A 133,258-nucleotide genomic window follows, 5' to 3' on the forward strand; every position below is an offset into this window, starting at 1 on the left:
ATATGTGTCTATTTCCCTCTTCAGTGTTTGCAGTGTATTCCTCACGTATTTTGGGGCATTCTGGTTCGGTGCATAAATATTTATGATTGTTATGTCTTCTTGTTTAATTGTTCCTTTTATTAGTATATAGTGTCCTTCTTTGTCTCTTTTAACTCTTTTACATTCGAAGTCTAATTTGTTGGATATTAGTATACCTACTCCTGCTCCTTTCTGGTTGTTATTTGCATGAAATATCTTTTCGCAACCTTTCACTTTCACCCTATGTTTATCTTTCGGTCTAAGATGTGTTTCCTGTAGACAGCATATAGAAGGATCCGGTTTTTTAATCCATTCTGCCAGTCTATGTCTTTTGATTGGGGAATTCAGTCCATTAACATTTAGAGTTATTACTGTTTGGATAATATTTTCCTCTACCATTTTGCCTTTTATATTATATATATCATATCTGACTTTCCTTCTTTCTACACTCTTTTCCATGTCTCTCTCTTCTGTCTTTTTGTATCTGACTCTAGTGCTCCCTTTAGTATTTCTTGCAGAGCTGGTCTCTTGGTCACAAATTCTCTCAGTGACTTTTTGTCTGAGAATGTTTTAATTTCTCCCTCATTTTTGAAGGACAATTTTGCTGGATATAGGAGTCTTGGTTGGCAGTTTTTTCTTTTAGTAATTTAAATATATCATCCCACTGTCTTCTAGCTTCCATGGTTTCTGCTGAGAAATCTACACATAGTCTAATTGGGTTTCCCTTGTATGTGATGGATTGTTTTTCTCTTGCTGCTTCCAAGATCCTCTCTTTCTCTTGACCTCTGACATTCTAACTAATAAGTGTCTTGGGGAACGCCTATTTGGGTCTAATCTCTTTGGGGTGCGCTGCACTTCTTGGATCTGTAATTTTAGGTCTTTCATAAGAGTTGGGAAATTTTCAGTGATAATTTCTTCCATTAGTTTTTCTTCTCCTTTTCCCTTCTCTTCTCCTTCTGGGACACCCACAACACGTATATTTGTGCGGTTCATATTGTCCTTGAGTTCCCTGATACCCTGTTCGAATTTTTCCATTCTTTTCCGGATAGTTTCTGTTTCTTTTTGGAATTCAGATGTTCCGTCCTCCAAATCACTAATTCTATCTTCTGTCTCTTTAAATCTATCATTGTAGTATCCATTGTTTTTTCCATCTTTTCTACTTTATCCTTCACTTCCATAAGCTCTGTGATTTGTTTTTTCAGTTTTTCTGTTTCTTCTTTATGTTCAGCCCATGTCTTCTGCATGTCCTCCCTCAATTTATCGATTTCGTTTTTGAAGAGGTTTTCCATTTCTGTTCGTATATTCAGCATTAGTTGTTTCAGCTCCTGTATCTCATTTGAACTATTGGTTTGTTCCTTTGACTGGGCCATATTTTCAATTTTCTGAGCGTGATCCGTTATCTTCTGCTGGTGTCTGGGCATTTAGTCAGATTTCCCAGGGTGTTGGACCCCACAGGTTGAAAAATTTTTCTATGAAATCTCTGGGTTCTGTTTTTCTTTTCCTGCCCAGTAGGTGGCGCTCGTGGCACATGTTTGTCTACAGGCTCCACTGGTAAAAGTTGCTGTGGGTCCTTTAACTCTGGAAAACTCTCGCCGTAGGGGAGGTTTGGCAGCCAAAGTGTCTTGGAAGAGTGCCAGCTGGCCCGGGGGTCCGAACACGGGGAGGGTCGCCGGCCGCCGCAGCACGGGAGAGCACCCGACCGAATTTCCTTGTCGGCCCGGGGCACCAAGCGTGGCAGAAGGGCGCCAGCTGTGCAGCCCAGGAGAGTGCACTGTTCCCAGCTGGACCGGGGAGTCACGTGTTTGGAAGGGACCCCCTGGTCACCATTCTCCGCAGTCTGGGGATTTTCGACCCAACTCTCTCAGTTGGTGCAGGGGGCCTCGCGTGGTGGGGGTGCCAGCCGCCGCGGCCCAAGGGTACCGCCTGCCCAATTCTGCCAGCTGGCCTGGGAAGGAGGAAGGGAGGGAATCCGGCTGCTTGCCGTCCCACCCAGGAAAACCCGTGCCCCTTGGTGATCTCACCGGAGCTGGTTCTCCCAGAGAGTCAGCCATTCCAAGATGGGGTACGCCGTCCCTTTGATCTCCGTCGTGGCTCCGGGAGCTGCTCTGTATTGTCTCCACTCCCCTAGTAGCTGTTCTGGAGGAGGAAAGGTGAGGGTGGCAAGGCTGTCGAGGCTGGTGGCGGAGGAGCCGTTGAAGGCGGAAGAGGGCATGGTGGTGGTTGGAGAGCTGCTGGAGCAGGAGGGGGAAGAGGGGAGAGGAGGGCAGGCGGGTCGGCTGCTGCGGGGTGTGGGCGCCGTGCGGCGGGCCGGCAAAGAAAGAAAGAGGGCGGGCGGGTCGGCTGCTGCGGGGCGTGAGCGCCGCGCGGTGGGCCGGCAGAGAAAGAAAGAAAGAGGGCGGGCAGGTCGGCTGCTGCGGGGCGTGGGCGCCGCGCAGCGGGCCGGCGGAGAAAGAAAGAAAGAGGGCGGGCGGGTCGGCTGCTGCGGGGCGTGGGCGCCGCGTGGCGGGCCGGCGGAGAAAGCTGGGACCAATTTTTATAGTGTATTCTAGTAACTATAACTTCTCTCTAAATAGCCACCATAAACACTATATACATACAGGAAATCAAACTTTCAATTATAAGAATTATTCTCTATTCGCTTGTCTCCAAGCATTTATATTGCAGAAAAATGAGATGATTGTAGCAGCAAGGAGAAGAAGAGGTATTTGGCTGCTGGTGCAGATGTCAAGATCTTTGCAATCTTCTCCAGAAACACAAGTCCTGATCCATTTGGCAAAAGAATATCTAAAAAGAACTAAGAGATTAATTGGACTTATTATTGCAGCTGCCATTGGAATCATTGGAAGCATCACAGTGGCTGCAGTCACTGGAACTGCATCGCATCAAACTATACAGATGCAGCACTGTTAGAAAAACACCAGTGAACTGTGGCATAGACAATCTCATTGATGAGCAAATTAATAATAGACTAAATGATATAGAAATGACATTGGTTCATATTGGAGATCAAATGTATAATTTAAATTTTTTACAAAGTTTAAAGTGTAAATGGAATGAGAGCAATTTTTGTATTACCCTCTTTTAACATATAACTTATCTGAAATAGAATGGGAAAAAGTAAAAAGGCATCTTTAAGGGCTTTCAGATAGTTTAAGTCCTGATATTTTAGAATTACAAAAAAGGGGTATTAGAATTATCTCAGTATAATTTACATGTAGCCTAGGGAGGTGATATTACACAATCACTTACCCAAGAGCTAAATAATCTTAGGTTTGGGACTGTTTATACTTCTTTGCTTCCTCCTAAGCTGTGTTAAACAACAAATAATCAAAGTCAGAAAGCTTGACTGGCAGCCAATGATGGGTAAGACCCTTCAGAGCCTAAGGGCAACCTAAGACGGGCGCGGTCACCTCTGCTTATAACTACCCTAACAATGTGATTCTTGTGAAAACTCTTGGCTCCCTCCTGAATCAAAGTCAGAGAGCTTGACTGGCAGCCAATGATGGGTAAGACCCTTAAGAGCCTAAGGGCAACCTAAGACAGGCGCGGTCAGCTCGACCTATAAAATAAAAAGGGGGAAATGTAGGAGATAGGATTAACATAAGACTTGTGGAACTACTTGGGAGTAGATGGCATTAGGGTGGTGGCGGCAGTAAGCTGCTTTATGTTATCTGATTTATGTAAGACAGTTTAGGAGGAAGAGAATGTTTGTTTACCCCAAATGGTTACTTTAAGTATGAAGGAAGAACACTGAAAGATAAGAACTTTGTTCCCTCAGGAAATGCATGCATGCCTATTGTCATCCTGTGGTATGTAACCAGGATCTGGTTAAGAATAAAATTGTCTGAAGTCTGTCTGAAGTAAACTCAAGTTTCAGACCCCCTGAGCCCATCTGTGTCTTTCTTTCTCTCTTTCTTCCTTTCTTTCTTTCTCATCATTCCTTAATATCCTTCGAGCTCTGTTTCAACAGGAAGCAACATATGATGACCAGGAAATTAACCAGACAAGGATGTTAAAGGCAAATTGCTGAAAAAAAATTGAACTAGAGGGGAAATTCAGACTGCAGGATGCTCACTGGCTTATTCCAAAATTACACTGGTAGACTCCTGTGGTTTTCCTAATTGCAGGATTTACCATTTATTCATAATTCCAATGTTTGTTCATTCATATTCATTCATATTCAGTGCTTTAAAACTAATTTACCCAAAGGAACAACTTCTTATTTAAAAGGGCACTCCTGCAATTGATGATCTAGCTTTCCTTCTGATCATGATATATTCTCATATGGTCTCTTAGAACCAGGAACACCCTTTTCTCTAAGGAAGAAAAGAAGCCAGTGTGTAGTAGGCCCTTGACCTAGGACTGGACAGCTGTTATGCTCTGATTTTTGGAAGTCACCTTATTCCACCTGAAACTGCAAACTGTCTCCATTCTGGCTATGGAAATCCTCTTAGTTATCCTGACATAATGATCCTAGCTCCCATATCTAGTGGAGCCACAGTCTTCTTCACTCTGCATTTAAATTAACTTGGCTTCACATATCTGGCAGATATCACTTAAAGGAACACCTTATTTTAAAGAAATCTTTAGAAATGAAAAACGGATGGATAAATAAAAAAGACAACTCTTCTGGTTCTATGGGAATCAATTTTCTTTGAAGAAAATTCATACCTTCCACAAATAAATTTCACTATTGTATAACAAGAAATAGGGAAAAAATGGTAGCTGTGGACCAGAGATACAAAGTATTATGCTTTAGGGAAACAAAGCTGATGGTGACATGTAAGAGAGTACAGACATGAATTAGAACAGAAGCATATGTTGACATGATCATCTGTGAAACTGAGGAGATTGTTTTTGAGCTATTGTTTTTTTAAAGTTAATTTTCAAGAGACAACAAATTTGATAGAAATGTTTCAGTAACAGACTACATTGATGGTAGCACAATATTGTGAATGTAATTAATACCACTGAATTCCATACTTGAAAGTGGTTAAAATGGGAATTTTTATGTTGTATATATGTTACCATTATAAAAAAATTTTTAATGCCTCATAGAACTGGACAACAGTGAGTGAACCCAATGTAAACTATGGACTTTAGTTAATGAGTTATTAATACAATTATAATAATATTGGTTCCTTGGGTATAACAAATGTAGTAGACTAAAACAAAATGTTAATAATATGGAAAACTGTTGGTGAGGGGGTATATGGGAACTCTGGACTTTCTGCATGAATTTTCCATTAACCCACATCTGCTCTAAAAAAATAAAAATAAAGAGAATAAACTAATAGCAATAGCACTGAGTTCATTAAGACAGCAACATAGAGAGGGCAGATTTGAGATAATTCATTGTACCTTATTTTCTAAGGTCTAGATGAGGAGACATTAATTGGGATAAGAAGGGATAATGATTTCTGGCATAATGAAATTGAAGTGAGTAAGACATCCAGGAGTGTTATCTAGTAGGTAAGTAAACTATAGGAGCATAGAGGGCAGGTGAGAAAAACATGGTGGAGATGTCAATACAGGAGACCTCGGCACTGAAAAAAAAAAGCCTAAGTTATCAAAATGGCTGCTGCAGTAAAGAATTAACCATCTTGCCTGATATGAGACTGTTTGTTCTGGAAATCTTGGGCCACACCAGATATTCTAAGCTAACAACATGATTTATGGTTGGAGCCTTGGGCAATGACACTCCACTAGAAGGCCTGGAGACTAAGGTCAGCCATGTGGGCAGTCAACAATGTCTAGGTGACCATCCCCAAATTACAATCCTGGAGACAAAAAAAGAGGATTATAGACTGTAAACTTTATATCAATGTTAAATTTCTTAAACTTGATAACTGCTCTTAAGTTGGATACACAAGTGACTATCTTTGGTCTTAGGAAACATACATGGCAGTATTTAGTATTCAAGCAGCATGATTTAGGCAACCTACACTCAATTGTTCAGAAAATGGACCGACAGACAGACAGATACACAGATTCATGGGTGGGTAGAAAGATGAGTGGTAGATAGATGGATTCACTGAATGATGGATAAATAGCTAGAATGATATAGCAACTGTAGCACAATGTTAAAACTGGTGGATCTGGGTAGCTGGGGGATAGGAATATGTTGGAATTCTCTGTATGGGGTTCTTCTTATTTTTGTAACTGTACTGCAAGTTTGACAATATTTCAAAATTAAAAATTAAAAAACAAAACAGAGTCAGGAGAAGATGGCGGCTTAGTAAGATGCGCGGGTCTTAGTTCCTCCTCCAGAACAGCAACTAAAGAAACAGAAACAATACGAAACAGCTCCCGGAGCCACGACAGAGACCAAAAAGACAGCGTACCCCATTCTGGAATGGCTGAACAGGCAGGGAGAATCCGCTGCGGTGAGATACCCGAGGGGTGCGCGCTTTCCCAGGCTGGGGCAGCTGGCGACCGGGGTCGCTTCCACACACGTGGCTTCCCGGTCCAACTGGGAACGTTGGATAGCAGGGCCCTCCCGCCACGCTTGGCGTCTCAGGCCAGCTGGGCAATTTGGACCGGCACTCCCCCAAGCCGCGGCGGCCGGCGACCCCCACGCCACGTGCGGTTTCCCGGGCCGACTGCGAGATTCGGATTGGCAAGTTAAAGGAGCCACAGCATCTTTTACTGGTGGGACCCGCAGACAGACGAGCGCCACGAGCGCCACCTACTGGGCAGGAAAAGAAAAACAGAGCCCAGAGATTTCACAGAAAAACCTTTCAACCAGCCGGGTCCCACACCCAGGGAAATCTGATCAAATGCCCAGACACCAGCAGAAAATAACGGATCACGCTTGGAAAATTGAAGATATGGCCCAGTCAAAGGAACAAACCAATAGTTCAAATGAGATACAGGAGCTGAGACAACTAATGCTGAATATACAAACAGAAATGGAAAACCTCTTCAAAAACCAAATCAATAAATTGAGGGAGGACATGAAGAAGACATGGGCTGAACAAAAAGAAGAAATAGAAAATCTGAAAAAACAAATCACAGAACTTATGGGAGTGAAGGACAAAGTAGAAAAGATGGAAAAAACAATGGATACCTACAATGGTAGATTTAAAGAGAAAGAAGCTACAATTAGTGAACTGGAGGATGGAACATCTGAATCCCAAAAAGAAACAGAAACTATAGGGAAAAGAATAGAAAAACTTGAGCAGGGGATCAGGGAACTGAATGACAATATGAAGCGCACAAATATACGTGTTGTGGGTGTCCCAGAAGGAGAAGAGAAGGGAAAAAGAGGAGAAAAACTAATGGAAGAAATTATCACTGAAAATTTCCCAACTCTTATGAAAGACCTAAAATTACAGATCCAAGAAGTACAGTGCACCCCAAAGAGAATAGACCCAAATAGGCATTCTCCAAGACACTTACTAGTTAGAATGTCAGAGGTCAAAGAGAAAGAGAGGATCTTGAAAGCAGCAAGAGAAAAACAATCCGTCACATACAAGGGAAACCCAATAAGACTATGTGTAGATTTCTCAGCAGAAACCATGGAAACTAGAAGACAGTGGGATGATATATTTAAATTACTAAAAGAGAAAAACTGCCAATGAAGACTTCTATACCCAGCAAAATTGTCCTTCAAAAATGAAGGAGAAATTAAAATATTTATAGACAAAAAGTCACTGAGAGAATTTGTGACCAAGAGACCAGCTCTGCAAGAAATACTAAAGGGAGCACTAGAGTCAGATACGAAAAGACAGAAGAGAGAGGTATGGAGTAAAGTGTAGAAAGAAGGAAAGTCAGATATGATATATATAATACAAAAGCCAAAATGGTAGAGGAAAATATTATCCAAACAGTAATAACACTAAAAGTTAATGGACTGAATTCCCCAATCAAAAGACATAGACTGGCAGAATGGATTACGACCCAGCAATACCACTGCTAGGTATCTACTCAAAGGACTTAAGGGCAAAGACACAAACGGACATTTGCACACCAATGTTTATAGCAGCGTTATTTACAATTGCAAAGAGATGGAAACAGCCAAAATGTCCATCAACAGATGAGTGGCTAAACAAACTGTGGTGTATACCTACGATGGAATATTATGCAGCTTTAAGACAGACTAAACTTATGAAGCATGTAATAACATGGATGGACCTAGAGAACATTATGCTGAGAGAGTCTAGCCAAAAACTAAAGGACAAATACTGTATGGTCCCACTGATGTGAACTGACATTCGAGAATCAACTTGGAATATATCATTGGTAACAGAGACCAGCAGGAGTTAGAAACAGGGTAAGATAATGGGTAATTGGAACTGAAGGGATACAGACTGTGCAACAGGACTAGATACAAAAACTCAAAAATGGACAGCACAATAATACCTAATTGTATTGTAACTATGTTAAAACACTGAATGACGCTGCACCTGAACTATAGTTTTTTTTTGTTTGTTTGTATCTTTTGTTTTTGTTTTTTTCTTTTTCCTTTTTTTATATATATATTTTTTATTATTATTATTTTAATTTTCTTCTCTATATTAACATTCTATATCTTTTTCTGCTGTTTTGCTAGTTCTTTTCCTAAATCGATGCAAATGTACTAAGAAATGATGATCATACATCTATGTGATGATACTAAGAATTACTGAGTGCATATGTAGAATGGAATGATTTCTAAATGTTGTATTTTCTTTTCTTTTTTTAATTAATAATAAAAAAAAGTCCAAAAAAAAATGAGGGAGGAATTAATACATTCCCAGATAATCAAAAGCAGAAGGACTTTGTCACCACTAGACTGGCCTTACAAGTAATGCTAAAGGGAGTTCTGCAGGTTGAAAGGAAAGGACACTAGACAACTGACTACAAGCCACAAAAAGAAATAATCTCTCTGATAAAGATAATGATATGGATGAATATAAATTTCAGACATATTATAAAAAAACAAACAAACAAACAAAAAATGCTGAACATCAAGGCTTGGATGAGCTTCCCTGGATGGCAATAATCTGTGTGTATGGCTACAAATAAAGTACTGTTCATACAAGTGCACTTAGACAATTGGAAAATCAGACCCTGTCTCCTGGACTCTGCCCTCTGTGCCTCTTCCCTTTGCTAAATTTAGTCTGTTTCCTTTCTGCTGTAACAAACTACAACTATGAAGTATGATTCTTCTGAATTCTATCAGCGTTTCTACCGAATTATTAAAACTGCAGGTAGGCTTGGGGACCTGCTGAGCTGAAGCTACATCAGAAGTGCGATTTGCTAGAAAGACTCTGATTCATGGAAACATGGCAAAAGCATGATTTGGGAAAAGAAACAATGAGAGGGTAGAGGTTGAGAAACCTTTGATTCCTGGAAGGCCTTTGGGTAACCCACAGTATGGTACTGCACCTGTACTACAGTTTTCAGAGGTAAAAACAACAAACGGAATTTAAGAAATGATAAATCCAATGCCAAAGGATTTCCACTGGACATGTAAGGAAATACAAAGTTACAAGACAAAGCTAAATACACAATCCCTTGGTAATTGTATTATTAATAGTTAAAATGACCAAAAAGGAGGGTGTTGAGATAGATCCTGACACTACACTGAGCGTGGATTTTTGGCCTTTCTACACTACAACTGCTAGTCTCAGAGCCACTTTCAAAGGGAACAGGTATGCTGAAACAACAAAGTTAAGAAAATTTGAGTGATTTGCAGAATGGAAGAAGAGAAAGGGAGGGTCAAGGGATACCAGCAGAGTGGAAATCTTAAAATGGTTATTAAAAAATAGGATGAGGAAAGATATTTGATGAAGTTGAAACATAAAGTCTTAACCCTCCCCTGTAAGGGGACAGGTAGGAATCCTTGCTGGTCTGAAGGCATTATAGGACCCTAAGCAAATCTGTTTTGTTTACCCTAACTTGGAGGGATTAAAAAACTGAAAGACAGGGTGGGCCACAGTGGCTCAGCAGGTAAGAATGCTTGCCTGCCATGCCCAAGGACCCGAGTTTGATTCCCAGTGCCTGCCCATGTAAAAAAAAAAAAAACCTGACAGAGAAACATGACAACGATAAATCTGATCCCAAACCATCTGGATGATGGCTTGGCTCATTCATCAGGATGAAGATTTAGCTTGATCATGGCTAGGAACTCAAGCACATTTGCATATATATGGGTAAAATGGCCAATAGGTGGAGAAGGACTTCTTGATACAGGAGCCCAAAATCTGCTGGTCAAGTCCTAAAGGAGGTGAAAGTTACATTGGGAGGATATGGTTGATAGGATTAAGATGACTATTTCCAGCACTATTTGAATGTTTAAATGGACTTTATGTGAAATGGTTGTGTCTCCATTACCTGAATGTATTGTAGGAATGGATATGATGTCTCACTGATTCCCCAGATTGTAAAACTGAAGGCATGTAAGTTTGCCCTTCAGCCAAAATTAACTAGACATGCTTAATGAGAACCAACAGAACTGTCTAAGCCCATATAGGTTTGTAATTTTAAACAGTACAGAATAGAATATGTGAGGGACAAAAATAGATTACCTCTTTAAACAACATGTTAAAAGCTGGAGTGCTGGCACCAAATACTTCTCTGTATAACAGCCTTGTGTGGACTCCAAATGTGTCCCTAGGTCTGAACAAATCTAAGTCAGCAGTCCAAACTGTTAGAGTATTTTCTGTTCTGGTCCTTTTATAAAACATTTAGAATTTCTATCTGCATCTACCACTGGATTTGCAAAGACAAGTCCAGACTAAGTGCTTCTTCATGTCTGGACTTACTATAGCCTCCAAGGACTTCTGGCATCAGCTGTGTTCCCAGGGGATATGCCTCACAGCCATCTCCAGTCTCTATCTCTGTGCTAACAGGCAAACCATACTTATTGTCATTTTGTGCCTCAGGGGGTGCAAGAGAAACATATTGACAATCATCCCACCTCTGAATTGATGAAGTTTCTTGTTTCCACTCATTTCATGGACTGCTGTGGCCACCTAAAGTGAGTACACCAGGACATTCAACTCCCAGTTTCAGTCAATTTCTGATCCTAGATGTTCTTTGATGGGACTTGACAAGTCCGACTTTAATGTGTCCCTTATATTGTCATAGTAATTTGGCATCCCTTTCATAGTCCACCCATGACTTGATAAAAATCCGAACTTAGGAGGACATTACATGTAGTTCAGCCCATCAAGTTGAACTACAGCTTTTTTTGTTTGTTTGTTTTTACCTGCTATAATCTGTCGGTCCTAGTGAGGTGATCTTAAACAAGATGCTATCGATTCACCTTGGAACTGCCATCTATAAAACCAGCAGCTCTTTCTTAGTCAATAGAGCTGTTCATAGGGCACTGTCCAGGGAGCTGTAAGATCTGGCAGCTCCATAGTCAACCCCAGGGGAAATGAGGGAGAGGAAAGAGGCCACCTACTCATGAATATGATGACTGCCTCTTTGCATTCCTGGTATCCTGCTGCTTACACAAACCATTTCCAGCTTATTAATTCTTGTGGGCACTGCCTACCTTTAATTAGAGTGCTTTTCTAACATCACCTAAGAGACATTAGGGGTATTTCATGTTTTAAGATTTTATGTCCCTTAGTCATAAATCATAGGAAGGGTTCAATGAAGCAAATGATGTGGATTATATGACAGCATATGGAAATATTCTGGGCCAAAATCCCAGTTGTCAACACGGGTGGCCTTCATGGGTTTTTATGTTACGTTGATGCCTTAAGAGAGACTCGGGGGAAAAGATGATATTGACTCTTAGTGTAATTATACCAGATGCCCAGAAGAGTGAAGCTACATGAAGGGGAAACTAAAAAGTCAAATGGAAGCCTACAAACCTGAGAGGCACTGCTCTGGGAAACACTTTGGTCTTATGATATGAAGCTTAACTAGCCTACTTGAAAATGACTGAGTGGACTCTAGTAATGTGATGGTATCTTTCGACTCTCATTTCACATATTACAGCTATTATGATACTGTGCTGTTATAATGCTAGACTCGTTGGTAGGACTCAACTACCTTAATAACTAAGTCTCAGTTCAATACTTATATTAAATGTATGAGAGAATGAGTTAAAGCCTCCTCTAAGAAGTAATGCCAATGGAAAAGACTGGCCTGAGAAAGAACTGGATTTAGCTAACTATCAGTTAATTTCTGTGCTAAATAGTTCTATACAAGTTTATTATAAGGTACAAACAGTGGTTCACCAAGAGGGGAAAGGAATGATCAAATTAGTACAAAAATATGAAAATGTATGCAATGGCTTTTAATAGGAAGGATTGTTTCTTTATATCTACCCCAAGCACATACTGGCTTCCTCCAAATGTCAGGCATAATCATACTGAGACTATTGGTATATCTGTACTATAAATGTTATGCTAAAGTAGATGTAAGACAAATATGATCGTTTTGCTTTAACTAATCCTGGGCCAAGGGCCAGGGGATGACCCATGCAGCAAAAGAGTAACCTTTCCCTAAGAAAGTAAGGCCTCCTCCCAGCTCCTAAGAGGTCACCTCTAAGCCCCTGGAGTAATACGCTGGTTAAGAGTGCCTTTTTTATCTGGAGTTCTCGGACCCCACCAGACAGTCTATGTTAACCAGGTCATTTATGATAGGGCCTTTGGACCATGGGGTATCAACTTGACCTCTAAAGGGGACAGAGATTAAGGTCAGTCATGCATGACCAAGCCCCAGTAAAAACCCTGACACCAAGACTCAGGTGAGCTTCCCTGATTGGCAATATTCCACAAGTGTTGTCACACATTGATACTGACAGAAGAAAGAACTATCTGCTTCCAGACTGCAGTGGGAGAGGAGACATAGAAATTCATGCCTGGTCTCTCCTGGACTCTGCTCTACATGCCTCTTTCCTCTGTTGTTAGTCTGTATTCTTTTATTGTAGTAAGTCATAACTATGAGTACAAGAGCTTTTCTGAGTTCTATGAGTCCTGGTAAATCATTAAACCTGCATTTAATGCACTCTTTTAGAGTGTCTGCATGAATGAGGGAAGAGTAGATAGTGGAAAACATAATCCTTTTAAAACCCTTAACCCAGAGGGCCTGCATTAAGTGGTGCTTTCAAAGGAGTCAGAAAGGCCCATTAAGAAAATGTAGTAATCATTTCAGGGTTATCCATTTAGATAAGGGCATTGAAAGAGTGTAATCTGTTCTGAAGGTCAAGAAGAGAAAAGAAATATGTGGGTGTGGGTATGAGGGGAGTTGGTGAGAGATCAAAGAAATGGGATTAAATCTAGAGTTGCACTAATAAGGTAGCTGCTAGCCACATGTGGCTTAAATTTTAATGAATTAAAAATTAAATACAATTAAAATAGAATTCCTTAGTCCCACTAGCCATAAGAACTCAAGAGCTACATGAGGTTAGTGGCTACCTTATAGCTCAGGGCTGACAGAATATTTCCATCAGTGCACAAGTTCTTATGGACAGCACTAATCACCAATATAGATTAGAGGGGAACACTTCCCTCGAAACACCAAGCAAAGAAGGAGAGCCCTTACAGGGACCTTATCACACAGGTATTTGAGGAGCTCAAGGCATCTGTCCTGAGCCACTTCCAAGCTTTAGAGAACATAAAATGATTTTTCTATACAATATATCAAAGATTGACCAAGGCAATTTCATTGACCAATGGAATATTAATTTTGCTGCCCCTTCTACTACTGTCCCCCAATATTTGCTCTCTCCTTCACTATAATAGTACTAGAACCCCATATTTGTGGCTGAGCACAAGGCTTAGCAGATTAAGGACCATATTTCCTAGCTTCTCTTGCAGCTGTGAGCATATGACTAAGTTTTGGTAGATGGAATGTAAGTGCAATAGTGGATTCAACTTCTATACTGGGTCTTTTCCCACTTCCCACTGGCTGGAACGCAGAGGTGGTGGTGAGTTATCTTTGATGATGTGGATGAAGGCAGCACTCACAGAAGGCAGAGAAAGAGGAAAGGTACCTGGGCCCCTGACAACAGGAGGCTACCTTAAAAATCGTGAACTGCCCAGGTCAAGATGGCGGTTTAACAACATGCGTGTTTTAGTTCGTCCTCCAGAACAACTATTAAATAACCAGAAACAGTACAGAACAGCACCTGGGGCCACATCAGTGACCAGACACACAGCGTACCCCAGTCTGGACCAGTTGGACCGGCTGTGAGCACCCCCCCGAACCGTGAGTTCCCAAAGCTGTGGTGGCCAGCACCCCTCCCCCACAGGCCATTTCCCAGAGGGGAAAGGAAAGGACTTTACCAGCACCAGGGACTGGGCACAATCAAACACCAATTGTGGAACTAATTAACAAATTCTGACTATTAAATTTTTAGCTTAGGTGAACCTGATCAAAGTGGAGGTTGCTCATTTTTGCCCGGGTGCCAAGGGGCAGGACTGATAGAAAAAGGGGGGAAAAAAAAGGAAACAGAGGTTTTTGTGGCTGTGTGTCTACAAAGGCTTGACTGCCTCTGAATATAATGGCAGGCCTTTTCAGGCTGCAACTGCCCCAGGCATAGGCAGAAGTGAGCTTTTGGGGGGCTTGTCTGGAGCCTGTGACTTCCCCAGGGGAGGAGTGAAGCCCAACTTAGGTGGAATCCCTCCATCAAGGAATTCAGACACCAGGGCTTGGTAATTTGAAGCCATTAAAACCAGCCTACAACCTCTCCTCTGTCTCCACCACGCCCCCAGCAGGGAGAGTCTGCCAAAGTTAAACGTACCACATCATCTTATGCTGGTGGGACCTGCAGTCAGACAAGTGCCACACACAGGGCAGGAGAAGAAAAACAGAGTCCAGAGACTTCACAGGAAAGTCTTTCAACCTGCTGGGTTGCACCCTCAGGGAAAACTGATGCAGGTGACTCTTTCTTCCCAATAGGAGGCCAGTTTGGTCTGGGAAAATCTGGCTGGGGTCTATAATATCTAAGTAGACATTAGATATTATATCTAATGTCCCTTTTGGGGGGGGGAAGGCACCACACAAGCAGGGCAAGAAACAAGAACTGAAAAATTCTCCTCTGTTAAACAAAACTGAAGCTAAAGGTCCAGATAAAGCTGAACAGAATGTCAAAGAACAGATAGACAACAAATTCATCCAGCAAGAAACCCTAGATAAAAGAAGTGAAAGCAATCTCCAGAATAAACTAATTAAGGTTATTAAATGCCTAGACGCCAGCAAAAAAATAACAAATCACACTAGGAAAATTGAAGATATGGCCCAGTCAAAGGAACAAACCAACACTTCAAATGACATACAGGAGCTGAAACAATTAATTCAGAATGTACGAACAGACATGGAAAACCTCATCAAAAACCAAATCAATGAATTGAGGGAGGATATAAAGAAGGCAAGGAAAGAACAAAAAGAAGAAACTGAAAGTCTGAAAAAACAAATCACAGAACTTATGGGAATGAAAGATACAGTAGAAGAGATGAAAAAAAAAACAATGGAAACCTACAATGGTAAATTTCAAGAGACAGAACATAGGATTTCAAAACTGGAGGACGGAACATCTGAAATCCGACAAGAAACAGAAACTATAGGAAACAAAATGGAAAAATATGAGCAGGGACTCAGGGAATTGAAAGACAATATGAAGCACATGAATATACGTGTTATGGGAGTCCCAGAAAGAGAAGAGGAGGGAAAAAGAGGAGAAAAACTAATGGAGGAAATTATCACTGAAAATTTCCCAACTCTTATGAAAGACTTAAAATTACAGATCCAAGAAGTGCAGTGTACCCCAAAGAGAACAGATCCAAATAGACATACTCCAAGACATTTAATAATCAGAATGTCAGAGGTCAAAGAGAAAGAGAGGATCTTGAAAGCAGCAAGAGAAAAGCAATCCATCACATACAAGGGAAGCCCAGTAAGACTATGTGTAGATCTCTCAGCAGAAACCATGGAGGCGAGAAGACAATGGGATAATATATTTAAATTATTAAAACAGAAAAACTGACAACCAAGAATTCTATATCCAGCAAAATTGTCCTTCAAAAATGAGGGAGAAATTAAAACATTTCCGACAAAAAATCACTGACAGAATTTGTGACCAAGAGACCAGCTCTGAAAGAAATAATAAAGGGAACACTAGAAACAGATACGAAGACAGAAGAGAGAGGTGTGGAGAAGAGTGTAGAAAGGAAGACTATGAGTAAAGGTAAAAAGAAGGAAAATTAGATATGACATATAAAATCCAGAAGGCAAAAGAGTAGAAGAAAGTACTACCCATGCAGTAATAACACTGAATGTTAATGGATTAAACTCTCCAATCAAAAGACATAGTCTGGAAGAATGGATTAAAAAACAGGACCCATCTATATGCTGTCTCTACTCAAAGGACACGAGGCCAAGGACACAAATGGACATTTACACACCAATGTTTATAGCAGCATTATTAACAATTACCAAGAGATGGAAACAGCCAAAATGTCCATCAACAGAGAGTTGACTAAACAAACTGTGACATTTACATAAGATGGAATATTATGTAGCTGTAAGACAGAATAAAGTTATGAAGTATGTAACAACATGAATGGACCTTAAGGACATTATGCTGAGTGTGATTAGCCAGAAACAAAAGGACAAATAATGTACGGTCTCACTGATATGAACTGACATTAGTGAATAAACTTGGAATATTTCCTTGGTAACAGAGACCATCAGGAGATAGAAATAGGGTGAGATATTGGGTAAATGGAGCTGAAGGGATACAGATTGTGCAACAGGATTGAATATAAAAACTCGGAAATGGACAGCAGAATACTACCTAACTGTAATATAATTATGTTAAAACACTGAATGAAGCTGCAAGTGAGAATGATAGAGGGAGGAGGGCTTGGGACATAAATGAAATCAGAAAGAAAGATAGATTGTAAAGATTGAGATGGTACAATCTAGGAATGCCTAGAGTGTATAATAATAGTGAAATGTACAATGTACAAATTTTTAAAATGTTTTTGCATAATGATAGTGATTAAATGTACAAATTTTAAAAACGTTTTTGCATGAGGAAGGCAAAAGGATTATCATTACTGCAGGGTGCTGAAAATTTATGGTAATTAATATTTTAAATTTTCAACTTATGGAGCAAAAAATGCTTATTTGGTACAAAATGTATATTTTGACTAGTGCATGTCCTAATATAACTTATGTAGATAGTTTGATTGAACAACATAAGTATATGGAATCTTGAGTAGGACATGAGATTTTGTTGGTTTGTCCAGAGTGATGCCCCGATGAATCCCAGAGTGATTTGATCAGTGACTGGAAAAGTATTTACAAAGTCCCTTTCGGGGAATGGTGAGAACGGAGAGAAATTCAACTTCCCCTAGCTGAATTCTTGATATTCTCACAAGCAGTGTGGACAACCAAAGTTATAGGCTGAGCCCCAGTCTTGGGGGTTGTTCATATGAAACTTAACCCCACAAAGGATAGGTCAAGCCTACTTAAAATTAGTCCTAAGAGTCACCCCCAACAGAATCTCCTTTGTTGCTCAGATGTGGCATCTCTCTCCAGCCAACACAACAAGCAAACTCACCACCCTCCCCACTCTCTACGTGGGACATGACTCCCAGGAGTGTGGACCTTCCTGGCAACGTGGGATAGAAATCCTAGAATGAGCTGAGACTCAGCATAAAGGGATTGAGAAAAACGCTAGAATGAGCTGAGAATCAGCATCAAGGGATTGAGATAACCTTCTTGACCAAAAGGGGGAAAAGTGAAAGGAGACAAAGTGTCAATGGCTGAGAGATTCCAAACAGAGTCGAGAGGCTATCCCAGAGGTTATTCTTATGCATTTAGTAGATATCACCTTGTTATTCAAGATGTAATGGAGTGACTGGAGGGAACTGTCTGAAAATGTAGAGCTGTGTTCCGGTAGCCATGTTTCTTGATGATGACTGGTATAGATACAGCTTTCACAATGTGACTCTGTGATTGTGAAAACCTTGTGTCTGATGCTCCTTTTATCTACCTTGTCAACAGATGAGTAGAACATATGGAATAAAAATAAATAATAGGGGGAAGAAATGCTAAAATAAATTTAGTTTGAAATGCTAGTGATCAATGAAAGGGAGGGGTAAGGGGTATGGTATGTATAATATTTTTTTCTGTTTTCATTTCATTTCTTTTTATGTTATCTTTTACTTCTTTTTCTGAATTTATGCAAATGTTCTAAGAAATTATCATGATGATGAATATGCAACTATGTGATGATATTGAGAATGACTGGCTATATATGTAGAACGGAATGATTATATATTAAGAATGTTTGTTTTTCTTTGCTGTCATATTTTTTTAATTTAAAATTATTAAAAAAATTTAAAAAAAACCCAATGTGACTAGTGGCTAACAGAATGGCCTATGCAGAACTAGCAGTTACAACACAATTTCAGATTTACTCATGTCTAACAAATTAGTATTGCTACTTCTGGACTTTAGAAGTACCAGAAGACCTCTTAAATTATTTTTATTTCACTTACTCCCCTCTTATTGGGTGGTACTGATGATCTGCATTTTAATCCTACAGAGATTTAAAACTTCACAATACATCATTATTGTTTCCACAGTCACTAGTCACTTCAATTTGTCTATGTGTTTATTCTTTCTTTCTCATTCCTTCCTGTGTGTCCTTATTTCAATCTGGGAAAATTTCCTTTTGTCTAGGGAGTTTTCTTTCCCTTTAGTATTTCTTTTGATGCAGGTACGTGGTTACAAACTTTTTATTTGTCTAAAAATTAATTTCTTGATTCAAAAATTAAAAATAAAGAATAAATAAATACAACATATTACCTCAACTTTAAAACATACATACTTTCTGAAAAATTAAGAGAAGCTTTGGATAAAATTAGGTATTTTCTTTATAAAAATGACTCTCTGATCACCTTACTGTGAAAGTCAAACTTGAAGGATGAGAAAATGTGCTATGAATTTTATGCCAAAAATAAAAAAACAAAATCAATATTAGGTATATTCTTTTTTCAGAATTAGGACATGACAGCATTTATAAGCTAAATTTGTCAAATGTAATATAAAGTAAACTTATTTTCATAATAATTAGTTTCATTTTTCAAGATAAACTACCAGTCACACTCTTTTCCCAATTTTTACTATGAAATACACGTTCTAAATTTAAGCGTATTAGCATTAGATGAATTTTTTCAAAAACAGTTATCCTCATGCAAACTGAAATTCCTAAACATCTCTTCATTTATGTTAAAACTGAAAAGAGGACTTCCGGAGAAGATGGCGGCTTAGTAAGATGCGCGGATCTTAGTTCCTCCTCCAGAACAGCTACTGGGGGAGTAGAAATGATACAGAACAGCTTCCGGAGCCACGACAGAGATCAAAAAGACAGCGTACCCCATCCTGGAACGGCTGACTGGCTGAGAGAACCTGCTCCAGTGAGAACCCCAGGGGGCGCGGGCTTCTCCGGGTGGGGTGGCAAGTGGCGGGAATCCCTCCCTTCCTCTTTCCCGGGCCAGCTGGCAGAATTGGGCAGGCAGTCCCCTCAAGCCGCAGCAGCTGACGCCCCCACCACGCGCGGCCCCCCAGACCAACTGAGAGAATTGGATCGGAAAGCCCCAGGCCGCGGAGAATGGTGACCAGGGGAGTCCCTTCCAGACACGTGACTCCCCGATCCGGCTGGGAATGGTGCACTCTCACGGGCCACGGCGGCTGGTGCCCTCCCGCCATGCTTGGCGCCCCGGGCCGAATAGGAAATTGGGATGGGTGCTCTCCCGGGCTGGGGCGGCCGGTGTCCCTCCCCACGTTTGGACCCCCGGGCCGGCTGGCACTCTTCCGAGCTGCTTGGGCTGGCGAACCTCCCCCACGGCGAGAGTTTTCCAAAGTTAAAGGACCCACACCACCTTTTCCTCGTGGGACCCAAAGACAAACGTGTACCACGAGTACCACCTACTGGGCAGGATAAGAAAAACAGAACCCAGAGATTTCACAGAAAAATCTTTCAACCTGTTGGGTCCAACACCCAGGGAAATCTGACTAAATGCCCAGACGCCAGCAGAAGATAACAGACCATGCTCAGAAAATTGAAAATATGGCCCAGTCAAAGGAATAAACCAATAGTTCAAATGAGATACAGGAGATGAGACAACTAATGCTGAATATACGAACAGAAATGGAAAACCTCTTCAAAAACGAAATCGATAAATTGAGGGAGGACATGAAGAAGACAGGGGTTGAACATAAAGAAGAAATAGAAAAACTGAAAAAACAAATCACAGAACTTATGGAAGTGAAGGATAAAGTAGAAAAGATGGAAAAAACAATGGATACCTACAATGACAAATTTAAAGAGAAAGAAGATAGAATTAGTGATTTGAAGAGTGGAACATCTGAATTCCAAAAAGAAACAGAAACGATCGAGAAAAGACTAGAAAAATTTGAACAGGATATCAGGGAACTCAAGGACAATATGAACCTCACAAATATACATGTTGTGGGTGTCCCAGAAGGAGAAGAGAAGGGAAAAGGAGGAGAAAAACTAATGGAAGAAATTATCACTGAAAATTTCCCAACTCTTATGAAAGACCTAAAATTACAGATCCAAGAAGTGCAGCGCACCCCAAAGAGATTAGACCCAAATAGGCGTTCTCCAAGACACTTACTAGTTAGAATGTCAGAGGTCAAAGAGAAAGAGAGGATCTTAAAAGCAGCAAGAGAAAAACAATCCATCACATACAAGGGAAACCCAATAAGACTATGTGTAGATTTCTCAGCAGAAACCATGGAAGCTAGAAGACAGTGGGATGATATATTTAAATTACTAAAAGAGAAAAACTGCCAACCAAGACTTCTATATCCAGCAAAATTGTCCTTCAAAAATGAGGGAGAAATTAAAACATTCTCAGACAAAAAGTCACTGAGAGAATTTGTGACCAAGAGACCAGCTCTGCAAGAAATACTAAAGGGAGCACTAGAGTCAGATACAAAAAGACAGAAGAGAGAGGTATGAAGAAGAGTGTAGAAAGAAGGAAAGTCAGATATGATATATATAATACAAAAGACAAAATGCTAAAGGAAAATATTATCCAAACAGTAATAACACTAAATGTTAATGGACTGAATTCCCCAATCAAAAGACATAGACTGGCAGAATGGATTAAAAAACCGGATCCTTCTATATGCTGTCTACAGGAAACACAACGTAGACCCAAAGATAAACATAGGTTGAAAGTGAAAGGTTGGGAAAAGATATTTCATGCAAATAACAACCAGAAAAGAGCAGGAGTAGCTATAATAATATCCAACAAATTAGACTTCAAATGTAAAACACTTAAAAGAGACAAAGAAGGACACTATATATTAATAAAAGGAACAATTAAACAAGAAGACATAACAATCATAAATATTTATGCACTGAACCAGAATGCCCCCAAATAAGTGAGGAATACACTGCAAACACTGCAAAGGGAAATAGACACATATACCATAATAGTTGGAGACTTCAATTCACCACTCTCATCAATGGACAGAACATTTAAACACAGGATCAATAAAGAAATAGAGAATCAGAATATTACTATAAATGAGCTAAACTTAACAGACATTTATAGGACATTACATCCCACAACAGCAGGATACAACTTTTTCTCAAGTGCTCATGGATCATTCTCAAAGATAGACCATACGCTGGGTCACAAAGCAAGTCTTAACAAATTTAAAAAGATTGAAATCATGCAGAACACTTTCTCGGATCATAAAGGAATGAAGTTGGAAATCAATAATAGGCGGAGTGGCCAGGTGGAAGAGGAGCGCGAACGTGATCGCAGGAGTGAGGGAGAAGAAGATGGCGGCTTAGTAACGTACGGGCGTCTTAGTTCCTCCTCCTCCAAAGCAACTACTAGGTGAACTGAAACAGCGCAGAACAGCTCCTGGGGGTACGGCAGGGAATGGACACACAGCGTACCCCATTCTGGACTGGCTAGTCTGACTGCGAGACTCAGCTGTGGTGAGAACCCTGAGCGGCGCGTGATTTCCCGAGCAGCGGCAGCTGCGGCGGCCGGAGCTACTCCCTCCCTCCTTCCCGGGCCGGATGAGAGTCTCGGAGAGGCAAGGTTCCCAAGCCGAGGCGGCCGGTGCCCCTCTTTTGCGGGTGGCTTCGAGTCTCGGCTTCGAGTCCGTGGCTACAAGTCTTGGATCAGAGGGCTATCCAAGCCGCAGTGCCCCCCCGCCGCGGGCGGCTTCCTGGTCCAGTGGGGAATTCCCCAGACCGTGGCAGCCGGTGACCGACGCGAATTACCTGGGCTCGCTGTGGCCGGAGACCAGCCACAGGGTCCCTTCAAGCCATGGCGGCTGATGCCCTCACCACGCGTGGCCCCTGAACCAACAGAGAGAATTGGATCGGAAATCCCTAGGCCGCAGAGATCGGAGACCGGAGGGGGATCCATTCCAAACACGTGAGACAAACGTGTGCCACGAGCGCCACCTACTGGGCAGGATAAGAAAAACAGAACCCAGAGATTTCATAGAAAAATCTTACAACCTTGTTGGGTTCGACACCCAGGGAAATCTGACTAAACGCCCAGACGCCAGCAGCAGAAGATAACGGTCCACGCTCAGAAGATTGAGAATATGACCCAATCAAAGGAACAAACCAATAGTTCAAATAAGATACAAGTGCTGAGACAACTAATGCTGAATATACAAACAGAAATGGAAAACCTCTTCAAAAATGAAATCGATAAATTGAGGGAGGACATGAAGAGGACATGGGCTGAACATAAAGAAGAAATAGAAAAACTGAAAAAACAAATCACAGAACTTATGGAAGTGAAGGATAAAGTAGAAAAGATGGAAAAAACAATGGATACCTACAATTAAAGATTTAAGAGACAGAAGATAGAATTAGTGATTTGGAGGATGGAACATCTGAATTCCAAAAAGAAACAGAAACTATCAGGAAAAGAATGGAAAAATTTGAATAGGGTATCAGGGAACTCAAGGACAATATGAACCGCACAAATATACATGTTGTGGGTGTCCCAGAAGGAGAAGAGAAGGGAAAAGGAGGAGAAAAACTAATGGAAGAAATTATCACTGAAAATTTCCCAACTCTTATGAAAGACCTAAAATTACAGATTAAAGAAGTGCAGCGCACCCCAAAGAGATTAGACCCAAATAGGCGTTCTCCAAGACACTTACTAGTTAGAATGTCAGAGGTCAAAGACAAAGAGAGGATCTTAAAAGCAGCAAGAGAAAAACAATCCATCACATACAAGGGAAACCCAATAAGACTATGCGTAGATTTCTCAGCAGAAACCATGGAAGCTAGAAGACAGTGGGATGATATATTTAAATTACTAAAAGAGAAAAACTGCCAACCAAGACTTCTATATCCAGCAAAATTATCCTTCAAAAATGAGGGAGAAATTAAAACATTCTCAGACAAAAAGTCACCGAGAGAATTTGTGACCAAGAGACCAGCTCTGCAAGAAATACTAAGGGAGCACTAGAGTCAGATACAAAAAGACAGAAGAGAGAGGCATGGAGAAGATTGTAGAAAGAAGGAAAATCAGATATGATATATATAATACAAAAGGCAAAATGTTAGAGGAAAATATTATCCAAACAGTAATAACACTAAATGTCAATGGATTGACATTTCCCAATCAAAAGACATAGATTGGCAGAATGGATTAAAAAACCGGATCCTTCTATATGCTGTCTACAGGAAACACATCTTAGACCCAAAGATAAACATAGGTTGAAAGTGAAAGGTTGGTAAAAGATATTTCATGCAAATAACAACCAGAAAAGAGCAGGAGTGGCTATACTAATATCCAACAAATTAGACTTCAAATGTAAAACAGTTAAAATGTAAAAAGAAGGACACTATATATTAATAAAAAGAACAATTAAACAAGAGGACATAACAATCATAAATATTTATGCACCGAACCAGAATGCCCCAAAATACGTGAGGAATACACTACAAACACTGAAAAGGGAAATAGACTCATATACCATAATAGTTGGAGACTTCAATTCACCACTCTCATCAATGGACAGAACATTTAAACACAGGATCAATAAAGAAATAGAGAATCTGAATATTAGTATAAAGGAGCTAGACTTAACAGACATTTATAGGACATTACATCCCACAACAGCAGGATACACCTTTTTCTCAAGTGCTCATGGATCATTCTCAAAGATAGACCATACGCTGGGTCACAAAGCAAGTCTTAACAAATTTAAAAAGATTGAAATCATACACAACACTTTCTCGGATCATAAAGGAATGAAGTTGGAATTCAATAATAGTCGGAGTGCCAGAAAATTCACAAATACGTGGAGGCTCAACAACACACTCCTAAACAACGAGTGGGTCAAAGAAGAAATTGCTAGAGAAATTAGCAAATACCTCGAGGCGAATGAAAATGAAAACACAACATATCAAAACTTAGGGGACACAGCAAAGGCAGTGCTAAGAGGGAAATTTATTGCCCTAAATGCCTATATCAGAAAATAAGAAAAGGCAAAAATGCAGGAATTAACTGTCCACTTGGAAGAACTGGAGAAAGAACAGCAAACTAATCCCAAAGCAAGCAAAAGGAAAGAAATAACAAAGATTAGAGCATAAATAAATGAAATTGAAAACATGAAAACAATAGAGAAAATCAATAAGGCCAGAAATTGGTTTTATGAGAAAATCAATAAGATTGATGGGCCCTTAGCAAGATTTGCAAGAAGAAGAAGAGAGAGGATGCAAATAAATAAGATCAGAAATGGAAGAGGAGATATAACTACTGACCTCACAGAAATAAAGGAGGTAATAGCAAGATACTATGAACAACTTTATGCTAATAAATACAACAATTTAGAGGAAATGTACGGGTTCCTGGAAAGACATGAACAACCAACTTTGACTCAAGAAGAAATAGATGACCTCAACAAACCAATCACAAGTAAAGAAATTGAATTAGTCATTCAAAAGCTTCCTAAAAAGAAAAGTCCAGGACCAGATGGTTTCACATCTGAATTCTATCAAACATTCCAGAAAGAATTAGTACCAACTCTCCTCAAACTCTTCAAAGAAATCGAAGCGGAGGGAAAACTACCTAATTCATTCTATGAAGCCAACATCAACCTCATACCAAAACCAGGCAAAGATATTACAAAAAAAGAAAACTACAGACCAATCTCTCTAATGAATATAGATGCAAAAGTCCTCAATAAAATTCTAGCAAATCATATCCAACAACACATTAAAAGAATTATACATCATGACCAAGTACCATTCATCCCAGGTATGCAAGGATGGTTCAACATAAGAAAATCAATTAATGTAATACACCATATCAACAAATCAAAGCAGAAAAATCACATGATCATCTCAATTGATGCAGAGAAGGCATTTGACAAGATTCAACATCCTTTCCTGTTGAAAACACTTCAAAAGATAGGAATACAAGGGAACTTCCTTAAAATGATAGAGGGAATATATAAAAAAAACCACAGCTAATATCATCCTCAATGGGGAAAAATTGAAAACTTTCCCCCTAAGATCAGGAACAAGACAAGGATGTCCACTATCACCACTATTATTCAACATTGTGTTGGAGGTTCTAGCCAGAGCAATTAGATAAGAAAAAGAAATACAAGACATCAAAATAGGAAAGGAAGAAGTAAAACTATCACTGTTTGCAGACGATATGATACTATATGTCGAAAACCCGGAACAATCCACAACAAAACTACTAGAGCTATTAAATGAGTACAGCAAAGTAGCAGGCTAGAAGATCAACATTCAAAAATCTGTAGCATTTCTGTACACTAGCAATGAACAAGCGGAGGGGGAAATCGAGAAACGAATCCCATTTACAATTGCAACTAAAAGAATAAAATACCTAGGAATAAATTTAACTAAAGAGACAAAAAACCTATATAAAGAAAACTACAAAAAACTGTTAAAAGAAATCACAGAAGACCTAAATAGATGGAAGGGCATACCATGTTCATGGATTGGAAGACTAAATATAGTTAAGATGTCAATCCTACCTAAATTGATTTACAGATTCAATGCAATACCAATCAAAATCCCAACAACTTATTTTTCAGAAATAGAAAAACCAATAAGCAAATTTATCTGGAAGGGCAGGGTGCCCCGAATTGCTAAAAACATCTTGAGGAAAAAAAACGAAGCTGGAGGTCTCGCGCTGCCTGACTTTAAGGCATATTATGAAGCCACAGTGGTCAAAACAGCATGGTATTGGCATAAAGATAGATATATCTACCAATGGAATCGAATAGAGTGCTCAGATATAGACCCTCTCATCTATGGACATTTGATCTTTGATAAGGCAGTCAAGCCAACTCACCTGGGACAGAACAGTCTCTTCAACAAATGGTGCCTAGAGAACTGGATATCCATATGCAAAAGAATGAAAGAAGACCCATATCTCACACCCTATACAAAAGTTAACTCAAAATGGATCAAAGATCTAAACATTAGGTCTAAGACCATAAAACAGTTAGAGGAAAATGTAGGGAGATATCTTATGAATCTTACAATTGGAGGCAGTTTTATGGACCTTAAACCTAAAGCAAGAGCACTGAAGAAGGAAATAAGTGAATGGGAACTCCTCAAAATTAAACACTTTTGTGCATCAAAGAACTTCATCAAGAAAGTAGAAAGACAGCCTACACAATGGGAATCAATATTTGGAAACGACATATCAGATAAAGGTCTAGTATCCAGAATTTATAATGAGATTGTTCAACTCAACAACATAAAGACAGCCAACCCAATTACAAAATGGGAAAAAGGCTTGAATAGACACCTCTCAGAGGAGGAAATACAAATGGCCAAAAGGCACATGAAGGCCAAAAGGCACCAATGTCCTTGGCCATTACAGAAATGCAAATCAAAACCACAATGAGATATCATCTCACACCCACCAGAATGGCCATTATCAACAAAACAGAAAATGACAAGTGCTGGAGAGGATGCGGTGAAAGAGGCACACTTATCCACTGTTGGTGGGAATGTCAAATGGTGCAACCACTGTGGAAGGCAGTTTGGCGGTTCCTCAAAAAGCTGAATATAGAATTGCCATACGACCCAGCAATACCATTGCTGGCAATCTACTCAAAGGAATTAAGGGCAAAAACTCAAACGGACATTTGCACACCAATGTTTATAGCAGCGTTATTTACAATTGCAAAGAGATGGAAACAGCCAAAATGTCCATCAACAGAGGAGTGGCTAAACAAACTGTGGTATATACATACGATGGAATATTATGTAGCTTTAAGGCAGGATAAACTTATGAAGCATGTAATAACATGGATGGACCTAGAGAACATTATGCTGAGTGAGTCTAGCCAAAAACTAAAGGACAAATACTGTATGGTCCCACTGATGTGAACCGACATTCGAGAATAAACTTGGAATATGTCATTGGTAACAGAGTCCAGCAGGAGTTAGAAACAGGGTAAGACAATGGGTAATTGGAGCTGAAGGGATACAGACTGTGCAACAGGACTAGATACAAAAACTCAAAAATGGACAGCACAATAATACCTAATTGTAAAGTAATCATGTTAAAACACTCAATGAAGCTGCATCTGAGCTATAGGTTTGTTTTTTGTTTTGTTTTTTTTTACAATTATTATTACTTTTATTTTTTTCTCTATATTAACATTCTATATCTTTTTCTGTTGTGTTGCTAGTTCTTCTAAACCGATGCAAATGTACTAAGAAACGATGATCATGCATCTATGTGATGATGTTAAGAATTACTGATTGCATATGTAGAATGGTATGATTTCTAAATGTTGGGTTAATTTCTTTTTTTCCATTAATTAATAAAAAAAAAAGTAAACTATGTTGAAATCCTAGTGATCCATGAAAGCGACGGGTAAAGGGTACGATATGTATAATCTTTTTTTCCCCTCTCTGTTTTTGTTTTATTTCTTTTTCTGTTGTCTTTTTATTTCTTTTTCTGAATTGATGCAAATGTTGTAAGAAACGATGAATATGCAACTAAGTGATTATATTGTGAATTACTGATTATATATGTAGAACAGAATGATCACATGTTAATGTTTTAGTTCATTTGTTGTTAAATTTTTTTTAATTAATAAATAATTACAAAAAAAGTGAAAAGAGGATAATGTCAATGTATATACTGAGTGGAAATTTTCTGGAAGGAAACATAAGAAACTATAATGGTGGTTGTTGGGGATTGAATCATGTCCCCCCACAAAAGGCATATTCATGTCCCAATCCCTGGTCCTTTGGATATAACCATTTGCAAACAGGATCTTTGAAGATGTTATTAAAGAATGTCCAAACTGCAGAGTGCAGGCCTTAATCCAATATGGCTAAAGTCTTTATAAGTAAAGGAAATTGACATAGAGGAAAAGACATAGGGAGAAATCAGTGGAACCTGGAGAAGAAAGAAGACACTGCCCTGCACATTGCCATGTGACAGAAAGGGCAAGGACCAAGAATCACCCAGTAGCCAGCCCCAGAATGTCACGGTCTTCTAGGATAAAATATCACCTTGTCGACACCTTGATTTTGCCTCTCCTAGCCTCAAAAAAATAAGCCAATAAATTCCTCTTTGTTTAAGAAAAAAAAATGCATTTCAACTTTTTTTTTAACCTTCATTTTTGAAAGATATTTTTGCTGAGTGAAGAGTTCGTGATTGGAAGCTATTTTCTTTCAGTATAATGAAGGCATCATACCACTTGATTCTTTTGCAAAGCCAGATATGAGTCCAATTATTGATAACATGTCTTTTTCCTGTATCTGCCCACTTCTTAAGATTTTCTCTTTGTAATTAGTTTCCAGTATTTTCTCTATGATATATCTAGGAGTAGATTTTCTTTGTTTAAAAGCTGCTTCAGGTTCACAAGATTTTTTTAATCTGCTAACTGGATGTTTTTAGAGGATAGGAAAATCCTTACCCTTTAGCTTCTCCAATATTACTTGTTCCCTCTTTTTTCTCCATTCTCAATCTGGAATATAATTACATGTCTATTGAATTTTGGGGAAGCTATGTTCCATATTTCTCTCACACATTTTCTGTGCTTTCTACCATTTTGTCTCTGTGCTTCACCTGGAAATTGCCTTATAATCTATCTTTCAGTTAATTAATCTTTTCTTCAGCTGTGTCTAATCTGTTTTAAACTCTCTTATTGAGATTTTCTTATTGCATTTGTAAGCTCTAAGACTTCAACTATCTTTTTTATGCTTACCAGTCATTATGGAAATTCTCCATCTGGCCATCTGCTTTCTCTAAGTATTAACTATGGTTATTTTAAAATCTGTATTTTTAATTCTAATATCCAGATGATGTGTGGCTCTGTTTCTATTGTCTGTTTATTCACCAGGTTTCTGGTCATTTGGTCCTATATTCTGGTGTGCCTGATAATTTTGATTGAAGGCTGGACAGTGTGTATGAATAATTATTGAGATGATTATTGAAATAATATTTAAAAACATGGTGTTATCCTCCTCTAAAAAGTTTTACATTTGCTTTAGGCAGGTAGCGCTGTAGAAGAGCACCTTAATCTAATCAGGAACTGTGATGATTCAAGGTTGGATTTACGTCTTTGTGAGAGTTGATCTAATTTCAGTTTTACCCTTACTCTTAAGAGCATAACCTTTTGGGAGTACTAAATGAAAGCTTTAACAGGGTCCCTTCTTCTTGGGCCCTCAACTCTAATTTCTATTGTCCATATTGCACAAGACTTTCAAGAAGCTGTACTCAGCTTTCAGCATTTCATTTATGACTAGAAAATTGTCTGATGCCTAAAGAAAAAAAGCAGCCCAAATTGGTAGGCTTATCTTTCTTCACCTTCCTTATCTCCAGGATCTCGACACTCATAAGTCCTCCAAGCTTTGGTGGCCTTGATGCCTTCAAATTTTTTAAATATAATTTGTTCAATTTTTACAGCTGTTCTTGAGAGTAGGATTGGTATACAACAAGTTCTTCTGCTCTTCTCTACCTTCCTTTTTTTGGGGGGGGGGGAGGGGGTGGGGATTGAATGTGCGTCTCTTGCATGGAAGGCGAGCATTCCACCACTGAATCACCTGTGTGCACCTCTTCTCTACCTACCTTTTCAATGTGAAAAATTAGGTTCTTGATTTTCAAACTTGCATCTACCTAGTATACATACTTAAATCAATAAATTTCCTTTAAACATTGCTTATGCTGCATTCTACAAATTTTCATAGGTTGTATTTTCATTATTTTTCAGTTTGAAGGGATTTTTATTTTACTATTACCTCTTTTAACGCATGGCTTAATTAGAAGTGTGTCACTTGATTCCTGAGCACTGGGGGCAGGGGAAGGACATTTTCCAAGTTCTCTTATTATTGTATAATAAAATCTTTGACTGGTCTTTGTTCCCAGTTCCCGGGGAAAATTCTCTAAATCTTCAGAATTTCCCATTATATAAGTGTTTGGGTCACATGTGATAGTTTATGCTAACAATGTGATTTATGGTATGTCATTTTGACCATGCAGTATCAGCTTGACTGTGGAGGAGCTGGAGGCTAAAGTCAGCATTGCTGGAAGTCAGCCTGGCTATGTAACCAACTCCCATAAACATTGTAAATATTATAGCTCAGGTGAGCATCTTTGGTGAAAAAAACTCAATGCCTGTTGTCACACATAATCACAGGGGGAAGTAAGCACTGTGCACACACTCCACTGGGAAAGAACAAAGAGCAGCTGGCTCCTGGAACGTTCCTGGACTCTGCCCTATGTGCTTCTTTCAATTATTGATTTTAACCTGGATTCTTTTGCTATAATAAAACAACCAGTTTTATAACAGATTTTCTAATCTCTGAGTCCTTCTAGTAAACTACTGAACCTGGGGGTAGTCATGGAGAACCATCCCCCACCGACTTTCAGGAATCTCCCAAAATGGAAACTCCAATTGCAGGTGATCCAGCCATTACCTCTCACTGTCCATCCTACAAAGGCTCCTCAACAATTATGCTCCCCATGAAACTACCATTGGCACACAAAGACCTAAAGCCTCATGATCCCTGTGCATTCTTATCATTGATCACAGAGATTCCCCAGCATTTAAGGTGCTGGTAGAAGAATCCTCCAAATAAACTCAAATTACCCATGAGACATTTCCTATGATGATACAAACAATGTTATTACTTTAAGATATCCCCTCTTGGAAGTATTTACAAATATGTTCATTACTTCAGAAAAGCAAGCAACTCTGGGTGGCAGGCAGAGTGGCGACAAGCACTCCACGCCCAAGAACGTCTGGATGGTAAACAACTACAAAGAGGTATCCAAGCAAGTCTGAACTGGTGTCTTTGTTCAGTCACCAGAACCAAGCTGAGAAAAATCACAAATCACTTCCCACTAGCTCACTCAAGCAACAGCTGCACTCACACTAGCCTTCTTGCTATTTCTCCAACTCACAAGGCACACTCCTGCCTTAGGGTCTTTGCACTTACCATTTTTCTTGACCGTTGCGCTCTTTCTCAGCTCCTTCAATGCCACCTTGTTAGAGCCCATTCCTGACTATCCCTGTCCTTTTTGTTCCTTTGCCCCTTGGCTTGCTTTCTTCTTTTCTTATACTCCCTACGAGAGCATAAGCTCTATGAAGTCAGGGTGGTTCTTATGCTCGTGACTGTACCTGTAGCCTGACACACAAAGGTGCTCAACTGTGGAATGAGTGAATAAATCACCGACCAATCGCCTAGTGGTCCTTCCCCTCATCGTAGCCCTCAGAGAAACTTCCATTATCACTGAAGTCCCAAAGAAGACTCCTCAAACACCGATCCCAATATACCCAATAACCGATATTACTCCTCTTCAAACAGTAGCTAATCCTCACACACACACACCGAACCACCGAAGCCCGTGGTGCTTTTACAACAGTGGCCATTAAAGGTTTTCAGAATTCTTTCCGACACCAGAACACTAAAATGACCCTACCATGAACACTCCTTACAGCGCCTTCAGTCAACTACAACGGCGTCCCTCCGACCGTGTCCCCGAAACAGCTGCCCCGCCTCTGGGGAAGTGCAGACCAATACCACCTGCCAAAGAGGCTCAAGGAGTCTTAACAGATGCCCGCATTTTACATCAGGCACACTGTGAGGCAACATGGCCGCGCCCGGCTCTCGTGACCAGAAGCAGCCATTTTAAAAAGCGTGCCGTACACCAGCGTAGGCTCCTCTTCCTCTGCCAAGAGGAAAAGCTGTCATGGTTGGACAAAAGCGATTGTAACTAACCCCAATAGAGAACCTTCTTCCTTTTCATCTCAGTCCGAGCAGCGCCACGTCCACAACAGCTCATGCTCGGTGTGACACAAGGAGGTGGCTAATTTTTTTTTTCTCGCCACAAAATAAATAATTGGTACCCACAGACCCCCCAATCACTGAAATGCATGCACTTTAGGGCATTATGACCCTTACAGGACCCCGTGATTCCATTTCGAGCCCAGAATCTGAATTTGATCCTACTGCGCACGCTCTTACAACGCGTTCTGGACGCCGAGGCAGCAGTCACCCAGAGCACCCCCACCCTACCCCGCCTCTGCCGCGGCGCAGACTCAGTAACTGCCAATAGGCACAGGCGTCCTTCCAGATGCCCGGATTTTGTCCCACGCGCTTTTGTGCGGAAATACGGCCGCGTAGATTGTGCCTGCTCGTTATCGTCACTGACGGCCCACCGAGCTGTAACCTCCCAGAGGAGGTTCTGGCTGCGTTACCAGGAGCGCGGCCGTTTCTGAGGAGTTTTCGGGGTCGTTCAGGGAAGAATGGGTTCCCTGGGCAGGTACGACAGGAATCGGCAGGGGGCAGACTCATACTTATACCTGACGAAAGAGGGTAACTGTTCGTCTGTTCCTTCTGTTTACATAAAAACTTGAGTTTCATAAATATACACAACCTGAATAGGTTTTCAGTGTAACCAAAATACACCAAGACATTGCTCTTTTTTATAGTCTTGCCCTTTACAAATTTGGGTAACCTAGGGCAATTTTTTTCTTAAAGAATTAGGAAATCTACCTGAAGGTAGAGTACAACTGGATTTAAGGAAGAAACTGTAGGGATTGGGAAAACCACAAATTCAAACCCCCACAACCCTTTGCCCATGTCCATTTGCTTGGTTAAAAAACTGCGGTCTCCAGCTACCAGGCTCTTCAAAATATGGTTCTTTATCTTCTCCCTTGCCAACCACTGATACCAGATCTTGGTCGGGAGAAACAGCTTTTTTCTATCCAAAGCCGCTGATTTACTAAAAGAAAAATAAGTCAAGGTTATCTAACAAAGGGCAAAAATAATTTTCTAGCTACAGCAATTGTTAAAAGTAGATGTATTTGAAGACTGCAACTTTTCTCCTAGCAGATTTTTTCAGGCAATAGAAATGAGGAATTCTATATCTTTTCATTAAATTGAATTCAATATATGCAAATCTAATCATTAGAGTTTCATGGTTCGGTAAAAGAAAGACAAAACATTCAAAAGGGTGCAATTTGCAGAGGTGATATTATTTGATCACTAGATTTTGGGTTGGTACTCCAGTTTAATACTGATCATTAGATATTGGGAAGCTACTCAGTCAAATCAGCCCCTTTAGGTGTCTGTTCAAAAATTTGGTTGGGGAAATGAGTGGACACTCTTCTAAGTAACCAAAGTGATTTTGTAATTTCAGTAATCTGCTTTCAGAAGAATAGACTCCAAGACAGTTTCCTAGGACCACCATAAGAGACCTCAGCACAAAGGATGATAATGATAATTTAGTCGATCACTTATGGAGTATGTCAGGGACAGTTCTTAATGCTATATAAACAACAAATCATTTAATATAAGAATCTAGGAGATAAGAGACTTTATTCCTATTTCACAGATGAGGAAAACTGAGGTTCAGAGAGGCCATATCTCTTGATTAGAGCCATAGTTAATAAGTGGTGCTACTCGGATTGAGTTCAGGAAGCATAATACCTGTGTCTGTACTTTTATTAACTATTCCGTATACTACTCACAATATATCATCCACTCAGTGTTACATAAGGCCTTTAAGAGATGATACAGTTCTGAGAAACAGATTTATGCTAATCTAGACTTCAGTTCCATCAGTATGAGCCTTCTCTAACCCCCTAAATGTAACTTCTAGTGACTACACTGTCCATATGAAAATTTGTAGGGAAATCTGAATCCACCACAAAATATATGTTGTCACTTTTTATTCCTGAATTACATGACCATAATAAAATTCCTTCTTCTAAATATGTTGCTATGTATTTCAGAAAATGCTAAAATAATAGGAATAGTGGCACTGTACTCATGATATATCATATTGAATTATAATTAATTCCTTGTTTCCATAGTGAACTAGACATGTTATATTTAAGTATGTGTTCCATTGAAAAGAAAACCACAGGATGAAGTCTTAAAGAACTTTCTTTTACCAACCCACTACCCCAAAAGAGTATGCTCACGTCTCAGTTACTAGTTGTATGTTAAATACACGTGTTCAAATGTGTCTTAAACACGTAGGGTTTTCATTTCTCTTAAGTAACAAGAAGTCTGGAAGTTGGCTGTCCAGCACTGGTGCAGGAACTCATGATGCAACAGTCAGACTGTTTCCCATCTTTCTTTCTGTCTGTTGTGGCTTGGAGCTGTATACTATAAAACTTCTTAAACTTAATCCATTCATGTGGATATGGCCCACTGTAAGTAGGACCTTTGGATGAGGTTACTTCACTTAAGGTGAGTGAATAGGATGGTTGTTAATCTTATATTGAAGGCCTTATAAGGCCACAGAGAGAGAAAGCCAGAAGGAACAATCAGAGGCTGAACATCAATGGAACCTTGAAGAGAAGGGAGAAGCCAGGAGGGACCATCATGCTTTACCATGTGACAGAAAAGCCAAGGACCAAGGATCACCAGCAGTCAAACCCAGAATGCAACAGTCTTTCAGGCGAGAGCACTGCCTTGATGACACCTAGTTTTGGACTTATCCTAGCCTCAAAACTGTGAGCCAATAAATTTCTATTCTTTAAGCCAACCCATTACCAGGTATTTGTTTTGACAGCAAGGAAACTAAAGTATCATCCATAGCTTGTAACTTTCTAACTCATGATGAGATGACTTCTGCTAATCCAGGTATTAAGCCTACATAGACTGGTCAGAAAGAAGAGAGAGGGCAAAGTGCAGAATATTTGTGCAATTCAGATGTCTTCTGTTCTCAGGAAATTATGATTTTTCCAAAAGCCATGTCCATTGTTCTTCTGATTTTAAATGTTCTTGGCCAGAACTGGGTCATGTGGCCACCTCTAGCTAAACATACAAGGGCTTGAGGAAATGGGTATTTTAAATTTTCTTACCAAGCATATTGTAACCCTAAGTATAATTGGAGTATCTTATTTTAGATAGAAGGGGTGAATACATATCAAGTAAGCCACTAACAATATCTGCTATAACTGAAGGAGATCATATTTCCTTTGTTTTTTTTTTTTTACTTTGACTTGCTTTTCTCTGCCTTTGTATATTGGCCATGAACAGGTCTGAAGAAGCTTATAATAAACAGCTGCTGGTCTACTTAAGTAAGCCAGCAGCTGTTAGAAGATAATAGCTATGTTTTGACTTCTTGTATATAATAAATGATGTTATTATTTAACTATTGTTTTTGTTTTGTTATTTTGTGAAAAACAATCTATGCATTATGATATGTGCATATTGCTATTGTCATACATGTATTTTCCATATACATAGAATTCATGTTAAGTAGCATACCTGAGAAAGCAAACAATATATATTTGAGAGGTTATTCACATATATTTTAACATTTGAAAGACATCATGATCTTTGATGAATATGTCTGTCCTTCAGAGTGAAATATTTTCTCTTATCTTTTCAAAATTATTTCCAATTTAACAAGTTTTTCCAAATGTATTAAATTAATGACATTATGAAAATGTGTCATAAGGTTTATCCTTCATTATAAAGTCTTTGAAATTCAATGAAGTTGGACTTCTCGGTGAAAGCATTCCCACATGCAGCAAATTCATTGGCTTTCTTTACAAAATATATTCCTTAGTAATAAGTCACTGCTAAGGATATTTCAGAGTCATTGGTCTCAGAGCCTTTTTTCCATGAAGTGAATTTTCAGACGGGTAATGAGATACACATTCAGAGGAAATACTTTCTCACATTCTTGGCATCCAAAAGGTTTCTCTCCCATGTGAAATCTCTGATGTATAACGAGATATGCCTTCTGGGAGAACACTTTTCCACGTTCATTACATTTGTAAGATTTCTCCCCAAGATGAATTTTCTGATGTGTAATGAGATTAAATTTATAGAAGGCTTTCCCTTATTCACTCATCCCAGGTTTTCTCTCCTATGTGAATTCTCTGATATTTAAGGACTGACGTCTGACTGAAGGCTTTCCCACAGTTTCTGCATGCAAAGTGTTTATCAACAGTTTGAATTCTCTGATGTATTATAAGGTATGATTTCTTACTGAAGGATTTTACACATTCAATACATTCATAGGGTTTTTTTCCCATGTGATTTTTGTGACAGAAAATGAAGTATGATTTATTGCTGTGCTTTTCCACATTCACTATAATCATAAGGTTTTTCTCCCTTATGTATTCTCTGATGTTTAATGAGGTGATTTCTACTGAAAGCTTTGCCACATTTGTTGCAATCACAGGGTTTGTCACTGTGTTGATTTGAAGCTGTTATGTATCCCAGAAAAGCCATGTTATTTTTTTTTCAGAAAAAATTAAAACATTTATTGGGCAGAAATATATTGCATATACACTACACATATAGTTAGGTATTATATATTGTATAGTATTTGCAAAATCTATACATTAAAATTGATATGGCAGTTTTAAAACAATGTATATGAGATAGTCTAAAACATACAATAAAGAAAAACAGGATTTTTTTTTCCTAAAGTTGAAAAGTGTGGAATGTATGTCCACCAGTGACGTAAAACATTTTATATTTCAATTAAATGAATTGTGTAAAAATAACATTCAAACACATTCAAGCAGGGCACTTTTCAATTTTGACATGAATACTGAAATACTATAGCCAACAAAACAAGGTTAGAGAATGCCAAACATTTCAAGTTGATAAGAACAAAGCAAATAATATGGAAAAAAAACTTTTTAAAAAGTTTTCTTTTTAAATGATTTAGTTGAAGACAAAGGACAATTTGCTTTCACATGATGGGAACCTCTTGTGCTAGTGATGAGTCTGACATACAGAGAGGAACCAGAGCATCACAAAACCACTCACTCCTTCCTACATATTTCAAAGGACAAAGGAATATGTTTAATATAACATTTTATATTATTTAGCAATGTTATTTTAAGCCAGTCTTGTGGGGGCAGACTTATTGTTGGATGGGACCTTTTGATTAGGTTTTTTCCATGGAGATGTAACTCCAACCATTCAAGGTGGGTCTTAATCTGCTAACTGGAGTCCTTTAAAAGAGGGACATTTTGGAGAGAACATGGACATTTGGAGATGCAGAAAGAAAACAGACCAGGAGACACCAGAAGGACCCACAGGATGAGAGAGCCATTTGAAACTAGAAACTGGAAGAGAAAGACAGCAGACATCACCATCTGCCTTCCCACGTGACAGAGGAAACTGGATGCCAGGTGCCTTTACTCCACCTCTTCTTGGTGCCTTAATTTGGACATTTTTACAGTATTAGAATTGTAAATTGTAACTTAGTAAATCCCCTTCATAAATGCCAATCTATTTCTGTTATATTGCATTCCAGTACCTTTAGCAAACCTAAATACTCACATTTGAATTCTCTGATATCTAATGAAATATGACTTCCAGGCAAAGGTTTTCCCACATTCATTGTACTCATAGGGTGTCTCCCCAAGTGTTGCTTCCTGTTGAAATGGAGCTCGAAGGATATTAAGGAATGATGAGAAAGAAAGAAAGAAAGGAAGAAGGAGAGAAAGAAAAACACAGATGGGCTCAGGGGGTCTGAAGCTTGAGTTTACTTCAGATAGACTTCAGACAATTTTATTCTTAACCAGATCCTGGTTATATACCACAGGATGACAATAGGCATGCATGCATTTCCTGAGGGAACAAAGTTCTTATCTTTCAGTGTTCTTCCTTAGTACTTAAAGTAACCATTTGGGGTAAACAAACATTCTCTTCCTCCCAGACTGCTCTACATAACAATCTTCACAGTTTACTGCTCCCATACTGAGGCCAGCTGCTTCCAACAAATTCTGCAGGTCTTGTTTTAACGCTCTTCTGGTGAATAATTAGGTAGTATTTCTGAACAAAGGATTTTCCACAGTCGCTGCATCCATAGAGTTTCTCATCTGTGTGATATGTCTGATGTTTAGTGAGATAGGCTTTATAGAAGAACGCTTTCCCATACTCACTGCATTTGAAGGGTTTAACCTCAAAGTGAGTTGATTGCTGTGTAATGAGAAAGGACTTTTGAGCAAAACTTTTACCACATTATATTAATAGGACTTCATCCTGTGTGACATTTTTTGATGTATAATGAGATAAGCCTTCTGGGAGTACACTTTCCCACATTCACTACATCCAAAAGAATTTTCTCCTTTATGAATTCTCTGATGTTTAACAAGGCCTAACTTCTCACTAAAGGCTTTCCCACATTTGCAGCATTCATAAGTGACCCGACCCGCGGGACAGACAAACCTGGAGGGAGTGAGAATTGGGGGGACAAGAGACACAGAGAATGGAGACAAGACAGGATTCTGATCAAGTCTTGTTTATTGAGGGCGAATCCAGGGTAATTATACAGCAAGAAAGGGGCAGTGACTTGTATTGGGTGTTAGCAGAGGTTGGGCGTTATTCTGCGGTTAAGCAACTTAACCGCAGAGGCTAAGCTGGGAAAGACAGTTGGGAAAGGCAGATTAGCCAAGGCTCGTCAGCCGATTTCGGGGAATAGGCAGAGCAGAAGTGAGAGAAGAAGGGACTTAACTTGAGATAGTACTTAAGGTGGCGTCAGACAACAAGATAGCCGGCACACTGCCAGTGCCATAAGCAGTTTCCCACACATAAGATTTCTTTTCTGAGTTCTATGATGTTTGATGAGCTATGATTGATGATGATTTTTCCCCATTTATTACATACATAGTATTCCTTTCTAGTTGATATTTTTTAAGCTTGGCACAAATAACTGCTTTGCCATACTCATTAAACTCCTCAGGTTCCTTTCTTTGATGGATGTATTTCAAAAATGTAATCTAAACCTAAGTTGGTTTTCAAACTTCTCCCATGTGAGGCAAATCTTCAGGGCCTTCATCTTAAAGAACTAATATTTACGTTTAAACAAACTATATTTTCAAACCATCATATTCATGGCATCTCTCTGTACTGCTTAAGCTTATCTTACTCACCTTAATGCCACCCTACATGAAGAAAAAATTGCCAGACATCATCTAGAAAAAGAGAACAATGAAACTGTCAGTTTTCATTGTGCAAGCAAGGGTTAAATGCACAAGTCTAGGTTGTTCAAACTGTATATTCCAAAGAAAGATCTGTTTTTGGGACTGGTCCTTCACTGACTCCCGGGAGATAGTCTCTGAGCCCTTGGAATATCCTGTATAAGAGTATTTTTATATGCCTGAGGCCTTAGGTCACACCAGAGCAGTTTGACCAGGTCAGCTTAACCCACCAGTGTGATTTGTGGTGAACACCCTGTTCTGAAAGGCTGGAATCTGACCAGATGAAGTCAGTCACTTGGCTGCTGCATGCCTATGTGACTGACCAACAAAAGAGCCCTGGATACCAAGGCTCAGATGAGCTTCTGTGGTAAGCAACACTATGCACCTGTTGTCACAACTTGGCTGTTGGGAAAAATAAGCAGGTCTTCATACGACTACTGTCAAGGTTTGGTTCATGTGTCAACTTGGCCAGGTGGTGGTGCCCAGTCGCTGGTTGGACAGGCGCTGGCCTATCTGCTGCTATGAGGACATGTTATGGATTTAAATCATGACCATGTTGGCTACATTCACTGCTGCTTTTATCAGCTAAGGGGAGTTTCTTCTGCAATGCATGATGCTTAATCTAATCAATGGAAGGCTTTTAAGGAGGATTCAGAAAAGACAATCGCTCTTCCTCCTTCAGCCAGCCAGCCTCTCCTGAGAGTGCACTGAGGACTTTCATTGGAGCTGCCAGCTCATGGCCTGCCCTACAGAGCCTGGACTCTGCAACCACACAGATACATGCGGCACTTTTATAAATTTTATAATTACAGATATCTCCTGCTGATTCTGTTTTTCTAGAGAACCCAGCTAATACAGCTTGGTACCAGGAGTGGTTTCTAAGAAACAGAAATTTTAAAATGGGTTTACAATTGATTTTCTACTCAGATTAGACCCCAAAACACCAAATACTCTGTTTCCCATAATCAGAATGATACTGCCAATGCTTACAGTGAGCTGGACAGAAAGATAGTCAAAATTGTTCAGTTATACAAAGGCAGGCTCTAGATGATAATGTTTTTGATGCCTTTGAAGAGTTTTGTGGAATTAAGAGGTATAGAGATGTTGGCTGGTTGTTGTTAGATACACTATATACATTGAAGAGGGAACGGGATGAGCTGAAGGCTTCAAATGAGAAGCTCAAACACTATATGACAAATGTGAAAATTTCTATGAGTGCCCTGAAGGAAAGTCTTATTTTCTTATAACTGTAGATTTGAGATTTCTGACAGTCAGACTCAGAGTCTCATTATTAGAATAGCAACTTTACAATGTAAACTTAAATCTCAACCTTGCATGGTGTCTGTTGTTAAAGTGAGGGCATAGATTGGATAGGAGTGGGAACCTGAAATTGGGATGGCAATATATAGATTGATAATGATGGCTGTGGAGAGGCTGAAACCCTAGATCATGCTGAGTCTTTTCTAGATAACCCTATAATAGTCTGTCATGAGGACACAGCTGCCCCACCTCCAGCCTGCCCTGAGGAGTTGGCCACTCACCCTCCACCTTCAGTGCCTGTGAACCCCATAATTACCCTCCATGAGGGAACAGCCCTTGCTCCTCTGACTGGAGTAATTAATCCTGTTTCACCAGATGAAAACTGTAAATGAAGGCTCTGAAGCAATTGGCTTGGAAGATATTTCTAATTCTTTTCATGAACCACCCCCACCACCCCTCATTTCTTCAGACCTATAATGAAAGTTGCAACAGGCCACAAAAATGAAGTACAAATTGTCATCCATGAGGAGGTATGCTATACTCCAAAAGAATTGCATGAATTTTTCAATTTATATAGACAAAAATCAGGGGAATATGTGTGGCAATGGATTTTAAGGAATATGTGTAGTATAATGGTAGGAAGAATATTAAGCTGGATCAGGTTGAATTTAATGATATGGGCCCAATAAGCAGAGATTCTGCATTCAATGTTATAGGTAGAGGGGTTAGAAAAGGCATTAATAGTTTGGATGGTTGGCTGAAACATGGGTCAAAAGGTGGCTGACATTACCTAAGCTTGAAATGCCAGAATTGCCCTGGTATAATGTAGTTGAGGGGATCCAATGGCTTAGAGAGATTTATGACTGCCACAAATTTATACTGTTAATCTTCTGCAAGCCTTCCCTAAGGAAATCTATGGCCTTTTACCAGGTGTGCTGGTTTGAAAGGATGTATGTGCCCTAGAAAAGCCATGTTTTAATTTAAATCCCATTTCATAAAGGCAGAAAAATCCCTATTCAATACTATATGTTTGAAACTGTAATCATATTATCTCCTTGGAGATGTGATTTAATCAAGAGTGGTTGTTAAATTGGATTAGGTGTCAACATGTCTCCACTCTTTTGGGTAGGTCTTGATTTACTGGACTCCTACAAAAGAGGAAACACTTTGGAGAATGAGAGATTCAGAGAGAGCAGAGCAAAACGACATATCCACTAGAAGCAGACTCCACCAGCCAGCGACCTTAGGAGATGAAGGAAAGTACCTCCCAGGGAGCTTCATGAAACAGGAAGCCAGGAGAAGCTAGCTGATGATGCTGTGTTCACCATGTGCCCTTCCAGATGAGAGAGGAACCCTGACCATGTTCACATGTGCCCTTCCAGATAAGAGAGAAACTCTGTGTTCACTACATGCCCTTCCACTTGAGAGAGGAACTGTGAACTTCATTGGCCTTCTTGAACCATACCTTTTAGGAGATAGGATTAAAATAAGACATGCAGAATTTGTTGGGAGTAAATGACATTAGGGTGGTGGCGGCAGAAAACTGTGGAGATTGTAATCTGCTTTATGTTATCTGATTTATGTAAGACAGTCTGGGAGGAAGGGAATGTTTGTTTATCCCAAATGGTTATCTTAAGTATGAAGAAAGAGCACTGAAAGGTAACTACTCTGTCCCTTAGGAAATGCATCCATGCCTTTTGAAATCCTGCAGTATATAAGCAGGATCTGGTTAAGAATAAAGTTGTCTGTTGTCTGTTATGGCTGATCTTCAGACCCCCTGATCCCATCTGTCTCTTTCTTTCTCGTCATTCCTTAATATCCTTTGCGCTCCGGTCCCATGGAAGCAACAGTATCTTTTCCTGGATGCCTTAGATTGAACATTTCTATAGACTTATTTTAATTGGGACATTTTCTCAGCCTTAGAACTGTAAACTAGCAACTTATTAAATTCCCCTTTTGAAAAGTCATTCTGTTTCTGGTACATTACATTCCAGCAGCTAGCAAACTAGAACACCAGGGTAACTGTGCATTGGGGAAAATGAAGTGATTAGATATTTTGGGGATTATCAGATATTGGTTCAGAAGAGACATTAATTCCAGGGGACCCAAAATGTCACTCTGGTCCACCAGTCAGAGTGGGGGCTTATGGAGGTCAGGTGATCGATGGAGTTTTAGCTCAGATCCATCTCACAGTGGGTCCAGTGGGCCCCCAAACCCATTCGGTAGTTATTTCCCCAGTTCCAGAATGCATAATTGGAATAGACATACTGAGCAACTGGAAGAATCCTCATATCAGCTCTCTGACTCACAGAGTGAGGGCTCTTATGGTAGGAAAGGCTAAGCAGAAGCCACCAGAACTGCTCCTACCTAGCAAAATAGTAAACCAGAAGCAATAGCAGATTCCTGGAGGGATTGCAGAGATTACTGCCACTCTTAAGAACTTGAAGGATGCAGCGATGGTGATTCTCACCACATCCCCGATCAACTCTCCTATTTGACCTGTACAGAAAGGAGATGGGTCATGGAGGATAACAGTGGATTATCATAAACTCAAAGAGGTGACTTCAAACTGCAGCTGCTCTTCCGGATATGATATCATTGCTTGAGCAAATCAGTATATCCCCTGATACTTGGCATGCACCTATTGATCTGGCAAATGCTTTTTTCTCAATAGCTGTTAGTAAGGACCACCAGAAACAGTTTGCTTTGAGCTGGCAAGGTCAGCAACATACTTTCATTGTCCTACCTCAGGGGTATATCAACTCTCCAGCCCTATGTCATAATCTTCTCCACAGGGACCCTGATCCTCCCACAAGACATCACACTGGTCCATTTTATTAATGACATCATGTTGATTGGACCTAGTGAGCAAGAAGTAGCAATGACTCTAGACTTATTGGTAAGGTATTTACATGTCAGAGGAAAGGAGATAAATCCAACAAAAATACAGGTGTGTCCCACTTCAGTGAAACTTCTGGTGTGGGGCATGTCAAGATATCCCTTCTGAAATGCAAATAAAAACCACAATGAGATATCATTTCACACCCACCAGAATGTCCATTATCAATAAAACAGAAAACAACAAGTGCTGGAGAGGATGTGGAGGAAGAGGCACACTTATCCACTGCTGGTGGGAATGTAAAATGGTACAACCACTGTGGAAGGCAGTTTGGCGGTTCCTCAAGAAGTTAAGTATAGAAGTGCCATATGATCCAGCAATACCATTGCTAGGAATCTACTCAGAGGACATGAGGACAAGGACACAAATGGACATTTGCACACGAATAATTATAGCAGCATTATTTATAATTGCCAAGAGATAGAAACAGCCCAAATGTCCATCAACAGATGAGTGGCTAAACAAGCTGTGGTATATACATACAGTGGAATATTATGCAGCTATAAGACAGAATAAAGTTATGAAGTATGTAACAACATGGATGGATCTTTAGGACATTATACTGAGTGAGATTAGTCAGAAACAAAAGGGCAAATACTGTATGGTCTCACTGATATGAACTAATATTAACGAATGAACTTGGAGAATTTCAGTAAAGAACAGAAACCATCAGGAGATAGAAATAGGGTAGATATTGAATAATTGGAGCTGAAGGGATACAGATAGATGGAGGAGGGCTGGGGGTACAAATTAAATTGGAAGGAAAGATAGACAATAAAGACTGAGATGGTATAATATAGGAACACTTAGAGTGTACAATTATAGTGACTAAATGTACAAATTAAAAAATGTTTTTGCATGAGGAAGAACAAAGGAATGTCAATATTGTAGGGTGTTGGAAGTAGAAGGTAATTCATATATTAAAACTTTAACTTACATTTGAGACTAAAGTAAAATATGTTTATTCAGTACAAAATTTATATTTTGACTAGTGCATTTCCTAATTTAACTTATATGGACAGTTTAATTAAACACCATAAGTACATGGAACCTTCAGTACGGCATGAGATTTTGTAGGTTTGTCCAGAGTGATGCCCTGATAAATTCCAGAGTGATTTGAACAGTGAATAAAAAAATATTTGCGAAGTTCCCTGAGGGAATGGTGAGAAAGAGGGAAAATTCAACTTTCTCATTTGAAGAAGGCCTGATAGTATCACAAGCAGTGAGGACAAAATCAATAGGCTGAACTCTCAAACTTGGGGTTTGTTCATATGAAACTTATCCCTGTAAAGGACAGGTTAAGACTACTTAAAATTAGGCCTAAGAGTCACCCCCAGAGAACCTCTTTTGTTGCTCAGATGTGGCCTGTCTCAGTCAACACGGCAACACTGCCCTCCCTATCTCTATATGGGACATGACTCCCAGGTGTGTAAACCTCCCTGGCAACATGGGACAGAAATCCTAGAATGAGCTGGGACTCAGCATCAAGGGACTGAGAAAACCTTCTCAACTGAAAGGGGGAAAAGAGAAATGAAACAAAATAAAGTATCAGTGGCTGAGAGATTTCAAATAGAATCAAGAGGTTATCCTGGAAGTTATTCTTATACATTATATGGATAACCCATGTTAGTTAGATTCAGTTGTCAACTTGGCCAGGTGAGCATACCTAGTTTTGTTGCTGCGGACATAAGCCAATGGTACATGAACCTCATCTGTTGCTAATTACATCTGCAGTCGGCTAGGAGGCGTGTCTGCTGCAATGAGTGATGTTTGACTTAATTGGCTGGTGCTTAAATGAGAGAACTCAATGTAGCACAGCCTAAGCAGCTCGGCATTCCTCATCTCAGCACTCACAGCTCAGCCCAGGCCTTTGGAGATACAGAAAGAAGTCACCCCGGGGAAAGTTGTTGGAACCCAGGGGCCTAGAGAGAAGACCAGCAGAGACCATCCTGTGCCTTCCACGAAAGAAAGAACCTCAGTGGAAAGTTAGCTGCCTTTCCTCTGAGGAACTAACAAAATAAATCCCCTTTTATTAAAAGCCAATCCATCTCTGGTATATTGCATTCCGGCAGCTAGCAAACTATAACAACCCATTTTTAGTTTAAGGTGTTTTAGAGAGGCTAGAGGGAAGTGCCTGAAACTGTACAGCTGTCTTCTGGAAGCCATGTTTCTTTAAGATGATCATATAATGATACAGCTATCGCAAAGTGATTGCATGATTGTGAAAACCTTGTTCTGATGCTCCTTTTATCTACGGTATGGACAGATGAGTAAAAAAGATGGATTACAAATAAATAAATAATGGAAAGAAATGTTAAAAATAAATTGAGTAGAGGAAAATATTAGTGGTCAATAAGAGGGAGGGGAAAGGGGGTATGGTATTTATGAATTTTTTCTTTTTATTTTTTTTCTGGAGTGATGTAAATGTTCTGAGAAATGATCACGGTGATGAATATACAACTATATGATGATGATATTGTGAGTCACTGATTGCATACCAAGTATGGAATGTTCATACATTAAGAATGTTTGCATTGTATGTTGATCAATTTTATTAATAGAAATAATAAAAAAAAAAGATATCCCTTCTAAGGTAAAGGATGAGTTGCTGCATCTGGCCACTCCTACGACCCAAAAAAAGAGGCACAACACCTAGTTGGTCTCTTTGGATTTTTGGCAACATATTCCTCATTTGGGTATACTACCCTAGCCTATTTATTGAGTGATCAGAAAAGCAGCTAATTTTCAGTGGGGACCTGAACAAGAGGAGGCTCTGTGACAGAATCAGGCTGCTGTACAAGCTCCTCTGCCACTTGGACTGTATGGCCCAGCAGATTAGTGGTGCTGGAAGTGTCAGTGGCAAATAAAGATGCTGCCTGGGGCCTTTGGCAGGGACCTATAGGAAAATCACAACACAGACCCTTAGGATTTTGGAGCAAAGCCTTACCATCCACTGCAGATAACTGCTATCCTTCTGAGAAACAGCTTTTAGTCTGATACTGGGCATTAGTAGAGACTGAACGCTTAACCATGGGCCACCAAGTTACGATGAGACCTGAGTTGCCTATCATAAGCTGGTATTGTGACACACCGAGCCATAAAGTTTGGCATGCACAGCAGCACTCCATCATAAAATGGAAATGGTATATACGAGATAGGGCCAGAGCAGGTCCTGAAGGCACAAGTATGTTACATGATGAAGTGGCCCAAATGCCCATGGTCTGCACTCCTGTCACATTATCCTCTCTTTCCCAGACCAGACCTATGGCCTCTTGGGAAGTTCCTTACAGTGAATTGACTGAGGAAGAGAAAACTCGGGCCTGGTTTGGATGGCTCTGCATGGCATGCAGGTACCCTCTGAAAGTGGAGAGCTGCAGCACTACAACCCCTTTATGGGTTGTCCCTGAAGGACAGTGGTGAGGGGAAATCCTCTTAGTGGGCAAAACTTTGAGCACTGCCCCTGGTTGTTCATTTTGCTTGGAAAGAGAACTGGCCAGTGCATTTGTATACTGACTCATGGGCTGTTGCTAATGGTTTGGCTGGATGGTCTGGGACTTGGAAAGAGCACGATTGGAAAACTCGTGACAAAGAGGTCTGGGGAAGATGTATGTTGATAGACTTTTCTGCGTGGGCTAAAAACATGAAGATATTTGTGTTCCATGTTAATGTGCACCAGGGGGTGACTTCAGCAGAGGAAGGTTTAATAATCAAGTGGATAAGATAACCTATTCTGTTTTATTTCTGCCATTTTATTTCTGTTCTATTTCTCCCATAGCCAAGATCCAGGGGTCCAGGAATCAAGAGGTGGAAGTGGGAGTAGCACTACTCACTATTAGCCCTAGTGATCCACTAGGAAATTTTTTGCTTCCTGCCCCTGTGACCTTGAGCTCTGCTGGTGTACAGGTTTAATTCTAGAAGGAGGAGTGCTTTCACCAAGAGAAACAACAATGATTCCATTGAACTGGCGTTTAAGACTTCCACCTGGTCACTTTGGTCTACTCAAGCCCCTGGATCAGCAAGTGAAAAGGGAGATTATTTTACTGGCTGGGCTGATTGACCCTGACTAACACGGGGAAATAGGACTGCAACTACACAATGGAGGTAAACAAGAGTTTTCTAGAATATAGGAGATACCCTAGGGCCTTTCTTAGTACTACCATGCCCTGTAATTAAAATGAATGGAAAACTACAACAACCCATACCATTCACTTGTCTACACAAAAATTAAAAGCTTCTATAAGCAATAAGTGGAGTTAAAACATGTTCTGTAAAAGACTAATTGGATACTTTATACATGTCATCTTCCCAAAGTAATGTATGTTTTTAATATAATAGACAAAATCTTTAATAAGCTTATCAGTTTAAAAATTTAACAAGTAATAGTACACATACTACAAAATTCACAAGGTATAAAAAGTATGCAGTGTAGTCTCCCTCAATCTCTGTCTTCCAATCCAGTTTCTCTCCCAGGAAGCAATGTTCCCAAAACCCTCCTAGTGGTATTCTATGCATACAGAGGCAAACATGCTAAGACATATCAGTCTAGATTTCCTTCGGCTCTTGATCATTTCAAAGTCCTTTAACTTTTGAAAGGACCATCAGAGGAAGGGTCAAGTTGAACAGAGGTGCTCTGAGAACAGGCTGGATGAGCTGCTTGACTAGAAGGGCTATTTGGAAGCTGGAGAGTTATCACAGAATGAAGTCCCTTCCAATGAATTGGAGACTTATGAATAGGGTAGGGGGTGCAAGGGTAATTCAGTGGTAGAATTCTCACCTGCCACGTGGGAGACCCGGGTTCAATTCCTGCCTCCCCCACAAAAAAAATTCAACAAATGGTGCTACAATAATGGCACATAGTCATATGGAAAAAATGAAATATGACCCCCACCATACAGCATTCAGTGAAAAAAAAAAAAAAAGAATCTTCAGGGTGTCCTGCCCCAAACACTGAATCCAAGGGCTTCGCAAAGCAACAACTCCCATGGCTCAGCAGTCACAGACACTGATACCTAGGTTGCCCCAGTCATGACCACTGGCATTTTATGCCAATTTTGTGGCCCCCAGAACTTCATTCGATGACCTGTTCCATCAATTGTCATAAACACTGACCCCCCCACACCCATCAATGACCCTCTAAGCCTCACTGAACCCCAGTGATTCTATAATTCCATATATGAAACTCATTCTTGACTTTCTAAATCTCCATATTAGCAATACCCAAGATTCCCCTGTTACTGACCAGCATGGACCCCCATCACTAAGTGCCAAGATTCCATATCACTAATTCCACATTCTATCAGTACCTCCACAGACTGCCACAATTATTAGTTCTCACAGACAGTCCAACTAGTGACCTCACAATCCTTCATCACTGATCCCCCAGACTCCCAATTTTGACCCCACAGATTCTCCATGCCATTGCTAACACACAGTCCCAATCAATGATCCCACAAACTTGCCCAGTTACAACTTCCACATAATTCCTGATCACTGATCTCCACAGACACGCCAATTACCGACACACAAACCCTCATCACTTTTGTAGTCTCCCTTCATTGACTTTCAAGACCCACTTCATTGGCCCCAGGAACCCTCATCACTGACATCCACAGACCCCTTCACATTGAGCCCCACAGAAATCTCCACTCTAAGAGGTCTTCTCACGATCCCATCTCCGTATTCTATAGGCTACTTTCCGATGCGAGTGGTCTGGAAACCCTACAGCTCCACTGATGCGCACACTCAGAAGTACCTTTGAGTCAAAGATTGTCACCAGTCACATGACAAACCACCAGCGACGCAGATTCTGGCCTTTTGGAACTTTTAGAGGAAATACGGTTGCAATTGTGTCACAGCAAGTTTTGAAGATGTTCCTTACAGAAAAATTAGCTTTTTTCACCTGGACATTTAGGTTCGGAAGCCTCCAACTTCCCAAATGCCGTCTATAGAGCTGAGTACTTGCTTGACTCCTGACAGAGTAGTACCGTCCTCTTCCCCTCCAATAAACAAAACTGTTCAAAGGACACAGCGGTCGCGTCTATTTCGTTGTATAGGCGGGGCCATCTTAATGGAGTTGTAGGTGCTGTAGAACACAGAGCTTTTATCCTGGGAAGAGAGGGAATTGTTGAAGGGAAGGACTCTTGGAATGCTTTGACTGAAGAAAGCTTTAGAGAACAGGACAGGATATGGAGAAACAGGGGTGGTGATACAGGAGGGCTCGGGTTGGGGAAAACAAGATGGCATAAACGATGAGGGTGGGAACTAGGCAGGAATAAGGCAAAAGTGACGTACCTGGGAAGGTGGGAAGCACAGAGTAAATGTTTAGAGAGGGGACTTCCTGACTATAGGGGTAGGGCCTTTGTCAGAGTTGGGGCTTTAATGCATGCAAGATGGAGGAAATCCCAGCATTCAGTAGTCAAGAAAAGGTGGAGAGTAGGGAGTTTTTTTACACAAGACCCAAAAAACCCTTAAAACTAGAATATGGATAAAATTGACTGCATTTCAAAATTACAGTGGTTAATTCCAAGAGAATGTGAAGCAAAAAGCTGCAAATTGGGAGAAGATATTTCCAATGCAGAAAAGCAACATTAGTGTTTTTTCATATGCATATACATAAAAAACAAACAAATTTTGTTTTCTCAAAATAGGAAACAGTGTATGAATATAAATTAAGACTACAGCGAGATAACATTTTACACCAAAATAAGTGGTTGAAAGTTAAGTCGAATATTCAATTTTAGTATAGATGTGGACTAATGAGAACACTCAGACACTGCTTGACTGAATGCAAATTTGTACCAATACTTGAAAAAACAATTTGGTAAATGGGGAAGAATAAGACCCAGAAAGGGCAGTGGCTATATCAAGAAAGAGGAGAGAAAAGAAAGGGCAGTGCCTTTATCAGGAAGTCAAGAACTTCCCAGCCTTCAGTTTATTTCATTAGCCAGATGCTACATGGCTTCCCACAGCGAGGTGGCAAGGGAGAGTACAGGAATATAGTTTTCTTTCTTAAATGGACATAGTACTAATATTGCCACAGGGGTGATTTATTTGTTCTAAAACCATTAGTGTTATTCAGGTCAAAAGACTAGGAAGTGAAACTGGAGTTTGCATGGAACATCAAAGATCTATCACTGACATTCCTAACAGCTTCCTGATTCAAATAACTCTCTATGGGATCTGGTTGCCCCATTTCCAGATACACATATTCCAATTAACTTGGCCACATCTCCAACAGTGGGATCCCTATCCCCTTGGAGGTGCCATTGTGGCTTTTCTGGCCTAAAGCCCACCTGACACCATCAGTGAAGTCAAGATCCTACATTCAAAAAGCTAGTGTGTTGCAGTTTCTGGGTCTTATTCTTCCCCATTTACCAAATTGTTTTTTCAAGTATTGGTACAAATTTGCATTCAGTCAAGCAGTGTCTGAGTGTTCTCATTAGTCCACATCTATACTAAAATTGAATTTTCGACTTAACTTTCAACCACTTATTTTGGTGTAAAATGTTATCTCACTGTAGTCTTAATTTATATTTATACACTGTTTCCTATTTTGAGAAAACAAAATTTGTTTGCTCTTTATGTATATGCACATGAAAAAACACTAATGTTGCTTTTCTGCATTGGAAATATCTTCTCCCAATTTGCAGCTTTTTGCTTCACATTCTCTTGGAATTAACCACTGTAATTTTGAAATGCAGTCAATTTTACCCATATTCTAGTTTTAAGGGTTTTTTGGGTCTTGTGTAAAAAAACTTCTCCCTACCCAATATCATAAATATATTCTCAAATATTTTACTGTGAAAGTTTTGAAGCTTTCCCTTTCATATTTAAATCTTTGATCCCTTGTGAAGTGATCCTGATTGATGATGTGAGGTCGGGATCTAGCATCCTCTTTTTCCATATCAATAATTAGTAGTAACAGCAGAATTTATTTAAAAATCCTCCCTTTCCCCAGTAATCTGCAATGCCATTTGTCACAATTGTGGACTGAGTATTTGATCCCAAATAGTGTATGATGCCATTCAGACTACAAAGGAACATACAGAAAAGGGTAAAGAGTAATAAAATCTAGGGGCATACACCTGAATATTCCTTTTCTTGCTCAGCTGTATTCCTCAACAGACATAGTACAGTGTTTTATGTCAACTATAGTACTCAATAAATATTTGTACAAATGATCAAACTGCATAATGTAAGCGAAGCTAATTCAGCTCTTATAATTCACATTTTTGTCACTCATTTGTTCTGATCTTACAATTAGTCCTAGATTTTATTTCTGTGCTCGTTTGAAATCATTAGGCATCCCAGAAAAGCCAAGTTTGTATCCTAATCCGATTTTGTGGGGGCATATCGTTTAGGATGGGAAGATTGATTGGGTTGTTTCCGTAGAGATGACACACCCAGTTGTGGGTGTAACCCTTTGATTACATTACTTCCATGGAGATGTGACATTCAATTGTGGGTGTGACCTTTTGATACATTTAAGGTGGGCCTTGATTATTTTCTGGAGTCCTTTAAAGAGGAAATACTTTGGAGAAAGCTCAGACCCAACAGAGACAGACATTTGGAGATGCTTAGAGGGCTGACCCATAGAGAAGATGTCAGATGCAGATGTTTGGAGATAGAAAGCCCAGCAGATGTTGCTGTGTGCCTTCCCATGAGATGCCAGGCAAGCGAAAACCCAGTTATGTCTCGGAGGAGCTAAGTGAAGGTCCACAAATGCTTAGAGAGGAAACTACTGGCATCAGAAGCTGGAAGCAATGGAACCAGGAACAAGGAACAGCATATGCCAGCTACATGCTTTCCTATGTGGCAGACACTGTCCTTTCTTGAGTCAAGATACCTTTCTTTGAATGCCTTGGTTTGGACATTTTTATGGCCTTAGAATGCAAACTTGTAACATTTCTGATAGATTCCATCCTGACAGCATTTAACAAACTAAACCAACTTCCAAACAGCAATCTGTGTAGCCTTTTATTAACTTGTACAAAGTTATTTTTAGTAAAGATAAGGATACAAATATTTCCCATCTGTAACTGGTAATCTGTGGTGCTCAAAACCATTCCCTCACTTGTGGGACTAATGCATACTGTTGTGCAACTTCAGCCTTATTTAAGAGAATGGTGCCCTCTGGAGCTGTGCAATGCCACAGCCTGTTCATTTTCTTTTCTGGCTCAGGACAGAGAAAATCTAATTATGAGATTTCCATTCTACTACACAGACATTTACAAATCAGCATTATTTTTAAAAAGATTACAAACATATACCATTCTGCTTAGAACAGGAAAGAATAAAGACATCTAATTTTTAGTTTATTCCTTCAGTTTTGTCAGAACAGAGATCAAACTTCTTGTATAGTGTCCTATCACCCGTGTTCAGACGCATACTTCTCAAAGAATCAAATCTTGAAATATTTCTTTACAAGGTTAATAACTGTCTTTGAAATTGCTCACAGAGCAACTAAATATTGTTGTCCACATATACTCATTTAATTACTGCTTTATGTGAGATATTCATACTTTTTCCAGTTTCAATCTGAGCATTTAAATCGGTGGTGAGAAGATGTGCGTTCTAGGACCAAACCTAATTGCTGTATGGTTCTAGACAAGCCATTTTAGATTTCTGCCTTTACCCAGATCAAACAAGGATAATAATAAAATTTTAATCTACCTTATAGGTAAGGATGCATAAAGTTTATATGAAAATGTTTTACTAAAATCACAAAACAAATGCAAGGTAAAATATGTAAGGTTTTATTGTATTAACTCTTTTCTATTTGGTTGACATATTTATAATTTAGCCAAAATAAGATGTATACTTTCACAAAACTCAGTAGTTATACAAGGTGAACTATAATAAAGCTAGTTTAATAAATAAAGCCATTCATTCATGTTCTCATTTAAATAATTATAAAAATAGGTAAAATTTCATGAAAATATTCCTATTTATTCTATCTTAGGAGTTCTATCTATTCAAGCTTAGGAGTCCCTGCCCACACCAATGAATTGTCTGGTACCAGTCATTATGGCATGTCCTTGGACAGTCATATTGTCCACTGACTTCCTTGATGCATCTGACAGTCCATACACCAGAACAAGCATGTCATTTTCATCAGTGACTACTTCTAATTTCTCAGCTATGGGCCCTTCAAAGATTAGGTGACGGGGGGCGGGCGGGGAGCAGGCCAAGACTCCCTCACATGCACCCATACCATCTATATCTAAGTTTTCTACCATAATATCCCAGAGTAACCAATTTCTCCTTTGGTTTATCTCCTTCACCATCCTCTCTCAGGATGATAGGATCAAAACATTTCCAGTATCTTCATCCATTCTTAGAGACTCAATGTTCCACTCTCCTTTATATTCTTACTCTGGAGATCTTTTTTCTTTACTGCTCTCTTATATATTCAGTCACTCACCTGAAAAATGTTTGTGGGACAATTATCTTCTTTAGAACCTACTTCCAATAGCTCATACTGTTCAATGACAAAATACTATGATTGATTAGCCCCTGAGCTTACAAATTAACTTCCCAAGTCACTATTTTCTTTTAACTTTCCATCTTTATTATTAATATATAATCACTTTTGATTTTATAATCACATATGGCTACTCAGCACTTGAAATGTGGCTACTGTTTCTGAGGAAGTACATTTTTAGTTTTCTGAAATGTTAAAATTTAAATAGACACCAAAATGATCAAGGAATTTATAATCCACTTGGGCATTTAAAAAATAAAAACAAACAAACAGAGGACTTCCGGAGAAGATGGCAGCTTAGTAAGACGCGCGGGTATTAGTTCCTCCTCCAGAACAGCAACTAAAGAAACAGAAACAATACAAAACAGCTCCCGGAGCCACGACAGAGACCAAAAAGACAGCGTACCCCATTCTGGAGCGGCTGAACGGGCAGGGAGAATCCGCTGCGGTGAGATACCCGAGGGGCGCGCGTTTTCCCGGCCGGGTCGGCTGGCGACTGGGGTCCCCTCCATGCACGTGGCTCCCCAGTCTGACTGGGAACGTTGGATAGTGGGGCCCTCCCGCCACGCTTGGCGTCTCGGGCCAGCTGGGCAATTTGGACCGGCACTCCCCCAAACGGCGGTGGCCGGCGACCCCCGCCTCCACGCGCGGTTTCCCGGGCCGACTGCGAGATTCGAATTGGCAAGTTAAAGGAGCCACAGCATCTTTTACTGGTGGGACCCGCAGACAGACGAGCGCCACAAGCGCCACCTACTGGGCAGGAAAAGAAAAACAGAGCCCAGAGATTTCACAGAAAAACCTTTCAACCAGCCGGGTCCCACACCCAGGGAAATCTGATCAAATGCCCAGACACCAGCAGAAAATAATGGATGACGCTCGGAAAATTGAAGATATGGCCCAGTCAAAGGAACAAACCAATAGTTCAAATGAGATACAGGAGCTGAGACAACTAATGCTGAATATACGAACAGAAATGGAAAAACTCTTCAAAAACCAAATCAATAAATTGAGGGAGGACATGAAGAAGACATGGGCTGAACAAAAAGAAGAAATAGAAAATCTGAAAAAAAACAAATCACAGAACTTATGGGAGTGAAGGACAAAGAAGAAAAAATGGAAAAAACAATGGATACCTACAATGGTAGATCTAAAGAGACAGAAGCTACAATTAGTGAACTGGAGGATGGAACATCTGATTTCCAAAAAGAAACAGAAACTATAGGGAAAAGAATGGAAAAACTTGAGCAGGGGATCAGGGAACTGAATGACAATATGAAGCACACAAATATACGTGTTGTGGGTGTCCCAGAAGGAGAAGAGAAGGGAAAAGGAGGAGAAAAACTAATGGAAGAAATTATCACTGAAAATTTCCCAACTCTTATGAAAGACCTAAATTTACAGATCCAAGAAGTGCAGCGCACCCCAAAGAGAATAGACCCAAATAGGCGTTCTCCAAGACACTTACTAGTTAGAATGTCAGAGGTCAAAGAGAAAGAAAGGATCTTGAAAGCAGCAAGAGAAAAACAATCTGTCACATACAAGGGAAACCCAATAAGACTATGTGTAGATTTCTCAGCAGAAACCATGGAAGCTAGAAGACAGTGGGATGATAGTTTTAAATTACTAAAAGAGAAAAACTTCCAACCAAGACTTCTATATCCAGCAAAATTGTCCTTCAAAAATGAAGGAGAAATTAAAACATTTATAGACAAAAAGTCACTGAGAGAATTTGTGACCAAGAGACCAGCTCTGCAAGAAATACTAAAGGGAGCACTAGAGTCAGATACGAAAAGACAGAAGAGAGAGGTATGGAGTAAAGTGTAGAAAGAAGGAAAATCAGATATGATATATATAATACAAAAGGCAAAATGGTAGAGGAAAATATTATCCAAACAGTAATAACACTAAAAGTTAATGGACTGAATTTCCTAGTCAAAAGACATAAACTGGCAGAATGGATTACAACCCAGCAATACCACTGCTAGGTATCTACTCAAAGGACTTAAGGGCAAAGACACAGACGGACATTTGCTCACCAGTGTTTATAGCAGCATTATCTACAATTGCAAAGAGATGGAAACAGCCAAAATGTCCATCAACAGACGAGTGGCTAAACAAACTGTGGCGTATACCTATGATGGAATATTATGCAGCTTTAAGACAGACTAAACTTATGAAGCATGTAATAACATGGATGGACCTAGAGAACATTATGCTGAGTGAGTCTAGCCAAAAACTAAAGGACAAATACTGTATGGTCCCACTGATGTGAACCGACATTCGAGAAGCAACTTGGAATATATCATTGGTAACAGAGACCAGCAGGAGTTAGAAACAGGGTAAGATAATGGGTAATTGGAACTGAAGGGATACAGACTGTGCAACAGGACTAGATACAAAAACTCAAAAATGGACAGCACAATAATACCTAAGTGTAATATAACTATGTTGGGATACTGAATGAAGCTGCACCTGAAATATAGTTTTTTGTTTGTTTGTTTGTATCTTTTGTTTTTTTTTCCTTTTTTTATATATATATATTTTTTATTAGTATTATTATTTTAATTCTTTTCTCTATATTAACATTCTATATCTTTTTCTGCTGTTTTGCTAGTTCTTTTCCTAAATTGATTCAAATGTACTAAGAAATGATGATCATACATCTATGTGATGATACTAAGAATTACTGAATGCATGTGTAGAATGGAATGATTTCTAAATGTTGTTAATTTCTTTTCTTTTTTTTGATTAATAAAAAAAAATTAAAAACAAACAAACAAACAAAACTTGTTTATATCCTAGGGCAGTTAAGTACCATCAGGCGTCCTTCACTCAACCCTTGAAATAATATATGACTCCTGAACAAGAAATCATCAAAAGCAATTAAAAATTCTACAAATTCCAACCAAACATTAAACCAATCATTCTTTGTCCACTGCACCTAATGTAGATATTTATATTCTCTGACTAGATTAGCTGGATATAAAGATACCACTTAAATATAATCTAAACTCAAGTTCACTCCAAGAGAGTATGGGTTGATTCTCTTTGTTCATCATTGTATTCTCAGCTTCTGGAACAGGACCAAGTCCAATGGGAGTATTTGACAAATATTCATTAAATGTGAGACTATTGCTTCGTAGGTCTCTCTGTATAATATAGAGTCCTAAAAGTTTATGGAACATATCCCAGTTTTCAATTAATCCTTCACACTGGTCTGAGGAAACTGAATTGATATGTGTCCCAAATCCCATTAATATAATATTGCTCCTTTCCCACCAACCATATTCTATGTAGTTTTCATTTGTAGTAACATTCTACGTACCAATTGTCTTATCAGTTTTAAAAATTCACACTGCTTATCTCCTTCACTTAGATGAATTCAGACTTTGTCCATTCACTTGATTGGCATAAAAGAGCAATGGAAGTGTAGGTGTTTGGTTTAACATTCGATTATGTCACTGAATCATTGCATACGTTTAGAGCATGAGTGTACAAGGCTTTCCCAGTCTTTGCATTCATATAATTCCTATTGGTATACACTTTTCAACCATAATGAGCTAGTAAACCTTTTCCACACTGAATGTATCTTGGGTTTTACCTGTGGTTTCCTATGATGTAAATTAAGACATAATTGATTACTGAAGGCACTACCACATTCACAGCATTTATAACGTTTCTTTCCTGGGCAAACTCTGTGTTATGTCCTGAGGGTGTACATCTGGCAAAAGGTTGTCCCATGAGAACGACATTCCTATTTGTCAGGAGCCCACCCATGTTTAATGATGTCTGAGGGGTCACTGAAGGCAGCTGCATACTCACTGTATTAGCAGAGTTTTTCTCCTGTCTGAGATCACTGGTAGGCAATGAATTGTATTTCTTTGTGGAAGGCTCATCCACTTTCACTGAATCTACACATTTCTCTCTAGTATGTATTCGCTTATGTTTAACAAGGCAAGACATGTAAGCAAAAGCTTTCCCACACTCCTTGCAGCCATAAGGTCTCTCTCCTGTATGAATTCTTTGATGAACAATGAGTTTTTCCTTCGTGGGAAAGGCTTTCCCACATTCCCCACATTTATAAGGTTTCTCTCCTGTGTGAATTCGTTGATGTTTAATGAGACCTGACTTCTGAGAGCAAGACTTACCACATTCACTGCATACAAAGGGAGTCTTTCCTGTGTGAAATCGCTGATGTGCTATGAGGCATGTCTTTTGGATGAAGCCTTTTCCACATTCATTGCATATATAAGGTTTCTCACCTGTGTGAATGCGTTCATGCACAATTAGATTTCCCTTCTGGATGAAGCCTTTTCCACACTCACAGCATATGTAAGGCTTCTCTCCTGTATGAGTTTTCTGGTGTATATTGAGCCATGATTTCTTCAGAAAGGCTTTCCCACATTCACTGCATATATAAGGCTTCTCTCCTGTATGAGTTCTCTGATGTTCAGTGAGCATGAACTTCCTAGAGAATGCTTTCCCACACAGATCACATCTATGAGGTTTTGCTCCTGTATGAATGACCTGATGATCAGTGAGCCAAGACTTACGGGTGAAGGCTTTGCCACATTCATTGCATACATAAGCTTTCTCTATTTTGTGGGTTTTCTGTTGCTTAATGAATTGGAACTTAGTACCAATGGGTTTTCGATTTTCAGGGAATTTAATTTCATTATGAAATTGTTCATTGTTGGCATGGAAAAATGACTTCCCATCTCTGTTAAATGGAACAGAGTTCTCTGTTTCATAGCTTCTGCTCTGGTTGACTAAATTTAAATGTGACTTCAAAGATTTTCCATGTAAATGAGACATAGCATGATTTTTTCTTAAAGAAAAATGAGTGCTGCTCTGATGAACAATATTTTCAAATGCATTACACTCATGGCATTGTTCCATTCCATATACCATGCTTTCATTTTGCAAATTTGACAGCTGATGATCATCAACTTTCCAGATTTCTAGGAAAGAAAAGAACAATGAATCCTTTCATCATCTTTATTTGGAATAAAGACATTTTAAAAAGGCCTTGATATGAGGTCGCTCTTTAGTGACAACTGTATGATATGAGTGTAACTAAAACTCTATGCTTGGATGAAGACTGGTGAAAATGATGGCACAAGGAGGTGTAAGATTTAGTCCCCGTTCTCCAGGGCAAACAGTGAAGAACTGCCTGAAACAACTGTTTGGGGACTTAAGAGACCAGATGCACATTAAATACCAGGTAGGAATGAGTGAAAATGCAAGACTGATAAATTGCAACTGTAAGTAAATCTGTTCCACGCTGTGGCAGATGGTACCGCTCCCCATCTGGCAGGGCAGGTTGACTCAGGGTCACTCCCTCATGGGAGACAGAAGCCTTTCTACTAGGAGCAAGGGAAAAGGAACTCAGTCAAGCTTCAGTTGCAGATTTCATTAACCAATATGGACTGCTGAATACCAGCTTTCAGCACAGATAAATTTACAGCGTAAAGAAAAAACCTGAGTCTTCTGTTTCAGCCCCACTTCCTGCAGGGAGGAAGCAGGGCTCATGGAAAAAAACAGGCTTCTGGAGTTGAGTGAGGTCAGACTGCTATAAAAGGGTGGTGCTCCAAGAAAAGAGGCACTTAGAGTTAGGTAACAGCTCCAGTTCTCGATTGGCAAACCCAGGGAATTGGTGACCAGCTCTGAGTTCATTTATTTTCCCTTTTTAAAAATTATTTTTAAAGTAGTCCATTAAAGAATAGTTGGGATTCTCCGTTTTTAGCCCTACCCCATGCAAGGGCAGCAGATGAGTTGACTGAGAGGCAAAGGAAGTAATAAGGTGATGGAAGGACATATATGCATGCATACAAACACATACACACACACACACACACACACACACACACACGGAAGGACATACCATGTTCATGGATTGAAAGACTAATATAGCTAAGAAGTAAATTCTACCCAAAATGACTTACAGATTCAATTCAATACCAACCAAAATCCTAATAACTTACTTTGTAGAAACAGAAAAACCAATAATCAATTTATTTGGATGGGAAGGGGGCTAATAGCTAAAACATCTTGAGAAAGCAAAACAAAATGGGAGGTTTCACACTACCTGATTTTAAAGCATATTACAAAACTACAGTGGTCAAAACAGCATGGTAAAGGCAATAAGATAGATATATTGACCAATGAAATAGAATCGAGAGTTCAGGAACAGATCTTCCCATCTATGTACAATTGATATTTGGTAAGGTGGCCAAGTCCACTCAATTGGGACAGAACAGCCCCTTCAACAAATGATGCATGAACAAGATATCCATTTCAAAAAGAATGAAAGGCGACCTCTATCCCACACCATACTCAAAAATTAACTCAAAATGGACCAAAGACCTAAATATTAGAACTAAGACCATAAAACTCTTAGAAGAAAATGTAGGGAAATATATTAAAGATATTGTGGTAAGAGGTGGGTTCCTAGACTTTACATCCAAAGTGCAAGCAATGAACGAAGAAATAGATAAATGGGATCTCCTCAAAACTGAATACTTTTGTGTATCAAAGGACTTTGTCAGGAAAACAAAAAAGGCAACCTACTCAATGGGAGACTGTGATAGTTAGGTTCAGGCGTCTACTTGGCCAGGTGAAGGTGCCTAGTTCTGTTGCTGTGGACATAAGCCAATGGCGTGTGAACCTCATCTGTTGCTGATTACACCTGCAGTTGGCTAGGAGGTGTGACTGCTGCAATGAATGATGTTGGATTTAATTGGCTGGTGCTTAAATGAGAGAGCTCAACATAGCACAGCCCAAGAAACTCAGCATACCTCATATAAACACTCACAGCTCAGCCCAGGCCTTTGGAGATGCAGGAAGGAATCACCCTGGGGAAAGTTGTTGGATAGATACATATGTATAAGGTCATGTTCAGAGAACATGTGGACTGAAAGAAGACTGAGGCATGGGAGCAAGAGTTCTGTCAGTCTAACATCTAGAAGTTCAGAATTGGAAAAGTCCAGTGAAGAGATCCAAATATTAACAATCCTGACCAGGAAATCAGCAGACAGCTCTGGGATATTTAGAACAAATATCTCAGGCAGCAGATCAGACTGTTCTATTCTCAACATTTTATTTTGACTTAACTGCGATAGACTCAGATTGTGATTTTTTTCTAAAATTTGCCTTTCTTTTTCCGTCTATAGATCACCATTAAACCCATTAATCTCACATTTATTGGAAAACATCTGAAGTCAAGCACTCCAACCATTCTTCTAGCTTTAACATTCCCCTGTATTCCTACAGAAAGAGGGAAACAATAATTCTTGGGATTAATATGGTAGGGCAGAGGCTCTATCGACACCAGCTTCCTTAATATTTCTCAAACACACTCCTGCTTAGGCTTCTAAATGTGCTTATTCTATTAGACCTTTTCTAACCCAGGAAATCTACTAAATGCCCTCCTCTATCTTTGAAAAGGTACCTTATCAGAGAGGAGTCTCTTTCCTAAAAGAGCAGCTCCCTGCCACACCACATACTGATCCCCTATGCTGTTCTATTTTTCTTCACAGCACTTTCACCTCTAAATTTCACCCCAAGTTTATGAATTTCTTTTATTAATTTTATGGGTCTTCCTCCTCTTAGAATGAAAGCACTTGGTAAATTGTTTTTGTCTGCTGCTGATAGCCCTAGTATACGATAGGCTACTAAAATGCAGTCTTTAAAGGAATTAATCAAAAACAATTGCATGTATGGAACACACCGTGGAGAGTTTATGAAAAAGGCATAAATCTTTGTATAAAAAAGACAATACCATTTCATGGAAATCACAGAAAGAGATATTTTAATGTCACATGACAGGAAACTGGGATCTGATGTCTTCGGAGTACGATGTGGGTAAGGGATGGAGGAAACTTCATGGAAGTGAATAGAGTGGTAATACATATGATGAATTAGGAGAAAGAGCAGAATTAGCAAATATTCAAAGGGATTAAACAGAAGTAGAAATGAGTTATGATCTTATTTAAGTTGGAACTGAGAAAGTAGAATGTTAAAAACGGCTTTTTTAGCTAAAAAATCACCAGGAACAGGGTGGGCCACAGTGGCTCAGCAGACAGAGTTCTCACCTGCCAGGCCAGAGACCCGTATTCGATTCCCATTGCCTGCCCATGCGCGTACACACACAAAAATCACCAGGAACATCAGAGACCTTTAACAAAATGAGCTCTGCAGGTAGGGAGTATTCAAAGTAAGGATTTAAGATGGACACTACTAAAGAAGAATTTACACTTTCCTTACTGGGGAGATCATTTTAGTTCTTTACAGTTATTGGGAACTCATAGGGCAGTTACTGTTGAGACAAGTAAAACATACAACTAAAGTCTATCTTAGACAATATTAAGGCAGATGTCAATTTGGAAGTCACCACCAAAAACAAAAGGGTTTAACTCATCTGAATGAAGGAAACTTTGAATGGCTAGAAGAACAGATGAGAAAATGGAAAACAATCTTTGAGAACTTCAGAGTGGGCAAAAAGAGGAGCTAACTGACCAGATAAATGCACAGTAAGAAGCCAGTTTACTGTGGAGGATAATATCTAAGGTGGAGTTGGATATTAGAAAGGGAAATCACTGTCCAATTACCAATAGTACAAGAAGGTGCAGGAATCAGAAGTTAATGAATGCAAAATTTTCTCTTTGGACAGAGGACTGGAAGGTAGAATTACACAGAAAGGAAGGTGAAGGGAATAAAGAAGAGAAAGATTGTGAATCCTAGGACGAAGAAAACTTTGTAAATAAACCAACCTCCCAAAATCAAGATGTACACAAAACAGACAGGGATCAGATCCCAGGAGAGATCAAAGGGTATATCTCTCTCTAGCTTCCTAAAAAAAAATTAAAAAGTCTCGTATGGGGAGAGAGGTGGAGACGCTGTTTAGGTATCCTCAGACATCCTTCTTAGCTGTGATACCTTCTCTGACCTACTAGAACATGACTTCCACAGCCAGTTCTCCCTGTGCTGGTTTTCTTACTCACCTGCATGAGCCCCACGAATGATTTCCTCTCCTATCATCCATGGTTGTTCTCCTCGTTCCAACCTGGAGAGTGCAACAGGTTTGCTACCTTGATACCCTGTTCATGAGAAATGATACAGGACTTAGACACACCGATTAGATTTGGGGGCTGTAAAGACTGCAGCATGTTACATCTGAGGACACAGCAATTGTCACAACTACAAAGTAGAGGCTTTTCTCCAAAAAAAGGGAAAACATACACATTTATCCATGGCTAGAGAATGGACTAAGAATCTACCACTACAAACCTCAGTAAATACTCCAAAGCTTTCTGTAACTGAGAAAAGAGAAGCCCCTGACTGGATACCTCTAAATGACACAGAGAGCTGTTCTCACCCAGTGACACCAGGTTGTTATAGTTCTCCAACATCACATCCAGGAACAGGTTCTTATAAGCAGGGCTCAGCAGCTGCCATTCCTCCCAGGTGAACTGCACAGCCACATCGTCAAATGCCAGTGATTCCTGTAATAATCAACAGTCATCTTTAATGAAATAATTTCCTTTTTACTTTTCTATTCTTTTATTTTTTACAGTAGTTATAGGTTTACAGAAAAATTATGTAGAAAGTACATCATTCCCATATAATCCCAAGTAATTTCCTTTTTGTGATACAGAGGAAATGTAAAGGCAGTTGTTCTTCTCATCTCTACTATATAGGCTGCATCTATATACCTAGGTTGCTTTTTTATTAACATACTGTGGAAGAAATCAAGTCTCAATGAAATATTCTGCAATTGTTTATACAGTCATCCAACCATTCATCAAATTACAAGTTTCTACAGTATATAGCAGCTAAATCCTCTTGCTACCTAGAAACAAATCTCATATTCACATTACACACACAGACAAATATGGCCCCTATTTGCTAAATGATAAACAAAGGATGAATAAAACATGTTCCTACATTCAACATTAGCTTTCACAGCCAAAGTCAGAAGCTACTGTAAGAGACTCCAGATACCAGAATTATAAGAAATTACATGTCCAATAACCATGTTCGACATGATGAAAGGAACAATAGAAACTGTTGAAAACATTTAAAGAACATGAAACTAAAAAAGAAAACTAATAGATTTGGAAAAATAAGTCAGAAAAAATATATCAGGTTGTGTGTGTATATATGCATGTGTTTATATATATTTGTGTGCATATATTGGAAGGTTAGCAGCACATTAGAGACACTAAACAGATAACAAGTGAATTGTAATGTATAATTGAAGAAATTACCCAAAAGGTTGCATAGAGAAACAGAGAAGAAAATATAAAGAGTCTAACACAATGGATAGTGAGAGTTAACCTATGACTATCCATAAATTCTGAAAGAGAAAATAAGAGGCACAGAGAAGCGATATCCAAAGATCTAAAAGCTAAGAAATTTTCAGAACTGATTAATGGCCCCAAATCACAGACTCTGGAAACCCAACAAATTCTTAGCAGGTATTCTACACTGAAATATAAAACAGGTTGAAATACAATACAAGATAAAAACATAATACAGGTTGAAATATAATACAAGTATACTTCATTACATTGTGCGACACATTATTGCATTTCACAAATATATTTTTTTAACAATTTTACATTTGTGGCAACTCTGCATCAAGCTAGTCTACTGGTACCATTTTTCTAACAGCATGTTGTCACATTTGGGTAATTCTTGCAACCAATTATTATTATTAAAACTGTCATGATGATCAGTGATCTTTAATATTACTATTGTAATTGTTTTGGGACGCCATAAACTGTGACCACATAAGACGGTGAACTTAATCGATAAATGTGTCTGTTCTGACTTCTCCACTGACCAGCTGTTCTGTCTCTCTCCCCCTCCACAGGCCTATTAACAAATCCTAACAATGGCCTTTCAATGTTCAAGTGGAGCTTTTAAGAACATTCGTGATTCATGACACGTAAATACTGACATTTACAGGAGTTTGGAAACATTTGATCCCATCCCTGTTCTTGCCTAGAAGTCTGTTCTCAAAACACCAGTTCAAATACCTGGTCATTGAAAACTTTTGAAAACTGTGCAATTTTTTAATTTTCCTAGGATATTCAGGTTTATTCCTGAATAAACCCAAACTGCAACCAGGTTGAGTCCATGCGTTAACTTGGGTTGGTTTCCTGTGTTCACCGGGTTTGCTTATGTTTCCCCACAATGGTCTCTGAGGAACCCTGAAAGCAGCAGCCAAAGGAGACCTGCTTTTACATTTATGAGAAGCCTACCATCAAATCTCCTCTGGGAATAATAGTCAATTCGCCTGAGACCAAAGTACCATGAAATTCTGACGTCCTCCAAGAAAGGGGTCTATTCTCTCCTCAAAGTCAGTACATTTCATGTAAATTACACTGAATCTCTTGTTGTGCTGACTGTTGGAGATAACAAATGACAGCTAATGGAACCTACAGGATCCTCCAGTCACACCTTACGTCCCAATATTGGGCACTCAGAATTAATCTTCGGATAACCTAGAATCTAAGTTGCTGAACTTAGAAACTAGGTTTATTTCTCTCTAGATCCTGCTGTTCCAAATTCATACTTTCCATATTAACAGATTTTTTTACAGGCCTCTACAAATCCATTAGGGAACAAAGGAAAGAATAAAACAAACACAACTATGAAAGCCATCTACATAAATGCACTGAAATAAAAGCTGATAATTTCTTGTAAAAAAAAACAAAACAAAACAAACCCAAGGTCACCTGGGCACGCATCATTTTCTTCTGTTCTCAGGCAATAGTGGAAGCTGAGATGCTCTGTCTTCGTGCTCTCTAGATCTGCTCTAAATTTCTCCAGTCAACTGTTTTCCCAGATATGATGATACCCAAATCCTAGAACTTCCTCCTCCTCCTCCTTTCAGTTGATTCTCTTGCTCCTGGAAAGCCAGAATCTGTGGGCTAAAGAGAAAATTCCGTTTGAGTGGTACATCCCCTCTGGGCGCAGATGTTGTTACAGCTAGGAGACATTTGCCTTAATACCCAAGGCCCCATTTTGCATTTGGTGCTCTGAAGATTTATGCATAGGCAACAAAACTTAAGATTCTGAACGTGGTTGTGCTGGTTTGAATCTCTGGTGGACCCCAGAAAATCCATGTCCTTTAATCTTCATTCTATATTGCTGAATGAGAGCTTTTTGACTGCTCCCATGGAGATGTAACCTACCCAATTGTGGGTGGTAGCTTTTCATTAGATGGCTTCCATGGAGTTGTGACTCCACCCATTCCAGGTGGACCTTGACTAATTTACTGGAATCCTTTAAAAGAGGAAGCATTTTGGAGAGTCCCTTTTAGAACAATGAGAATCACAGAGCCCACAAAGCCAGAGATCTTTGGAAATGAAGAAGGAAAGCACCCCTGGGGGAACTTCATGAAACAAGCTGGGAGAGAAAACTAGCATACATTGCCATGTTCACCATGTATCTTTTCAGCTGAGAGAGAACCCTGAACTTCATCGGCCATTCTTAAGGGAAGGTAACCTCTTGGTGCCGTAATTTGGACACTTTTATAGACTTGCTATAATTTGGACTTTCTCACAGCCTTAGAACTGTAAACTTGCAACTTAATAAATTCCCCTTTTAAAAAGTCATTGTTTCTCCTTATGTCCGATTCTCCTTTTATCTACCTTGTCAACAGATGAGTAGAACATATGGAATAAAAATAAATAATAGGGGGAACAAATGTTAAAATAAATTTAGTTTGAAATGCTGGTGATCAATGAAAGCGAAGGGCAAGGGGTATGGTGTGTATAATCATTTTTTTTCTGTTTTCATTTTATTTCTTTTTTTGTTGTCTTTTTATGTCTTTTTCTGAATTGATGCAAATGTTCTAAGAAATGATGAATATGCAGCTAAGTGATGATACTGTGAATTACTGATTATATATGTAGAACAGAATGATCACATGTTAATGTTTTAGTTTGTTTGCTGTTAAATTTTTTTAATTAATAAATAAATAAATTTTTAAAAAAGGTCATTGTTTCTTATATATTGCAGTCCAGCAGCTAGCAAACTAGAACAGTGGTAAAGGCATGCCTTTCTTCTGTGAAGTGGAAGTGGGGTGGCCGTGAAAGTGGAGGTAGGAAAGGAGATCCAACACTGTACTATATCTCAGCAGCAGGTGAATTCTCAGGTAAGATCAATTTTAATTAAGAGATCTTATAGAAGGAAAAGATGTGGGCAAAATTTTTCTCTAAGTTATTTGTGCTTGTGTACCTCTTCACAAGTCTTTGTACAACTCGAGGATTCATACACTTCAGTATGAAGGCAATTGTACAGGGCCTTCAAAAGACAATAGGATTGTCTTAATAAATAGTTCAGAATAGTCTTTGCATATATCGTCTGCAAAGAGTATAAAAGTACCAGCTAACCTAAGACTGACAAATAAAGACTGCATACTATATGTGAATTCTAGTGTAACCACTGAAATTAACAGTTTTTTAAAATTATATAATTTCCCTATTAACAGAAGGCAGAAATAAAGTAAGAAACTCATCCAAAAGGAGGCAACAGGTGATAATAAGAGAGAGCAGGTAGGATAAATGCAATGCATTTTTAAAACAAAATATATTAAGAATTACATTAAGTATAAACAGAAGGACTTCAGTTAATTATGTGAAATATAAATGCCTCATATCTTTCACACTGGATTAAAAGTTAGAATCCAAGGTGGTGTGATGGTGGCTTAGTGGCAGAATTCTTGCCTGCCATACCAGAGACCTGGGCTCAATTCCCGGTGGCTGCCCACACACACAAAAAAGCTAAAATCCAATACCATACATTATATGTAAAACACAGGACATAAAAAATGTGAAAGTAAAAGGCTGGAAAAAGATATAGCATGAACGAGTAATAATAAGAAATCTGCTGCAACTATATTCTCAGACAAAACGGACCAGAAAGTCAAATGAATTATGAAAAAAAAGAAAGCTCACTGATGAGGTTCAATTCAATTTCTATGCACCTAACTAAATAGTCTTGAAATAAATACAGCAAACAAAGGACAAAATAATGGGGAGAAAGAAACAAACCCAGAACCGTAGTATTAGATTTTAACACACTTCTCTCAGTAAATGAAACAGCCCCAACCTCCCTTCCCCCCCCGAAAATATTCAAATCACTGAAAAAAAGACTTAAACAACACAAAGACTTAATCTGGCTTTATTGACAAGGATTAAACACTATACCCAAAATAATACATATTTCTTACAAGCAAGAGAATGTAGCATTTTCAAACTGACTATATGCTGAACTGTACAGAAATAGCAACAGATTGCAAAGGACTGAAATCATACAAAGTATCTGACAACAGTAGAATTAAGCCAGAAACAGTAATAAAATAAAGTAGAAAATACCTATGTTTAGAAAGTAAGCTTGCACTTCAAAATAATATGTGTAAAAGAACTTACAACACATATTAGAAAGTACTTTTAAATGAAATACAATGAAAAAGCAATGTCAAAAACGTATGTAGCACACACACAAAAAAGTTCTTTTAGAGTTGGATAGCACAAAATACTTGAAAAGGGCACATAGAGCCTGGAGATACACACAGCAACATTCCAACTTAAGCTCTTGATTAATAAACCTGAGGAAAGGGGAACCTGGTCTGAAAAGGATATATATTATTTACTTCTTATTTTTTTGCTTTGTTTCTACTACTTAATAGCTCATTAGATAGAACTGCTAGGCTTCTCAGGCTCCAATGGCCCCCTCCACCCCAGGGCAAAATTAGGCTTGTCTCAGAGACAGAATGGCTGGTCAAGTGAAAGGAATTCATTCCCTGGAGGCTGTGCCTTCCCCATGAGAGGGGTGGGGCCCAGCTCAGGTGGAATCCCTCCCTCAAGGAATTCAGACTCCAGGACTGGAAAACTGAAGCAATTAATGCCAACCTTCAGCTTCACCTCTGCTTCAACAAAGCCCCTGGCAGGAGAGTCTGCTGAAGTTAAAGGCACTGCATCACCTTACACTGGTCGGAAGCCCCAAGCAGACAAGTACTACATACTGGGCAGGACACGAAAAACAGGCTAGATGCTTCATAGGAAAGTCTGTCAATCTGCTGGGTCTCACCCTCAGGGAAAAGATGCAGGTGACTCCACCTGAGAGGTCAGTCTGGTCTGGGAAAGTCACTTGGACTGTGGGTTATAATATCTGAGTAAAACCTCCTAAAAAAATACACACATACATACTTAAATACATAAATAAAGGCTCCATATAGGCAGAGCAAGAAACAGAAAAACAAGAACTGAAAAATTCTGATCCATTAAACAAAACCTATTCTAGAGGTCTAGAATAAACTGAACTGAATGTCAAAGAACAGATAAAGAATAAAGCCATCCAGCAAGAAAATCCTAGGTAAAAGAGTGAAAAAAACCCTCCAGAATAAACTAATTGAGAAAATCAAATGCCTAGACACTAGCAAAAAATAACGAGTCATACTAGGAAAACTGAAGATATGGTCCAGTCAAAGAAACAAACCAACAATTCAAATGAAAAAACAGGAGTTGAAACAACTAATTCAGGATGTTCAAACAGACATGGAAAAACTCATCAAAAATAAAATCAACGAGCTGAAGAGGATATAAAGAAGGCAATGGGGGAACAAAAAGAAGAAATCGAAAGTTACAGAACTTATGGAAATGAAAGGCACAGTAATGGAGATGAAAAAAAAAAAGGACACCTACAACGATACCTTTGAAGAGGCAGATGAAAGAATTAGTGAACTGGAGGACTGCACATTTGAAAGCTGGCACATAAAAGAAAATAGGGAAAAGAATGGAAAAATACGAGCAGGGTCTCAGGGAACTGAAAGACAACATGAAGCACATGAATATACATGCTGTGGGTGTACCAGAAGGAGAAGAGAAGGGAAAAGGAGGGAAAAGATTAATGGAGGAAATTATCAATGAAAATTTCCCATCTCTTATGAAAGACATAAAATTACAGATCCAAGAAGTTCAACATACCCCAAACAGAATAGATCCAAATAGAAATACTCCAAGAACTTAGTAATCAGACTGTCAGATGTCAGAGAAAGAGAGAATTTTAAAAGCAGCAAGAGAAGCAATCCACCAAATGCAAGGGAAGCCAAATAAGACTATGCGTGTATTTCTCAGCAAAAACCTTGGAGGCAAGAAGGTACTGGTATGATATATTTAAGGTTCTAAACAAGAAAAACTGCCAACCAAGAATTCTATATCCAGCAAAATTGTCCTTCAAAAATGAGGGGGAAAGGGTGGGCCACGGTGGCTAAGCAAACAGAATTCTTGCCTGCTGTGCTGGAGACCCGGGTTTGATTCATAGTGCCTGCCCATGCCAAAAAAAAAAAAAAAAAAAAAGAGGAGGAAATTAAAACATTTTTAGACAAACAATCACTGAGAATTTGTGACCAAGACATTGGCTCTGCAAGAAATATTAAAGGCAGTATTACAGGCAGATAGGAAAAGGCAGGAGAGAGAAATGTGGAGAAGTGTGTAGAAATGAAAACTAACGGTAAAAGTAAAAAGGAAACAAAAATTAGATATGACATATAAAATTCGAAAGGCAAAACATGGTAGAGGAAAGTACTGCCTTTACAGTAATAAAAATAAATGTAAATGGATTAAACTTTCCATTCAAAAGACATAGACTGGCAGAATGGATTAAAAAACAGGACCCGCGTATATGCTGTGTACAGGAGATGCATTTTAGACCCAAGGACAAAAAACAGGTTGAAGATGAAAGGTTGGGAAAAGATATTTCATATAAACAACAATCAGAGAAGAGCAGAAATAGCTATACTAATATCCGACAAATTATACATCGAATGTAAAAAAACAAGAGACAAAGAAGGACACTATATATTAATAAAAGGAATAATCCAACAAGAAAGCATAACAATCATAAATATTTATGCACTGAGGTAGAGTGCTCCAAAATACATGAGACAAATGCTGAAAGGAGAAACAGACAACTCTACCATAACATAACAGTTTGAGACTTCAATTTCCCAGTTTCATCAATGGATGGAACATCTAGTTAGAGGCTCAATAAAGAAACAGAGAATTTGAGTAATACAACAAATGAACTAGACTTAACAAACATTTATAGAACATTACACTCCATAACAGCAGGTTACAACTTCTTCTCAAGTGCTCATGAATCATTCTCAAGTTTCCATATGCTGGGTCATAAAACAAGTTTCAATAAATTTAGAAAGTTTGAAATCATACATAAAACTTTCTTGGATCATAAAGAAATAAAGTTGGAAATCAATTACAGGCAGAGGGCCAGAAAATTCGCAAATATATGGAGGCTAAACAACACACTCTTAAACAACCGGTTGGTCAAGGAAGAAATTAGAAGAGAAATCAGTAAATACCTCAAGGTAAATGAAAATGAAAACACAACATATCAAACTTTATGGGATGCAGGAAAGGCAGTGCTAAGAAGGAAATTTATTGCCTTAAATGCCTATACCAAAAAAGAAGAAAGAGCAAAAATTGAGGAATTAACTGTTCACTTGGAAGAACAAGAAAACAGAACAGCAAACCCCAAAGCAAGCAAAAGGAAAGAAATAACGAAGATTGGAGCATAAATAAATAAAATTGAGAACGTGAAAACAAATCAAGAAAATCAACAAAACCAGAAGTTGGTTCTACAAAAAAAAAAAAATCAATAAAATTGATGGACCCTTAGCAAGGCTGACAAAAGGAAAGAGAGAGGATGCAAATAAAATCAGAAATGGAAGAGAAGACATAACTACTGACCCCACAGAAATAAAGGAAGTAATGAGGATATTATGAGCAACTATATGCTGATAAACTAGATAACCTCGATGAAAGGGACAACTTCCTAGAAAGATACAAACAACCAATATTGACTCGAGAAGAAACAGATGACCTCAAAAACCAATAACATGTAAAGAGATTGAATCAGTCATCAAGAAGCTCCCAAAAATATCCAGGACTAGATGATTTCACATGTGAATTCTACCAAGCATTCAAGAAAGAATTAGTACCAATCCTGCCAAAACTCTTCAAAAAAAACTGAAGAGGAGAAAAGGCTACCTAACTCATTCTATGAAGCCAATATCACCCTCCTACCAAAGCCAAGCAAAGACGTCACAAGAAAAGAAAATTACAAACCAAGCTAATGAATACAGATGCAAAAATCCTCAACAAAATTCTTGCAAATTGAATCCAGCAGCACATAAAAAGAATTATACACCATGACCAATTGGGATTTATTCCTTGCATGCAAGGATGATTTAACATAAGAAAATCACCATATCAACAATTCAGCAGAAAAACCACATGATCATCTTGATTGATGCAAAAAAAAGGCATTTGACAAAATCCAACATTCTTTCTTGATGAAAACACTTCAAAGGATAGGAATAGAAGGGAACTTCTTCAACATGATAAAGGGAATATATAAAAGCCCACAGTTGACATCATCCTCAATGGGGAAAGATTGAAAGCTTTTCCCCTAAGATTAGAAACAAGGCAAGAATGTCGATTGTCACCACTGTTATTCAATATTGTGCTGGAAGTTCTAGCCAGAGCAATTAGACAACAAAAAGAAATACAAGGCATCCAAATTGGAAAGGAAAAAGTATAATTCTCACTATTTGCAGATGATATGATATATATGTCAAAAACCCTAAAAAATCTACAGCAAAGCTACTAGAGCTAATAAATGAATACAGCAAAGTAGCAGAGTACAAAAATCAAGAACCAAAAATCAGCACTCTTTCTATATACTACTAATAAACAATCTGAGGGGGAAATCAAGGAAAAAATTCCATTTACAATTGCAACCTAAAGAATAAAATATTTAGGATCAAATTTAACTAAGGATACATTAAATAAATGGAAGGGCATACCATGTTCATGAATTGGAAGACTAAATGTAGTTAAGATGTCAATTCTACCTAAACTGATTTATAGATTCAATGCAACACCAATTAAAACCCAAAAAAGTTACTTTGTAGAAACAGAAAAACCAATAACCAAATTCCTCTGGAAGGGCAGGATGCCCCAAATAGCTAAAAATATCTTGAGAAATAAAATGAACTAGAGGTCTCACATCACCTTACTTTAAGGCATATTATGACGCTATAGTGGTCAAAACAGCATGGTACTGGCATAAAGATAGATATAGTGACCAATAGAATTTAATAGAGTATGCAAATATAGATCCTCTCCTCTACGGACAATTGATCTTTGATAGGACAGTCAAGCCAACCTGGGACAGAGCAGCCTCTTCAATAAATGGTGCTTGGAGAACTGGATAGTCATATGCAAAAGAAGGAAAGAGGATCCATATCTCACACCTTATACAAAAATTAATGCAAAATGGATCAAATACCTAAACATTACACTAAGACCACAAAATTTTTAGAGAGGAAAATGTAGGAAAATATCTTACAAAACTTAGAGTAGGAGACAGTTTCCTAGATTTTACCCTACAGCATAAGCACTAAAGAAAGAAATATATATTTGGACACCACATATCAGATGAGGATTTAGTATCCAGAATACAAAAAGGGATTCTTCAATTCAACAACAAAAAGACAAACAACCCAATTGGAAAATGGGCAAAAGACATGAACAGATACTTTTCAGAAGAGGAAATACAAATGGCTAAAAAGGCAGATGAAAAGATGTTCAACTTCCCTGGCTATTAGGGAAATGCAAATCAAAACCACAATGAGATATCATCTCATACCCACAGAATGGCCATTATAAAAAAAAACAGGAAATGATAAGTGTTGGAGGCAATGTAAAATGGTGCACCTGCTGTGGAAAGCAGTTTGGCGGTTCCTCAGAAAGCTAAGTATAGTACTGTCATATGATCCAGCAATCCCATTGCTAGGTATCTATTCAGAGGACATGAGGGCAAGGATACAAATGGACATTTGCACACCTCTGTTTATAGCAGCCTTATTTACAATTGCCAAGAGATGGAAACAGCGCAAATGTCCATCAACAGATGAATGGCTAGACAAGCTGTGGTATACACATACGATGGAATATAACACAGCTGTAAAACAGAATAAAGTCATGAAGCATGTAACAACATGGATGGATCTTGAAGACATTATACTGAATGAAATTAGCCAGAAACAAAAGGACAAATATTGTATGATCTCACTGATATGAACTAATATTAATGAATAAACTTGGAGAATTGAAGTTAAGAACTGAGGTTCTGACAGGAGGACGTGCTTTCACCATCACACCTGCCAGAGGCTGGTGGTGCTCGGTTCCAAGGAACAACACTGGCACCATGTTCCTGACCATGCCCCTACACCACAATCAGATTCCTGGACACCAGCAGATCTGGAAGCACCAGCAGTCATGGACTGTGTCTTCCTGTGACAGGCAGAACATGATCCGTCACCTGGAGATTGAAGTGGAGAACTACTACTGGCTGAGCATGCCCTACCTCACCGCACAGCAACAGTATGCCATGCTGCAGTCCACAGGGTGCAGGCCTTTGAGGCCATTAAAACAGCCAACACCTCCAAGTTTCCCTCACACAGATTTGTATTAGACCGGCTCAACCATCTCAATGTCACCAAGAAATGGTCCAAGCCCTGAGCCACCACTATCATTTTTATAGATGACAGAGTTGACCTTTCCAGGCCCTGGAAACAAAGAACTGCAGCCTCTAGAAAAATAAGAGCCTTTGGAATGTGTACTGCATATAGAGTATACTCTATGATATTGTGTAGTTCAGTTTAGTTTGGGGTCTATGCTTATAAGATGGGGCTTACCATGCGACATTTTGTTTGCTTATTTTCTATCAAAAATAAATGCCTGAAGATAAATGGAACTTTTTCAATCGCATTTTTTTGGAGGAGTGGCTGTGGTGGTAGTTGATTACAAGTGAACAATTAAATGAAGAAAAAGTATCAGAGCTGTTAAAAATAAAACAGGTTATCAGAAGTCAGGAGTAGTGTAGAGATTGGGTAAATGATGCTGAAGGGATACAGACTGTGCAACAGGACTGATAATAAAGACTGATAGCACAATACTACCTGACCATAGCACAATAATGTAAGTACACTGAAGGAAGCTGAATATGAGAATGATAGAGGGAAGAGGCCTGGGGGCACATATAAAACCAGAAGGATAGACAGACAATAAAGACTGAGATGGAATAATTTAGGAATGCCTAGAGTGTACAATGATGGTGATGAAATGTACAAATTAAAAAATGTTTTTGTGTTTGTATGTTGTTTTGGTTTGTCGATAAAAAAATGTTTTTGCATGAGGAAGAACAAAGGAATGTCAGTATTGCAGGGTATTGAAAAATAGATGGTAATCTATATTTTAAAACTTCAACTTCTCTGTGAGACTAAAGGCAGAAATGTTTATTTGGTGCAAAATTTATATTTTGACTAGTGCATTTCCTAATTTAACTTGTATGGTCAGTTTAATTGAACACCATCGGTACATGGAACCTTGAATCGGCCATGAGATTTTGTTAGTTTGTCCAGGTTAGTGTGCTGTCCCAATAAATCCCAGAGGGATTTGAATAGTGCATAAAGAAGTATTTGCAAAGTCCCCTTGGGGAAATGGGGAGAAAGGGGGAAATATTCAGCTTCCCTATGTGGAGAATTCCTGACATTATCGCAAGCAGTGGGGACAACTAAATTAACAGACTGAACTCTTGATTTTGGGGTTCACACCTACAATCCTTATCCCTGCAAAGGTTAGGTTAAGCCTATTAAAATTACACCTAAGAGTCACCCAGAAAGAACCTCTTCTGTGGCTCAGATGTGGCCTCCCTCTCTCTAAGCTGACACGGCAAGCAAGCTCACTGCCCACCCCTCTACATGGGACATGACTCCCAGGGGTGTAAACATCCCTGGCACCAGAAATGGGACAGAAATTCTGGGATGAACTGGGACTCGGCATCAAGTGATTGAGAAAACCTTCTCAATCAAAAGGGAGAAGAGAGAAATGAGACAAAATAAAGTGGCAGTGGCCGAGTGTTTTCAAACAGTCATGAGATTAGCCTGGAGGTTATTCTTATGCATTATATAGCTATTCCTTTTTAGTTTATGGTGTATTGGAGTGGCTAAAGGAAAGTACCTGAAACTGCAGAGTTGTGGTCCAGTAGCCATGTTTCTTGTAGATGATTGTATAATGATATAGCTTTTACAATGTGACTGTGTGATTGTGAAAACCATGAGTCTGATGCTCCTTTTATCCAGGGTATGGACAGATGAGTAAAAAAATATGGATAATAAATAAATAATGGGGGAACAAAGACTGAAATAAATTGAACAGATTGAAATACTAGTGGTCAATGAGAGGGAGGGGTAAGCAGTATAGATGTATGAATTATTTACTTCTTTATTTCTTTTGCTGGAGAGATGCAAATGTTCAAAAAATGATCCTGGTGATGAACACACAACCATTTTGATGCTATTGTGAGCCACTGATCGTACTCTTTGTATAGAATGTTCGTATGTCAAGAATGTTGGTACGTTTGTTAAGATTTACAATAAGAATATTAAAAAAAAAAACCTATGAGAGGAAAATGTTGGGAGATATCTTATGGATCTTACAACTGGAGGTGGTTTTATGGACCTTAAACCTAAAGCAAGAACACTGAAGAAGGAAATAAATAAATGGGAGCTCCTCAAAATTAAACACTTTTGTGCATCAGAGAACTTCATCAAGAAAGTAGAAAGACAGCCTACACAATGGGAGACAATATTTGGAAACGACATATCAGATAAAGGTCTAGTATCCAGAATTTATAAAGAGATTATTCAACTCAACAACAAAAAGACAGCCAACCCAATTACAAAATGGGAAAAAGACTTAAACAGACACCTACCAGAAGAAGAAATACGGATGGCCAAGAGGCACATGAAGAGATGCTCAATGTCCCTGGCCATTAGAGAAATGCAAATCAAAACCACAATGAGATATCATCTCACACCCACCAGAATGGCCATTATCAACAAAACAGAAAATGACAAGTGCTGGAGAGGATGCGGAGAAAGAGGCACACTTATCCACTGTTGGTGGGAATGTCAAAGGGTGCAACCACTGTGGAAGACAGTTTGGCGGTTCCTCAAAAAGCTGAATATAGAATTGCCATACGACCCAGCAATACCATTGCTAGGTATCTACTCAAAGGACTTAAGGGCAAAGACACAAACGGACATTTGCACACCAATGTTTATAGCAGCGTTGTTTGCAATTGCAAAGAGATGGAAACAGTCAAAATCTCCATCAACAGAAGAGTGGCTAAACAAACTGTGGTATATACATACGATGGAATATTATGCAGCTTTAAGACAAGATAAACTTATGAACCATGTAATAACATGAATGGACCTAGAGAATATTATGCTGAGTGAATCCAGCCAAAAACTAAAGGACAAATACTGTATGGTCCCACTGATGTGAACAGACATTCGAGAATAAACTTGAAATATGTCATTGGTAACAGAGTTCAGCAGGAGTTAGAAACAGGGTAAGACAATGGGTAATTGAAGCTGAAAGGATACAGACTGTGCAACAGGACTAGATACAAAAACTCAAAAATGGACAGCACAATAATACCTAATTGTAAAGTAATCATGTTAAAATACTGAATGAAGCTGCATCTGAGCTATAGGGTTTTTTTTGTTTTTGTTTGCTTGTTGGTTTGTTTGTTGTTGTTGTTTTTTACTATTACTACTACTTTTATTTCTTTTCTTTATATTAACATTTTATATCTTTTTCTGTTGTGTTGCTAGTTCCTCTAAACCGATGCAAATGTACTAAGAAACAATGATCATGCATCTATGTGATGATGTTAAGAATTACTGAGTGCATATGTAGAATGGTATGATTTCTAAATGTTGTGTTAATTTCTTTTTTTTTTTTCCGTTAATAAAAAATAAAAAAAAATAAAAAAAAAAAACCCTATGGAGTACAAAAAAATACTTATCAAGTGCTAAAGCAGTGTATAAACTTACACCATTAAAATGCATATATTAACAAAAAACAAAAAAGCTAAGGGTCACACCTATCTTATTTGTCGAAAATTAAAACATTTTTAAAATCCAAAGAAAATATAGCATGCTGACATGCTAAAGAATGGAAATTAATGAAATAAAACACTAGTAAATGCCAGAGACCCGGGTTCAATTCCCAGTGCCTGCCCATGCCAAAACAAACTAACAAAAAACCCACCTAGTAAAATGTTGACATATCTGAAAAAAAAAATTGTCAAACTGGCATTAAGAACGACCATGAAAAAAAAAAAAGGATCCCAGTAGTGATATGGTAGAGATTAGCAAAATGACGTGAGGTTATTATGAACAACTTATGCCAATAAATTTGAAAATTTACATGGAAGTTATAAATTTTTACGAAAACTGTAACTTTTCCAAACCGCTCCTCCAAAAAAAATTTCAGATCTAACTGGGTATGCTGATGTAGTCTACAAAACATCTAAGGAGGTAATAACACTAAATCTTACACAAACTCAAGATGATAGAAATCAAGGAAACATCACAAATTGTTTTGTGAGGCCTCATAACAAAATCCTACCAAGTACACTGCAAGAAAGTTAAACAACTAGCCAACCTTGATCAAGATGAAAATACTGTCACCAAAACATTAATTCAATCTAGCAATATATAAAAGGACAATATTTCACGACTAAGATAGAATCAACCAAGGAATACAACGTTGTTAAACATTTAAAAATCAATGTAATAACTACATTTGCAAAATAAAAAAATAAACTTCTTAGCAACTAGAAGTAGAAGCAAATTGTGATTAAGACTATCTTATAACCAATTCTACACACTAGGGTAACTTTCCAGAAACCTACAACCTCCAGATGGGTCCCTGGACCAGATAAGACCTGAAATCCAGAGGGGTCAGGGTCTACAGGACATCAATCAGTCCCATCCCCCATCTCATATTATCAACAGCCCCTTCTAACATGAAAAATTTTGAACAATAGCCCTATTTCCCCTAAAGAGTGGGACAGAAAAATCAAAGGTGATACTGGAGTTATACAGAGAAGGTAGGGTTTAACAAACAAGTATGATTGCTGAATCACATATTGATTATTTCTTTTAATCTCCAATGTCTTGGAGCAGCTAGTAGTAAAAACCTAAAAATGTGGAATTGTGACCCATACCAAACTCTGAAATCTGTTCTACAACTAATTGCTGTGATGTGCCTTGAAATTTATTACTGTTTTGTATATATATATATGCTATTTTTCACACACACACACACATACACACAAAGTCAACTGTGATGATAAATGCACAGCCAAATGATGATATTGCAAACCAATGACTGTTCACTTGGATGATTATATTGTAGGAGCCAAGGGTAAAAACAAGACCTGCAGAATTTGTTGGGAGCAGCTCGCATTAGGGTGGCCACAGTAAACTGTGGAGATTGTTACCTTCTTTAATTAGAACAGTCTGGGAGGAAGAGAATGTTTGCTTACACTGCATGGTTAGTTAAGCAAGGTTAGTTAAGTACTAAGAAAGTTAAGCACTTTGTTTCCTCAGGCAATGTATGCATGCCTCTTATATACTACTCTGTAGTATATAATAAGAAGGATCTGGTTCAGAATAAAGTTGTCTGTTGTCTGTTAAGGCTAAGCTTCGGACCCCCTGATCCCGTCTGTCTCTTTCTTTCTCGTCACTCCTTAGTATCCTTCGAGCTCCATTTCATAGGAAGCAACATTACCTGGTATGTGAATATATAATATACATCAGTAAAAAATAAATTAATTAAAAATAAACAAAAAAGAGCATCTTATAACCTAAAACTGGTGAAACAATGACAGATTTTTTTTCATGAACAAGATGAATGGAAGGATATCAAGTAATACTACCTCTATTTAATCATGTACTTGAGGTCCTAGCCAGTGCAATAAATCAGAAAAATGAATGAAATGTATAAGGGTTAGAAAAGAAATAAAGTTGTGATAATTTATAAATAAGATGTTAGATTTAGAAAGACCAAGAAAAAAAATCTTTATAAATTATTAGAATTAATTAGAATTAGAATTAATTAGAATGAGTTTGTTAAATAAAAAAAATAACAGCTGCATTTCTAAATACCACTAGAAAAAGAAATTTGTGATGTCATTTATGAGAAAATTTTTAAATGTTTTTAAAAATTAGAAAATGTTTAGAAAATTTTAACCTAAACAGATGGAAAGATGGATCATGAAGATGAGTTTGAAAAGTAAGCGCTTTAAAGATATCGTCTCCCAAATATTTATCTATATAGATGTAATGAAATTCCAATCAAAATCACCAACTGATAATAAATCAAAACATCCTTGGAAAAAAAAAGGTTGGGAGAATTGCTCTATCAGTTATGAGGACATTATTATTCTGTGCTAGTTATTATGATAGCTCAGAATAATATCAGTACAAGGACAGACAAAAATTGGCCATAAACAATGGTAACACTGCAGAGGGGTGGATAAAAGATATGATTTTAATAAATGGTGCTGGGATAATCCATGTACACACACACACACACACACACAAGAAGGTTGATGCTCATCTCACAAATACAAAAATCAGTTCAGGGTTAATTGTCCATCTCAGTGGAAAAGTCAAATTGATAAAGCTTAGTCAATATGTTATAGGATAATTTCCCCATGACATTAGAGTATGGAAACATATTTTAAACAGGTTACATAAAGAACTAACTATAAAAGCTGACGACAATCTATCAGAAGAATTGTAAAACTGTAAATTAGTTTATATCATCTATTTAGGTTGAAGTTACATACACCCAATGGCATAGCAATTTGACCTGAAGTATATGACTAGGGTACATATGCCCCCCAAATAAATGTACATTTGAACAAAAATACAAAAGAATGTTCATAGCAGCATTATCCCCAAACTGCAAACAGCCCAAATGTATACTGAAATGAGCAAAAAATGTTATATATTCAAACAAGGGAATGCTAAGAGCAACTATATAACCTTTGGTTAGCCTGCAAGCTAAGGATACTTCTGACAGGGTTTTTTTTTTTTTTTTTTTTGCATGGGCAGACAGTGGGAATCGAACCCGGGTCTCTGGCATTGCAGGCGAGAAGTCTGCCTGCTGAACCACAGTGGCCCACCCACTTCTGACAATTTTAAAGATTATTTAAAAAAACAAAAATCAAAGAATATGTGAGTGGCTGATTAGGTTTGGAAAGCCTAAAATATTTAATATCTTATCATTCACAAAAGAAGTTTACTGCCCTTAGTTAGAAAGCAAAGAAAATGCATCTATGTGCAACATGCATATACAACATATATAATGCATATTACATATACAACACATTCATAGTTCTTAAGTGTAACACTGAGAGAAGGAAGACTGACACATGAAAAATGATACATAATTCCATATACTCAGTTTAAAATAGGCAAAAATAAATTATAATGATTAGGAATGATAAAATACATGGTAAAAGTATTTTTAAAAAGACTGGAAGTAGTTGCTATAGAGAGGAGAATGGTAATTAGCTTTGGATGTGAAAATGTGATCACTGGAAAAGGGTTCACAAATGTTCTATTCCCTACCCTAGGTGATGGTTGGTTATGTGTATATTGCCTTTATAATAATTAATTTGTACCTTTTTAAAAAGATTAATTTAGAAACATTAAGAAATGGAAGAGCTCAACAATAACAAAACTTTGTTCTTTGGAAACAACAACATATATACATTTGTCGACAGAGCAAAACAGAAAGAGAAGTGGTACAATTAATAAATATAAGGAATAAACGAGATATGACTCGTCTAAAATAGAGATCTTTTTTCTAGCCTTGAAAGAATACTATCTTTGTCATTCATTCAAAATCCTGGATGAATCCATAATTTACGACCCTTCTTCCTGGAAAGATGTTAACTCTGGTGAACACAGCAGGTGAATTTCCTGGGTAGTCAACAAGACAAAGATGCCCACTGTGTTACTACTTTGTATTTGACATCCAAGCCAATGTATTAAGAACCAGGGACAAACATTAGAAAATAGAACAGAAAATCAGGGTTATTTTCAGAAAATATGATCATCTATAAGGAAAAAGAGATTCAAGGAATTATCTATATAAAAGCAAAAATCCTTTCCCAGAAACCTTAGGCAGGCTGCCACAAATACAGCTGGCTAGAATTGCACCATATACCTGAGGTCATTTCCATGCCAATCCTATCATTACCTACGGGAACTGACACACCATGACAGGCAAAGACCAACCAGGACATACCAATTTACTGGGAAATAAGTCACTTTGCCAGAGGGATGAATACTTATAGCACAAAGTGTGACTTTATGACAAGCGGGTACACAAAAGCACTGGCTATGATATACTATGAGGTGTAAGAGGTGAGAACTTTTCTGTAAAGGCACAGATACATTTTCTGTCTGGAGGAACATAAGGTCTGTGTCAGAATGACTTAACTGCCTTTGTAGCAGCCGTAAACTGTTCGGAAACCGATGGGTGTTAACAGGATTGGTCCCTCAATCTGGAGATAACCAACTCGTGGATTACAGTTTTCCACGTATTGCCCGGGCGCTGTACCGCCTTCTATCCCAGCAGGGGAGGATCGAACCTCAATTCAACCACCAGCCAGAGGTCCTGAGCTTCCACACAGTCAGACAGTACCACAGAAACTGACCACACGTCCCCCGTACTAAACCGAAACCTGGAGCAGTCAGTCACCCCTGAACCATGATCATACCGACCGCTCCAACTAACCCTGAGTTCCATTTGAAATCCCGAGAACAGCACGTTCGTTGCAGATACCAGCTCCAACCCTTACAGGCAGAGCGATCCGGAAAGAACCAGAGACCTTTCATTGTTGTTCTGACTACAAAGCACCCAACGCGCGCGCGTCACCGACTCCCACTGCTTCCCCGCTAAACACCTCATCCCGGCGCTTCCCCCTAGCTCTCCAGGCCTCCCCCAGACACAAACACACACTGACCTAATTTTCTGGTGACCCACATGGAACTCCTAAACTTCGTTTTTACTTCCGCAAACTGCTCCTACTCGCATCCGTTAGCCCAGATCCCTCGTCCGCCTACGGCAGCCGACTAGGATTTGAGACAGTTAAAGGAGACGAACAACCGGATATCCGGCAGGTCCTTCGGCAGTAATATGTCCGCGCTCTAGAGACCATGGCTCTCTGGGGCGGCCATCTTTGAATAACTGACGTACAGAGGCAGAGTGGCCGTTTGGGGGCCAGTAACCGGGATGGCCGGGAAATGAGAAGGCACAGAGACTGTCCTGTGTCCTGACACCTCCACCGTGGCGAAAAAATTAATGGGTATTTCAGAGGTTCAAGCTTACAGAAAGCAAACATGGCGCAAGCTAAATTGCCTTCAGCGAGCCGGGCAGAGAAGTGATATGGCCGCACCATTATCACTATGTAAAAATAAAATTTGGAAACGATTAAGCAGCAGGAGTGAATTTAAGTGTCAGTGCAGCTAAGAACACTCTCCCAGGAAGGGAAATGACAAAATGGCCATGAATAGACATTTTCTGACGAAAAATGGCTTGCAGTCAATGCCTTTTAAGAAAAGAAAAAGGTTTAGAGACTCTTGGTATGGTGCGAGGCTGGGAAGAGCCCAGGGTATGTTTGTGGGGTTGGGGAATAGGAGAAAGGCCATTAAAGGTGAGATTAGTAAAGGCCAATAAAAGTCTGGAAACCAACCAAAAGGATGAAACCTACAAAAGGGCAGAAACAAACTTGAGGACCTAAATAGTTCAAGGTCATTAGTTTTTTGATCAAAGTTCCAAGACTATATTCAACGGGAATAGTCATGTTCAATAAATGGCCCTGGGATAATTGGATATTCATATGCAGAAAAATGAATTAAAACCCTTAACTCAAACCACAGTCGAATATTAATTCAAAATGGATCATACACACAATTTGAGATATAAAAATAAAAGCAATTACGGAATATAAATCTTCATGACCCTCGGTGAGGTAAAGAGTTTGAAGACAGTGCGTAAGCCATGAAAGAAGACAACTGACTTATTTAAAATTAAAAACTCTTGTGCTTCTCAGTACCATTTAAGAAAATGCAAAGGGAAGTCAGGGCTAGTGAGAAAATATTTCTACATTACACATTGGATATAAATGACTTGTATTCAGAATATATGAAGAACTTCCAAGATGCAGCAAGAAGAAAACTATCATCCAATTAATTTTGAAGATCATGAAAATATTCTAAAAATTGAATTCTGATGATGGAACATGTATAAACTCATTATAAAAGATGGTACATCTTCTTCTCTGTAGACTTACTACTGGTAAATAATTATGTGCATATTTTGACTATAAAGTTGTAAGAAGTGAAGCACTATTCTACAGAACAAAATGTAGAGGAAAGGAATAAAAGCAAGGCATCAAATGTAATTGGAAAATGTATACACTACCTAGGATTTAAAGTAAATGGGGATGCCTGCAGCATAAACATTTTTAAAGGTACAATAATTCTTGGAGTGGGGGGTGAGAGGAACTTTGATAACCAGACGATCATAATATAAAGTGAAAAGAACTGAATAGTTTTTCAGTTACCCACAATTTAATGCATAAATTTAATGTGACTCTAATTGCCATAAGTTCATCCACTTGACATATTACTGTAGTCACTGAAATATATAAAATCGAATTATACCTATTTTTTAAATAAACTTTTTTAAAAGCTTAGATTTATACAAAAATTGTAAAGATAATACAAAGAGTTCCTTATATACTTCACTCAGTTTGTATGATGTGCCCTAATGTGAGCATCTTACCAACAATGTCAAAATTAAGCAATAACACCCTTGGTTATATCACAGATTCTATTTGGATGTCACAAGTTTGTCCACTAATGTCCTCGCTTCTGTCCAGGAGCCAACCCAAGATACCGTATTGTACTTAGACTTCATGTCTCCTTGGTTTCCACTGGTTTGTAACAGTTAGTTACTCAGTTTTTTCTCATTTTCATGATTTGTCAGGTATTTTGTAGATTGTCCTTCAGTTTGGTTTTGTCTGATGTTTTCCTCATTACACTGGGGCTAGCTATTTTTAGAAAGAATGCATCAGTATTGAAGTGCATTCCTTGTCATATCTAGGGGTACATGAAGTCAAAATGGAATAATATTGATCTCTTGGTTAGGGTAGTGTTTGCCAGGTTTCTCTAGTGTAAGTTTACTAGTTTTCCTCTTCTTTGGAAATGAGTCACTAAGTCCAGTCCATATTCAAGGGGAGGGTAATCAAACTCCATCTCCTGCTATAGGGGAAGTTATCTACATATATGATTTTGAATTTTCTGTAAGGAAGGTTTGTACTTTCTCCTTTATTTATTTATAGATGCAATATATAAGTCTTTTACATCAATAGGACCATGAATATTTATTTTATAATTTGGATTAACCCCCAATAGCATCATTATTTATTTTGTTGCTCAAATTATTTCAGCTTTAGCCACTGGGAGTTACTTCAAATTAGCTGCATTAGCAATTACTTGAAATTGGCTGCTTTATTTTTAAAGCAATTCTAATCACTTCAAGATGCTCCAGCCTCATCTTGTACTTTTCCTGCCCAGACCCAGAATCAACTATTGGAGAGGTGTTTAGAAACCAAGATCTGGAAGGAGGTGCTCATGTTATTGATGTGTCAACTGCTCCTAGCCCCTCTCAGTGGATGCAGCTAGCAAATATGTTTATATACTAACCCAGGTATGTTCACATATTTTTAAGTATTTCTGTATTTACCTGAACCTATTTGTGTGTGGATGTAATTATGAGTTTGTATGGTGATCCCCAACTCTAATCTCACACCATAGAGCATAATAGAGCTTTTCCTCCAAGGTTACATGTAGCTTCTTCCTCTGAGACTGAGGAATCTAGCAACTGATAAACTGAGATAAACGGATTTATCTCTTCAACCCTAGTATATATGTAAGGCAGTTTCAGGCTTACTAATCTGCACCTCAATAAGAAACAAATTTATCTACTAGATGTGGGAGGCAGCTAACTATGGGTAGAGGGCTAAATGTGTGTGTGTGTGTGTGTGTATGTATGTGTATTCATATATCCTTCCAGTACCTTACAAAACAGTTTCATCACGCTAAAAGTACTCTTTGGGGACCCTTTGCAATTAACCACTTACCATTTCCCCCTACAGTTTTACCTTTTCTAGTATGTCATACACATGGAATTATGTAATATGGGCCTGATTTCTTTCACTTGATAAATGCAATTAAGATTCATCCATCTTGTTTTGTGAAGCAATAACGTGATACTTTTTATTACTGAGAAGTATTCCAGTGTATGGATACACCATAGTTTGTTATTCACTCACCTGTTAAATGACATCTGACCTGTTTCTAGAATCTGGCAATTATAAATAAACATTTGTATACTGGCTTATGGGTGAAAATAAATTTTCAACACATCTGGGTAAATAACTCAGAGTGAGACTGTTGCTCAAAAATGGTAAATTTAAATATAATTTATTTGTCCATGTAGAAAATCCCAAATAATCTACAGAAAAGTTCCTAAAAGTAATGTTATTTTAGCAATTTTCTAGGATACAAGGTTAATATATGAAAAGCAATTGTATTGCTATATATCAGCAACAAACACTGAAATTTGAGAATTTAAAAACATTAATAACATTTACAGTACTACCCCCAAAATGAAGTACTTAGGTATAAATCTAATGAAATATATGCAGGTTCTCTGCTAGAAAACACAAAACATTGATGAAACAAATCAATGAACAGCCAAATAAATGGAGAGAGATACAGTGTTCATGGATTATAGCCAACAATATTGTTAAGATGTCAATCCCAAAATTTAATCCATGTATTCTCTGCAAATTTAATCTAAATCCCAGTCTTTCTGTAGATACTGACAAGCTGATTTCAAATTTAATATGGAAAGGCAAAAGAATCAGTATATCCAAAACAATTCTGACTAAGAATAATCAACTTGGAGAACTCACCATCCCTGATTTCAAGATTTATAAAACTATAGTTGGTATTAGTATTGGGGCAAGATTAGACACACAGATCAATGCAACAGAATGCAGAGCCCAGAAAAAGATCCACAAAAACATACTCAACTTCTGACAAAGTTTCAAAAGCAATTCAGTAGAGAAAGGGCAGTTTTTTCAACAAATTGTGCTGGAACAATTGGAGGTATACCAAAAAAAGAAAACAAAACAAAAATAATATGAACACATTCCTCACCTTTCATATAAAAATAACCCATTACTGACTGTAGACATAAATATAAAATGTAAAATCATACAACTTTAGAAGAAAACATGAGGGATCATCAGGGTCACCTTGGGTTTGACAATGAGATTTAGATACATCAAAAGCATGATCTAATAAAGAAACACTGTTAACTGGATATTATAAAAATTTGTTCAAACTTGTGCCCTCTGACAAACACTGTTAATGAAAACACTAGTCAGAGACCTGTAAAAATCTGTATAAGTCATTTATCTCACAAAAACTTCTTAAAACAATAAAACAACTCAATTTTTAAAATGGACAAAGACCTTGGACACTTGATCAAAAAGATAAACTGTCAATAAACGTAAAAAAATGGTTACCATCATTTTCTGCTCGTAAATTGCAAAACTACAATTTTATACACATAGCCAGCTACTAGGATTGATGAAAACTCACAATACGAAATGCTAGCAATAATGTGGAGTAAAAGGAATTCCTAATGATTGGCAGAGAAAATGCAGAATAGCTCCAGTTTTCCACCAGCCACGTCAGAAGACAATTTGTTATATATATGGCAATAAAAATGACCCCACCCCATTTTTTTTCTTTTAACAAAACCTAAGAAGATAGAAGAATGAAATATTTCTCACCGGGTTGTAGAATTTAGGAAAATGGCTATTTTCACTTGCATCAAACTTGAAATAACCAAAAGACATATGCAGTTAACTTTGAGAAAAGAGGAACGAAAAGCCCATCTTTAAAACCTAACACACCACTTGAACACCCTGAACTCTGATTTTTGTGGGGACGATAAAAGTGGATGGAGGAAAATTACGTTTTTAATCGAAACTTGGAGGACGAAGTTGGGCTTTATAAGGACTGAATGGAAATGTACACAGCATCCAAAGTTTGAGCCTCAAATCACCCACCAACCTTGGAAAGAGGGCCTGGAAAACTCCAACTTCCACAGCCTCTCAAACACAGTTGTAACACTGGTCTCCTTCTGAAACGTTGACTTAATATTAAATCTGAAGCCTACCCCTGAAACCCTTGTTCACCGATCCCCTTCTCCGACTCAAGGATTTTATATGCCTGGGTCCCACATTAAATGGCAAACCTGGTGGAATTCATTGATCATTGAATCCTACAAACACAGTGACCATACAAACCGCAAACCGCCACCACGGGCCAAAGGCCCAAATGACTTAACTCCCAGATTCCTTAGTGCCTGATCCCAAATAAAAACCCCAAACACGGATCTTCACACGCATCCTCGCTCACCGAACCTACTAGCCCTCCACACGGGATCCTAGGCCGGAACCCGACTCACCGGATACTTAGACTCCCCAGACTCTGCGGGTAGAGACTACGTCGCCCACGTCCGAAACGACTTCGAATTCCTGCACTTTCCCGCCACAGTCCTTTCTTCGCCATCGCAATGGTCGGGAACTACGGTGTCCGGCGAGGGTCAGACGGTACCGGAAGTCCAAGTCTAGCCCTAGAACGGGCTCTGTGAGGTACCTTGACCACGCCCCTCTCGGCCTTTCTGACGTGGCCGCCAGAGCGGCGAGAAGGACTCAGCCGGTGGGGAGAAACTGAAATCCTTTGAGGTACCTCAGTGCTCTCCCGTATTCCTTGCAATGGAGGGTCAGAGGCGCTTTGCTAACCGCCTGAGTTTTCAATGGCCAAGGAAAACGGCGTTGAAAGGTGGCTGGGATGGCGGCGCCCCTTCTGCATAGTTTGTCTCAACCATTACCTAGAGTTTCGTGGGCGCGGCCATCATAGAGGAAGTCCGGTTTCCGTAAGGCAGAGAAGAGGCTCTGTAGGCAGAGATGTGCAAGATGTGTAGTATATAAATTAAAGAAACAAGAAATAACTAAGTGGAGCAAAATAGCATGATCTTATGTTGGAAGACCAACATAGTAAAGATGTCGGCTTTCTCTGATTTGATTTATAGATATTAAATGCAATTTCAGTATAATTCTCAAAGTAAGTTTTGTAGATATGGGCAGGCTTATTTAAACATTTTGTATGGAAAGGCAGAAGAACCAGAATTCTTACTGGGCAAAAGGCTGTGTAACCAGCTCTTGCGACATCAAGATTTCAGAGAGAGCAAGAGGTTATAACTACGCATAGTTATCTTAGGAAGTGGTTATTGAACACCTCCGGGGAAAGGATCCGTGGCCTTTGTGCGGTAACAGTTTGGCGACCCTCCAGGAGGAATGCCTCAGTCTCTGGCGCCCCAGCAGAGCAGGTAAGCCAGGTAGCCGAGGCTTTTGTGGCCGGCGAATTTAGTCTGGAGGCTTGGCAACCTGGGTTTCTCTGTTCTGTTGGCATCCCAGAGACTTATGGCGCCTTGAAAAGCTTCAAAGATAGAAACCGTTTCCAGTTGCATGTAGGACATCTGGGTGAGTGGTCATCAGGGTAAAAGTGGATCGGGAAGTAAATACGCAGTTTGAGTCCCCTTGACCTAGGCCAGGTTCACGCTTCCAGAACAATCCCCTTTGCTCTGACTTCTACACGTTCTGTTTTTGGGTACCATGCGGTACAGAGTTTGAAACCCTGACCTAATCCAACAATTAACTGGTGTTTAATAAAATTAAGTAGGGCTCTTTAAGTGTTAGCCAGTGTTGTTTCCTAGGTATTGGTTAACTGTTAAATTGGTATGATAAGTGTTTTATGTCTTTTTAATTGCAAGTTGATGTGTTTGATGTGTGTTCTGTACAGGGTTTGAGACCCTGGCCTAAATTTGTCTGTTGACTATACTCCTAAAAAATGAATAATCCAGCAATTAATTCATATTTAATGAATTAAGTAAACCTGTCCAAATGCTAGCCATGTGTTACCTGGGTATAGTAAGAGTTTATGTTTAATTGTTAGTTGGTGTGTGAGTGTTTAATGCCTGTGTGTGTTAGCTGGTGTGTTCCTGCATTTATATTGGTCAAATGTTCCTAACTGGTTACTGATTATGGAAATTCTTTTAGAAGGGAAGTTTTGGGCTGTATTGAAAATTGAAGAGATTTTAGTTATGATTCTATAAAAAAAGATTTTATTTCTGTGACATAATCTGGCCTCAAAATGATTTAAAATGCAAATACTACCAATATAGATGAAGATATTACACTTAGAATTGTTCTGCGAAAAGGTAGAAATGGGATGAGAAAATATATTCAACCCTTGATTTGTCCCTCTCAAAACTATTTCTGTGTTCCAGTAGCCATGTTTCTTGAAGATGATTGTATAATGATACAGTTTTTGCAGTCTGATTGTGTGATTGAGAAAACTTTGTGTCTGATGCTACTTTTATCTACTTTATGCACAGATGGTAAAACATATGGATTAAAAATAAATAAGTAATGGGGGGCAAATATTAAAATAAATTTAGTAGATTGAAATGCTAGTGATCAATGAAATGGAGGGGTAAGGGGTATGGTATGTATGTTTTTTTTCTTTTTTCTTTTTATTTCTTTTTCTGAATTGATGCAAATGTTCTAAGAAATGATCATGATGATGAATATACAACTATGTGATGATATTGTGAGTTATTGATTATATACCAAGAATGGAATGATCGTGTGGTAAGAATGTTTGCGTGTGTGTTGTGTGTAGTGTTTGTATGTTGTTATGTTAAAATATTTCTGTGTTTCTGTTTTTGAGTAACTAATTTTCTATTTTTGTCTGTATGCATTTTCAGTTTATATTCTCACACCCCTGGATGGTAATAGCAAGTTAATAAGAAAATTCTTAAAGAACTCTATTTGAATGGCATAAAATAATTAGGTTCTTGATATAAATATATAAATTGGTACTTCTGAAATAAAGAGTAAGAAGAGAAAAAAAATCTCTGAATGACAAGATTCAAAATCTTAGTTTTAAAATATAGACAAGTGATCAGGATGGGGTTAAAGTAATTCAGAACACAGGGGTATGTTGCTTCCTATTGAAATGGAGCTTGAAGGATATTAAGGAATGATGAGGGAGGGAGGGAGGGAGAGAGAGAGAGAGAGAAAGAAAGAGAGAAAGAGGAAAGAGAGAAAGAAAGAGAGGGAGGGAGGGAGGAAGGAAGGAAGAAAGGAAGAAAGGAAGGGAGGAGGGAGGGAGGAAGGAAGGGAGGAAGGGAGGAGGGAGGGAGGGAGGGAGGAAGGAAGGGAGGAAGGAGGGAGGGAGGAAGGGAGGAGGGAGGGAGGAAGGAAGGAAGGGGGAGGGAGGGAGGGAGGAAGGGGGAGGGGGGAAGGAGGGAGGAAGGAAGGAAGGGAGGAGGGAGGGAGGGAGGAAGGAAGGGAGGAAGGGAGGGAGGGAGGAAGGGAGGGAAGTGGGAGGGAGGGAAGGAAGAGGAAGGAAGGGAGGGAGGGAGGGAGGAAAGGAAAGGAAGGAAGGAAAGAAAGAAAAAAAAAGACACAGACACAGTGTAGAAGCCAAGAGTTTAAAGCAAGACCTACAGAATTTGTTGAAAGCTGCTGGCCTCAGGATGGCGGCGGTAAACTGTGGAGATTGTTATGTAGAGCAGTCTGGGAGGAAGAGAATGTTTACCCCAAACAGTTATGTTAAGTATGAAGAACACTGTGAGATAAGAATCTTGCTCCCTCAGGAAATGCCTGCATATCTATTGACATCCTGTGGTATATAACTAGGAGCCCATCTGTGTCTTTCTTTCTTTCTTCCTTTCTTTTTTTCTCATCATTCCTTAATATCCTTCTAGCTCCGTTTCAATAGGAAGCAACAACACAGATGGGCTCAGGGGTTCTGAAGCTTGAGTTTACTTCAGAGAGACTTCAGACAACTTTATTCTTATCCAGATTCTATTTAAATACTGCAGGGTGACAAAAGGCATGCATGCATTTCTTGAAAGAACAGAGAGCTTATTTTTCAGTGCTTTCTTCCTTCATACTTAACATAACCATTTGGGGTAAACATTCTCTTCCTCCCAGACTGCTCTACATTACAATCTCCACAGTTTACTGCTGCCATCCTGAGGCCAGCTGCTTCCAACAAATTCTGCAGGTCTTGTTTTAACAGTTGGCTCCTAAATTTCCCCTTTTTTTTTATAAGCCAGGGTGACCGTGCCTGCCTTAGGTTGCCCTTAAGCTCTGAAGGAAGGGTCTTACCCATCATTGGCTACCAGTCAAGCTCACTGACTTTGATTTGGGAGGGAGCCAAGAGTTTTCGCAAGAATCACATTGTTAGCGTGGTTTTGCTTAGTGACTGTGTCTGTCTTAGGTTGCCCTTAAGCTTTGAAGGAAGAGTCTTACCCATCATTGGCTACCAGTCACGCTTTCTGACTTTGATTATTTGTTGTTTTACAAGTGGAGGAGGAAGAGAAATAGTATAAACAGCCCCAAACCTAAGATTTTTTAGCTCTTGGGTGATTGTGTAACATTACCTCCATAGGCTATATGTAAATTATTCTGAGATAATTCTAATACCCCTTTTTTGTAATTCTAAGATATCAGGACTTAAACTATTTGAAAGCCCCAAAAGATGCCTTTTTACTTTTTCCCATTTTATTTCAGATAGGTTATATGTTAAAGGGGGGGAATACAAAAACTGCTCTCATTCCATTTACTCTTTGAACTTTGTAAAAAATTTAAATTATACATTTGATCTCCAATATGAACCAATGTCATTTCTGTATCATTTAGTCTATTATTAATTTGCTCATCAATGAGATTGTCTATGCCACAGTTCACTGGTGTTTTTCTAACAATGCTGCATCTGTATAGTTTGATACAATGCAGTTCCAGTGACTGCAGCCACTGTGATGCTTCCAATGATTCCAATGACAGCTGCAGTAATGAGTCCAATTAGTCTATTAGTCCTTTTTAGATATTCTTTTGCCAAATGAATCAGAATATGTGTTTCTGGAGAGGATTGCCAGGATCTTGACATCTACACCAGCAGCCAAATATCTCTTCTCCTTGCTGCTATAATCGTCTCATTTTTCTGCAACATAAATGCTTGGATACAAGTGAATGGAGAAAAATTCTCACAATTAAAAGTTTGATTTCCTATATGTATATGACCTTTAACAAACATATATGGATCTTTAATACATATTTGTATATAGTGTTTATGGCTGCTATTTAAAGAGAAGCTATAGTTACTAGAATTGGCTATAAAAATTGGTCTTAGTCCTAGGAAAATTTTCTGTCAATTTCTTTGACTAATGATATATTTATCATCCCATGAATTTGGCACAAATCATCCTCCATGAATTAAACCCTGATTTAGCTTGCCTGTCCATATAGTCTCAGTTATCTTCAAGGTAGAGATGGGAGACCCCACAGGGGCTGCATCTCTTACAATTCCATAGGATCATTAATTATGATAACTGCTCAATCCATATGACATAACTGCCATCCACTCCAACTTTCTTTCCCATCTAACAGGCAAATATCATTTGTTTCCACAGAGTTATGCATACAGGTCTTATTAAAATGGAAGAGTTAAATTTGACACCATTTTTCTTCTTCTTCAAGTAGTTTGGAAGCCTAGAATTTACTGAACCTGGGAATCCTAAACTAATATTCAGATATTTTGGTAAAGTTGGATTGGCCCATGTTAGGGCCCACAGCAGAGGTGGGTTAGGAATATAAACCCAATAAGTATGACTAGGTCCCTGTCCTTCAGCAATTGAAGTTATATGTCCTATAATATACATTACCCATTTAGTTATTTTCATCCGGGTTGATATGTCTGGGTTTTATTCTCTTCGAGGGAATCCAAACTGAGGTTCCGTCATCTGCAATGACAAGAGCAAAACCCCTACCCCACACCTTTACCATTCCTGGTTTCCATAAATCATCTTTAACATCTTTCCAATAGATTGGCTACAGCTGCAGTTCTGTTTGGGTTGTATCATTTTTCTTTTCCAAATTACTAAAATGTTGTTCTGCAGGAATCTGTGATGAATTATCATAAATGATTTTTTTTAATTTAAAGTAAAAAGTGCGTTTGCTAATTGATCTTTAGGTGTACTTATTTTCATAACGTCATCTTCCTGATCATCATCTCCCCCTTTTTGTTTCATGAGCATAGACTTTAGTGTCCGGTTTGCTCGTTCAATAATTCCTTGCCCAGAGGGATTATGTGGAATTCCTGTGATAAGAGTAATATTAAAAGTAGTACAAAATTTATGAAATTATTTTCCTGTATAGGCAGGACCATTGTCCATTTAATAGATTGAGGGCATCCCATAACAGCAAAAGCATTAAGTAAATGTGATCGAACATGACAAAAACGATCTCCAGATTGTGCGGTAGCCCAGAAGAAATGAGAACAAGCATTTATGATAACATGTACATACTGCATTTTACCAAAATGAAATATGAGTAACATCCATTTGCCATACTTCATTTGCTTTTTGACCTCGAGGATTAATCCCTGATGCAAATGGGAGTGCATTTAAAGGTCCACAGGTTTGATAAGTCCTAACAATGTCCTGAGCTTGCTATTTAGATAAAGATGGAAATTTCTTTCACAGCCCTTTGCTATTGATATGAGTCAATTTGTGAAATGTTGTGGGATTTTGCATTACCCCCACAAGAGTATCTGCTTCCTGATTTTGTAATGATAAAGGACCCAGAAGATTGGTATGAGCTCTTTATATGCATGATAAAAAGGGGAGTAATTCAACTTTTGACTAATGTTTGTAAATGTAAAAACATTCAGGACAATTCATTTCCTTTAAACAAAGAAGCTGTCTCAATGTGAGTAACTGGGGTAAGGAAGAGAGTGTGATAGTTTAGAACCCCACATACTCTTTGAGACCAATGGAAGAAAGGTTTATTTGGTCTGAAACTGAAATTTTCTGTAGTGCATAATCTAACTCAACCTATCTGTATAATTCATTTGAACAATTGAAACACAAGGAGCCCAGAGTAAGAAAGAGGTCCTTTAATCCTGTATAGATTATTGTAATACCTGGATACATCCTAGCGTATATTAAACAGATAACCAAAAAGTATTGGCAAAGTCCCTTGAGGGATGGGAGAAAGAAGATGGAACTACAAAACCTTACCATCAGGGAATTCCCTGATACTGTGTCAAACTTTAGGGACCCCCAAATCAATAGGCCATGTCTTCAATCCTGAGGTTTACTCTTGTGAAGTTTATGAAGGTAGCAGAGAAGCTTAGACCACCTATAGACATGCCTAAGAGTTACTTCTGGAGGACGTCTTTTGTTGTGCAGATGTGGCCTCACTCTCTAAGCCCAACTCTGCAAGTGAAATCATTGCCCTCACCCCTACATGGGACATGACATCGAGGGGTGAAAGCCTCTCTCGTGACTTGGGAGATGACTCCCAGGGGTGAATCCGGCTCTGGTGCTGTTAGATCAACAATTCCATCCTGACCAAAAGGGGGAAAAGAAGTGTGTTCTAGTTTGCTAGCTGCCAGAATGCAATATACCAGAATCACAATAGCTTTTAAAAGGGGGAATTTAATAAGTTGCTAGTTTGCAGTTCTAAGGTTAATAAAATGTCCAAATTAAAACAAGTCTATAGAAATGTTCAATCTAAGGCATCCAGGGAGAGATACCTTGGTTCAAGAAGGCCAATGACGTTCAGGGTTTCTTTCTCAAGTGGAAGGGCACATGGCAAACACAGTCAGGGTTCTTCTCTCATCTGGAAGGGCACATGGCAAACATGGCATCATCTACTAGCTTCTTCTCCTGGCTTCCGGTTTCATGAAGCTCCCTGGGAGGCCTTTTCCTTCTTCATCTCCAAAGGTCACTGGCTGGTGGACTCTCTGCTCTGTGGTGCTGCTGCATTCTCTGCTGTCTCTGAATCTTCCCTTTATCCATTTAAAAAGTCATTCCAACATGTTTGGTATTTGCAAACTGCAGCAGCAGCACCCCACTCTCTGGTACCAAAATCCAAGATCTGTTCTAGTTTGCTAGCTGCAGGAATGCAATATACCAGAATCAGAATGGCTTTTAAAAGGGCAAATTTGATAAGTTGCTAGTTTACAGTTCTAAGGCCAAGAAAATGTCCAATTAAAACAAGTCTATAGAAATGTCCAATCACAGGCATCCAGGAAGAGATTCCTTGGTTCAAGAAGGCTGATGAAGTTCAGGTTTCTCTCTCAAGTGAGAAGGCACATGGCAAACATAGTCAGAGTTTCTCTCATCTGGAAAGACACATGGTGAACATGGTCAGTGTTCCTCTCCCATCTAGAAGGGCATATGGCAAACATGGCATCATCCGCTAACTTCTTCTCCTGGCTTCATGTTTCATGAAGCTCCCCGGGAGGCATTTTCCTTCTTCATCTCCAAAGGTCGCTGGCTCATGGACTCTCTACTTTGTGGTGCTGCAACATTCTCTGCTCTCTCCAAATCTCCCGTTCTCCAAAATGTTTCCTCTTTTATAGGACTCCAATAAACCAATCAAGACTCACCCAAATGGGTTGAGACATGTCATCACCTAATCTAGTCTAACAACCACTCTTGACTAAATCACATCATCCAGGGAGATGGTCTGATTAGTTTCAAACATACAGTATTGAATATGGATTATTCTACCTTTATGAAATGGGATTTTGATTAAAACATGGCTTTTCTAGGGGGCATACATCCTTTTAAACCAGCACAAACTGTAACTAATAAAGTATCAGTGTCAGAGAGAGTTCAAATAGAGTCGAGAGGCTACTCTGGAGGTTGCTCTTACGCAAACTTCAGTTAGACCTTACTACCTAAGGTCATAACCTGCCAAACCCCAACCAGGACCATTCCAGCCAATCCTAAAGAACACCTAGGGCAGTATATAAGATTCCTCAAGGGTTCCATGCACTAGAGTAACTTTCCAGAGACCTACAACTGCCAGATGGGCCCTTGGTCCAGAAAAATCCAGGAACAGAGGGCCCAGCCTCTCCAGAACATCAGTTAGTTCCATCTCCCTACTCCATATTAGTGAAAGACCCTTCCAATATCAAAAACTTAAAATTGCCATAATTCCCCCTAAAGAGAGGGATGGAAAGATCAAAAGTGATGGTGGAGTTATACAGAGAAGATAGGACTTAACAAATGAATATGAATCCTGAATCATTAAATTGATATCTCTTTTGGTCTCCAGTATTTTAGAGCAGCTAGAAGTAAAAACCTAAAATCATGGAATTGTAACCCATGTCAAACTCTGAAATATGTTCTACAACTAATTGTGGTACTGTGCTTGGAAATTTAATGCTTTTTTTTAATATGTTATTTTTCACACAAAAAAGAAAGTTGATTGTGATGATAAAAAAAATTTAAGCCTTCTTGCTTCCTATACTCTGGAGCAGCTAGAAGGAAAAATCTGAAATGAGAAACTCTGGGATCTGTCTGTAAGTACTTGTTGAAGAGTGCTTAGAAAACTATTGCTCTTTTATTTCTTCACTTTTTATATATGTTATATATCTATACAATAAAAAAGTTAAAAAAAAAAAAAGACTACAGAGCATAGAAACAGCCAAATTATCAGCTGCACTGCTTTGCTCTAATACTTCTCTAAAGGTATATGTGCTCAACTATAGGTCAGAGCTCCATCTGTAATAAAGAGAAATTTTTCAATAAGGCAGTACACATTGATTGCACACCAAATATGGAATATTCATATGTTAAAAACGTTTATATTGGTATGTTGTTTGGTTTTATCAATTAAAAAAAAAAAACACCCATAGCATCCAAGTATAGTAGGCAAAAGGTCTAGTAAAAAAAAAAAGGCAGAACAAATTTATATGGTATATTTTAACTGTTAAATAAGATAATTCTGGTAAATGTATAAAAGAAACAGAACAAAACCTCTGCTCTGGTTTCTTAATATAAAACAACTGTCTAATGTTTTTATTTCTGAAAGAAGCTTCATTTTAAAATGCTTATAAAAATTAAAGCTCAAATTGTAAGTATTGACTGTTATCATTAAACTCTAAGGTGATTTACTCTTTGTATAGCCCAGTATTTCCCTGGAACTTTAAGTGTCTGTGTAACACCTGAAACTCAGATTTAGTTCTCCTTAGCATGGATCCACACAGCAACAGTTACAAAGAAAATCTGCAAGAGATCAAACTCAATTAAAGATGTGATGAACTGATCCGGTTAAAACTAAGGGAAATCAGTATACAAGGTAAAGAATAATATTGTCTGCATTTTAAAGCTTTAACTTTTGTGTGAGATAAAACATTTGTCCAAAATCTGCAGTTATTTAACCTGTCTAGTCTGTTAAACAACCTAATTCAGATTTGAATGGAACCTGGAATAAGGAACAAAATCTTAATGTTCTGCACAAGTTGATGTAATGCAGTGATGCATTTCAGACTAATTTGGGCAGAAGATGAAAAAGTGTTTTTACCGTCCCTTGAGGGGCTGGGAAAGATAAACTAATAAGCTTCCCCACCTGGGGAATTTCTGACATTTTTGTTTAAGTAAGAGGGGCTCCTAATTTAATAAACCAAGGCCTCAATCATGAGGCTTGCCCTTATGAAACTTATTTCTGTAAAAGTAAACTGAACCTATTTAGGATTAGTGCCTAAGAGCCATCTCCAGAAAATCATTGGTTCATCCCTTTGCCCCTTAAGAACATCCCTTTTCAGCCTTGAAGCACTTAGAAGAGTCATCCCCCAGATATCCCTCAAGATTGAGATAATTATCAAATGAGAGGAATTATAACTGAGAAATCAGGATTTAAGGGATGATTTTGCTTACTTAGATATTCCTTTTGCTTACTTAGAATACCTTTGATTAGGTATTCATTTTGCTTTCTGAGATATTGGACTACACAAAGAGGAATACCTGAAAGCCCTAAACTGTAAGTAAGCTGCCCAAATATCTGAAATTATTATAAAAGCCCTTATCTTGTGCCTTTGTGACTGTAAGAGCTGTTAAGCCCTTTGGTCATTTTCTTGTAGGGCAGAGCCCTAATGCTAATGAAGAGTTTGAAGTCAGCCATTAACTAGTTTCAGCCCCTTACATTTGTAAGGGCTCTGCTATTGAAAGATAACTTGTCTCCCTTCCTTTAGGTTTACACCTTCAGTATTGTAATGACAGCTCTGCCCCCCTTCCTTTTCTGTGTTCCCCTATTGAAATGATAACACTGTCTCATTTTCTGCTTAGAATTTGTTATTTGAAATTATAATGACCTCATCTCTCTTTGCTAAAATCCTTAGAAACTTGGAAACACCTAAACTCGGGGAGACAGATATTGGGTTGCTACACCATCTGCTCTCCTACTGCATGTGTAGTAATAAACTTTCTCTCTCTTGGAAACCCAAGTGTCTCAGGAATTGGTTATTGAGAGTGTTGGGCAAAATAAAGTTGGAGAAATCCAATAACATGAGTTTTAAACTTAGTATACATTGACAATATCAGGCAGTGTATTATTATTAGCAGAGAGGGATACATACGCAGAACCAAAGAATAGGATAGTCATGAAATAGACCCACGTAAATACTGGTAGCTGACTTTTTCAAATGTACAAAAGCAATTATGTGGAGAAAGAACAATCTTTTAATAAACAGTGGATAATCACAGCCTAAAAAATGAACCTTAAACTAAATCTCACCCCATATACAAAAACAAACCAACAAACAAAAAACCTAAGAAATGAACCATAGTTCTAAATACTGATGGCAAAACTTTTATTTTTCTGTGAATACACAGAATATATTCTTGACCTAGGTTTTGTGAAAAATACTTAACACCAACATTACAATCCATAAAAGAAAAAGAATACAAAAATTTAACCTCATCATAATTAAAATCTTTTTCTCTGAGAAAAACTCTGCTAAGGGAATGAAAACAGAAGCTACAGATGAGGGAAAGTATGTGTAGATGACATGTTGTACAAAAGATTTTCCTAAAAATATATAATGAACTGTGCAAACTCCACATTAAAAACAAACAAAAATAAATATTCCAATTGAAAAAATGGGCAAAAGACTTGAAACACATTATCAAAGAGGATACATGGATGACAAGCGAGCAAATAAAGTTATTCAACATCAAGAGCCACTAGGGAAGTGCAAATTAAAGCCACAGTGATATACAATACAAACATAATACAATAGCTAAAATAAAATTAACACCACCAAGTGCCAGAGAGAATGTGGAGCAACTGGACCTATCATACACTGCTGATGGGAATATAAAATGTCCAGCCACCCTGGAAATGCTTGTTTCTCATAAAAATATACTTACCATGTGATCCATCAACCATGCTCCTATGTACTTAGCCTAGAGAAATGAAAACTTAAGTTCACACAAAACCACTGTGTAAGAATGATCACAGCATCTTTATTCATAACAGTTAAAAACTTGAAACAACTCTGATGTCCCTCAGTGGCTGAACAGGTAAATACTAGGGAACATCTATATTACAGATTACTTATACCCAACAACTTGGATGGCTCTTAAGGTGAACTTGCTTAATGTTAAATAGCCAATCTGATAAAGGGTACAGGCTGCATGACCCTATTTTTATAAAAGTGATTTTATATCAGTAACTGACAAGTGTTAGGGTTGAGAGGAGGATGTAACTAGGAGCAGCATAAGAAAGTTTACTTTTGAAACAGTTCGATATCTTGATTGCTGTGTTGGTTACATGAATCTATTTGTGATAAAATTTTAAAAACAATAAAAAGCAAAACAAACTCTATATTAAAACTGGTGACATCCAAATAAGGTCTGTAATTTAGTTAATAACATTATAACAATATGTTTTAAAAAAATTGATGATGAAGGAGCTGGGTAAAGGACACCCAGGAACCCCCTGGACTAGGATCTCCAGAAACTACTTCTCCAAGTTTTTGTGGCTCTAGACTTATTTCAAAATAAAAATGCATAGAAAATCATATGTTAATTCCATAAAATTCTTCATGGTACTTATCAACTTGTTTAAACACATCCAAATATGCTGAGTTACACTTAAGAATTTAACATATTGTTTCATGAATTGTGTTATTTCATTTTGAAGTATTTGAGTATTCCAAAATAATGGTTAAATTAACTTGGAATGAAAAAATGCAAAGGTTATATAATAAAATTATAGATACAGAATTGTTCTGAGTTGTATATGTTAAACTGAATTCAATTGAAGAGAAACAGCAACCCTATAAAATTTATAATATCACTGAGAAGGCACCTGAAAATATGATTCAACATATACTATCCCCAAAATGCATAACAGGTTGTAATATCTGTTAAGATTAGACTTGTGACAAAAAAGCACTCAATCATTTGAATTATTTCATCTTTTGCTAAAGGTGCTCCACATTTGGTGTCTTCATGGCTTTTTTTATTATTTCCTGGAAAAAGATGAGGCCAAATATATTACTGAAAACCCTGCATTATTCATTGCCATATACAAATATTTCTCTCAGTGTAAACTCTTTGAACACTTTTGATACCTTATTTTTGCACAAAGCCTTTCCCATAATTATTATATTTTTACCAGTTAGTAGTTCATTTATAATCTTCCCATGGAAAGCTTTCTTAGTCTGTCCATTCATGTTTTATCTCAGCATAAACTTTTTTGATGTAAAATGACCTGGAGAATTTTTATCTATGCAGATTGTATCAGAGTTGTTTCATACATGTCTTCTCTGAAATAAAATGTGAGGTAATTGATCACTAAAGATACTACCACATTCTCTGCATTCATTAAGTTGCAAATATTACACTATCCTAGGGGTCCTGTCAGCAAACTGTCCCACAATAACTATGTGTGCATTCTCTTATGTTTAACAAGGATTGACAAGTGGGCAAAAGCTTTCCCACAGTCACTGCATTCATAGGGCCTCTCTCCTGTATGTTTTCTCTGATGGACATTGAGTCCTGACTTCGTGGTGAAAGCCCTCCCACATTCATGGCATTCATAGGGTTTCTCTCCCGTATGAATTCTCTGATGGGTAATGAGATCATGCTTGCGCAAAGAGAATTTCCCACATTCAATACATGCAAAGGATGTCTTTCCTGTGTGAAATCTCTGGTGTTGTATAAGGCACGTCTTTTTCCTGAAGGCTTTCACACATTCATTGCATTTGTAGGGTTCCACTCCAGTATGAGTTCGCTGATGTATTCCTAGAGTACTCTTCATGGTGAAGCCCTTTCCACACTCATTGCATATATATGGTTTCTCACCAGTATGAATTCGCTCATGTGCAATGAGCGTGCTTTTCCCAGTTAAGCCTTTTCCACATTCCTTGCAGATATACGGTTTCTCTCCAGTATGAGTGCGCCGATGTACATTGAGATGGCTCTTCTCAGTGAAGCCTTTCCCGCAGGCACCACATACATAGGGTTTCTCTCCCGTATGAGTTCGTTGATGTCCAATCAGTCGGAACTTTGCTGGGAAGCCTTTTCCACATTCACTACATACATAGGGTTTCTCTCCTGTATGAGATCGTTGATGTACAATGAGACGGCTCTTCACAGTAAAGCATTTTCCACAATCATTGCATACATAAGGTTTTTCTGCAGTATGAGTTCGCTGATGTATGATGAGATCACTTTTCATTGTGAAGCCTTTTCCACACTCACTGCATACATAGGGTTTCTCTCCTGTATGAGTTCGCTGATGTCTGATAAGAGGGCTCTTTAGTGTGAAGCCTTTTCCACACTCATTACATATATAGGGCTTTTCTCCAGTATGAATCCGCTGATGAACAATGAGACAGTGTTTCATGGAAAAGCCTTTCCCACATTCACTGCATGAATATGATTTCTCTTCTGTATGAGTTTGCTGATGAGTGAGAAGACTGTTCTTTAAAGTGAAGCCTTTCCCACATACGTTACATGTAAAAGGTTTTTCTCCAGTATGAGTTCGATAATGCGCAATAAGACGCCTTTTCTCAATGAAGCCTTTTCCACATTCACTGCATGTATAGGGTTTCTCTCCTGTATGAGTTTTCTGATGTGTAGTGAGACTGAACTTTGTAGAGAAGGCTTTCCCACATAAACTGCATCCATGGGGTTTCTCTCCTGTGTGAATTCGCTGATGATAAATTAGCTGACACTTCTTGATGAAGGCTTTACCACATTCAGTGCATATATAGGGTTTCTCTCCCATATGAGTCTTCTGGTGTAGACTGAGCTGGGATTTCTGGGTAAAAGTTTTGTCACATTCAGTGCATTCATATGGTTTTAGCCCTGTATGTGTTCTCTGATGTTCGGTGAACCTGGACTTTCTAAAGAATGCTTTCCCACACAGACTGCATCCATGAGGTTTCTCTCCTGTATGAATTCTTTGATGATCAATGAACTGAGATTTCTTGATGAAGGCTTTCCCACATTCACAGCATATGTGGTTTTTCTCTATTTTGTAAGTTCTCTGGTGTTTAATGACCTGGGACTTGTTGCTGATGAGTTTTGCACTTTCAGTGAATTGAACGTCAGCATAAAATTGTTCATGCTTACCATGGAGAAAGGCTCTTCCATTTCCATTTAACTCAGAGGAGTTCCTTAACTCACTGCTTCTATTCTGGTTTTCTAAACTTAAATTTGATTTTACAGTTTTTCCATATAGTTTAAACATATCATGATGTTGTCTTAACAGAAAATGACCTTTACTCTGATCAATAATATTTCCAAAGGTATTATATTCATGGTATTGTTCCATATGTTTCTGAATTCTTTTATTTTGCAAGTAATGCCACAGAGGATCATCAAATTCCCCAATGTCTAGGAAAGAAGAGAACAATGAGTCATTCTATAATTTTAGTTTGTTATAAAACTTAAAAAAATACTTTTATATGAGGAAGCTCTTTAATGAAAACTCCATGATATCAGTAAAAATGAAAATCCATAAATGTTCCTTAGTCTTACACATTAGTAAAAACCATAATCTAAACAAACAAGGTTGGGACAATTTACAATCTATGTAGATTTGACTGCTTTCTAAAGAGGTCTTTGTCAAACATACAGTGATGGTAAAATACAAGCAGTTCACTGTTCACAGTGAACCACAAAATTTGGAGGTACATCTGACTATGGTGGTTGATCCAAGATGATGAGGGGTACATTGATTTATTCCACAAATACTTGTTCAGTGGTTCTCACCTATAAGGCACAATGCTCATATGTGGGATATATAAACACATTCTTAATTTTCCCTAAAGTTCAACACTAGGGAAAAGTCAATAAACGAGGAAGCAAAGAAATAAAAGAGGGCAGTTGCAGATTGTGAAATGTGGTTAGAGGAGCATGTAAAGTGGAAGAAATCTGGATATGTCTGGAGAAATATATACAGAATCCTCATGAAAGTGAGGATTCATGGATTCCTCTGCATACTATATGGCTTAAGCCACTGGGTAGGTGGAATACATCATAAAGAGATAAGGAATATTGTTCAAGTTCAGAACATGGAAAAAATAAATTATAAACTGTGAAACATATACACTTAAAGATGATTATAAAATACCCAAGTACGAACATGAAGAAGGCAATCAAATATATAAATTTTGAAGGAAGGTCTTGACTACTGATGTCAATGTAGAAAACATTAGCATAAATTATTCAGAGAGAGAGTACCAGATGAGAACATGTTCCTAAACCCATAGGATGAAAGAAGATGAAAATATAAATCATTCCAACATGTAGTGTTTTGAATCCATTAAAATCATTGAAAGGAACCATAATGACAAGTGATGAGGAAAATATGTAGACTCAGGTACACAGAACAAATATTCCAGAGCAGTAACAATGTGAAATCATCACCATTTGGTTTCAACCTTTGTGTCATGCACTACAGAAAGGTTGTACTATCCCAAAAACTTGCCATTTTTCTACATTTTAGAGACCACCATTAAACAAACTCACAAAACAGTAATCTCAAATTTAGAGAAAATCTTCTGTAGTTAAGTCTTCAATCAATGGCCAAGCTGACACACATACTCCCAAGTTTCTATAGAAAGAGGGAACAATGATATGTAGTAACAGGGTGACTCTACTGAGGCTTGATTTACTCAAATTCTGCACATTCCAAGTAAGGACTGCCACTGACTGTCTCCTTGACTAGCTTTTGGGAGATATCTACTCTTATAAGAGTATCTTTGTAGTCCTGAAGCCTTGGGCCACACCAGATAGTTTATACTAACAATGTGATTTAAGGAGAATGCCTGTTTTTAGGCCTGTCTTGTGGGACAGGCTGTATCAGTGTGACCTCAGGGGCAAATGATAAAATCTCTAAGGTAAGTCACATGGGCATAGATGCCTACATGACTGAAACCCAACAAAAACCAAAGGCCCCAAGACTCAGGTGACCTTTCCTGGTAGGCAACACTTGGCATATGCTGTTATACATCACTGTTGGGAGAATGAAGCACTATTTATATAACTCCACTGGGAGAGGAAAACCAGAAGTTTGCCTCTGGTTTGTCCAGAATTTTGTATTCTTTACCACTGTTGATTTGAACCTGTGCTATTTCACTGCAAAAAAACATAATTGTGAGGATAATAGTTTTTCTGAGTCCTCTGAGTCGTTCTAGAAAATCACTGAACCTGAGGATAGTCGTGAGGACCCCTGACACAAATGATCCTTAGGGAATTTTGCAATAGGCGATGCACCACACATTTTTTTCAGAAGCAGATGTGCTGCCATATGGAATAAGGAAACTGTCATCTTTCCCAACACATTCTACTATGCTGTATCTGTATAAATACCGTATCTGAATTTTTCTTATTTCAAAAATTACTGATATCCTGATTCCTCATCTTGTTAATAAGAGCGTCTTTGATTGGCAATTATTAAGGGGTCCTAAAGGATCATCTTCCTTTTCTGGAAACCAACATTTGTGGTAGCTTTACCTTCAATTTTTTGTTTAAACCTCTCATTGTTCCTTATTATTATAATACAGCTACCATTCAGGTGAAAGATAAACAACCTAGAGCTAGAAGATACAAAGCAAACCTATCCTCCCACCATGCCACTTCAATTATTTAAAAACAATAAATACTTATATGGCAATTTGAGTTAATATTTAACAGTATACCACATTTACCCACTTTTCCACTCAACTAGTTCCCATACAAATACCTTCCAACATGGCCTTCAATTGGCCACATTCAGGTCAATCTTTCCCAGCATGGCTTTGCACATTTCAAATTTTCCACCTTTGGAAGATATTTCTTTATTTCCTACTAAATTCAGTCTGTTCAGCATATATTAGGATTGTGACTCACCAACTATAGCCTCATAAGAGAATCCCCTGAAGAGCTTAACATTTAGATGTCATGCCTAGAAATGACCAAAACTTGCATTTAAAAATGCTTGAAAAACAGTTGGAGGAGTATGGCCTCATCCCCACATGGTTAATCCATCAAAAAAGAAATCAGTGAATGATGATCATGCCTTCCATTCTTACATGAGAAAGAATGAGAAACTGTCTCTTCAATCCCAGGCTGCAAAGATACCTTGGGAAATATGAATGAGAAATGATACAGTATTTTCAAAATCAGTATTATATGTTATGGGAACAGTCTAGATTGGGAGTTTAGATAAGGAGGAATCTATTATATTCTGAAGTCCTTAAAATCATTTTATAAAAAGAGAATGAAAGTAACAAAAATATATAATGTCTGAATGGGACAAACACCAAAATCCCTTGGTGTCCATCCATTCTTACCTTGAATGAACATATAGAGACAATGTTTATGGCTCTGTATCTCCTGACACACATTACCTTTCAGAGATAGTGGCTTCTCGTGAAGTTCCTGCCTCACCATTTGCTCTTTCACAACCTGATTTATTATATAATCAATTTTCTGAGTCTAATCAACCAAGGTTTTTCTTTGCTTTAACTGTACTCAATTCCTAAAAGAGCTCATGTAGCCCCTATTTCTATCTCCAGGCATAACCTCTTCTGAACTCCTTACACATACAACCACAGTAGCAAGCTCCACTCAGACGCTAACAAATAACTCCAACCAATAATGTGTAAAACAGAACTTCTAACCACAGCCTGAATCTTCTTCACATATCTTCTCCATCAGAGTAAATGGCAATTTCACTCATCCCAAGAAACATGCAAAAACTTGTCGTCAATCTATATCTTTTTCTCACAATCCATATCTATTTCAGCGGAAAATCCCATCTGCCCTACTTTAAAAATACAACAAAATGGCCTACAACTCACTGTTTCTACCCAGGTCAAAGCCAAGCACTCTCTTACAGCAAAAGCCTGCTCACTGGCTTTCTTTCTACCCTGGCCACTAATGTCTACTTTCTAAAAGCAGCTAAAATGATTTATTTTTAAAAAATTTTAGCAACAGAAATAGAAGAGACCTTTAAGAAGAGAGCTCAGCATTAAGAGAACACTTAAAGTAAAGCTAGAATGATTAGAATTTAAGATGCAGAGTAGTATAAGAGAGCATATGCCACAAAAAGGATGGTGGGAAGCACTTTTCTAGAAGGAAAAATAATTCCTGGTTTTCACACAGAAAATGGGAAGTCATAGGCCTGTTGCTATGGAGATGAGTAAAATACATAGTACCAATAACAGAATAAAGAGAACAGAAAGAGATTAACTTATGAAAGGAACTTTTAACAGAGGAAAAAAAACAGTAAAACTAGTTTATAGAACCATAAAGAAGGGTCAAAAGAGAAACCAAGAAACTAGATACACAGTAAGACATTAAGTTATTATAGGGGTGCAGCATCCAAGGGGGAGTTGAATGTTAGGTGAAATCAGTATTTCCATGGGGTAGGAATGTACAGTAGTCAGATGGCAGTGTGAATACAAAATTGTCTCTTCAGGGGAGAATGCCTTAAAGGCGGAATTCATAGCAAGAGAGGTTGAAGGAACTGGCAGAGAGACATGGTGACAATGGATGAAGATAAAAATCTCTGGAAGAAAACTACATAAACAAACAAACAAAATAAGCTGTAATATAAAATAAATAGGGATCAGATTTCAGAAGAAAAAAAAGGGACAATATTTCCTCCACAATCCTATAAAGAAAATGCACTCTCACATGAAGAAAAGAGATACATGGAGGGACAGTTTCTGAACCTCAGTCACCATCTCAGTTCTGATAACTTCTCTGAATGATCAGAATATGGCTTCCTGAACCACCATGGAGGTTGTCATTCATTTACCTGGACAGATCCGACTGAGAATTTCTTCTTCTACTGTCCACGGTTCACTTTGTTTCAGCTTGGAGAGTGCATCAGGCTTGTTAGCTTGATACCCTGTTCATAAAAAATGATAGACTTATACATATTAAATGGTCTAGGGTAGGTCAAGAAGGGAGAATGTTACTGTGTAATAAAGAATTTGGCCTCAGCCCAAAGACAGGTCTAGCCTTTGTCCCCAGTTCACAGAAGGTAACTTGTAAATCCTCGGAATTTACCAAATGATATCAGTGTATTTGTTATTCATGGTGGGCCCCTCAGACTAAGTCCAGAGAGGGGAAGGACTGGAACTGAGTTCACCCACCTGGGTAATAATTCTATCAATCATGCCTATGTAAAGAAACCCCAATAAACTCTGGATACTGAAGCTTGAGAGAGCTTTCTTGTTTGTCAATACTCAGTGTGTATTGTCAAACATTAGCACTGGAGAGTAAGGCATCCTGAGGATGATAGAAGATTTGTGTTTGGAACCCAATCTGTGTTCCTACACTTGGCTGGTTTTAATTTATATCCTTTCACTATAAATAAAACTGTAAATGTAAGTATAGTGTTTTCCTGAGTTCTGTGAGTCATTTTAGAAAATTATTGTCAAAACTGAGGGTGATTGTGGGTGCCCCTATATTTGTAGCCAGTTGGTTTGAAGTGAAAATGGTACCAGGGACCCCCAAACTTGTGGCTAGCATCTGATATGAGGATAGACTTGTGGAGAATGCTCCCTCAGACTTTAGTTGGCTAAACTCTGTTGTAGTTAAATTTTAGGGATGACTTAGTTTTCACATCTACAAAGCCAAAGCTGTTCTTTCAGGAGCGAGTACATCATAGCCTTTCTTAAGAAAGGCAGATCTGAGAAGCTCTCATTTCAGAGCTCTGCAGGTGTTTTAAAGAACAGGTGAGAAAGGAAAGGTCACTGAATGAACAGTATCAGTGTCACCCCCCTGAGTGACACAGAAGAGCTGGCCTCACCCACTGACACCAGGTTGCTATAGTTCTCCAACATCACATCTAGGAACAGGTCCTTTTGAGCAGGGTCCAGGAGCTGCCACTCTTCCCAGGTGAACTGCACAGCCACATCCTCCAAGGTCAACAATTCCTATAATCACAGGGTCCTACTTAACGAAGTTGTGTTCCTTTGATAAGATGTAAGGAAGTCATTTTGCTCATTTTTGCCACATAGGAAATTGGGTTTTTTCCTTAATATACTGTGATAGAATCAAAATTCTATAAAATGTTGTTATTGTGAAGTCACCCATTCAACCAAGTTGAAAATTCAAACAAGTTTCTGTAATAGATAGTCATTAAATCTCCTTGTTAATGTAAGAACACCTGCAATATATATTATTTGAATATCTATTTGTCAATCCTAAACTATATGCTACTTATAAGTATATGAATAATACAGATTCCTACATTCACTGTGAGGTTTCAAAGTCAGTATCAGAACCAGCAACAAAAGGCTCTATAGATGTTAGAATAGTAAAGCAATATATACCAAATAAATGTGGTTTGAATAAAATAAAGGAAACAATACATAACTGTATAAGATATAAGAGATTATAAAATGATTAAACAAATGTGCAAAAAATTATTTCTAAATGAATATATATAAGGGTACATAAATACACCCAAGACATCCATATATGAATGTATGATTATCTTTAGACAGGTTAATACCATATTACTCACAATGACAAGATAATTCATGAAATGTACTATGCCTTTGTGGAAATAACCCAAAATGAAGAAAAGATGATCAAAGAGGTGGAAAGTATAAAGGGGAGGTGGAAAAATATGGAGCATAAATTAAAAGGGTCTAACATAAGCTTTTCATAGTGCTATGGAGATTACAGCATAAAAGAAAAACAATGCCCTAAGATCTAAGGACTAAGAAATTTTCAGAACTAATTAAATAATCCATACCTCAGACTTAATAAATCCACACCAGCAAACCTCAAGCAGGAAATCCACAACTAGACATATCTAGTATCTACACTGTAGCTAAAGAAAATCACATGCAAAGGGAAGTTTATGAAAGCATCAGAGAGACAAAGGATAGACCAAATTTACTGACAACTGATTTTTCCACAGAAACAATAAAAGACAGGTAGGAATGGAAGAAACCTGATGCTCTAGGAACACAGCCAGCCCTAAAGCCTATCCAGGACTGAAAGGTACAAAGAGTAGTCCTACAATATTGCACATGGGATCTGCTTCTTAACTGAATGGCCCCTCTCCTGACTGAGATGCACCACAAGGCTATGGCAGTATGGGAAATGGAGACTGGGAAGTCCCAAGGAACCATGGATGGATTAATCTATACCTTACCGATTACAGAGGTTGCTACAAAATGAAGAGAACAGACTCAGTAGTGGATGTGAGTGCTTAAGCCTGATCAGCTGATCACATTCTAAATCATCTCATATGAACCATCACTACTTTGGAAAAATAGTATATTGAGATTTGCACTAAACTTCACACTGACAAAATAACTTTCTGAGCTCATAATTCACCTTGTGTTGGCCCTCTGAAGAACCATCCAATGAGTTTGCTTGGTTTATTCCCACAGGAATCTAGGAGGAATTCTATAATAAGTACTTGTAGGAAATTCTGCTTCTGCATTTACGAGAAGGCTGCTGCTAAGGACACCATCTACCACATCACCTCTCTGGTAGACCATCAGAAAAACTTCCTCATATTCAGCACCATGAAAATTGACATCTCTAAGAACTGGTGCTCTTTCTTCTCAAAATCAATACATAGTGTGTGCCTTATCATGGTTCTTGTGTTGTGATGGCTGTCAGGGATGTTAGGCACATAGTGGCAGCTTATGGAACCAAGCTGCCAGGAACCAAGGTCCTGGGCAGTCACATATTATGTGCCAACATTAATCACACAGTAAGAATGCTACGAATAATATATCCCTGACACTACTTTGTTCTGATTTGGAAGTTAGTGTCTAAGTCTATTTTTCTCCACATACACCTATTTACAATTTATACTTTTCTGTTTACATGCACTGATTTTTACAGGCCCCAAAAAATCCACTGGAAAATAAAGGAAAGAATAAAACAAACCAAAAGTCACCTGGTCCTGGCTCATTTTCTTCCGATTTTGGGAAACCAACCAGGACACCCTGTTTTTGTTTCTTCTGGATCAGCTCTAAATCTGTGTCCAACAATTGCAGCCTCCAGTCAAAAGCGTCATCAGAAATGACAAGAGCCAAGTCTTGGCATTTCCTCGTCCTTCCTTCATTTGATTTCCTTTGCTTCTGGAAAGTCTGTACCTGGGGGCTAAAGAGAAAATTACAATGAATGGCGCAGGCAGTTAGGATCTGCATTTTTATTTCTTAAACCATGTGTGGCCATGTACTTCTACAAAAGTCCTTTTACATCTCAGGGTGCTTGCAATTCAATTTGAAGGATATTGTGTTATGCAAGTCATAAGCACTGTCTTATTTATTTTATCTTTACCATCCACTTCTTGATACAGTGCAAAGTATTATAAGTCCATGAAGGAATACTCTTAAAATACCCTTCAGTTACAAAACTGATAAAAAAAAATATCTTCAGGTGAAAAGAGAGGGAATACTTTATCAGAAGACCTGTATTGCAGTAAATGCTAAAGAATAGTCTTCAAATAAAAGGAAAGGAGCCTCAAATGTAAACTGTAGAGAAAGGAGTGAAGAGGAACAAAATGGTAAATAAGAGGTTAAGTCTAAATGAGCAATGACTGGAAAAAGTAATAGTGATAATATCTTAGGAGGTATTCAGTGCATAAGAGTTGAAATATACATGAGCTGTACACAGTTTAGGAGGTAGGTAAATGAAAATATTCTAAGGCCCTTGGATAACAGGAGTATAAAAGTACTAATTATCATAAGAATGATTGCATGTTATTTGCAATCTCTACAGTCAGTGCTAATACTAATAATTTTCAAAATATATGTAACAAGCAAAGCAAAAGAATCCGTATATGTAAACAATACATAATGTAAAATCCATTTACAAATAGTTAAAAATAGACAAACATAAAATAATTTTACTGATTAGGATTTAATTACATGACAAAAGCAGAGAGAAAAGTCTAGAAGTGTTTGCTCTGGAATTCAGGATCACAATTAACTCTGAGTACAGGTATGGGGGTTATGATGGGGAAGGGGCCATGGAACATAACTGCAAAGTATTATACTTATAATACTCTGACCTGGGCAATAGCTAGTTACATTGTACAGGTGGTCCTTGCTTGGCACAGGAGTAGTATTTGAGAGTTGCATTCAATAACATCAATTGCTCAAGAACAAGAGGAGGGGGGAGAGAAAGATGGAGGGAGGATAGATGAAAGAAAATGAGTTATAAATATAAATTTTCAAAAACACAAAACCATAAACACAGGGGAACTGAAAGGCTTATTTACTCAGTGTACTACATTCCAGCCTCCACAGTTCATTATTTAGTTATCTTACTTCACTAAATCTTCAAAGTAACACTGACAGTGGGATTTTAATTTCTCTTTTTGTTAACCAGGAAACAGCAACCCACCAGTTATGCATGTCACGCAATAAGCAAGAGGCAGGGTTGGACTGCAAAACCAAAACCATGTCATTCTGAGTCGATGCACTTCACACGTGGCCAAAATTATTTGTAAATAAGATGTCTGTTCAACCAATAAACCAAGTAAATAAGTAAAAGGCTATTGGTGGAATTCTCGTTAATTATATGATTGTTGAAGTGTTAACTGGATGGTACTGATGTTTACTATTTACTTTGAAATGCACCAAAACCAACAACAAAAAAAGAGTGATTTGGCCCTCCTTCTCCCCTCTCTTTCTCCGCCGGCCCGCCGCGCGGCGCCCACGCCCCGCAGCAGCCGACCCGCCCGCCCTCCTTCTCCCCTCTCTTTCTCCGCCGGCCCGTCGCGCAGCAGCCGACCCGCCCGCCCTCCTTCTCCCCTCTCTTTCTCCGCCGGCCCACCGCGCTGCGCCCACGCCCCGCAGCAGCCGAACCGCCCGCCCTCCTTCTCCCCTCTCTTTCTCCGCCGGCCCGCCGCGCGGCGCCCACGCCCCGCAGCAGCCGACCTGCCCGCCCCCCTCCTCCCCCTCCTGCTCCGGCCGCTCTCCAACCACCACGGTGCCCTCTTCCCCCGCCTTGACCGGCTCCTCCACCACCAGCCTCTACAGCCTTGCCGCCCTCACCTTTCCTCCTCCAGAACAGCAACTGGGGGAGTGGAGATAATACAGAGCAGCTCCCGGAGCCACGAGGGAGATCAAAGGGACGGCGTACCCCATCCTGGAACGGCTGACTATCTGGGAGAACCAGCTCCGGTGAGATCACCAAGGGGCACGGGCTTTCCTGGGTGGGACGGCAAGCGACCGGAGTCCCTCCCTTCCACCTTTCCAGGCCAGCTGGTAGAATTGGACAGGCGGTCCCCTTAGGCCGCGGCGGCTGGTGCCCCCACCACACGAGGCCCCCCGGAACAACTGAGATAGTTGGGTCGGAAATCCCCAGACTGCGGAGAACAGTGACCGGGGGATCCCTTCCAAACACGTGACTCCCCCGACGGCTGGGAATAGTGCACTCTCCCGGGCTGCGACAGCTGGCGCCCTCCCGCCACGCTTGGTGCCCCGGGCCGACTAGCTAATTCGGCCGGACGCTCTCCCGTGCTGCGGCGGCCGGCGACCCTCCCCGCATTCGGAACCCCAGGCCGGCTGGCATTCTTCCAAGACGCTTCGGCTGCCGAACCTCCCCTATGGCGAGAATTTTCCAGAGTTAAAGGACCCACAGCAACTTTAACTGGTGGAACCCGTAGACAAACGTGTGCCACGAGCGCCACCTACTGGGCAGGATAAGAAAAACAGAACCCAGGGATTGCACAGAAAAATCTTTCAACCTATGGGGTCGAACACCCAGGGAAATCTGACTAAATGCCCAGACGCCAGCAGAAGATAACGGATCACGCTCAGAAAATTGAACATATGGCCCAGTCAAACGAAGAAACCAATAGTTCAAATGAGATACAGGAGCTAAAACAACTAATGCTGAATATACGAACAGAAATGGAAAACCTCTTCAAAAACGAAATCGATAAATTGAGGGAGGACATGAAGAAGACATGGGCTGAACATAAAGAAGAAATAGAAAAACTGAAAAAACAAATCACAGAACTTATGGAAGTGAAAGATAAAGTAGAAAAGATAGAAAAAACAATGGATACCTACAACGACAGATTTAAAGAAACAGAAGATAGAATTAGTGATTTGGAGGATGAAACATCTGAATTCCAAAAAGAAACAGAAACTATCCGGAAAAGAATGGAAAAATTTGAACAAGGTATCAGGGAACTCAAGGACAATGTGAACCATACAAATATACATGTAGTGGGTATCCCAGAAGGAGAAGAGAAGGGAAAAGGAGGAGAAAAACTAATGGAAGAAATTATCACTGAAAATTTCCCAACTCTTATGAAAGACCTAAAATTACAGATCCAAGAAGTGCAGCGCACCCCAAAGAGATTAGACACAAATAGGCGTTCCCCAAGACACTTCAAAGAGAAAGAGAGGATCTTGAAAGCAGCGAGAGAAAAACAATCCGTCACATACAAGGGAAACCCAATAAGACTATGTGTAGATTTCTCAGCAGAAACCATGGAAGCTAGAAGACAGTGGGATAATATATTTAAATTACTAAAAGAGAAAAACTGCCAGCCAAGACTCCTATAGCCAGCAAAATTGTCCTTCAAAAATGAGGGAGAAATTAAAACATTCTCAGACAAAAAGTCACTAAGAGAATTTGTGACCAAGAGACCAGCTCTGCAAGAAATACTAAAGGAAGCACTAGAGTCAGAACCGAAAAGACAGAAGAGAGAGACATGGAGAAATGTGTAGAAAGAAGGAAAGTCAGATATGATATATATAATACAAAAGGCAAAATGGTAGAGGAAAATATTATCCAAACAGTAATAACTCTAAATGTCAATGGACTGAATTCCCCAATTAAAAGACATAGACTGGCAGAATGGATTAAAAAACAGGATCCTTCTATATGCTGTCTACAGGAAACACATCTTAGACCCAAAGATAAATATAGGTTGAAAGTGAAAGGCTGGGAAAAGATATTTCATGCAAATAACAACCAGAAAAGAGCAGGAGTGGCTATACTAATATCCAACAAGTTAGACTTCAAATGTAAAACAGTTAAAAGAGACAAAGAAGGACACTATAAACTATTAAAAGAAACAATTAAGCAAGAAGACATAACAATCATAAATATTTACGCACCGAACCAGAATGCCCCAAAATACGTGAGGAATACACTGCAAACACTGAAAAGGGAAATAGACACACATACCATAATAGTTGGAGACTTCAATTCACCACTCTCATCAATGGACAGAACATCTACACAGAGGATCAATAAAGAAATAGAGAACCTGAATATTACTATAAATGAGCTTGACTTAACAGACATTTATAGGACATTACATCCCACAACAGCAGGATACACCTTTTTTTCAAGTGCTCATGGATCATTCTCGAAGATAGACCATATGCTGGGTCACAAAGCAAGTCTTAACAAATTTAAAAATATTGAAATCATACACAACACTTTCTCGGATCATAAAGGAATGAAGTTGGAAATCAATAATAGGCGGAGTGCCAGAAAATTCATAAATACATGGAGGCTCAACAACACACTCTTAAACAACAAGTGGGTCAAAGAAGAAATTGCAAGAGAAATTAGTAAATACCTAGAGGCAAATGAAAATGAAGACACAACATATCAAAACTTATGGGACGCAGCAAAGGCAGTGCTAAGAGGGAAATTTATTGCCCTAAATGCCTTTATCAGAAAAGAAGAAAAGGCAAAAATGCAGGAATTAACTTTCCACTTGGAAGAACTGGAGAAAGAACAGCAAACTAATCCCAAAGCCAGCAAAAGGAAAGAAATAACAAAGATTAGAGCAGAAATAAATGAAATTGAAAACATGAAAACAATAGAGAAAATCAATAAGACCAGAAGTTGGTTCTATGAGAAAATCAACAAGATTGATGGGCCCTTAGCAAGATTGACAAAAAGAAGAAGAGAGAGGATGCAAATAAATAAGATTAGAAATGAAAGAGGAGACATAACTACTGACCTCACAGAAATAAAGGAGGTAATAACAGGATACTATGAACAACTTTACGCTAATAAATACAACAATTTAGATGAAATGGACAGGATCCTGGAAAGACATGAACAACCAACTTTGACTCAAGAAGAAATAGACAACCTCAACAAACCAATCACAAGTAAAGAGATTGAATTAGTTATTCAAAAGCTCCCTAGAAAGAAAAGTCCAGGACCAGACGGCTTCACATGTGAATTCTATCAAACATTCCAGAAAGAATTACTACCTACTCTCCTCAAACTGTTCAACATAATCGAAGTGGAGGGAAAACTACCTAATTCATTCTATGAAGCCAACATCACCCTCATACCAAAACCAGGCAAAGATATTACAAAAAAAGAAAACTACAGACCAATCTCTCTAATGAATACAGATGCAAAAATTCTCAATAAAATTCTAGCAAATCGTATCCAACAACACATTAAAAGAATTATACATCATGACCAAGTAGGATTCATCCCAGGTATGCAAGGATGGTTCAACATAAGAAAATCAATTAATGTAATACACCATATCAACAAATCAAAGCAGAAAAATCACATGATCATCTCAATTGATGCAGAGAAGGCATTGGACAAGATTCAACATCCTTTCCTGCTGAAAACACTTCAAAAGATAGGAATACAAGGGAACTTCCTTAAAATGATAGAGGGAATATATGAAAAACCCACAGCTAATATCATCCTCAATGGGGAAAAATTGAAAACTTTCCCCCTAAGATCAGGAACAAGACAAGGATGTCCACTATCACCACTATTATTCAACATTGTGTTGGAAGTTCTAGCCAGAGCAATTAGGCAAGAAAAAGAAATACAAGGCATCAAAATTGGAAAGGAAGAAGTAAAACTATCATTGTTTGCAGACGATATGATACTATATGTAGAAAACCCAGAAAAATCCACAACAAAATTACTAGAGCTAATAAATGAGTACAGCAAAGTAGCAGGCTACAAGATCAACATTCAAAAATCTGTAGCTTTTCTATACACTAGTAATGAACAAGCTGAGGCGGAAATCAAGAAACGAATCCCATTTACAATCGCAACTAAAAGAATAAAATACCTAGGAATAAATTTAACCAAAGAGACAAAAAACCTATATAAAGAAAACTACAAAAAACTGCTAAAAGAAATCACAGAAGACCTAAATAGATGGAAGGGCATACCGTGTTCATGGATTGGAAGACTAAATATAGTCAAGATGTCAATCCTACCTAAATTGATTTACAGATTCAATGCAATACCAATCAAAATCCCAACAACTTATTTTTCAGAAATAGAAAAACCAATAAGCAAATTTATCTGGAAGGGCAGGGTGCCCCGAATTGCTAAAAACATCTTGAGGAAAAAAAACGAAGCTGGAGGTCTCGCGCTGCCTGACTTTAAGGCATATTATGAAGCCACAGTGGTCAAAACAGCATGGTATTGGCATAAAGATAGATATATCGACCAATGGAATCGAATAGAGTGCTCAGATATAGACCCTCTCATCTATGGACATTTGATCTTTGATAAGGCAGTCAGGCCAACTCACCTGGGACAGAACAGTCTCTTCAATAAATGGTGCCTAGAGAACTGGATATCCATATGCAAAAGAATGAAAGAAGACCCATCTCTCACACCCTATACAAAAGTTAACTCAAAATGGATCAAAGATCTAAACATTAGGTCTAAGACCATAAAACAGTTGGAGGAAAATGTTGGGAGATATCTTATGGATCTTACAACTGGAGGTGGTTTTATGGACCTTAAACCTAAAGCAAGAACACTGAAGAAGGAAATAAATAAATGGGAGCTCCTCAAAATTAAACACTTTTGTGCATCAAAGAACTTCATCAAGAAAGTAGAAAGACAGCCTACACAATGGGAGACAATATTTGGAAACGACATATCAGATAAAGGTCTAGTATCCAGAATTTATAAAGAGATTGTTCAACTCAACAACAAAAAGACAGCCAACCCAATTACAAAATGGGAAAAAGACTTAAACAGACACCTACCAGAAGAAGAAATACGGATGGCCAAGAGGCACATGAAGAGATGCTCAATGTCCCTGGCCATTAGAGAAATGCAAATCAAAACCACAATGAGATATCATCTCACACCCACCAGAATGGCCATTATCAACAAAACAGAAAATGACAAGTGCTGGAGAGGATGCGGAGAAAGAGGCACACTTATCCACTGTTGGTGGGAATGTCAAAGGGTGCAACCACTGTGGAAGGCAGTTTGGCGGTTCCTCAAAAAGCTGAATATAGAATTGCCATACGACCCAGCAATACCATTGCTGGGTATCTACTCAAAGGACTTAAGGGCAAAGACACAAACGGACATTGGCACACCAATGTTTATAGCAGCGTTATTTACAATTGCAAAGAGATGGAAACAGCCAAAATCTCCATCAACAGAAGAGTGGCTAAACAAACTGTGGTATATACATACGATGGAATATTATGCAGCTGTAAGACAAGATAAACTTATGAACCATGTAATAACATGGACGGACCTAGAGAATATTATGCTGAGTGAATCCAGCCAAAAACTAAAGGACAAATACTGTATGGTCCCACTGATGTGAACGGACATTCAAGAATAAACTTGAAATATGTCATTGGTAACAGAGTTCAGCAGGAGTTAGAAACAGGGTAAGACAATGGGTAATTGAAGCTGAAGGGATACAGACTGTGCAACAGGACTAGATACAAAAACTCAAAAATGGACAGCACAATAATACCTAATTGTAAAGTAATCATGTTAAAATACTGAATGAAGCTGCATCTGAGCTATAGGGTTTTTTTTGTTTTTGTTTGCTTGTTGGTTTGTTTGTTGTTGTTGTTTTTTACTATTATTACTACTTTTATTTCTTTTCTTTATATTAACATTTTATATCTTTTTCTGTTGTGTTGCTAATTCCTCTAAACCGATGCAAATGTACTAAGAAACAATGATCATGCATCTATGTGATGATGTTAAGAATTACTGAGTGCATATGTAGAATCGTATGATTTCTAAATGTTGTGTTAATTTCTTTTTTTTTTCTTTCCGTTAATAAAAAAATAAAAATAAAATAAAAAAAAGAATGGTAGGGAGGGATGGAGATAGAAAAAGTGTTAGACGAAACCACAAAACGTTGATGTTGCTGAATCTGGTCGTGAGTTCACGGGGGCTGGTTTACTATACTGGTCTCTAGTTCTGTGTACATTTGAAATGTTTCAAGACAGAAAGTTGTTTTGTTTTTAATAAAACCTACAACCAGAAAAAAAAAAAAAGAGTGATTTATGAACAGAGGGATGGACAGGTGGCTAGATATGGTAGAGTTAATTTGGTATAATGTTAATGGTAAAATCTGGGCGCTAGGTATAGGGGTTGGTAACCCTAGACCTCAATATTTCTGCAAGCTTAAAATTTTTCAAACTAAAATGTTGGGTGGTGTGTCAGTATGAAACTGTTGTGTACCCCAGAAAAGTCATGTTCTTTAATCTTCATTCAATAACGTTGGGTGGGATCTTTTTGATTAGGTGGTTTCCAGGGAGATGTGTCTACCCATTCAAGGTGGGGTGCTTATCAGAAAAGAGGGAACAATTTGAAAAAGCTCTAGAGCTGGCACAGCCAGAGACTTTTGGAGCTGCAGAAGGAAAATGCCCCCAGGGAAGTCCTTTGAAAGAAGTCTGGAGAGAAAGCTAGCAGATGTTGCCACATGCCCTGCCAGCTGACAGAAGTATTTTGTACCCATTGGGCCTCTCTTGAATCACAGTATCTTTCCTTGGATGCCTTAGTTTGGACATTTTAATGGCCATAGAACTGTAAACTTGCAACTTAATGAATTCTCTTTTTAACAACCATTCCATTTCTAGTATAGTGCATTCGAGCAGTTTTAGCAAATCAATACAGGTGGAGAGAAGATACTGTAGTCATAAGAATTTGATTCATTTTTATAAAGAATTTGTAATTTGTAAATGAAAAAAGAAACTCATGGTACGTTTATGCAGTCCATCTGGTTTATGAATATTAAGCACATAACAAAAACCTAACACTGAAATATAATAACATTTTGATAAGAGTTATCTTTGGGGAACAGGATTTTCCATGAAATGTTATTTTACCTGTATCGGAAAGAACCTGAAGGGAACTACCCAAGAGCAATTGGCAGTAAAAGTGCAGAACAAAGGATAAAAATTGCATCTTAAATATAAAACTTGTTAATTTTAGGCATGCTGAATCACTCATCTACCCGAAACCTTTCCTTTATGAGGGTTCAAGAGTAAAGCGTGATGTGGAGAGCAAGTGGGATTCAAAAACGAAATGGGGTGAAGGGACTTGGACCCGAAAGGCTGACAGGGAAGGTTAACGCACGTCACGTGTTTCGCAGCATCCAAGGAATGCGCTTAACCTACACACCAGCCATGGGGCACGGACCTTCAAAGCTGTAGCTCTGACATGTACAAGGACCCCGAAACAGTTCCTTCACCACTGAGCTCCAAATAAAACCCCAAATGACAAACCCCAGTCTTTAAGTTCTCAGCAAAATCTCACCTCGAAGGTGGCATTCGTAGATCTCTAGAGACTTATAACTACTTATTCTCAGAGCCCCCCATGAATGACGTTAAAGGCACCCCAATCGCACACACTATCGACTACGGACCCCTTGGCACTCCGGGACAAAAAAACACCGCGCACACAATACGCCCCTCGAAATCCCACAAGTAACACCCAATCCCGACGCCGACAGACGACCCCCGTCTTGTGCCAAGACCAGGCCCAGACACCGACCTCATTTTCTGCAGCCGCCACCGCGACCTGCCAGCTGCTGAACCTACTTAGCAGTGCTGGGTCCGCTTCCGGTCCCCCAGCCCAGTTTCTTACGGGCGTACGGTGGCCTACGAGGGTCGAAACCATTTCTACAAAATGAGGACAGCTGGATTTCCGGTTTCTTCCTAGCGAAAACATGGCGCATCCTATACGCTACAGCCCTGGAGGCGGCCATCTTTCAAGGGGCGGGGCAAAGGGGCTGATTCTGCGCGGGTACCCAGGAATTGCGGTGAGGAGGAGCGGCTTCCGAAAATGGTCCAGTTTCCTGGCACTTCAGCCCTTGGTGAAAATGGATAGATGCTTAGAACTTCCAGTTTACGTGAAGCAAAAATGCCATCTTAGAGGAAAATGAGGCTTCTGTACAATTCCTAGCCGGGAAGGAAAAGGGCGAAAGGACAGCTGAAAGATAACTACACAGCGCTTCTGGGGAAGCGACTTTTCCAGAACAAGGTTAGCGAAGTTCTGAGGCTGAAGGGAAGGCGGTGACAGATAAAAGTGCCCGCAACGCGCCGAAGTGGAAATTCTCTTGTTTCGGGAGCAGGGCTTTCCCTTCAGACCAGGATGAAGTAAAGATGAGGAGAAGGCCCTGAGGACCAATGGAAAAAGGACAACTTCAGGGAAAATAAAAGGTCATGTGAAGGAAAAAAAAGGAGTCGTTACATACTACACTTGTCAACTGCAAGTAGTATCTACAATGTCCAGTAATGTAAACCTTAAATTTGGATCCAAATAAACCTCTCATGTAACTATATTTTTAAATGGGGGAAAATTGTGTGTGTGTGTGTGTGTGTGTGTGTGTGTGTGTGTGTGTTTGAGAGAGAGAGAGTGTGTGTGTGTATGTGTGAGAGAGAGAGAAAGAAGGGGAGAGGAGGGACACAGAATCTGTAGATGTGTCTAAATCTAAAATATCAATTAATGCGATAAACAGGTTACTTAGAATACCAAATCAGTTAAAAGACTTGTAAAATGTACAGCCACAAGTGCCCTAAATGATTTTTATAACATTAATTTATAAAAATTGAAAGGTAAGAAGAGAAATACACGCTCAATCCACTTTAAAAGTATTTTAAACTCAAAGGACACAGTGATAATTTTTTCACTCCTATAAATTCGGTTACTGAAAGGATTTGGTAACACTGGAACCTACTGTATTGGCAGCAAGTCAGGGGGCATGTGAACTAATAAGGTGCTTGTGGGAGTACAAATTGGAAAATATCTTCAGGGACGAAATTTGACATTAACAACTTTATAAGCACATATACTGCTGACTCTGCTATTCCACTTTTAAGAATTCCTCTATGTGCAAAATGTATGTGTATATTTATAATGTTCTTTGTCATAGTTTGTAACAGGAAAGAGGAAATAAGGTAAATGTTTATCAAGAGGGAGGGAAATGATTAAATAAATTATGAAATGATTTTGTGATTGTCTACAATGAAGCCATGAGAAATAATTTCATAAATTTATGTAGGACTATATCCAAATTGTATTTTTGAGTGTAAAAAAGCAAGTGGTAAAAAAGCATAGCATGAATCGACACTCGAGAATAAACTTGGAATATGTCATTGGTAACAGAGTTCAGCAGGAGTTAGAAACAGGGTAAGATAATGGGTAATTGGAGCTGATGGGATACAGACTGTGCAATAGGACTAGATACAAAAACTCAAAAATGGACAGCACAATAATACCTAATTGTAAAGTAATCATGTTAAAATACTGAACGAAGCTGCATCCGAGCGATAGGTTCTTGTTTTGTTTTGTTTTGTTTGTTTTGTTCTTATTATTATTTTTATTTTTTTTCTATATATTAACATTCTATATTTTTTTCTGTTATACTGCTAGTTCTTCTAAACCGATGCAAATGTACTAAGAAACGATGATCATGCATCTATGTGATGATGTTAAGAATTACTGATTGCATATGTAGAATGGTATGATGTCTAAAAAAAAAAAAAAAAAAAAATGGTCAGCACAATACTGCCTAACTGTAATGTAATTATGTTGGAACGCTGAATGAAGCTGCATCTGATCTATAGTTTTTTTTTCTTGTTTTTTTTTTCTTTCTCTTATATATTTTTGTACTTTTTATTTTTATTTGTGTTTTCTCTGTGTTATCACTTTATTTCTTTTTCTGTTGTCGTGCTATTTCTTTCTCTAAATCGATGCATATGTACTGAGAAATGATGACCATACACCTATGTGATGATATTAAGAATTACTGATTGCATATGTAGAATGGATTGATTTCTAATGTTGTGTTAGTTAATTTTTTTTAATTAATAAAAAAAAAATAGAAACAAGAAAAAAAAAGCATAGCATGTTAATATTCATGGGTTTTAAAGGAAAAGAGTATACATTATATGTTTTTACTTGCACATGTCTACATATATATGGAAGAACAAGATAAAAATAACAGTTTAAGTTGCTGAAATAAATTTAATTCAGGAATTCAATGAAACGCAACATTTGTTAATCCATAACTACATTTCAGTGTCTTAATAAATAATTTTTATATTTTGCATAAGGTTTATTACAGAGAGAAATAAAACTCAACATGTCCATGCTCCCAGTGTGAATCCTGGTTCCAGTTCCGGAGGTAGCAGAGGAGCCCTCATGTATATACTGGGAGAAAGTATGTCTAGACCAATCTGTCTGGTGGACTTTTTTTTTTTTTTTTGGCATGGGCAGGGACCAGGAATTGAACCCAGGTCTCCAGTATGGCAGGCGAGGACTCTGCCTGCTGATCCACCATGGCCCACCTAGTAGATTTTTTGTACCAGAACCTTTCTGTGGTTAAGAAGGGAGCTCACTGAGCTCTCCTACAGAACTATGGGAGAGTAATCAAGTCATGCTGACTGGGGCAAGGGACCACTGGCTATAGGAAGGGCTTGCAGTACAGTGCATATGACTAGGAGAAAAATATTTGCTCGGGAAGAGGGGATATTCATATCCATGTAAATAGGGGAATTCTTAGGGCCACATATGCATGTCCAAGACAATTTATATTCTGAGACATTTATTCCTTAAGCTTGTATTCAGCTAGTGTTATGACAGAACTTTCCTTAAATTTCAAGAGCTAAGAAAATAAAAAGAGGGGGGAAAAATACCTCTCTTGGTCTTTGGAGATTGGTCTGTGTGAGTTCTCTCCTTCAAACTTTATCCATACAAAATCAGAAGAAGAAGAAGAAAAGATTGTATCCATGCAGCAAATCTGGATAATAGTTTCAGATCAAAGCATAAGGGCCTTCCTGATCCTTTCCATGTCAATGGCTGAGAGATTCCAAATAGAGTTGAGAGGTTATCCTGGAGGTTATTCTTACACAAAAAGAACAATGAAATGGGAAGTGATGTTAAGTAAAGGAAGATTAAAACATTAGAAATCATCAGTGAGGAGGATCAGACCTGGGACATTCAGCCAAAGACTTTAAATAAACATGGAAAGGATCAGGAAGGCCCTTATGCTTTGATCTGAAACTATTATCCAGATTTGCTGCATGGATACAATCTTTTCTTCTTCTTCTTCTGATTTTGTATGGATAAAGTTTGAAGGAGAGAACTCACACAGACCAATCTCCAAAGACCAAGAGAGGTATTTTTCCCCCCTCTTTTTATTTTCTTAGCTCTTGAAATTTAAGGAAAGTTCTGTCATAACACTAGCTGAATACAAGCTTAAGGAATAAATGTCTCAGAATATAAATTCCAGCAATAACACACTAAAATATCAGAATGTCCAATTATCAACAAAAGAACAATGAAATGGCCAGCCAACACGACGAGCAGTCTCACCATGCTCCCCCTCTCTGGGTGGGACATGACTCCCAGGGGTGTGGACCTTCCTGGCAACATGGGACAGAGATCCTGGAATGAGCTGAGACTCATCATCAAGGGATTGAGAAAAACCCTAGAATGAACTGAGAATTAACATCAAGGGATTGAGAGAACCTTTTCGACCAAAAAGAGGAAGAGTGAAATGAGATTAAGTGTCAATGGCTGAGAGATTCCAAATAGAGTTGAGAGGTTATCCTGGAGGTTATTCTTACACAAAAAGAACAATGAAATGGGAAGTGATGTTAAGTAAAGGAAGATTAAAACATTAGAAATCATCAGTGAGGAGGATCAGACCTGGGACATTCAGCCAAAGACTTTAAATATGCTTGAAGAACTAAAGGAAAACATGGTCAAAGAACTACAGGAAAATGATAGATGAACAAAATGTCAATAAAGAGATGGAAATTATGAAAAGGCAAAAACAGAGCTGAAGACCACAGTAACAGAAATTTAAAATTCCCTAGAGGGGTTCATCGCAGATTGGAGCTGGCAGAAGAATCAGTGAATTTGAAGATAAGATAATTCGAGTCATTCATTCTGAGAAGCAGACAGAGGAAAGGATAAAGAAAAGTGACCAGAGCCTGAGGAATCTGGGGAACACCATCAAGTATACTAGTATAGCATTTTGGGATTCCCAGTAGAAAAAAGAAAGAGACAGAATATTCAAAAAATAAAGGCTGAACATTTCCCATATTTAATAAGAGACATGACTATACACATTGAAGAAGCTCAACCAACTCCAAACCAGATAAACCCGTGTCACATCATGTTATAATGAAAATAGACCCATATCACATCATAGTATAATCAAATGGTTGAATGCCAAAGATTAAGAGAGAATTCTGAAAGCTTCAAGAATGAAGCAGCATGTCACATGTAAGGGAGCCTCCATAAGGACTGATTTCTCATTGGAAACCATGGAAGCAAGAAGGTGGTGGGAAGACGTAAAGTATGGAAAACAAAAATTGTCACCCAAGAATTCTATACCTGGCAAAACTGGGATACAGAAAAATGGGGGAGGATGCAAGACATTTCCAGATAAACAAAAGCTGATCAATTTCATCATCACTAGACCAATCGTACAAGAAACACTAAACAGAGTTCTCGTATCTAGGGCACTAGACAATTGATGGAAGTGACATGAAGAAATAAAGATAACCAGTAAAGATAATGGCATGGATAAATATTAGTACTGTTGTATTTTTTTATTCATAACTTCCTGTAGGAAGTAAAAAGTAAAGTTACAAATTAAAAAATACCATTGTTAAGTCGATAGGTTTGGACATATAATGTATAAATATATATTTGTGACAAGAACTACGTAAAGATGGGGGATGGAGGGGTATAGGAACATAGTTTATGTATGCTATTCAAGTTGTTAACTTGGTATCAAAGCAAATGAGTTTGTTATAGATTTAAGATGTTACTCTTAAGCCCCATGGAAACCACAAAGAAAACATCAGAGAATATACAAATTTATGGGGGGGGCAGGGTCTGTAGGGAGTTAATGCAAAATGAGTGTAGGTTTTCTGTATGGAGTGAAGGCAAAGTTATAGCCATGGATGGTGGTGAGGGTACTGCAACATTGCATATGTGATTAACCCTATTGAATGATATGCTTGCGAGGGGTTGAGATATGAAGATTTATACTGTAATAACTTTCCACAATTTAAAAACACACAAAAGAATAAAGAGATGATGTCATTTTAATGTAACACATGATACTACAATCTTAGAGGAGAAAAGGCTCAAAAGGACATTATTGGGACATAAATATTAGAATATAGAGTATAAGCTATTTCTTGTTAAATTTCTTGAACTTGATAACTGCAGTTGATTACATAAGTAAATAGTTCATACACAAGTAAACTGTTCATAGGAAATGTGTAGGAGCCAAAGGTTTAAAGCAAGACCTACAGAATTTGTTGCAAGCAGGTGGCCTCAGGATGGCGGCAGTAAACTGTGGAGATTGTTATGTAGAGCAGTCTGGGAGGAAGAGAATGTTTACCCCAAACAGTTATGTTAAGGATGAAGAACACTGTAAGATAAGAATTTTGCTCCCTCAGGAAATGCCTGCATATCTATTGACATCCTGTGGTATATAACTAGGATCTGCTTAAGAATAAAATTGTCTGAAGTCTGTCTGAAGTAAACTCAAGATTTAGACCCCCTAAGCCTGTCTGTGTCTTTCTTTCTTTCTTCCTTTCTTTTTTTCTCATCATTCCTTAATATCCTTCGAGCTCCATTTCAATAGGAAGCAACATTTGGCGCCCAACGTAGGGCTCGAAGAAGACTCCAAATCAATATTAAGGAACCAAGGAAAAGTCTCATTAGAGGCATGTGTGTCCAGCCGATAGAAGAGGACTCAAGTCATATTGGTAAAGTAAGCATTTTCCTTGGATCATCAGGGTAACAGGTAATCATAATAGGCGGCTGGAGGAGTATGTGTGTGTGTTAAAGCTACTGGGGTGCCTGTTAAAACATCTGAATTAGTAAGCTTATTTGAGCTCATTCAAAAACATTGTTGTTGGTTTCAGCCTTAAGGCCGTAATGTTTTAAATCTTAAGTAATGGAAATTGGTTATGAAGGCTTCACAGTGAACATAACAAAACGGGGAAAATATTCCTGTTTCTATTTGGTTATTGTGTTCAGTCAGGCAATGAACTACCTGGCTCATGCTTTGTCTTAAACTCTAAGTTGTGTTTCTTCTCAATTTCCCACTACCACTTCTTACCCTGTTTCGACAGTTGCTTGAGCCAGACTCGGCAATTGGTGCCCAAACAGGGATCTAATAAGGGAACTCTTAAAGTATAAAGTGAGGAGATGCTCCAGGGACATCCACTACAAATACTACAGGCGGGCCTTTTTGGGTTGAGCAGTGGCCCTTATCTGTAGAGAGGTTTGAGGCTCTGACTCGGTTGATTTGGGAACAGTTTGGAGCAGGGCGTTTAGAGGAGTCTCGTGGTTCTTGGAATTCTCCAATATTTATTGCAGGAGGGAGGTCAGGAAAATGGAGAATGTTGACTGATTTGATAAAAGTTGATACTGTGGTTCAGCCTATGGAGTCATTGCAGCCTGGCTTGCCCACACCAGTTGTAATTTCTAAGAACTGATTTATTGTGGCATATTTCTCAGGGACTGGAGCCTAGCCATACTTAAAAATTTTAATCCTTCTCTATGTTCACCCCCTTCCCCCTTATCTGTGACCTAGCTCACTGTCCCCCCTTCCCCCTCTTGTTGTAGACCGCCCATTTCCATAGCTCACCACAAACCCACAACCCTTCCTGTTTTCTCCTCCCTTCTCTACCCCTAATTCTAGCTCTACACCTGCCTGAAGCTTAGCAACTGCCTCCTAGCTTGTGTGATTGGCTGTCACCTCCTGACGTGTGAGCCCGAAACTCCACCCCTTCCCCGAATGTACTTAAGCCCTGCGCTTTCCGAGCTCTGGGTCGTCGATCGAGCCCCGGGGTTTCCTAACCCCAGATGTCTCACTCCTCGGGTCCCCGGGTGGCCCATCCCGGTGTGTATCAATAAAAGCGTTAACCCGCATCTGGCCTCAGTGAAGACTTTTCTCGCGACCGCCGGCTGGGGAAAGCGCCGGCTTCAGCTTACCCAGGTTAATTCCCTGCGAGCTCGCCCCAAACCCACCCAGTGTACCGGTCGTACGGCCCGGCTGAAGCTATCAGCGGCAATTTATTATGATAGATTTTAAAAATTGCTTCTTTGCCTTGCCTTTGGCAGAGCAGGATAAAGAAAGATTGGTTTCTGGGCTTGTTCTTGATATGCTGCCTTTATATAGGGATTCATGTACACCTGAGTCAGAAAATATTCAGTGAGAAAGGAGCCATACCAAACGTGGGTCAGTGCTCATTGATGGTTCCTGTGGCAGGTTGGTCCCCAAGGGGGTGTGCAGTTCGGGATTGTAGTTCTGACTCAAGGTATTCTGTTAGGTTATCTTTGTTTAGTCTGAATGATTATTCTATGAGATTTATACCAATGCTACAGGTAAAGTCTTGTGATGGAGAGTGGGAATGGTAGCCCCATCTTCTTTTGTTGGCTTAAATTCTCGACAGGTAGTGGTTTGGAAACTGGCCATGAGCTTAGCTCCTATTTCATATTTTAAAAAGAAATATATTTTAAGAACTTTAAAACTAAAAATTCTTGTTAAAAACTATATATTAATAGTTAATGCATATTTGAAATATTAAAGTATTTTAAGTATTTAACATTATTCTAACAAATTTAATTTTGATGGTAATTACATATGTGGTAAAATATTCAAAGTAATGATTTAAGTATGAAAAATATGAAAGATGTATTTTTATTAATAGAAAAACAGAATAGTTTTATCCTAAAATGAATAGCTGTTACTAAATGAGAAAAATATAGGACAAAGCCTAAACTAATATAATAAGTGCTGAGGGTTTGTAAAAATAGAAATTCTGGTTAAAATCAAGAAAGATTTAATGAGTCTAAAATGACAATGTTTTCTTGGACTCTTAGCCTGTTCTAATGAAAAGATATAAAAAAAAATTTCTAGATAATTAGTTAAAAAGCAAAGAGTCTGTGTTTATCAAAATAACTTATGTTAACTTTTATCATGTTGTTATCTGTATAAAAAATACTGATTTTCTCCTGGGTATCATTATACTGGCAAAACCTGCTTCTTTTCTTGCCCTAAACCAAGTGGCTTAATCTATTAATCTAAATACTATGACTATAAATGAATCTATTACTGGATAAATCATATTCAAATCATATAAATACCTATATTCCTTTAAGCCAAAATATCTTAAGGCTTTGTCCAGTCTTTATATAAACTACATATGTATAAACTAAATTTATCCTAAAATAACCATGGCTTATTTTGGGAGCAGATCAGACTTTAGGGCTGAATGCAAGGAAAAAATATACTTGTGGCGTCTTTTTGTTCACCTGATGTTGCCATTACATGCAACTGATGTTGCTATCACATGACCTTGGTAAGAAATAATTAAAATGTACACTCTAGCTGGGAGGACTGGCTATCCCCCCAGAAGGAGGTGTACTTTAATAAAGATATCTAGGTCCCAGGAAGCTCCTCTTGCTCCCTAGCCAGTTCCCAGAGGACCTAACTGGGCCCGGTCATGTAAGCAAATCGGAATTTGGCCACTATTGTGAGAAAATATCATAAAAACTGCATGAAATAAATTTAAAATTAGCAAAAATGCACAACCAATTATAAAGAATCCACATTCTTGCATTCTTTTTCAATCAATCCAGCGAATTCGGTTTTAAAAATCTGGTCATTTACTATGGGTACACGTCACTATTGACACTCTGCTTTCATTTTTGCTACCTGCCACTTTAGGGATTCCTAATTATATGTTACAAAACTTGTTTGATATTTTACAAGGAGATTCTGATTTATTAAGCAAAAGGCAGTTAACAGCTGCAGCTGAATGAAAGTTACAATTAATTGAACAATGTATTCAAAAAGGACAGCTTGTTCAAATAGATCTAAAAAAGCCTGTTGATTTTATTATTTTCTTTATCTTGCAATCAATCTCTCACAGGCCTATTTTAGCAAGATGGTGTTTTAAAATGGATTTTTTTTAAAAAAATTGACAAAAATGTTTAAATACATATTTGCAAAAGATTATTTCTTTAATAGCCAAAAGTCACCAAAATATTATCAATTAAGAAGTCATGATCCTAATCGCATAGTGTGTGATCTCAGAAAGGAAGAGGTTCAGTGTCTATATATTTTCAATACCTCTTGGCAAATAGCATTAAATAATTTAAGAGAACAAATGAATAATCATTTGCTATATCAAAACTTTTACAATTTTTAAAAAAGAACGCAATGGATTTTGCCTAAAATAGTTCTAGCTTCCCTGGTAGCTATTACTGTCTTTACTGATAATAATATTAATGGGAATATGTCACTCCAGTGGAAAACAAGTTAGAAAATGCCTTATACCTCAGCCCAGCATACTAAATTAGCAGCTGTAATTCAAGTATTGCAAAGTTTTCCACAATCTCTTAATATTGTTTCTGATTTTAAATGTTTGCCAAACAGTTACTCACATTGAGACAGCTTCTTTGTTTGAAAGAGATGAACCCTCCTGAATGTTTTTACATTTATAAACATTAATCAAAAGTCAAATTAATCCTTTTTATCATGCATATAAAGAGCTCATACCAATCTTCCAGGTCCTTTGTCATTACAAAATCAGCAAGCAGATAGTCTTGTGAGTTTAATTCAAGATCCCACTACATTTCACAAATTGACTCATATCAATAGTAAAGGGCTGTGAAAGAAATTTCTGTCTTTATTTAAACAGCAAGCTCAGGACATTGTTAGGACTTGTCAAACCTGTGAACCTTTAAATGCACTCCCATTTGCATCAGGAATTAATCCTAGAGGTCAAAAAGCAAATGAATTATGGCAAATGGATGTTGCTCATATTTCACATTTTGGTAAAATGCAATATATACCTGTTATCATAGACGCTTGTTCTCATTTCTTCTGGGCTACCGCACAATCTGGAAATCGTTTTTGCCATGTTCGATCACATTGACTTAATGCTTTTGCTGTTATGGGATGCCCTCAATCTATTAAATGGACAATGGTCCTGCTTATGCAGGAAAGTAATTTCATAAATTTTGTACTACATTTAATATTACTCATATCACAGGAATTCCTCATAATCCCTCAAGGCAAGGAATTATTATATGAGCAAACTGGATGCTAAAGTCTATGCTCTTTAAACAAAAAGGGGGAGATGATGATCAGGATGATGTTATGAAAATATGTACACCAAAAGATCAATTAGCAAAACCACTGTTTACTTTATATTTTTCATGAGTTATGGAAACCAGGAATGGTAAAGGTGTGGGGTAGGGGTTTTGCTCTTGTCATTGCAGATGATGAAACCTTGGTTCGGATTCCCTCGAAGAGAATAAAACCCAGATATGTCAACCCAGATGAAAATAACTAAATGGGTAATATATATTATAGGACATATAACTTTAATTACTGAAGGACAGGGACATAGTCATACTTATTGGGTTTATATTGTAAAGAAGGATTTTATAAAACTTAACAGTAGCTAACTTTTCTTATGTAAAGAAGGATTTTATAAAGAAAAGAGTTATGGCCCCCATCAGGCTAAGAAAAACAACCCAGGACTTCCCAGGGGCGGTTATCTGCTGCCTTTGTTATGCAAGGTTTTCTGCTGCCTTGGTTATGCAAGGTTATAACTGCCAGAGGAAGTTTATCTAAGAATGCAACTGAAAAGGTTGAGTAAGGGAGTTTTGCACGAGACAGCTGCTTCTTGCATGAAGCAGCTCCCATGACTCATGCGCGAAAAATGTTTGTTATCTGCTTCTCGCAAAATGTTTGTTATCTACTTCTTGCAAAATGTTCGTTATCTACTTCCTGCATAAAGCAGAACCTGTAACTCATGTTCAACCCTCAAACCCCACCCCCTTATCCTGGCCCTCAAAAAGCTTCCCAAAACCCAGGTTCGGGGCTCTCTGTTCCTGCGTGTTCAGTGAGCCCCACGCATGTGTGGTAAATAAACCCCTTGCATGTTGCATGAGAGAACGTCTCTTGGAGTCCTCCTTTGCGTGGCAAAACTCTCGAATTCTCGAATTCTTACATTTGGAGGTCCCACCGAGATCGGCTCTTTGTAAGGGGAGGCTCCAACAGCTCTTTCTCTTGGGGTAAGTGAGGCCTTTTTGTCTGAGGTGCAATCGCTTAGTCTGTCAGACTGGCAGTGACTGTCAGAGAGTCGCGTGAGCACTCCCCGACCGCAACCGGCAGACGTGTCCAGGGGTTGCAGGCCACTCTCCTGAGGGACGCCTCGGGATTGGGGGACCTCCGGGGACGCCTGGAGGCTTCCTACAGGGCCGACTCTGATTCTGTTTCCCTTCTGACGGGGGGAGACTCAATCACAGTCATCAGGCCAGTCTGAGCTGTGTCTCTGAAACTGTGTAAACATGGTGTGCTGGCTCTGTGTGTGTCTGCTGTATTTGTGTGTTAGGAAT

The 133,258-nt window shown here is 38.5% G+C and overlaps 2 protein-coding genes and 2 pseudogenes across 9 annotated transcripts; 1 reads left to right on the top strand and 3 right to left on the bottom strand.

Annotated features, from left to right (window-relative positions):
- Positions 1-2,069, bottom strand: part of LOC143659947 (uncharacterized) — a 15,647-nt pseudogene extending 13,578 nt beyond the window's left edge.
- A 53,935-nt stretch (positions 2,070-56,004) lies between these two features.
- On the bottom strand, positions 56,005-89,461 carry ZNF350 (zinc finger protein 350). Of its 5 annotated transcripts, none has more exons than XM_077130884.1 (5): positions 88,664-89,461; positions 65,816-66,010; positions 63,448-63,574; positions 63,074-63,169; positions 56,005-59,032 (listed from the first exon to the last, which is right to left on the bottom strand). In XM_077130884.1, the coding sequence occupies exons 2-5, from the start codon at positions 65,828-65,830 to the stop codon at positions 57,669-57,671; spliced, it is 1,602 nt and encodes a 533-aa protein (XP_076986999.1). In that variant the 5' UTR covers positions 65,831-66,010; positions 88,664-89,461; the 3' UTR covers positions 56,005-57,668. The 5 variants fall into 5 exon arrangements, with proteins under 5 accessions (XP_076986999.1, XP_076987000.1, XP_076987002.1 ...); XM_077130885.1 differs by lacking the exon at positions 88,664-89,461 and adding an exon at positions 83,122-83,230; XM_077130887.1 differs by lacking the exon at positions 88,664-89,461 and adding an exon at positions 83,076-83,219 and having other exon boundaries at positions 65,806-66,010.
- On the top strand, positions 74,379-74,692 carry LOC143658287 (large ribosomal subunit protein mL63-like; annotated as a pseudogene).
- An 11,110-nt stretch (positions 89,462-100,571) lies between the features above and the next one.
- LOC143658689 (uncharacterized) lies at positions 100,572-121,517 on the bottom strand. 4 transcript variants are annotated; one of them, XM_077130871.1, is made up of 4 exons: positions 121,358-121,517; positions 111,507-111,712; positions 108,390-108,482; positions 100,572-103,975 (listed from the first exon to the last, which is right to left on the bottom strand). In XM_077130871.1, exons 1-4 carry the CDS (start codon positions 121,360-121,362, stop codon positions 102,015-102,017), a joined length of 2,265 nt encoding a protein of 754 aa, XP_076986986.1. In that variant the 5' UTR covers positions 121,363-121,517; the 3' UTR covers positions 100,572-102,014. The 4 variants fall into 4 exon arrangements, with proteins under 4 accessions (XP_076986986.1, XP_076986985.1, XP_076986987.1 ...); XM_077130870.1 differs by lacking the exon at positions 121,358-121,517 and adding an exon at positions 121,121-121,351; XM_077130872.1 differs by lacking the exon at positions 121,358-121,517 and adding an exon at positions 109,389-109,515 and having other exon boundaries at positions 111,507-111,633.
- Between the last annotated feature and the right edge of the window lie 11,741 nt (positions 121,518-133,258).

Source organism: Tamandua tetradactyla, chromosome 16, assembly GCF_023851605.1.
Source record: "Tamandua tetradactyla isolate mTamTet1 chromosome 16, mTamTet1.pri, whole genome shotgun sequence".
Lineage (NCBI taxonomy): Eukaryota > Metazoa > Chordata > Mammalia > Pilosa > Myrmecophagidae > Tamandua > Tamandua tetradactyla.

Excerpts from the sequence above, each read along its gene's own strand:
- ZNF350 (XM_077130884.1), bottom strand. Across the intron at positions 63,170-63,447 it reads TAACAACCTGGTGTCACTGG|GGTATCAAGGTAGCAAACCT; the intron begins GTGAGAACAGCT and ends TCTCATGAACAG. Across the intron at positions 59,033-63,073 it reads CATTCGTGGGGCTCATGCAG|AAATCTGGAAAGTTGATGAT; the intron begins GTGAGTAAGAAA and ends TTTCTTTCCTAG.
- LOC143658689 (XM_077130870.1), bottom strand. Across the intron at positions 108,483-111,506 it reads AGAAAATGAGCCAGGACCAG|GGTATCAAGCTAACAAGCCT; the intron begins GTGACTTTTGGT and ends TTTTATGAACAG. Across the intron at positions 103,976-108,389 it reads TCTCAGTCGGATCTGTCCAG|ACATTGGGGAATTTGATGAT; the intron begins GTAAATGAATGA and ends CTTCTTTCCTAG.